The following is a 105390-nucleotide window of genomic DNA, read 5'->3' as shown; positions in this document are numbered from 1 at the left end:
GTCTTACTTATGGAAACTTATTAATGTCAGATATTCCAGTCAATTTAGAACCACAACAATAACATTATGTAAGTCTTCTACCTAATCTTAAGTGCAAATATGTATTCACTCGATTAAGATATTTGCACTTTTAATTTCTCAATATATCCCACCAGGATAGTTTTCTATATATCCTAATGCGAAACAAAGAAGGTCCTTGGTCTTTGATATGGATAGGTAGGTAAGAACTCTTTCATACCTTTGTTAATTTTCTTTGATTGCTCAGGAATCTAATTAAAGGACAACATCACTTGATACGGTTTTCATTGTCTTTCATGTGTGAACCATCATGGATTCAGGCACGAACAGCGAATTTTTTCTCTTGAGGCATCTAGACGTTGCATTTGGCCATCAAAATCCCTGCCTACCGTTGTTGCTAGAGTAGCACCTCGAGTACTTGCTGCAGCTTAGCAAGTCTGGATGGTTACTCACGGGACAGCTAGTCAACTTATTCAGGTATATGTTCGAACAGGTCAGGTCAGTACATAACGTACCTTTAATGTGCTTAGCCTAAGTAATTCCCTTCATAAATATTGGTGTTTGGAAAGCCATTACACATGGTCACGGGGACAATTACATCGCATTTGGTACTAAACAATATAAGTAAATGTGTTAATTCACGCAATCATAAGCACGATTACGTGATTTCCACGGGCAATTATTGCTCGTTTTAATTATGCTCACATCGAAAGTGATTTGAAGGCTAAGGATCCCATTACCAAAAGTGAATTTATACACATAAACCCCTTAATAACTCTAAAACAAGATAAAGCATTTGTTTATCCTCCATCTCCTGCGTATACCACTCAGGCAAGATGGCGCACTGTTACGATTCTAACTAGAAAATTTAGAAGGCGACCAAATCCAATCGGTATACCTTACAGCTATTATCAGGCATGTAGATGTAAAAATGATCTTTTTAAATACAAGTTAATAAATGCCCCACTGGGTGTTTTGCATTTGTAGTTGGTTTCGTGTTCGGTATGGCTGCAACAGTTTATTAGCCCAAATGACTAAGTTATTCCGGTGACTGCTCAATATGACTCGCATTTGATGCTTCAACTAAGCATAAGTTTCAACGCTTTACATTTGTTAAGCATTAAAGGAGATAGCCAAAACAGGGGCAGATTTAATAACGGATGCGTGCATAAAGGACACTTTGGTGAAGCACCCATCTACGTAGGCACTTGGGATGAGAAACAGGAGAGCAGAATGGAATTCAGTTTTTCCGCCTAAAAAGAAAAAAAGAAGAAGAAGACGGGACATCCATTAGTAGTAGGAGCAGCCAATCCTGGAATCTGCACAGTGGCAGTAGTATTGGGAAGAGTTAAAAGTTAAATCCTTACCTCTTCGTTTGCGGAGCCCGCCTCAGGGAAATTCTTCATTGCGTAAACGTACACGTTTCCCGAACTGTCTCCCACCATCATTGTCTGAAATGAAACAAGTTTAACAGTGCTTTCTGGGTTCGAAAAGCAAAGGTTGTAGACTGTGTTTGCAACAGTAGCAACGACCTAATCAATAGTGTTACTTTACTTTTATAAAAACTAAGTAATTATAGTGAATTACTAGGCGGTAAAAAAAGATACGCAAATTAAGTGTCTTACATTATCAATCTTTTAAGATTGGCTCTAAATGGCTCACAAGTCAAGGCAAACGAAAGGTCTGTTGTGACATTCAGAAATGGCTTCTAGAAGTACCAAGTAAATCATATTTCTTGTTTAACCTAAACTGTTCGGAATTAAGACTGATTCCTCTCAGTTTGCATGCGTAATATTTACTTCGGCTCCCTAAGGTTCGACCTTGTCTCAGGAGAGACTCATAGTCAAAATTTATTCTCCCACTTTGTTGACATCAAGACCTGAGTGCAGTAAATATGTATCATCAGACGAGAGATAACTTAACAGTCCTAAGAGTCCGAACCGTTACAGTCTCATGGCCAGCAATCACCCTACACTGCCGTTTCTCACCGATTAGCGAGGTGTTTACGAAAGGTTTCAACAAGGCAAATGAATTGCTCTGAGTGAGGATTGGTTCGTATAATCGGGCTTTTTATTCAACCTCAACATAAAGCGAAAAAGTCCAAAGTGGTGGATTCTTCCTTTCCTAGCCAATAGTGCTACATCTCCGCAAAGGAGCATGAAGTATAGTGATATCTATCACCACATACTCCGAATTTCCTCGTTTTCCCTTAGAAGACACAGAGACATGGAGGTGAAGAGACGTTCGGCCATGGAGACACACACATGCGTACCAGGTGTCGTAATAGCGCAAGAGACCGCACAGCTGTGCCCTCAGTGTCAATATAGGGGTGAGCGGACAAACGAGCGGGTGCGCATTCATGCATTCACGTGCGTAGACCTGTGGGCCTGTTTAACAAGAGAGGGCCCAGGTGCATGCACCCACGCAGGACGCAAGTTGCATGCGGTTTCGCAGCTGTCAGGACCCCTTGAAGACGCGAACAGTTGGCAGTTGGTGTCGCTGACGCTGACTGCGCAGCTGCACGTGCTCGGACGCAAGAGGGCAGGCGGGCGAGACGAGCGAGTGAAAGGAGCGGTGGGTTGGGTGGCCACCAAGCCAGTTCTGTACGTGCGTATGTGCGCTAACTTGGTTGCTAAGTCGATTAGATGCGTGTGTAGGCTTGGAGGGTTTAGCATCCGGGGTTTAGAGATTAGCCAGGTAAGGTGGCACCTAACCATTAACTATAAGCCTTGCAAATGAATCGTGAACTTCCGATTTATTTTGAGACTATGTTAAAGCAGTGAGTAGTCAAGCCGTTCCCCTTGACTGTGATTCACCGTAAATTTAACATTTCTGCTCCTTAGTCCGAGCAGGTTCTTTCTGTAGCAAAAGGGGGACGAAATCCTTGAATTTGCTTCTTTCTTGTTGCCATAGCAAAAACTTAGACTAAGGTAACTATGACTGCCCTAGGACACCACATCAAAGAGCCTTGCAAGTGATCAGCAGATTCTTCGCCCTGATGCAAGATTCACTATTCACCTACTCTCAAGTTAACTTGTTCCGAATTTCGAAGGTCATTGAAAGGAGTGGTCCTATATGCATACCAACTTAACACCTAGACTTTGGACTGGTATTAACAAAGGTCTCCTCTGCTGCTTTCAATTGTCCTGCATTTTTAATTAAAAGTCCAGATCAAATGGTTTCCAGCTTCCTTCTTCAAGCTGCATACTAAAAGAGCAAAAAAATAAAGCGCATTTTATGAGAAGAGTATCCTTTCAGTCGAACTGGAAAATCAACACGCCATATTCTAACCTTGGTCCAAAGGATTAACAATATTTTTACCATCAGGCTTGAACTGAAAGCCTCAATATTTCTTATTTAAGCCTAACTCTTAAACAACTATTTTAGTTTTTTGCATTCGCGACTTCACCCGATGAGAAAACAGTTGACTTGTAAGTCTTCCAGGGTCCTCCTGTCTGCCAAAGCCTAACTCAAAAATCTTACGGAACATCATTTTTGCTGTGATTGCAGTCACACAAGTCAGCAATTTTACAGGAAGAAAAAAACTAACTTATTGCAGCCTTGTCTTTACACATGTAAAGTATTTTCCCTTCGTCTCGATGGTGATATTATGCACTTAGACAAGGCGTAAATCACCACAAAAAAAGACAACTCTGAAGGCCGGCCAATAGCAGACTGAGAATTTCAACTACGCGAAAGGAGGTCGTGCATGCTATACGGGGCTAGTAGATGGTCAGGCGAAAGGGGAGGCAGGCAGACCAGTTAATGGTCTATGTGCGTCAGCGTAGGTCCGAATGCTTGCACGTTAACCTTTGAACTTCTGCTCTGTCCAGATGGTGCCTAGAGGGTGCATGAACGACTGACAGAGGACATCTAATTGCAGCTGTTCCTTCCCTCTCTCTGTTGCTAACGTACGCATGTGCAGCCTGCATAGTTATCACAGCGGCACGTCGAAAAAACGCCAGCATTTGCTGCCGATGCTACGACATCAACATCACTGGAACAGCTGTGGGGGCTATAAGTGAACTTTCAAAATATGCGATAAATTGGGAAAGTTGTCTAATGTTTGCGCTGTATTCAATTACTTAGTTCGTTTATGCTATTTCATAAAGATGGAAGAAGCGGTTATTGGCCTATATCACTTCGTATATTACAAAACCAAACAACTATACAGGGGATTCTACTCCGTAAGAATATCTCATATTAGTGAAAAACAGTGCCGAAAACTCGAAATCATGCGGCACAATGAATTAAGCCTTATGCGTGACTGTGAGAGATGCTGGAATAGGCTTCAGAGAAAGCATGATTCATCGGTCAATTCTCAATGAAGTGGTGAGTCGTACCAACTTTAACAATGTGGAACACGACAATCACTCAAGCCAAGTCGAGGCTTCTAAATTTACAATGGAATACGAACAGATTTCAAGAATTGTGAATTAAATTTATTTCTGAACATTTACGTACTCATCCTAGATTTAAAGTAATAGCCTAAATGCACTTTTGTAGCCGAGTGATTTGTCAGCTCGTCTGAACCAATTTGCCTCCCTTCGTCTGTCTTGGTACCCATCATGCACCAATTTTTCGAAATTGTAATCGTTCCTGAATGATGATACTCACCGTCCCTACAGAAAGGTGAGTCACTTTTGCAACCTCACAGCAAGTTACACGGGGATTATTTAGAATCCGACGTTCTACTTGCTGGATGTTCACAGGAATGGTAACTGTGAACTGAGAATCACCACGACCGAGATCATCACTGACGGAGATACGGTCACCCGTGAAACGTTTGCACCATTCAAATGTCTTACTGCAGCTGAGCGCCTTAGCACCAAGCTGTGCTTGAAGTCCTCTGTATATATCCACTGGTTTTATGCTTTCGTTGACAAGACACTTCATCGATACACGCTGCTCCCTACACGTACCGCTGCTGTGGCCTGCCATCATTCTTAGCAGCGTCCGAACTGGTGCATAACATCTACGCCAGCTATTATTAATGGTACACGCCACTTACTGCTGCGTGCTGCGCCGCCCCAACAGCATCTCTTTTTTTCCGTACACATTTGCAAAAATAGTCTCGGCTTGGCTTCAACGCCACTGGTGTTTTTCAATAGTTAAAATTAACAAAGTTCAGTTTAGTGAAGTGATATATTTAAGAGCGAGCAATTTAAAAAGTGGCAGGATTAAAAATAAATAAATGAGAGAACTATATCTGGCATCAAGCCTAGAAATGATTTTCCTCTTGTCTAGCCCCTCATTGGTCAAAAAGCACGCACCTCTCACGTTCGCCATCAGCAGTAGCCAATGAGAAAGGAGTACCAGTGTCGCACCAACACACACATTCCTCCTCCCAGCTGCCAAACTTGTCACTCAACTCGGTGCAAATTAATTGTCACAATCATGGAATTTCTCGATACGTCTGATACTTCCAACCCAAGCCCACAGCCCCCTCCGCCACCTCCACCTGCATGTACCACCTCCTCGACCTCTTTGATGCCGCCTCAGCGTGGTGATAAGACAGATCTTCGACTTCGCATCAAGCACGTGATGAATGCAAAAGAGCGCACTCGCACAGCCAGTGTCAACGACGCCTTTCTCATGCTCCGTCGTCTCATTCCCACGCAGCCGTTGAACCGAAAGCTTTCGAAGATTGAGACCCTTCGACTAGCCACCTCGTACATCGCTCACCTCAACTCCATCCTTGTGACCGGTATTCCAGCCGCAGAACAGCCCTGTTTACGACACCTCAACACTCCATGTGGCGGACAGCCACCCCGTGTATGTACTTTCTGTGTGAACGAGTTCAACCAACGCCAGAAGGAATTGGAGGAACAGATTTGAGGCGCGCTGTGGATGTGGATGTATATTTACCTTCATCGGCTGTGCTCATCGAACACGTGAGGTTCGAGTTGATACTGCATGTGACTTATTTATACCTGCATATTTGTTCGTCAGAAATAAAACCATGTAAATAGGAGTAAAAATCTGCCTTAAAAATGGAGTCGTACGTAATTTGGATGTAGAACGACTTACATCGCTGTCCTCGGTGAAAAGAACAGCAGACATCGTTGTGTCAGCACACACGGATTCCACGTGGACCGGATCAAGTCTCAAATAGAGTTAAAAATGAGCACTTTAGTAAGAGGTTCTAGCAAAATCTGTTTTAGCTAAGCAGTGGTTTTAAACATTGATTCTGTCAATGGTGACTACTCCGTCATTTTTTGATTATGAAGCAATAAATGTGCTTTGGAAACGACCTTTGAAATTTGCATCTGCATAGCAAAGGATTGCAATTCAAAGCAACTTAATTGCAAATTTCTTGTTGCAGTTCAATTTGCTGTTGTTTACGGTAAAGTTGTGGAGAAAGGACAGAGTAGTTTCAAAAGCCCTGACTCATGTATGGGCCAAAGGTTTGCTGGTATTTTTGACATTCTTCTACAAATAATTTTGGTAATGCAATACATCATAACAAGGTTCCAAATAATGGCTGTGGGCTAGTAAATGGAATCATTGGCAATTTTAATGCTGAATATGGAATACTTAATTTCCCAACAAAATACCCCGTCCCTCTATTAATAGCTCAAAGTATAACCCGTCTTTTTTAGACACCAAAATGGTACTTCTGGAGTTTTTATCGGAGTAAGTAACGCCTCCTTTTCATACCAAAAGCGCAGAAGGGCATCCTGTTGGGAGAAAATGTAGACCAAATCCCATGCCATTTAGTCAAACGCATAAATGTCATCCTGTTGATTCGCTTTCTGAATATTGAGGGAGCACTTGACCAATACTGCAACACACCCCTTGATATGCAAATAAGTTTTTATAAGGTAGAGGGTAGGAGAGCTTAGAGGAGGAAGATGCGCTTAATTCATTAAAATGTCACCGCCTCTCTCCAATGCGTAAGTAATAGCCATGCCTCTTTCATTTACAAAGGCAACATGACAGACAACAGATAATTGGCGTAAAATAATTGAAAATTTTCTGGTAGTATTTATGGGAGACATCGTCTACACCTGTGCGCACACTCGAAAGGCTCAAAAAGAACCTATTTCTGCTACTAGATGGTCTAGCAATAAGTTTTTAGCTATATTCACTGGGGAGTTTATGCATTCAGGGTATAAAACGAGGCATCACGCCAATATCCACTGATGTATTGTTGCAAAGAGGAGGGGGGGGGGGGGGTTGGGCACACATTCACCGTTCCCATGGGATCACATAAGTAACGCCGAGGTGGCATAAATTAAAATTGCGCTGTCAAAAGCACCATCAGCCTGGATAAAAGACTCGCTGTGTTGTACATAAATGTATCTCCCCGCTGCATTCTCACAATTTGCGTAGAGTGGGAAAATAAACAAACACTTCACCACACATTGGTGAGGCGAGGAGATCAGAAGGGCTTAGCAACCAAACTGACCTTGTGGGCCGGTGCACGTGTAAACAAGCGGCACCGCGTCTACTATTGGGGGAGGAGATGCACCTACATGCAGGTGCTAGGCCCCATCCCACCCAATCATCCGGCCTCGGTGCTACCGCCTCGTACGAAGTAATGCCACCGCCGCCTCCGGCGTTTGCGTGCTTGCACATAATTAATGAACCCGTTAGTAAGGGGTGCACTACACGAACGTCTTGGGCACTCGAACAGGGCTTGTGCATTTCAAGCAGGGGAACTGATGTGTGCCTTTTTTCTTGCAAATGGTAGTTAATGACGGGGTTTTAAACTTACACTATTAGAATGTTAAAAAACCGTTCAGATTAGAAAGGTCAATATCACTTTAATCACCTATGCTTTTGATTACTAGGGAAGTGTTAATGTCTTCATGTAGCGCTTCAAAAGTCCCAGCAGATTACACTACAATCGTAATCAGTCCAGTCTCGCTTTTGTGCAAGGCAAAGAAAACCTGATGCTCTTACATAAAATAGGTGCCCTTTGAATGATATATGAAATTATCATGACTAAGATATTTCAGCGTTGACTACCAGTTACCAGTAAAGGTTTCCCATGGGAATCCACAAACAATTGACAAAATTTTAAGCTGAATAGAGTTGACAGAATCGACTAGTTTGCGCTTCTTACTAGAGACAATATACACCGGGTCTGGCATCTTGTTTATCAAACTCTAGATTATCTTCTAGGCAAAACTTGCACCAACTGCAATATGAGATGTGCAGTAAAGGTAAGCAAGCTCGTGAACAACTACGAAGAGGCCAGTTGGAGTGCTTTCCCAATGACTTAGAGTCAGCTTTTGGAGTAGGCCGTTATAGTTACGACGCTCTAAATTTCAACTATTAGAAAGCCAAGAGGAGCTGTTTAGATGGATGCGAAGAGCTGTGGATGTCATTTTAATCACTTCTGAATTGCAAAAGAAGTCAATCCATCATATGTGGTCTTTAAAAGAGCCGCACTGCAGGGTGGATCATAAGGAGGTCAATTATGCTGTCGTCTTAACGGTCCACAGTACACGATCCCCCTAACGACTTTGGAGGGACAGTGAGGAAAGGAGAATCTCGTCTACCTACTTAAACTCTGAAAGGGGCTTCATGTCACTATATTACGGTCTTCAATAAGGTGTCGTTAGAGGTACATCTAGTAAGCGAATTTCCACTTATTTTAAATTAGAACCATCAAAGCTTGGCATTTATACGAACTTAAGAAGCGGACAACTGCCCGAATTCAGGAACATTCCTTCAAACTACAAACAAAATGCATGTGAACAAGAAACTTTGAAACCTAAAAGAGATTCATCAATATTTGAAGTCGCATTTTTATGCCAAGTAAAGCAAACCTGTATGTGTATTGTGATATAATTGGCACACCACCATAAGACTTGTTGTCCCTCGTTTAACTGACCATAGATTGCATTCTGACACTACGCAGCTTACAATTTTGCATATGAAACAAGGCACAATGCAGTTGTATGCCCTCATGACGGCACCTATTCAACTACATTTCGCGTGGTCATTAATCCATTTTCCCAATCGCCTCTCATTCCACGGCATGCAATCGAACACCGCACACACTTTGCGGCATTGACTCAGATGGGCCAAAGATCTCATGCCACGTCGCTGTCCTTGATGCTATTGGGAGGCGAGGTGAAGGTGGGTTTGGAGGCGGAATCAAATTTCTGTTGGATTTTCACCCGGTGATGGGGCGTCTGGTGTGTTCACGCGCTTGCGTACCTGTGTGCACCAGACTAGAGACAGCGTTGTTCTGGAGACCAACTGACTGACTGGCCGACCGACCGGCTCGGAAAACGAGTGAACAAAGTTAGACAGCATCTGTGATCCCTTCCTCCTAAACACACCTACACGGTAATCTGCGAGACCTTAATTCCACCTTTTTCCCTCGTACGAGACCGAACTCCTTGAAAGTTCTTTGAGGTAAATTAAAACTCATGGAATGAATGCGATTCGACAAAACAAATGTATGAGATCTTGATTGAAAACAGCTTAATCATAGTAATAATGTGGAGGTCTCGTGGATCAAGTACTATCTGCCTAAATTCGCCAAAGTCAAGCCAAAACCGAATACTAACAGCAAACTACATTTCCCATTACCGAAACAGATGGGTATTGATAAGAAAGGTCAAGGCATTGTTGTGATTGTCCCGCCGTATGAGTAACACAACTTAATTTAGGTATTATTTTAAAAATGGAATTATTCAGTAAAGCCCTATATGAAGCTCTTTTACAGAATTTCAAATAAAATTTGATGAGAATGTCGCCAAAATTTTTCCATTTTATAATTTGCATTGAAATCACAGCTCGAGTTGGCTACAAAGTGAGTGAGTCTACAAGATGAGATTGGATGTGAAAATTGACAGCATTATGGGGTACTAAATAAAGCACAATGAATACAAATTAGACTCTGCTGTATCAGAGACTCACGTTGATCGTTCGAGATCCCAAATTTCCAAATTGCCTTCATTGGTGCAGGCGAAGACGGCTCCATGATTGTGCGACCACGTTAAGTCGTTCACCGCGGACTAAACGAAAATAGCATCGGGAGAGTAGCTAAAGGCAACAGTCGCTTCAATGGTGCAAAAGGGCTAGTTAGAAATTTTGTTTGGTCTTCTCGTCAAAATGATTGAGCTAGTAAAAACAAACATTTTGGTGATGGAGACATCGGACTGCCAATAAAGTTCTCCGCTCCAACCCTTTACAAAGAACAGGATTTAATGCTTCTGCAGCCACCTAACGGCGCATGGGTGCTCTATCAATAGGGCACCGTTTCCTGTTAAGGAGCCAAATGTTTTGGAAGTAATCACTCAAGGTGGAAAAAAGTGTTTAAAATAGGGGATTTCTTACAAAGAGAATTTAAGAGAATAGAATGGAGAGGTCAAATACTACAATGGAGTGCTGATCACCGAGACATTGATAAATGTACTGTAGCCTAACAGCAGGTATATCAGGAAGATTTTGTGGTTTGATTTGGCTATTTTGAAGACTAAACAATTGACAAAGGCGTGGTTGCAGAAAGTGGCCCTAAAACTAGCGAAATGTTGCAGGCACCAGAAGGATGTAATTTTGCTTAATTCCCCCCAAATGTCAAGTTTTTCTAGGCCCAGAGGTGTTATTCACTTGTAAAAATAGCTGGATAGGCTGGGCCTAATTTGCTCCAGTTCTAGCTAGGAGTCAGGAAAAACATTGGCGACTGGACCGCTTCCGGGACGTGTTTGTTGATCTGTCGCAATCTCTTGGTTATTAGTGACATTCAACCACAGGGGCACTGCGCACGTTGCAGCACGCAAGACATCTGATGCTATCAAACAGTTTCAGCAAACATTCAGCATCAAGGCTATTTTCGATGAAGCGCGTGGTCAGTTTAAGTCGATGTGCTATCAAAAGTGTAAATGTTAAGCAAATATCCTAACCAATTTGTTCGATCTATTTATGAATTTAATTGGTTCACTGCCACAATCGCCAAAGAGTTTACTGCTCTTATATGACACTGACTTTCACTATTATGTTCAACTGTGGCTCAAAAACTAGATACAATCCTTCCCAGCCCAAGAAAACAATCACGTGACTACTGAAATTTGTGAATTTGAATACAAGATAGAAGAAGTGAAGAGTTACACATAGGTAATCCGAGAGGAACTGTCCTTAATGAGCAAATTTTTAAAAAGCGTTGTTTTTTTGCGAACTTACTGCATCGTTACAGTCAGTTTTGAAGTTATTACGTTGCCTAAGCCGGTCAATGCATTTCGGCATTTAACTAACGAGTAAATTAAAAGCAAAGTTTACTTCTTTGACACAAAATTAACAGGTTACTTTTGCCAAGGTGATTTTAATCATTAATCTCTGATTTCAGCTATACAGTGAAGAAGCTTGATCTGCTACTTTGGTCTTTTACCACTGAAATATGTGAATTCGTATTATTATCAAAGTGTCTACTAGTTTCCAGAAATCTCAATGGGTTTAGATTAGGGCTGGAAAACCGCCCTTAAGATTTCGTTCGCGTCTAACTTTGCATGGCACTAATGAAATTGAGTAAATTTTTGCCACTGCAATACGTGGTAGTGGTAAGTTACAGGCGGCTTTTTCAAGTAGCTATTTGGCACAAATCATGCAGTCCACACAAATTCCAAAAAAGGCACAACACTTTCTAAAACTCATGTAAATTAACTAAATAGAATGAATGATTTCCATCTCGCATCCTTACTTTACTCAATTGTCTTCACAAGAGCTGTAGTTTTAAAAATGGTGAGAGCAAAACGGTTTTTAGCTGTCAAATCATTTCTCACTCAAAAAATTAAATTTAGCAATATCCTTACTGAGCGCCCAAGGATCGAACATTTTGTGTAAGAAGTTTGACTATAAAATGCAAGCCTTTACTACCGAGTGAGTCGCCATGTTGAGGTAGCATTTCTGTCGATCTGAGTGCCAAAGTCGGACGGTCCAGTCAGCAGAACAGGAGAGGAAGACATCGGGCAGGAAGGGTGAATACTTCACTGCGTAGACGGAGGACTGAAAGGCGGGTAGGCGGACAGGCAATATATTTGCATGGTTTTGATGCATTAAATGTGTCACAATTAAGTCAGCTTGTGCCACAATGATCGAGCAGGTCTACCCACACATCAATGGGATCGAACTCTACCCATGCTCTCCCCATAGCACTGACCATAAATCCTTCTGCATTACTTAAATAAAACCACTTCTAGACTTGTGTGTTTTTTCCCGTCTTCTGAGATAGAACTGGCGCCACTTCTCTGGCGACGCTGGTGACCCCAAAGTAAAACATTAAATCAGATTTTGCAGGCTCATCTTATGCCAAAACATAAGAGAAGGCATTAATCTACTGGGTATGGACTGAACCTGTGAATACTTATTTAAGGAGAACAGTTGAAACAGCATTGGCTATTAACGAAGACTTCAAACTCCAAATCTATATAGTGACCAGATTTGGGCAAACCAAAATAGCAACAGTGAAATACGGTCATGACCTAGAGATCTAACTCTTCTCTGCGGAAAAAGAGGGAAAGAAAAATTTAGAGGAGCGAACAAGCTACATTAAAATAGCAATAAGATGGGAGGAAGGAGTAAAATTAGGACTTAGTTTAGATGCTTCTGTATGTTGTTTGACTCATTAAATGGATAAAAGCCTGGGTACATGTCCAAATCACCATCAGTTAATCAACAAAATGTGTTCGTTGCAGAGCATCATCCAACCTCTCACGTTAGTGCTGCGGAGTCATCGAAGCCAACATGCAAATGCCGTTTGATTTAAGCATCCTATTACCACATAGTGGTAAATCAGCTCATGATCCGCTTGAATGATGTTGTAAAGATTATCAAAAACAGTAATTACAGAAGGCATCGAAAAAGACGCTCCAACATTCACCCAAATCACACATACAACTACGTGAACCTTTCCGGTCTCTAACGTGTCAGTCTCTATGCTAACGGCATGGAGCCCTGCTCATGCTAGGTCCTGGTCTATCAGTAGTCTGATTACGGGACTACTTCTAGGGCGGAAGGCCTTTAGGAAAAAATGAAACTCTAGAGGAATCCATACTTTGCATACAACGGCCTCACTATTCAAATCACCCTAAGATTTAACGTAGGCTACGTTCATAGTCAAATTTAAGACTTCAAACACCGATGAATTTAGCTAATATCCCTAAGATCTTGTTTTTGGTGTATTTTCCATAAGTATTCCCAAAAAATTGTTAGGAAGCACCGAATACCGACACATTATATTTTCACAAATAAATGGTCACGAATAAATCAAAAACGGTTTCCAACAAAAACAACTTTCTAGAAAATATGTAAATTGAAAGAGGGTAACGTTATTTTTAATCTACTTGCCTGTCCGTCCTCCCTTCACACGTACCTAAGTGTTTGACCTACAATTGTTTGTTGTTGAATTACTTACACTAGAAAATATCCCAGGCCTGTTAACAAGTGTTCCTAATGTTAGTGTTATGAGTTACTTGGATTTTTCATTATCTGCTTAACCCCGTCTGAAGGAACCTTTTTGTAAATGAAAATTCAAATTATACCGAAGAGACAAAGTCCTCTCAGCTTCACATACTTTAACAAAAGTTAATTTATTAAAGTCACTAAACTCAACCCTGAATATGGCTAGTATTGCAAATAAGATCAGTAGGAAGTTTATCTGAAGGCTATGTTCATCGTCTCTACATTCTGGAATAAGGCAAGCATAATCGTTCTTTAAGTTATTGCATGCCAGAACTATTCAGTCTGGTGCATTGCATAGCCGGATGCAAAACAGCCATCATCTTAATCAAAAATGGCAATGGCCGCATTAAGCGACAGCACAGCAAAAGTTTATACAAGATAGGGAAGGGAGAAGGGCTGGCACTTTCTATGCTGCTGGAACACCTGCTCTAGGAATCCCATGTGCGCGTTGGTGTGTGAAAGTGAATGGATAAGGTGAGAGGGAGGTATGGAGTAAAGCTAGGAAGGGATATTCGCGGCATCTGTCAGTGATGTTGGCGACCTGCTAACCTTCCCTACTATGTGTCTATGAAAGCAAGGCATTCTCCGCCCTCCAACTGGTTAAATGCATTCACTGTCCTAGGCTAACTAGGGCACCACCTAAATGTACGTGAATTTTCATGTAAATATAACGTACAGATAAGAGGAAGCTGATAAATGACTTTTAAACTCCACCTTAGCGCTCATTAGGAAAAACCAAATGACGATCGTAGAGAAGGCGGAATCTTTCGCATTTAGTTACTACAGGCGATTCGCCGACTCAAAATATTTGAAAGTGGTCTTTCAAATATGCGATGAATAGTAGCGACAAACTTTTAAACTCTGTAGAACAAGTGGCAAAAAACGGTACTCAAGTGAATTATTAAAAATTGTGAGACAAAGGAAAATATTTCAATTCAGGTGCCTAAAGAAGATCCCAACTTTAGTACAATTTGCAAAGATGTCGCGAGGTTTGAAAAAAAGTGCTTAAGTGCTAAAAAAGAGCGGATACCAATTTACAACCGAAGAAAATCAATTAAAACTTCTTTTGTAGTGAATTTGGTTGGTATTAAAAATAATATTTAAAAGGTGTTGAATAAGTTTAGCTAGCGCAAAAACTCAGGAAGCTGTATTGTGAAGCCTTGCGTCAAAATGACACATCTATTAAGTAGAAACCATAGCTTGTACCAATATTGGTACATAAATAATGTTAAGGTACCCACTTCTCCTTGAAAGTGAAAAGCTTAGTCATGGAGTACATGTTCGAACATTAGAGACAAACGGGTCGTTTTCACCAAATTGATGGGTGAATGTGCATGCCATGTGAATCAACCACAACCTACTCATCTCTGCTGAGGTGGGCTAACAACAACAATATGCATCAGACTTGCAGTGTGACCGTTGTAGGTGTTGAGATACTGTTCAGCGTATGAGCACGAGCATCTGTGGATTTGGCCATTTTCTGTACCAACAAGATATCTAAAATTCCCAAGAAATCAAAGCCAATCCCTTAAAAATGGAGGGAAATAACTTTACGGGCTGAAGTTATGGTGGTATTATTGTTTTAAGCTTGAAATCTATTGACAGATATACAGTCTCCTTCGCACAAAGTAACTCAAGTCTAGCAAGAGGCTAACCAATCAAATACAAGTGATTAAATGAAACTCACATATTCGGATCAAGATCGTTGAAGCAGAGGGCGGTTCCGACCGCATGTCTAACAATGAGCGCCTCCGCGTGCTTCTTCTTCATTGCGTAATTCGGAATCTTTAATCTGGGCCTCTTCAGCAACATCAGGTCTCAAAAAGAGTAGCAAAAAGTCAACTCGGTTAAAATAATGTTGAACCCTTATAAAACCATTTTGTGTGGCAACTGTTTCTTTTTTATCAACAGATTTTCTTTGATTAAGGGCGAAAAGGTGGCAAAGGTTGTGGTAACAGGGACGCATGGAGGTCGCAAATAGGAAAAAGCAGCCGTATGACTAAACTCCAACGTCACGCAAGCGTTGGCAGACGGAAATCAAGGGCCAAAAGCTTGTCTGAATCACTGGACACATCCACCAATTTTGATCCCAACATGAGCAATTATTTGTCAAAATGAAAAGAGTAGGAGAAATACGTTTTTGGTAAATAAATGAAGTCAAAGATCAAAGATAATCAATCTGTTCAAATAGATAGACATTTTATCATCAATCGACTTGCTCAAGGTTCTAATCTAAGGTAGGCCAGCAGTCCGGTTAATTTAAAACATACGGATATCATCTTATCAGTTTTGATGTCCACAATCTGCGAGTATGATTTTCAAAAACTAAGGACCCGATTCCATGAAAGGCTGTCAACTGTGCACAGCTAGTCTGCGATGCTAAATCATTCCAGCAAGCTAGCTTACTAAGCTTTTTTTAGACATTTAGCGTTTTAAAAAAGACTTCTAAAAGTATCATCAGCACTCTGGATTACAAAATGAGTCAGCGAGTCAGTTTTTCCACAGTAAATGCCATTAACTCAGTATTGCATAAGAAAATGGTATATAAATCATTACTGATGGCTAAGCTATCCTACTTCTAGCTTTTACTTGAAGAAGAAATTTTGAAAACAAAAACATGCCTCTACAAAATCAAACCATAACACAGCATAAAAGGTTAAAACATATAGCAATACAAAAATCGGATGAGGAACAACAGTAACAACATCCCAAACTTACCAACATGGTAATCACATTCACCTTTTTAACAAATAGAAAAATACTAATTTTATCTTGCCTGCTAACAGCAAAAAACGTGAGACAATAAATTGACGGATGTTGTTAAACTTTGATAATCATTTTGACATTAGAGCTATACATAGTGACACAGCTATGGGCTCAGTATTTTGGACTAGACCTTTAACTGAAAATATGAGGAGATTTGCTATTTAGACTGCCGCTTTTTAAAAATGGTTTGCAAAATAAAAGTGGACACAGACAGGAGGGAAGCTCCAGACAAAAACTACCGGTGCAATCGAAACCCTTGAGTGTGAACCACTCGGTGATTCTTCCATCCATAGAGCAAGAGATGAGACTCTCTGCATGACCGGCCGACCGTCCTGCCTCCCGCGAGACCCACTCCAATTTGCACACCGGCGAGTAGTGACGTCCCGTCGCATGTCTACAACGTTTAAAGCACAACAAATTATTGAACGAAGGAGTATCCTACTTATTCCCATTAGCAGCAGAAGTAAGTAGGGACTTGCGTTGTGTCGAGGATTGGAGTTTGGCTGCCTTTACGTACATCGAAAATCGCGATGACGCCGTTAAACATTCCAACCTAAAAGTACATTTTCCGAAATCGAATACCATGATTACACTTTCTGAGATCTTGATATCTTCGTGTTTGTATAATTATTTATTAGTTCATACCGTTTTACACAAACTGGAATCACAATCTCCATGCAAATGAGTCGATTAAATACCTTTAGACAATTACAAAAAATTTGCCTTATAGATGGAAAGTTATCTAAATTTTTTGATGAAGCTGTCAAGTAAAAGTCCGGCTAAAACGAGTGATTACGAACGGCTAGAAGGTTTTCGTTTTTGGAAGACCACGCAATGGTAGTGACACCACTGGGAGTGCAGAAGAGGCGCTCAGGGAAATTGATCTTCTTGACGCTCCAGCAGCACACCAGACCCGATTGTTGCCGGTCGAACTCGAAAGCACCGTAGCCAACGGCCAGAATGTCCTTGTTTCGAGGGTTAAAGGCAAGCGAGGCCACGTTCCTACCCTGAAACACAATCACAAATAGCCAGCTCATTTGAAATTAAAAGTAACTTTTCACATCTGTTCTTACACATTTTTGGATACAGACCAATGCAAATTCATCATTTAGTTGCTCGTAAAGATTACGCCATCAATTTACTAGATCCAAAAGTGCGGAGAGGTGTAAACCTTTACAGAGAGTAAGCCGAAGATGCCGCAGATATTATTGGAGATGCTAAGACAGGTGTCGGTAAAAAAAGCACAATTCTTTTAGGCCTTTAATTACACATTGTATGGAGTGGTCATCACTACTTCCAAAATAAAACTACCTATATGCTCTTCAGTTTTACTCTCTTGCCAAAAAAATGACTTTCGTCGTACCCAAAATGCTTTAATTAATTCAACTTTAATAAGGCCAAGGCTCGGGCAAAAAAATCGGTTCCGAAAAAAGACGAAAAATCCGAGTTACTATTAAATGCTTAACAAATTTAGCACCTAACCTCATTATACACGTTACAATAAGACTGATGAGATGTTGTTCAAGTTTCGATGCTTAAGTATCATTTCAATAAAGAGAATTTCTCAAATCTCTCCACTATTATCTTGGTAACAAAATCAGACTGCCGTTAAATGTTTAAAAGATCTTTATTAGTGCTATAGATCACCCATCTATCTGCTTCATCAACTCACTTTTGTGAAAGAACAACCGAACCTCCAGAGCAGCAGCAGAGCAGGTGGGGTGTAGATGTTGCTGGAACCATTTAAATACAAACTAGGCGTCGCCTCCACGGCCAGTGGTTTGTTGCCTGTGGCCTTTCTTGTTGCATTAGATGCTCGCTCCACACCGTTCTCGGTGTTGGGGCCGCTCATGCGACTACCCTCTGTCGGAGCGCCACTACCACCGCCGCCACCATTAGGGGTGGAGGGATCGTGGGTGTCAGCAGTGGTGGCGGTGTCTGGCTGCAGTGGTGGCAAAACGAGAGACTGGCGAACGAACGTGGTTTGGCGCACTGAGGGACGCGGCCCCTCCGCCTCGGTCTCTCCAACACCTGACATCAAGGGTGCTGCGCTAGCTCTATTCGACTTCGTTGCGGAGGGCGAGGGCGCCGCAGTTGCATCCGACTCTGAGGCCTCCGAGGTTTTGTGACTCTCCTCGAACACTACAAGAATGCGCACAACAAATTATATTAATGGTAGTTGAGAAACACTATGGAAAACTACATTGCCCTTATTTCCTCAAAATAATCCTAACTCTTCCTTTACAAACAATTATGTTCAACAAAATCATTTAAAATCACATATGCTGTAATTTGCAGTTGCAGTTTTCCATTATTCTTTTTCTTTCTCTAGTTATCATCTACATATATTTAAAAATTTTCATTTCCCTGCATGCCCTTATTTAATTATAAAGTGGCTGAATATTTGTACACTGCGTATAGCGCCTGTTTTCTTTATTGAGTTGTACCTTCGTTATGTGGCTTCCGTGGCACACAAAGTTTACCCAATTTAACTTCTTGGCAATGACGAAAAAACGTCAGTCGTTAAGTCTACGGTCCCATTCCTTACTGGGTTTTGCTTTACTGTGGGTGCAAAAAAACGTCTGCCATTGAATTAGTTTACTGTAGAGGTAGCATCGTTGCATCGTGCTGTAAAGGTACTGGTGTGGAAAATCAGAATTGGGCGATAGCTTACCCTGTTTGTACGTTAACCATTTATTTTTTTTGCAAGTAAGGTGTAAAAGCAAATTTTAAATGGAATTAAAGTGTTTGACGTATGGGGGCAAATTCCGGAACTGATAATTTATTACAATTTTTAGCGGTGGGTTCTGAAGGTTTGACTTCGTGTTCGTTTAAGGCACTACTGTACTACACACGGTATTAAGTGCCACGTCTCGTTTACAATTGTTTAGCAGGCACATGTCGTGTGTGAGGTAGCTCAGTCCAGCCCCCATTAGTAGTGGATGGACGCATGCGACACCATGTGGCCGGTGATGAACGAAGGCATTAAATCCCAACGCCCAGACATCTACGTTCACCTAACGAAGACTTAAACTACAATGTGGTGCGGTGACGGGAAGTTCAGTGCCTCAGCAACAGAGTATTTAAGTGAATGGTGTCAACGTTTAAAAAACGGTCACATGCCTGTTATTGACAGTTCTAACCGTGGCAGATCGTTCCCGTGACCATTTACCCAACAGGCTGGGTGCCCGCCCAGTAGGCCCATCGCTTACCCCTAGTGTAGTTTTACAAAAGGAAGCTCTTTCTGTGGGAACGGTAAATACGGCACCATGGGTTGCGAATAAGAATCTATGCGATTTCAAAAGGTTGACACATCCTGGGTGCAAAGAGGGCTACCCGCACTTATGACAAAGTAAAGCATGCTACCTTCGAATGGTTCAGGCTACTAATGAATCTCTCCATACCTAAACTGTCTGACAAGTATCATTTTAGTGCTAAGCTAAGTACATAAAGTGTATGGTGGTAAATTCCCCTTAGTTGCCATATCTTGAAAATGATTATCTTCCCTTTTTTGTGACCGTCCATTGTAGTATTGTTTAAAAAAGCACATTAATGTTTAAATTGTAAGAATCTATCCAAAAATTTCGAGAAAACAAGTGAATCTCAGATGTCGTATACATGAGTTCTTGCATGGAATTTCATACCTACTTAATTAGTTCCCAACTGAAGACAAATTCGTGACTTAGTACAGTCATTTTCATTTCTAAGACTTGGAATTTTTAATTTTACACGAATTTGAATAGTGATCAAATAATTCACCAACCAATGCCCTTTTCCAGTACAAATTTTGCCTGTAAAATTTATAGGGATCGTGGTTTAGTTAATTTTACAGGCATTAAAAAGACAAACAACATTAAACAATTAGAATTGAGGAATGAGCTAAACAAACACCCACTACGACCTGTTTGGGATGGAAAATAATTTGCAACAAATTTTGTCTGAATCCGACCTAAGAATAGGTCAAAGTAATTTCACAATCCCCAAAAAGACTAAAATTATAGGTGCAGAAGTTTGAACAACTGGAAAGTAATGTTAAACAAGAAAACGTCACATAGGAGACTTATAATGATATCATTTAAAGGATAATGAGCTACTTTACAACGAAAGCAATGACATTTATTTTTACCTTTTTGGGTATGAAAGCCATTTTCATTTAAACTAAAAAGATAGAACTTACATCTGTTTAGAAGCACCGATCTGTAGTGCAGATATTTCTCATAATAGCAGTTCAGGTTGAGAGCCTTTTCCATGTTTTTCAGCAGATTAAGTAGATTTCGATCCTACAGATCCAAAAGTAGAGTTATTAAACAAGGCAAATCAATCTAACGAAAAACTTTTAGTAAAGCAACCTACATTGGCATCGAGTGATTGTAATAGTTGGGATTTACTGAATGTCGTGACATTGTCGCCTGAGCCAGCTTGACACAAAGAAGTTATCAAAACTTGTTACTAACAAATTGACAGTAACATTGCACAAAAAATTACTGAGGCATACTGTTCATAGAAATTATTTCGCCAGTGTCCACAGAGAAGGCTCTATCACTGTAGACGCATTCACCAGACACAGTGTTCACATCTCCTATGCCTTCAGAAAGCTGTAATGGGTTGCTTTTGTCAATAAGATTGCGAGAAATTGCCGTTGGGATGTCAGATGAACGCATAGGTGGTCGACTATTCGTTGCATCCTGATCCAATCGTGGCGTCTTATCTACTCGGTTCCCATAACCTATTGAGGGTGAAGAAATAAAAGGTGATGTAGGGTGCAGGCGGTCTGTTTCTAAAGTAATTTTTATAATGTATGGTGGAATGCGCAGTCGAGTATAGCAAGAAATCATTACTTATTAGGGAAGTAATGCAGTATAAAACAGATATCTCGACTCATTTGTTTAAGTAAATTAGATAGATCATTAAGCTACCTTCTTTTAGAGCCTGTTGGACACTGTCCCATATATCGTACACGGTGGCATTGACAGCCTTATCAGAATATTTGATTGCCTTAGTTTGCGACACCTTGACAATGGTCGGGTTCGGCATAGTGTTCATACCTCGTTCCACATATCGGTCATTTCCCAGACGAGCGGCGCACAGCTATAACAAAATGGGTCACATTAAACACCCTGTGGTTGGCTCCAACGCAAGAACAAGGAGGTCTTACGGCCTTGTAGTCGGAGTTGCGTTGAATTTGATAGGAAGCAAACTCATCGTCACTAGGCATAAAATACGGCTGCTGATCGAAGAGCCAGTAAACTTCAGTCTCCGCCACAGTTATGTAAATCTGCTCATCTAAGTCAATATTCTCCGAGGTTTCTTCCTCTTCGATCTCCCTCACTAAGTGAAAAAAGTGGGACACATTATTCAAAGACGGCTTAAAAATGACAAGAATAAGAGAACTGGGTGGGTCGTGAATGCATTACTACTATTTATTGATTGTATAGAATAAAAGTGGTTGGTGGGAATTCAGTGTAAGCTCTCACCTTCTGCTACACTCTCATTTTTAGTCACATGACTTTCAGACTGTTCCGAAGTTGTTTCGCTGAAAGGATTTGAAACACTTTGAAGGGATCTCGAGAAGGGCAGATTAAAGAATTGCAACTGGGACGTCTGAAGAATTGATGGATCTAATGTCTAAAAGTGAAGAAAGGAGGGTTAGTGATTATGAGTTATGCCAAGGCCAACGCTACTCCAATCATTACTAACATTTTCTTTATCCATCTGCTGAACCCTTTTATCTTCAAAAATCATTGGAAGAGGGGTAAGATCGTTGCCAAATTCATCGAAGATTTGCATTTGTTGTTCACTGAAAAGCTTTGATACGCTGTAGCCAATGCCGCGGTTGCTTGAAGTGTCGGGGGACGCTTGGTTTGGGACAGAGGGCTTTTTTGCAATATAACTCATTATATATCTAGAGTGCAAAACAAAAATTTCAGAAATTAAGATCCAAAGGATGTAGGATGCACACAATTTGTCTCAAAACCCAAAGTTTGCATGGCGGACTTAGCAGTGAAATTTTATTAAGATTTCCAAGAAGCACAAAGGTATAAAAATTGTCCAGCTAACTTGAAATCGTAACTTGATAGCTTTTTTCGGAACAATGAGTCAACAAAAAGGATCAAAACAATATCCGCTAATAAGGTGAAAAATACCGTAATTTATCAAAAATGACTAAAAATACTCCCACTTCTAGCTAAATTTGCGGCCGAAACTATTAGCAGTGAGCTGTAATTTTCAAATAGATATGAGAAAATATTTTAGTTAAAAAATATAATTAAGATGTTTGAAAAATTTTAGATCCACAAAGATTACCACCTTCTTTGATGCAAAATCACAAAGGCAGTAGTGTCTGTATTCGCACTGCAATTTTAAGTTGAGGGTGCAAAGTTATAAATAAAATGTAAATAACTATAAATATGCTAGTGGCGTTGCTCAAATGAATTAGGAGCAAATCGGAATAAAAAGTGAAATAATGACAAAACTTTGGCTTCACAACCCTTACTGAGCCCTAAACTTGCTTAAAAAACACTAGTAATAAGGTGATCTTAATACGTCAAAGCATACGAAAACGTGATTCAAGCTGTATTGTGTGTGTATCCGCACTCTGCATGAATCAAGGCGTAATCATGCGATTTCAAGTGATGGATTAAAGCTGACCGCAATCACTTGAATTTCTCATTAGAATGTCATTGTTTCGGGTGCGATTCTATGTAGAATAATAAGTAAACGCGAGGTAAATAAACAATCAAATTTCCGCCAACTAGCAGTTGCACAGTGATGTAACCTACCAGCTACTTTTTTGATATACCTGCTCATGGCCTTAATTACAATTAACATTTTTCACTCATTGTTCTATCAGATATTTATAGCTCCAAGTTGACGGGCGCCAGATAACATATATGGCGATAGCTCGATACTTTTAACCCAGCAAGGTTACAGATTCAATAAGTTTGATAATAAGATCTATTTGCAGAAAGCAAGTTGATTTATATGCCCCATTTTGCACGATAAAGGATGAAGTTTCTCCCTTTGATATTTCTGGGGACAAATCGGTAGGTTTTACTATGCACAACCAATCTTTAGTAAATTCTTATGTACTATAGTAATTCTTGCCGTTTTTGTTTTATAGAGCCATCTTAAATTTTCTATACTACTTGAAGGACAAGGAATAAAGATTGGTTTACACCGTTAACCGAATTCGCAGCTCCATTGGTTCGTCAGTACCCTCCTTGAAGGGGCCAATATGATGCCAAGGCTTTCTGTTCTAGTGCAATGCCGTATGCTCTTTCTTTAGTTCCTCGATGTCGGGTACACATTCTCCAGTATTACCTTGTCTAGCTATTTCTAAATATTTCTACAATGTACCATTGAAAGACGAACTTTAATTTTTAGTGCAAATGTTTTTATAAAAGAAAAGTGAGTTTTTGATATTTTCCACTTAGCACCATCACACATTGACGTCACTTTTATTCTAGTCTGTAAGCTAATCAGTATTGATAGGGGACAGGACGTTACTTTATTTTCACATGCGCACTGTCTTTTATTGCCCACCTTCTGTAGCCAACGCATTTCTCTCGTTACTGCGCCTCGGCTGCAGTGGCATCCTTCCGGTGTAGTTCGACCGGTGACACGGGTGCCTCGGTAACTCTAACCCCCGGTGGTCTCCCTCGTTTCCACGTGCCTCTGCCTTCGCGCGATGAAACCTGTATTTTTGCCCTGCGTCCCCTCTCCAACACCGTCGGCGATCTTGTGAAGGCCATTGAAGCTGAGGATAAGGGAGTGGATCGAGTGGTTTTTCTGGGCACTAGTGCGCTTTTTATTTTCAATGTTCCTCCTATTCTATGATAGTCTGCCCTTTGTATTATCAATGTATGCATATTCCATAATCTCTCCGGCAGATTCTCTGGCTCTTGTCCTTTCAAAAGCTTTCCATTTTTTTACCTAGCCGTATTCTACATCTCCAGGTTAGACAGAGTTTACTTTTATTTTGGTGTTTCAGTTGCTTAAATTCCTTTAAATTTGATTACTGAAGCTCTGATTTGTCAGCACACATTTTAAACTACATTCAACCTAGATTTTCCAAGTACGACAAATTCACCTCGATTTCCATTTTTCCGTTTCACAATGCTGACTTGTTATTAAATTACTCATCAATTATCTACAACTAAGGCGCTATGGCATTATTTTTAAAATTGTCTGCATTTCTATTCGCAAATTGTCGTCTATATTGTCGCCACAATCTGACATCTGTTTACCAGACTCCACTCTATACAACAGCCCTATCAAAATTACCTTTTATATACTGTAATAATTTCCCCATGCTACGCCATTTTTCCACTTCCTTTGGTTAGCCTTTTAGGTATTTTTTATCGCTGACTTCTCTAGGAAGCTGTTTTAAATCTGTGGGCTATCGATTATGCAATGGTTGCTTATAGTGTTATTCGTCGAACAGGTTAATCTTCCATTCTATGCCGCTCTAATGCACTTACATTTCCCCGTAGGTAATTCTTCACGTATTCATTCAAAATAAGCATATTTCCCTTTCATCCTTCAAAAAAGATTCCTAAATTGACCAATCGAAAAATTGACTCTTAAATTTTGGCTGGCCTCTTCTCTCTTCCTTAAACCATGCATTTTATCCCATTACGTGAAGTGAACTACTGATCATCGATTCATGTTTACCATTATTTCATTTCGAGGTGGGTCCCTGTGCCTATTTATTTGTTCGGTAAATCTCTCAGCCCAGATTACTCTGACAGCCCCATCTAAGGCCTGATGCACATTTGATTTATTTGTTGTCGGCTTTGAGTTGCGTTCATGTGCTACTGAGATTCCATAACCATTCCTTTTATTCCAACGGTACCACAGATTTGATCAGGGTCTTACTCGTCTTTCATTGTTTGACGCAACGCAGATTCCCTGATTTTCCGGTGTTTTGAGTCTCACACAAAAATTAAATTGCAAGTAAAGGTTCAGGTGGGTGAGCTTCAACTACGACCTGTAGCTCATTTCCTACTTCAAAACTATGATATCTTGAGTGATTTGGTGACAGTTTAGACAACCCGCTTCTGGCCTCTATTCCACTGAAGTAATCTGGCCACCTACCTTGATAAACTGAAATTTCCTGCAAGGTGCTTTCTTAATGGTCACGATACTTGCAGTGCGCACTATCGGATTGGCTCTGCTGTCTAATTTCTTCTGTCCAATATCTCACCACATTGCCCAATTAGCTGACTCCCTGAACTATGCCCTTCCCCCTGTGTCGTTGATCCTACGGTATGGTTCCTCTAGATCTCTGAACAATGATCGGACTTCACTGTTTAGTTCAGAATCTTTTGTCTTTTAAAATAACTTATTCCAAACCATTTGAAGTATCATTCTCTTTCCACGATCTAGGTTGCCTCGGCGCCACATGCTGTTTACCAAGTTGGAACGAAAAATGTCGCTCTTGCCCTTTGTATATTACTTAATTAGTCCCCTCCTCGCCTTTCGGAGCCAGTCGGTTTCCTTCTCACCGAAGTCGTGTGGCCAGTGCCTGATTTCCCTAATTTTCCGAAGTGTAACTAAAATCCATTATTATAATAGAGTTATTAATGTTCATGATGTTTGAGTTAGCTATCTTTTTTCACTAATTAGGTTATCTCGTTGCTAAGCACTGCTTATAACGTCGAAATAGGGAAGAGTTACCTACTGAAGGCCTCGATATTTGCCTACAGAATGGCTTGATTTATCTTAGGTGGCTAGGCTCCCTTTTCACCAATGGAAATCTTTTGTGATGATACATCGGCTCAAATTAGTAGCTGTTTAGGCAAGTGAGCTGAAACTGGTCTAATGATTTTATACAAAAGAGGGACCATATTTAAAACCCATAGAGGGTATAAATGCCTGGATGATAATTCCGGCTTAAAAATTATGGGAAAGTATGATTGTAGGATAAAAGTACGATAGGATAGATGGTGGACACATTGGGTGGCTGCATTCTCAAGGGATTCCATAAGTCACTTGCATGCTTGTGGTACAGGTGCAACATGATCAACCTATCCGCGTTTGGCATGTATTAGTGTTTCCATCCTTCAAATTCCCCTTAGTTTAACTCCTACTTCGAGCGTAGTATCCAAGTAAAGCCGTCAAGGTAAACGGCCTTTTTTCTGCATAGCTAAGAAGATGTACCCATTAAGCATTCAATTTCCTAAGGCACAGCCTTTTGTTTTTCTGCTTAGGCTGCACCATAGTGTTCTGATTGCTGCATAGAAGTTATGGTGGCACATCGAGTTCACATACAGACGCATTTATCATTTAAATAGTGGTTTATTTTGGTAATGTTACACCACACTGGCTTACGAAAGGGCATTTCCCGATTATTAAAGTCGATTGCTCAGCTGCAAAAATAGCTGTCATTTAAAATTTGAAAACAGGTCTGAGTTTTCCGTAAAGAGAATCTATGCTTTAAGACAGTGAAGTCGGCTGCTTAGTGTGTGGTTTTAAAATGTCACTCAGTCGCATGAAGGTACTCAGCCTAGAACGTGTTGGCAGGTTAGAGAGGTAGACGTCTTATGTATTTACTGACCCAAACAAACGCCCGCACTTACCAGTGGCTAGATGTCAAAAGGTGGATTATAACGAAGAATTGGGCATTAGGTAGGGAAAAGGGGGGAACAATTCCCACACTGGAGAAATTTGAATGGAGGTAGATATAATAAATGATTATTATGAATTTATTTCGCTGAAACGTGACACCACGGTCACAATTTAAGCAATTTTGTCCCAGATTCTTTATCAAAGGCTATATCGCTTTGCGATGCTGCAAAGCTCCTGCCAATGGATCAATTTAAAAGCTCAACTTGGTCATTTACATTTACCCACACCGTATTCTGAACCGGAAAATGGCTTGTCCTGCGGGGGTGTTTTTAATTAGAAGTTGGTTAGATTCAGACGCCAAATGACAAAAGCCATAATACAATTAGCCTATGTATTTATGCTGAGTGTAGTCACGCATATTTATATCATGAATGCGCCTTTTAGTCTACGATCACGTGGGCATTCTTAACGCGGATCCGTTATTCTGGCTCTAATTTTTGCCCCAGTGGCATAAGGACTTTCCAGTCATCTGAGCTATCATTCATCCGGCTCTTTTGTGTGTAAGAAATGAATCAACTTCAGGGCGCCTAAGTGGCCCATTTTTTCTTGATTTGACCGTTTTAGATGGTCTGCGATTCGCCAAAGCGAACAGCATTGAAATGCTGCTGGCCAATGACTTTGTAATGGAGATTAACGACAAGAAATTCCCCGTCAGCATCTCAAATTTGGGTAAGTCTTTCATTCTTCAGTATCCCATGCCTTTACGTAGGCACAGTTTTTAACCGCAGTCGCGCTGTAATCATTTCCTTCTCCGCGGCACACAATGAAACTGCTTTGGCTTGTTTTATGGCACTGAAGTAATTGCTTTAACCGTTAACAATGTAGCGCGTGGATAGTGTATGAATTACTTTAAAACTTGGAGCTCTTCCCGCTTTTAATCTGTCAATTTCTTCCTCTGATGGTGCATCCAACCCCGGAAATGCTCTGTTGCCCGTGTTGCATGTTGTGGCGTACCTCAAGTCTCATTGTGTGTAGGCAACAGGTTGCTCGGGTCATTGAGTTCCTATGGTCACCACTTTATGCACTTAAGTGCTACTATAGAAGAATGAAATGTGAGTTAATTTTGAAGGCGAAACTAGTACAATGTTTCCCATCTTGGGGTAAAATGTACTTGCAATGAAGATAAGTGCCTATTTGTTGGTTTTTTAAAACCGCCTATTACTGTTAAACAAATGTACAGTTTCACAGTAAGCGTAATTAGTTTGTGAGATTCGTTCGGTATTGTCTTGAGTTGGATTTCTTGACTTTCTTTAACATATATAGTACTTTTGATCCTTTGAGGATCAACGGAATCTCCAACTTATAATCAAACTCTTATTGGTGGAGATGTGTACAACCCCGGAGAGCTCCAGAATTTTCCATTAGAATCTCTTACACATCTGCAAACTAAAAACCTCCAACTCAATGTAGGAAATACGAAGTCGATAACAACAGCCCTGTTTTTCGTGTTAATCCCCTTTTCGTCTGTCAGTAATCGTTGATAAATGGAGACGAGACTGACAAATAGTTCGGGACTCACACACGGCAAGCACTGCGAGATCAGCTCGATGCTTTTGCAAAAACAAAACCAAAAGACTCTTAAACTCTATAGCTTTACTTTTTGGATTTGGGCGGCGTTTGTATCATGCAAGAAAAGTACTTTTCTCCTTTTTCGGCAACCTACTATTTGTTTACGTGCTGTATCTTTACAAGTGTGTGAGGATGCACTACTATTGCCTTTTTGTAAGGTAACAGGAAGTGTTAATGCTAGAAGTACGTCCTCTTGGAGTAATTGGAAATAAAATGAGAAAGGATAGAATTACGCAAAATTCATTCCCAAGTGTCTTGCCGGAGTGGAAGCGAAAAAGTGCCTCTAGGTTGAACAATTTATTCACCATGGCACCTCAAGTCAGCCTTAAACACTTAATAAGGCACATTAATGTGGAAGGGCAGAGAGGCCCTAAGCGTGGACGAAAAGCCATGCCGGTGAGATGGTGGTGCAGCCCGCAACACGTCGTAGTCAATGTTCTGCTTCAGCTGCCACGAGTCGTTGTAGTAACTCCCATGGATATTGCATCCCTTGCAAAGCGAACTACATTGGGAAGAGATCTATCTGGAAAAAGATGGTGCTGGATGGAGGATTATCTGAGGCGGGCGTATTTTGTTTCTGTTGGAAGTATCTGCCTAAAAGTAACGTGAGAATTATGAGGTGGCAGGGGCTTAGTTCGTCTGCATTAATCCCAGTCGTGCTGCTTGTTGAACCATCCCTGATGATTTGACTACAGTAAGTAGGAGTTTATGTTCTTACACCTGCCTTACTCACCAGTTGCTGCTCTCAGGTTGAAACAAGATGTGCGCGCGCGGAGACAATGCACAAGTGCTGTGTGTGTGTGCGTGTGTTATTGAGCTACAGCATGCAAAGTGTGTGTGAAATTTTTTTAGCCGTTGTTTAAAATTCCCAGCAGGCCAATAGTGTAAAGCTTGAAAAGCCAAGAGTCAAAATCTCTTCAAAATACGCAATAGGCAATGGTCTTAAAGGAGGCAAGTAACTGTCATCTTCAAGTGAGGAAAATTTATGCAATTCCAATCCTTACAGTGGATTAGTAGGCCAGTGCAAAGTCTGAAATAAATGGAGAACCCACTTTCAAATGAATGCCTTTTTCCTAATCTGGACCTTCGGCGTCCATGAATCATGAATAGACGACCAGTACGAAAAGGCGATTTAAACATAATGATGCATGAGGTGGACAATCAGCAGCATAGTAAACAACTGATTTGATTTACAGACGAAGTTTCGCTTATAATGGGCTGTTCAAAACAAGTTGGGCTCTAGTCAGGGCATCAGTTACCGAGTAGCTGTGATTATTAACTTGACTGACGAGGAAGTGAGAGGTTTTCGCATTGCCAGTTATCGTGGTGAATGGTAGGATATTGCTTCTTTAGGCCATCAATCAAGAGGAAGTGCTCATCTCTGATTTGGTTCAACTGAGAGGTCAATCCGACTTATAAAAAGTGTTTACTTATCTTTTTCAATTTTTTGCCTCCCTTTTGATGCATCTTTGAATATGAACGAGTTTACTAAGTTAGAAACATGACCTAGTGTCCGTGATCGCATATGCGAAACTGCAATTTTCTTCAAGAGTGTAGAAATTAGTGGGCAAAATGAGGAAGGATGTCACTTTAAAGGCGTGCATTTAGGTCTGTTATTTGACGAAGCACTAGAAATTCAGCCGTTCATCCAGTCGTATGAGGGATGCTTCGTGTCCAAAAGGACTTACTCCGCAATGCAATTCCCCTCGTCATTTCGACGAGGTCATATCACCAAAATTTTTTCAGGCACTCGCGATCATTCCGTTTTTTTTTCACTTATTTTACTGGAAAACTAGTACAGACCTGTAGCAATAGGGAGAACCATCTCCCTTAGTGCTTCTACGAAGTGCTTCCTCCCTACTTCCAAGTTTTTCTCCCACTAGCGTAAAGAGACCGTGTCCTCTGGGTATTTCAGATGGAAACACGTCTTTTTCGAAAGGTTAGAAGAAGTGTGTAGAAATGGCAGAAGGGAGAATTTTTTCCTCTAAGCAGAATTTGAAGTGTAAGCTATTTGGCTGCTGGAGGGATGCACAAAACTTGTAGCAACTGAGGAGGAGAGGGATCACCTTCCAATAGGTTTAACTGTGCTTTTTGTGACAAAATATCAGATTTGACTGCTACGAATCTATTATAGTTCTCTGAAAGTGTTTCAAGACGAGCCTGGAAGCAGTTTAATCAAAAAGTGCATGGAGGGGCTGGAAAGCTGGCGGTACAGATTATCATAAGCAAAGACCCCTACTGTCTGTGTGGTTGCCAAATCGTGGCGGGCTTAAAAGACTGCCATAGTCAAGTACACACATGAAATACGAAACCTAAAAGGTAAGGGAGAAAGTAAGGCTTATTTTGTTTTGATACGCTTGTCTTCAAAGTACTGAGAATTTAACTACTCAACGGATCCGTCAAGTTGCCTTGCATTGAAGTGATAGCGGTAGTTGTCACCTTTTGACGTACATCCTGGACACAGTTGAGGCAGTTCAGTCTAATCCAGCCCAGATGATTGATTTGACTTAACCTCTCTGTCCTCCGTGTTGGCAGGCCTGCCCAAGGACATAGGACCGAAGGAGTTGGGGAGCGTGAGGGCACTGATCAGTCGGTTGAACACTGTCCTCACTGCGGAAGACATCAACGCAGAGAAAGAGAGGGAGATCAAAAAACGCATTGCCGACGTACAACTTCAACTAGAGCCCTTTGAGGAGGTAGGTTGTGCAAAGCACCAGTAGCGTGGAAATCTCCAATATATATGTACGAGGGAATTGCAACTTAGATTAATCCTTTTGACTTTACAAAGGAAAAGACCAAATTTCAATAGGCAGACATCGCATTTATTTTATTGCAGTCTTCTACTCCATTTCTAAATTCATCCCAGTATCTAATTCATACCTTGAAAGCTTTGGTATGGGAGGATTTGACAGCATGAGCTGGTTCACTTCCTCATCAGTGCAGGAATCTGCCTTGTTGCCTAGGCTGCGTCAACTTTTTAAAGTTGCAAATGCCCTTGATTGATTATTCTATTTCTACCATCCTCCTAAAAAGGTTCGTCTCTTGTTAAATTTCATCACACTTCAGTTATGTGTTGATTGGGGACCCAGGATCGGGCGAACGTTCCACGTGCTGAATGAATATCCACAGGAACAACTGTTGTGCCGGACATACGGCCATCTTTAAAATGCCGATAGGATTCAGTTACGTGTCTTGCTGATGAGCGGCTAGACGTACCATTACCGTACCGTACTACACTTGAAATCTTTGGTGGGTACGAGGAGATATCCGCAGGTTCGGATTTTGCACCTTTGTTGACAAGAAAATTCGTTCATTATCTGTCACATGCTGTTGCGTGCGCATACGCGCTACCACCGTTGATTGCCATCCCGACTAACCGCGTCTGAACTGGACTGGCTCACACTCGACATGTGTGCCGTCTACTGGTGTGCAGTAGGACACGCTTGGTGCTTGTTACCGCGTGCATTACTGTGGCGGTAGGATTGAGAGCCCCAACTTGACCTTAAAGCTCAATGTGGCTGCTGTCCGCTTTGTCCAAGTCACCCACTGAAGAAGTTTTAAGGCACACCAGTGTGGACATACAGAAGGGCAGATAGACATCCCTCTTAAGTGAAACGTCAACTCGTCTTCAGAGCGCGCCCTTCGCATGAAATTGATTCATGGGGGCATCACCTAACTGCGTTGATGTTTATCTGTTGCAACCAAATTAGCCCCACAAGCATGCGATTTTGGGGGCCAAAATGGTAGTTTAGTTGCAACAACTGAACTGCGCATACTAGTCTCGGTGGCTCACGGTGAACATTACTGCTGTTATCTAAAATGCAAAATCGCCCAATTGTCGATCTGAGGAAGTTTTTGTCTACTGTCTGGATTTTTATTTCACGATTCACGACACGCCACTTGTAGACGATTTCAGAATTGTGGAATTTGTGCCGCCCAAGAGGGCATCACAGGACCCACCGTTCCGGCATACCGAAGGGTTGGGAGCATAACGATGTGGGGAATGGCACAAACATATCCCTCCTTTCACTTTAATGAAAGCGGGCGCTATTCCTCTGACGACTCACCTTATTTGCATGGAATACAAATTCGTCTCCTCTTCTGTTCACGCACAATCCTATTCACTGAAATAATTTTGGCTATTTTAAAGTCTCTAATGTACCTGACAGACCAAAATGTATCACGCATCACCGTTTTTCTTGAGCAGGTAAAGGACCAAATATCAGAAACGTCTGTTTTGCCTGTCTGACTTATTTCCCTTGTATGGCTTAGGGAGGTAGTTTTTTTTTTCCTGGAAAATGCAACTAATAAGTTTTGCTTTTAAATTTTAAATTGATACGTGACTCTATTTGTGCAACGATGGTTGAACCATTCGTTACCCTTTCTGTGATCTTGCCTTCTCATTAGTAGAAATGAGAATATCTTTTGGGAGTCAAATTTTCACTGCCTAGCTGATAAGGATGAACGTGAGTAGTTACAGAGTCAGATGATCTCAGGGTAGAGTAAGGCAACGATTGTTTAGTGCATTAATTAAAATTGGATGTGGTTGTTAAGTATGCATCTTCGGTTGTGAATTTGTTCAACTAAATATCAACATTTCGTTCAGCCACAATTAGTCATGGCCCTACCTGCTATTATCCCTATTGACTAGACATTTTGCAAACATCTGCTGCTACGGACAATTATCAAAACAGAAGGTGTCGAAGGCCTTGCAGAACTGCTTTTCTGCCGAGATTTCAGCGGATGCTAAAGACGTGAGTAGGTGGCTGAATGAATATTTTGCAATGCAACTCCCCTCTCAACTGGGCGACGAGGCATGAGCAGGTGCTTCTATTGCCCAAACAGCTCAAAAACTGAAATACTTTTTTGAAACGCAGCAGCATCTCGGTTGCTCCTTTGCCTTCTTAGTGGTCTCGTGCATCAGCGTATGTGTGTTGAAGTAATTTGACCCTTTCTATAAGCTTGGCTTGTAGAGGTGGCATAAATTACACGCAATCAGCCTCTCAGAAATGCAGCAAAAGACATCAAATGGAAGGTGAAAATCGTTTGCACAATCCTTGGCAGCCTTTTTAGAGGATTTTAAAACAATCAAGGCATGGGCAGTGGTGTAAGTAAACTAATACAAGCTTTTTCAGTGTTTAATACATAAAACATTGCGCTTTGATAATATGGACGGCCAAACACTAGACAGGAAATAGCAGGATTTCAAAATCGGCATACGATCGAAGGGTGTGTTCTAATTCACGCCTAATGAAATGGTGACTTTAGTTTGGGCAAGGGAAACCCCAGTTAACAGAGGCAAGAATCGACGATAGACTTGGCTTTGAGAGCTCTCTTCTTCTTTCCCCTCGCAGAAGCGACAGGCGCTGGCGCAGATGGCCTCGACACGGACCCGAAGGCTGACGTGGCTGGGCCTGGGCGCCATGGGGCTTCAGTTCGGTCTGCTGGCGCGTCTCACGTGGTGGGAGTACTCTTGGGACATCATGGAACCTGTAACCTATTTCGTCGGCTACGGTACCACCATGGCTATGTACGCCTACTTCGTCGTCACTCGGCAGGTACTCACATTCGTCTTTTCTACTTGTCTGTTCCTATACCAAGCATCTCCGATACAGTAGAAAGCTTCATGCGAAATCCATTTGGTACAATTTGATTACGTCAGTAATTACAATTAAGGTGGATTGGATGGTAGGAGGGTGGGTGGGTAGGCCTCCATTGGACTAATATCCCGATATGTGTTGTTTCTTGGTGGATCTCTAGGACTACTCCTTCCCGGGAGTCTTTGATCGAGAGTACCTGAAAGCTTTCTACAAGGGCGCTGCGGCACAAGGATTCGATGTGGAGCGCTACAACAGCCTGCGCGAGATGTTGGCCGAGCTGCAATGTGACTTGCGCCGTCTCCGTGATCCCCTCTATGTCAATCTACCCCTCCAGCAAACCAAGTATCTCGTTAAGGAGTGTCTCCAGGAGAGCCACTAGCTTCTCTCTCTTTTACTTCTTTTTATCTACTTTGGTTTATTGTTCCCCCTGTCCTGTCTCTGCTTACTTCGTCAGCTTGTCAATCCGTGTATACGAAAAAGACCTGGAACCCATGTCGCCTTCTACTTCCTTTCAGATATACATATATATTAGGTAAATCATGTGCCAATCTACCTCTTTTCTGATCATGAAATGAGTAAAAAGAGGACTAAGAAGATTGCCTTTAAATATGAGCAAATTCTGAGTGTTGTTGCCTTGCAATAATGATGCCCCATACATCCTTGGGTGCATGAGCATCACTATACAAGGGGCGCTCAAGTTGGGCAGGGACTGCGGAGTTTGTGAGGAATAAGAAAAAATATCCTCGACTGAACCCGCGTTGATTTTTTTAACGAAATCTCCCACACAATTGTACTAGCGTACACCCAAAAATTAGCCCTGGCATGGGAGGATCCATCAAAATATCCAAACTATTTTCCAACAGCCTGCCTCGTTTCGTCGTTGGTAAGGAAAGCCAACTTGACACTGTAACCCTACTTGTCAAAATTGCAGATGCTTCTGTTCATGGGGGTCCGTGGGAGGAAGACGGTGTGTTCTCTGTTTCGATGTTGAGTTCTTTTGTGAAACAATGATGAATTGGTTATGTGGTGCTGATGCGAGCGTTTGATGTACTGATCCTGTGGAATGAAAACGCCAGGAGGCGCCACGACTGACGTAGAAGCGCATGTTGGTTTTTGATCTTTGGCCTTAGAAGAGTTGACATAAGTTAATAAAGGACCTTACTGCTGGGTCAATGAGTGTATCATCATCGTAGTGCACTATAATTGAAGTCTTCTGTAGACACCTGCCACTATCAGCGAGTTCAAGTTGTGCACCTTTGTTGAACGGAAAAAAAGTCGCACGCTGTTTCATGCATGCATCCACTGGTACAGCTGTCAGTCACCTTGATTAGTGGTGTCTGGAGTGGGCAGCACCATAATGGATAGTGATAGGGTACGTTTGACGCCTACGAATACGAATGGTTCCATTCCGACTGCATGGATGTGATAATTTTGAGTAGTTTCACTCTTCTGAGCGACTTTAGTCCCGACGCAAGTGGATGGATAGGATGTATTTGAATGTGGACAGATGTAAGTTTTCCTTATCAGTAGGATACCGAAATCTAGTTTCTTGGCTTACATAACTTTGCTTCATTTAGAACAGTGCAAAACTTGAACAGCTGCTTTTGCCGATTTCCGCCTGATACCTTGGCGGCAGAGATAAAGTGTACACGAACCGACCTTCTAAGACCATTCGAAATGAAATCACAACCCGCCTTCAGGGGTAAGGTTGTTGGTCGATGCACTTCTGAACTGCTCTGTGTGTGTTTGAGAGAGGACGTTATCGCGTTCCCTAAAAGAAGAGTCAAGAAGATGAGGCCCTGGGAACTGGCATCTCTACCGGTGTATGCAGCGTGTGTGTACACAAATGCATGAGAGGCCGGAGTTCTGGCTTCCCGAAATTATGGGATACAAACAACCCTCCTTCCAAAAGCTCCAAATTTTGCACAATCATGTTCCAGCAAACTTTGAGGACACATATATAGTGCATCCCCAGGTAATGCTAACTATTCAGGGAAATTACAAACCGGAGCCTTAAGTGTGAAGGTTTCTGGAATGCTCCAGGACGAGGCGCCAAAATGATAAATTTGAAGCTTCAAATGGCAGTTTCTATAACCGCACAATGGGAAGTTTTGCGGGGATTACAAACACCTCAAACAATTTCACCTTGACCCGTCCTGGTTCTTGCCTTGTAAAAGTTCACCATCCTTCCATCCGATTGGTGGTTGGCGTTTGACGGAAAACGTGTCATGTAGTAGAATGCTTTTAAGCACGACTGGAAAAACCGGGAAACGGTCGGGTTACTGTTACGCTGTCAAAATGTTTTGAGATACTCGTAATTAGAAAGCAATCTTAGCTTTGACTACGAATGGTCTGAGCCGAGACAAATAAGATGAATGCGTTTCCAAAGGGAGTTAGCGCTTAGTAAACTTCGCATTGATGGAAATAATTGCTGAACTGGAATCTATCGCAGCGTCAACCTGTCTTTTTTTCTCTGAGGGTTTATAACGGACCTCATACCAAACGTATTTAACCTCCCTATTTCGAACTTCAAGCAAGTGGTCAAATTACTCTGGATCCTCTTATCTACGTTTCAGGTTCAAAAGTTGAAATTATTTCATTTACACAACTCCTCTGTGAATATAAAAAAAATTTCTGGACAAAACCACCCACTATTTGGTGCTGTCATGACTGTAGAAGAACGGTTTTGAAGGGAGCTTGCCTAGCTACGCTCTCCCAGCGGTAGTCAATCTCCGATTTGCCGCCATACCTAATGGCCTCTCAGTCCTTCTGGGTGCTTGGGGTTAATCTTCACCCATATCGATGAATCTTAATGTATCTTCAGGAGTAAGATAAGGCGGTAAATGATCACAAACTAGTTGATATCAGTGATTCCAATTTAAAGGAGAAAATATGATTGCTACTAAAGTTATTTGAATAAAAGATAGCTTAACGACAAATCACACTTTGACGACATCAGGATGGTGCGGGTGACTATTCATTTACTAAAAATTTACACAACTCCTTGAAAATTCTCTAATACTGTGTACACCATTAGAGAAAACTGCCTAGTAGATGGCTGTGAAAGATTCCCCTCATTTATGGAGATTATGAATAGTCTTTCTGCTTTGCTTTTCCTTAATTCCTACAACATGATACTTTGCTTCATGTAAACTTTATTAGCCCATAAAACAGCCTCTACCAAGGGGATGTGGTAAGCAGTGCAATTTGCCTAACAAATTTCAGTTGTGAGTTTACCCAAGTAGGAAGCGGTAGCCAAATTCGATGCATCTGAAAAGCGGCATATCTCTCCAGTGAGAATTACGCGTTAAAATTCACCTTACATAGATCAGTAATTAAAATTTTGGTGACTAGTAAGCTTGTTTAACAAAGAAATGCTTGTCTGAGGTAGCAGTGCAAACCCTTCTTTTAGGCAAGAGTGCTCTATTCTTACCTGATAGGTCGGTGATAATGCAACAGCTCTAAAAGTTCTCACACTCAACTCTCTATCACCGGTTTTAGCAAAACCGTTCCACTTGCATAATGCAATCGCGCATTAGACTCTTGACAACGGCGCTTTCCACCCATCAGCCTATAGCAGTGGACTTCTCCAACATAACTTACAGCCTTGAGGCTTAAAAGTTATAAATGTACCATTTTCTGAAACATATTCTGTCTATTTTCACAATTCCGTGCTGTATAATAGAAAATTTTCTCTTTGGCTTGTTTAAAACACCATGAGTGGCATTTCTATCACCCTAGTGTTTTAGGTCAGGATTCGCGCAGAAATAAGAGGATCCCGTGACATCCGTCACTTTGCAATAGAGTGACTGCGCAGGCTTTCATCTGCTACACTTTTTACATCAGGAGAATAAACAGCCATCGCAACCGAGGAGTAATGATTAATTTAAAAACCACTTCGCACAACAGGGGTGGAATTTAACAGTTGTGTCTCATGTATACGTTTCTCGTGCATGCTGCTGTGTAGGATTGCTAGCTGTTCACCACGAAAGCTGTTAATTTCAGAACCAGAAAATAGTGCCGAGCACACTCAACTACTTATATTGCACGAGTAACACTCATCAGTGCTACAACCGCTTCACGGACGTGGACAGGCCTTTGAAGAGGGTGAAGAGGAGACAGAGGGTAAAGCAGTTATGACAGCAGAGGCGCGGCCCGCTGCAGTGGGGAGGGGACGTGAATTCACTGGGTACAGGCAACTTCCAGGGGCGGATGAACCGACAAAGTTGCAGTCCCACTTCCCCTCGGCGTTCTTAACGCATCTAGTAGGCAAGAGAGAAGGGCATAATACCACAGAAATGCGACAGTTTGTTCAACTTTTTGTATTATTTCTCTATGCAGCATGGTCTTTTATTCATGTACAGCCTCACTGCTCTGTTAGCATCACGGCAACGCTGCGCCAAATGTATTGACAAAATCATGGTTTTGACGGTTTCAGAATTTATGCTGACTTTCTCACTGCACTTTCTCGAGTCCTTAAAACGTCATTTAGCACTCAGCAATTTTCACATGCTTTCTCCACTTCGAGTGGTTAAGTGATGACCTTAAGATGAACAGCTTTGCCGACTGAAGACAAATGGTAAGTAGAGGATGACAGCTTAACAGTCTTATTAAATGAAATTTAGTCAACAGAACCGCCCACTTTCAGAGACATCTCGGAGGAGTTAAGCTAGATTAATTGTGCTCAATTTTGGCAAAATAACACTTGTTTCAGTGATAGGTCTTAATAATAGGACTGTTTAGACTCCACAGACTTTCATGCACGACATTTACCTTAACACCATACCATACGTTCTGCATACCTAGTAAAAAACTGCCATTCAGATCCAAAAATTTACCAACTTCCTAAGGGGAGCTAGAGTGTCGCCAAACAATCGCAGACAAGGACCTAAAGGGTCCTTCACTAGTCCATTTACTAAGGTTGATTGCAGATTGTCACAGTTGTTCTTTAGCGTAAAGGAATTTCTTTTTTGTAAATAAGGAATAGATTTACCTGTAGGCGGGTAGGACCAAGTCTGGCCTCTGATCGCTAAAAAAGAGAACAGGGGAATAGGATTTGTGCACTATGTAATAACCAGGTGACCAAAAAGTTCGTGTGACTTTCCGTGAAGCTCATTGCAACGACTTAGTGCACTTCACAGGGACCTGTAAGATGCATCCTAAAGCATAGATGCGCATCGGCCGGTTCGTGAGGCACTTGTTCCCTTGGTCTCTACTCTTTTCATCTTCTTATCAGCCCTTGAATTTCAAAAGAACCAACCTAGTATGACTTGAGCTTGTCCGCTTTCCGAACCGAGTGAAAATTTGGTGTTAAAATTGTAGGACCCTCTCGTAACCATTGCTATATTGCAGCTAGACGAAAGGCAATAGCAGAACATACCGCCCAGAAGTGGTTTAAGCAATATAACTTTGATGATTTACTCAAAGATTTGCCAAGTTTGGGAATACCTTCTGCTTAAGTGAGGAATCGCGTGTCGTAGGAATAGTGTAACTCGAGATACATTTACTCGATAAAACGCGATTGCGGGTAAGGAAAAATTCTTAAGACATAGCCATGGACGGCAAACCATTGAGAAGAAGGTGGTCCTTTTATTGGGAAAACACGAGACCTCATAGAGGCATAAAAATGGCCCGTGAGAAGATTTGCCCTTTAGGATGAAGAAAAAGGCGGTACTTCCTCAGCATCTTCATCCACCATACTCCCCTGCTAGCATGAGCCTAAGTGGTTTGAACCTTTTCTTGGCGTTAGATGGTGTAGAAAGTTGGGGCATGAAGATGCGAAGTAAGCAGAGGTGCCCAGGGTCATGTGCATTCCGTTTTACACAAATGGAATTCGCAAGCTTGTGCCTCGTCACAGTTACCGATAGTGTAATGGTAATGCTAAAAGAAACTTCCTGCAGTTAACTTGCTTTTTTCATAAAAGCCACACGAGCTCATTTGGTTTATAGCTTAAATTTTTCTTTTCAGGCAATAGCTGGTACTTTAAAGAGCAAAAATGCAACAATTTAAAAGGAATTACCCCACATCACGGCGACTCAGGTACTCCTGTATCTCCTCGGTGGCTTTGCGCACTCTGAAAAAATCCGCAGCAGCGAATAATGTATTACGTTTATGTATAAAACTAAGCCAAAAGTAGGTGTTTTGGAAAAAGTAAGGGAGAAAGTGGAATCGTAGGGATATATTAACCAAGAAAAAACAGTAGATTTTAACTTACGCCGCATCCCAATCAGTGCAGCTAAAAGAATGGAGGAGAATTTACAGCCGAAGTAAAAATTACAATGCGCAAAAAAAAACAATTGTGAGAGCTATTAGGGCCGAAATCTCAGGGAAACTTGTGAACGATGCCTCAGTTTGACATACTATGTGGTTTCAATAATCTTATCAGATGAATAAAAAACAATTGTTCTACTTGGGAGCTAACAGCCAGAAACGTGATTTTTAACGTAGCTAAGGTAGGGACAAAAACAACCCTAAGTATATTGGGAGAGATGTTATTTAATTTGATTTTCCAACCCAAACCCAAAGCATTATGATCAGTAAGGAGATAAAAAGTTTGTTCAACTGCCTGTTACAAAATGGTTTCCTGCCTCTCCTCTTCATGTGGGCTCAGAGAAGTAGGCTTGAACAGCCGAGGAGTAAAAAAAACTTGTATTTTACATGCATGCCAAGTCGGCGCTAATTTGGTGCAATTCGATTGGTTGAAAAGCACTGAGGTAATATTTACACTGCTAATAGAGGTGGTCAGAGACTGACGTCTTTTCTGGTACTTTTGGGCTTTGGAAGTACTTCTAGGCTTGTGGTAACACACAAAATGCGTTTTAAAAGTCAAACTCACATTTCAGGTTCTTTTAAGGCAGGAGGAGGTGGCGGGGACCTAAAAACAGGGTGAAGATGATTGCTGCGCCTCATTTTTATGACTTTCTTTCTCAAATGGAAGAGAAATACGGTGGCTACTACATCCTCACAAGTTAATTGCTTAAACTATCTCCCTCTCAGCAATGCTAATTTATCGGTAAATGAGAGCCTTCATTATGGTTTGATTGAATTAACTTAAAACCAAGCAGATTGACGTGATTCTTATGAGTCAAGAAAAAAAGTTGCTTATACGTGAAAAAGTGCAGATCAGTGTGCTAGTTTGAGTTATGCGTGAGAAGATAGCTGAGAACTGAGGCCATTCGTTACTCTGGCATAGCTAAAGCATTAATGACCGACAAATGATTTATAAGGTCAGAGCTTTTTGGTTTCTACTGATGCGCTATCCTTGGACACAGTCTTCATTGTCTCCACTTATACCTCTACGTTATTGGTATCACTCTCTCCATAGTGGTAAGGCAGCTTTTTGCCTTAGAGGTTGGAATGAATAAGGGGTACTCAAGTCAAAACAAAACCTTAAAATTTATTAACGTGAAATCGTTGGGACATATCGGCATAATGGCAGCAACAGCAACCACTAAAATGTGATAATTAACATAACTATTGGCTGGCGAAGGCTTTGAACCCTAATTCGAGGCTGTCTGCTCGTGTCTATAGAAGATTTGGGGTACAACACGGTACGGTGATGGCACACTAAGCCACGCAGCGGTAAATCATTTAATTCACCGGCGTCTCTACTTCAGCAACCACCTCGACCGTGGTGCTTCTCAGGGATCTCACCTCACTGGATGGCAGCCATTCGTTCCTGTGAACATTCATTCAATGCTTAGAACGCTTAATAGATGCAACATGGAATGGTATTGTAAAAAAGACGGAACTTTTTAAACTAACAGGAAATAGAATACAATCGATCAGGGTTATTAGCTATTTCGGAAGGTTGAATCAAGTTGGGAACTAAGAAAACTTTTTGCTCTTGACCAGCACCGATGATGAAGCCAAGCAGGCTCTTCCATACCAAAGCTACTTCGAAGGTCTTAGTTAAACACTGGGATGAGAGTGTGCACATGTGTTTCATGATATCATGCATAAAATGGATGCAGCTTCTATCTCTTGAACTATTTTCTATGCTCTACTATGCATTTCATTTATTACAGCTCCAGAGGACAAAGTGAAGAAGCATTTCACGCACTTAGCCATTGTCACACCTCCCTCATCGTCATCGAATTCAGGACTTTTCTCTCGGGCGAAAATCTTTTTTCCAAAACTGACGCCTACTTTTGCGGCGTGACGGAAGGTACCGAAGCCCTGGGAAAGGAGGATGCAGTAGGATTCAAGGACCTCAAACATAGTGACGCCGGAGAGACCGAGGAAGAGACCAAAGATTCCTCCGAGGGCGGCAAGGAGGTTGAAAAAGGAGGCCGATTCGCCTTCAGAGTGAATTGCAACGCGGGAGTTCTCCGCCGCTACGCTTATTACCAGATAATCGGTTTTGGCCAATCCTCCACTAGCTTTAGACGACACGCTGGCCTTGGTTGAAGTATTGGTGCCGTTTGGACTGCTGATTCTTTCCAACAGTTCTCTCGGTAAACCCTCCTCAAGTGCCAGCACCTGCTGGTGGGAGATCTCGTTAACACGCTCTACACAGGGCTGTGGACACAGCCAAAAGTGGCGAGTATGAGGCTTGAGCTTCACCAGAACCACGCGGTACCAGCGTTTGGGAATGGAGGCTTCCAATATCTACAAATTAAATAAAGCTTATAAATTCCACTATGATTCTACTCCGTAGGCTACTATTCATAACAAAGCTTCAGTCTAGTTCAAAGTCCATTTGGATGAATGAATTAAATAGCGTAGGTAACAGAAGGTACTCGGAACCACCATCAGTTAATATTTGTGCATAAAATCACTTTATTCAAGCCACTTTCAGAGAAAACAACCATATAGTGTTGAAAAATCCATCGTTGAAGCGGATAATGACTATATCAAAAAACAAGTTATCACATCTCTCTAAGCAATTAACTTTAGTCTGATTGTGGTTGGTCTCTGGGCACAAAAGACAACAGTTATGCAGCAAGTTGGAAGTTAACTTCACTCCCATCAGCTTTGTTCAAAAGTTGACTGTCATTTAGGTGACTATGGTTTAGGGTGACAGAAGTCCTTGGTAAAGCGGACAAAGGTAGAGGAAAGCTATCATCGCAAATACCCTGAAACCACTGATATTACAACGTGGCACAGAACTCCTTCATTTACTCTCCCTTCCCATATTCATATGTGCAACCAGTCATGGAAACTAGGGGTTAAAGATGAAGGAGTTATTTAACGACACCAGTCATTCGAAATTCGCACTGAAAGACAGCAAAATTATCTTTATGCAAACTTTACTCTAGACCCTAATGCCTATTGCTGGTATGCAAACGTGGAAATGACTTTCCCGAGGACTGAGGGCTAGCAAAATGACTAAGGGAATTCCATCAACTGACACAGGGTGTGGTAGAGCATCGTGCCAGGCGAAAGTAGCATTTAGGCGACTGGACTTAAAGGCGATGGAGCCACACAACTTGATGAAGTGATGACGAGTTGTGGAGGAAATTATTAATGTTTTTGCATGGCAGATTTTAGGGTAGAAAAACCACTGCATGTCATCACGATAATGGTGAGTGTTGAGTGGATAGGGGAGACTTTGGTTTTCAAGGGAATGCTTCTAATGCAAACGTATTAATAAAACACTTGACCATTTAAAGGAAAGTGCCATTAAAATCTGCATTATTCAAACCCTGTGAACTTAGGGCGAGAATTTGCCTCTGCAGCCAATGTTGATAGAGGTGCAGTGAATGGGGTCAATTCTCTTTTCTAAATGCAGCACTTTGACCACCTTCTCAGGATCTAAGTAGGAATTGTAGCAAAATCCTATGCTACATCCCCATTAAAAAGAAAAGTAATCGAATTCCACTGGGTAGAAGTGAGCCCAAACTTGTCATCACCTTCGGTCAGTTATCAGATGTGACAAGCTGGTAGTGTGAGGCGCGTGCCTACCCAGCAGACAGGCGACAAGTTCCAAATCAGCCTGAAGTCGCCTTCGCTGCAAGAGCTTGGCACAATCAGTTGCAAGCATTATCCCACCTTCCTTACATAATTAATTTCTAAGTGCAACGAACAATTTTCAGGGCTTTCAAGTGTAATTTATTGGGGACGAGACCCAGATGTGTGGGAATATCAAATCATTGACAGAGGTAGTAAAAACTGCTGTCCGAAGCACAGCAAATAGGCCAAAATACTGCATTTTCTCTTGGTTTTCATCACTTTTAAGAGCATATTCCAGAATTCACTTATTGAAAGCACTAAATATATAATGCTGGATAGGATTACATCCATTTCTTTAAACATATGGACTAGTAAAATGTGCTATCCTTGTAAGTTTAGTTGTATCTCCCAGGTGATACCTGGTACGACATCTCAGCTAAAAAGTGAGATCCTTATTCATCCAATCGAATATTCAAGGAACGGGTTCCAGTTCCAGCTCCAGTGTATGCCTTTAGTCTTCCTTACAAAGATCAACAACAAGTAATACGGTCTCATTTGTTTGTTGGATTTTAGAATAAATGAACCACCAGTTGTTGTCCCAATAATGTTAAGAGCATTGGAGACAATGGCAACTGATGGCCTGAAGACGCAACTGGTTCCAGCTTATCGTGTTCTTTCACAACCATAAGCATCGTTTAGCGTAAAACACTTTGTCAAGGGGTGAATTAAAAGCGAATGAGACTAGTTTTTTTTAGAACGAACTCTACTCTTAGACAGTTCTTTAACGGTAGTTATTTAGCTTCATTGCGAAGAAGACGCCACTTCCCTCATGGGGTGTAGACCACTAAATTTCTTAACAGTGCCTTTGAAAGCGCAAAACATCCAACAACCGCTGCTTGATCACCACCTCTTAATCAACTTTAAAAGGCCTGCGTAATTTTACATCCTAAATGTTCATCAAATCAACTACTGACAATCAAAGTAACCACCACCAAATTATCCGCTCAAGAGCCAATTATGTTATGGCTTTCACTAAGACGCTCACATAGTTGGCAATGAGTGATGACAAGAGGTGGAAGAGCCCAAATCCCACACGCCAAACTCCAGAATCCCTGACCGCCTGGTGTACAAGGGAAGATTAAGCCAAAGCGCGACTTTCAAAATTAAGAGTGCTGTGATAGCGCATTCACAGCGACCATTAAAGCATTTAAGGTAATGATATCAATTTTTCAATGACCAAACACGAAAGACCACCGTACATACCAAAATATTTTGATGTACCGAAGAAGAAGCGAAGCGGAATGTTCTAGATTACTTCACACTCCTTGGCAGATTCTTATATGCCGAAGCTGCTTTGAAGGTACTTGTTAAATGCTGAGTTGTGTATATTAACGTGGCAGAGGAACCTACTAGAAAATATATACACTTTCCACCCCCTCATATTTACGATGTGATCGCTCCTTGTAAGTTCTCAAGCACTGCATGCCAAAAACTTAAAACACATACTTGTGCGGATTAATGAACAGGAGAAGTAAAGCACCTACCTCCTCATCCGACATGCGCATAACATCATCGTGACAGGCTACAGCGGCGGAAATGTTGTCACGACCATCGTCATGGCAGAAACCCTGGGTAGCAAGGTGATTGACAAGGTAGAGGGGCACCATAGAACTCTCCGAGAGGCAGCCACAGCGCCGCTGCATCACCGACTGTCGCAGTGCCGCCACACAGTTGCGCCGCGTGTACTCCACTGAAATGGCGCGTCGTTTTTGCTCCTTTACAAAGATCTCCACGTCGAGGTAGAAGATGGGATGGATATTTTTCTTGCAAGGTCGAAAATATGTGTCTAGGCGATCGAGGATCTTCGAATTGAGAATAAAAATGTACCAATGATACAAACCCTAAAATAGCTAGAAAAGGATTGGATACAATCCATCTCTTCTCGGTTGCAAATACCAAGTAACTTTATACAATTTGGGACAATTTTTCGACCACTGCTTGCGTAAACGTTTGGTTTTAGCTGTTTAATATGGGCAAATTTGCAAAAATTGGGACTTAAATCACATGCATAAATATCCCTTCGAAACGGGTGATTGATAATTGGAATAAATAATAAACACAAAACAATTTCTTTGCGTTATCCTTCGATAGATTTGGGAATGGAGAAGTGTTAGGGCCCTGTTAAACACTTTAATTCATTAAAATGCTGGTTGAATTCGAAAATCTGTGCCCAAATAGATAATATCTATTAAAGGAGACCCTTAGAAAGCACACATTTTTAGTGGCGGTATTTGGATTAGTAAAAGACCCACAATTAATAAACACCAGAATATCTTTCACTGGTTATTCACAAATGCACAAACCCATCCTTTGGTGATTAAATGAAGCCTTGCTCGCACATATGTATGTAAACAGCATTTCTCGAGGTCTCTTTTGCATTCTCTATGAGAAGTGTTTAGGTCAAATGGAGACATTCAACTTTACCGATGTCCAACATCCACCCGTCGTAACGCTAATACATACACTATTAGGTCTTATGCATACCCTTTGTAACCCGGTGCTCCAGTCCAATTCTCTTTCCACCTGTCTAATCCATCCACCGCTAATCGAAGTGGCAACCAAATGCGACAGTAAGTGCGTGTGTGGAACAGCGAGTCAGGGGTGAGGAAATAATGTGCAAAACTTGACCTTAAGAATATCTGTCCGTGTCTATGGATGGTATGATGATGGGGCACTTAGTCGTCCACCTATAAGCCTTTTACTTTAACGATGTCAACATTTCAAATACTAAAGACCCCTAACCCAGTAACTACCTCTACTGTGGTGCCTCCCGAAGTTGCCACCTCACAAAACAGCAGTCACTTGCTCTTGTGAGCATTCATTCAGTGCTTCTAATACTCGTCTAATTTGAGATGTCTGATCGATGCCTAATTAATCTGTCGTGAAGTTACCCAGCAGGAAGGGAGAATGTAGCACCATTGTTCACGAAGATGGGTGTTGGCAATTGATAGTATATGCTACTGAAACTCAGAATGGGTTGCTGCAATTAAGAAGGCTTCAATCGCATAATAATACATCATCAGTGGTACTGAATGAAAAACCCCAGCTGAACCATAGCTGAAATGTGAGGACAGTGGAAAGGAGGGGTGAGATGATACTCGTAAACTCACAAACTGATTGACAGTGACGACAAGATGCTGTCCGAAACGCACCGATGTACGCACTACTGAGTGTGCATCGCCAATGGAGGCAACATCGGCTGCGGAGAGAACAGGCTGGTCGTTCTCGGCGACGTCGTGTAGCAGCACCTGGAACCCGTCCATTTCCGTGGCTACGACCGCGTCCTCCGAGTTCGCTGCGCCTTGGTGATCATCCCAGCCCTCGGGAAAACGACAAATCAAAAACCCACTACACATAATCGGCTAAAATATCTTCATTAAGTCTCTCAAAAACGATCAAGTACATCCAAACGATATTGGAGACCTATAATGGAAACTACGGTCTCCGTTGTGACAGAACGGCGTCATTTTTATGTTACCCATACTGTCGGTCGCTCAGTCCTTCCATATGTTGATGTTGATCCTTTAATAGCCTTCAGCGATTGAAAAAGTACTCCATTGTTCCATCACTCAAAACATGTTGTACAGACATGAATACTGCTTTTGTCAACATCAAGGTTTGTTGTGCCTTTTATAGGCAAAAAATCTGCGACCTACACCAATGCTGCCAAAAGTCAAGACACATAACAAATCGAGAACAGGGAGGAGCCAAAGTGATGAAAGTAGAAGACGAAAGACGGAGATGAACCTGGTAGATGCTAGCGTCTGCGTCCGCATAAAGAAGTGCAGGGTGGGTCTGTTCTTGTTGATAGGGTCTCTTGAGTATAAGATGAAGGCCGGCTCTGGAACCGGACCTCTTGACACTCGTCATTTTCATACGAATCTGTCAAATTAAATGAGATAATGACGTAAAAGTGACATTAAATGAAATTATATGCAAAAAATGCACATAACCCTGGTAGAAAAATGAGACAGGAAGCATAAAAATTTCGATTAAGCGGGTATTTAAAAGAAGCATGTGGTGAAAACGCGAAATCCTCAAAGAGGCGCCGTCGCCACCAATACTATTAAGATCATCGCCAATTCTACCAATTATCTTCAGTTAGAACTAACAAAGTCAGTCCTCACTTTGCAAAGTTCGATATTACCAGCCTATCACCAGAACGAACTGACATTTAAGTTCATTTTGCCCCACATATGGTCCTTGCCCTAAAATAAACAAGTCAAGTAAACATTTTTCTTATGACCTCAGTAGTCACTGAATCCTTCCAAGGGCAAATTTTGCCTAAGCCTGCTTCCAGGTGACCAAAAGCTCCAACCCATGCAGTGGAAAAAGTCCTTTTCCTCACTTGAAAGCATTGGTACTTCGCCGTGGTGACTATTCTAACAGGTGACTCCTTCGGCCAGATCGTTTGATTGGCAATACTTGTGGCAGCTTTTAGTCTTTCCGTAATATTTCCCCTTACGTCTTTGTACCCATAGATGCGACCGGGGTCGAGAGTCCAGTGCGAGTTCCCCACGTAGACACCATTCTTACCCGCATCCGCCTCTCTGTTATCACCTCCACCCATCCCTACGAGTTCTACGCTGACACCATTCACGGGGAGCTCTGGACAGGAAAGGCCATTGTACTGACAGGCCACGAAGTAGCGCTCCCAGGGTACATGCAGGCTGGAAGTTTTTATGTATGTGCGAAAGAAGGAGTACTTGCTGCGCTGACGCCATTGACCCTCGTATTGGGGCCACTTTTGGGGATCCAGGGTCGAGGTGTTCGGGGATTCCTTCATCCATAGGCTAGCCAACTTCTTGTACCTTAAAAAGAGTAATAGCAGGATATTTCTTTCTGTAAAAGTGTGAAAATAGTTATCTTAGATGACCACACTTGACTCGACTTAATCCTAGTTGAATCTGTTGATTATGCGCATTGGACATCATGGTTTTTAATGGCATTTTGTGAAGCTTAACAATGTTTACCGCTACATCCCACATAGCATCACCACCTCCACCACAGGATTAACCGACTTAATTGTTGCTCAAAAACTGAAAATCTGTAAAGTTCCCCGGACCACAATCATTCTACACCTTCTTCATTATGGTGAACTTAATCTGTCTGTTTACGATACGGATCTGGTGCTGCTATAGTTACCATAAACTGATAAGGGCACACGTCACATCACATATCCACGGGGATGGTAGCGAGGATAGTTTCCTACTAAGTTATAAATAAAATACCAATAACTTTTAGGTGATGCTGTGATTCAATGCACCCTGGACTGAAAGGTACGTGCAGATTTCCCTTTTCTAGACAAATAATGGGCTAAAAACTTCCTGTAATGCATTTTAATCAATCTGGAAGACAGCTAGGTGTACATCAGGCTCATTTCACTCCGTTAGATTAAAGTAGTACTTAGTCGCGGTGCCCTCTGCTAGACTTCAATTTGGAAGGGATTATAACTTAGTAAATTAACTTACTCTTGAAATGCGCCTCCTTCAGCTTCTAGTTGGGCCATGGTGAAGGGACTATCAGGACAAACAGTGATAGCGGGGAAGCGAAACTCCTTCATGTCCCTATCAATGACAGTAGTTACAGACATATTGAGGAATCCGAGGACCATCTTCCCACAGCAGATCCAACACAACGCAGTCATGATGCATAAGAGAACAAAGACAAAAACTCGACGCCAATCAGCCGGCGTCTCCATGAGCACATCCACCCCGTGAAAGGTGCTTCTCTCTCCCCAGGCCCTTAGCCTTTCCCTAACTGCTTCAAATCGACGCTGGTCCTTCTCCGCACGACTCATTGTGTAGGTGTCTCCTTCGCTGTCTGTGCCAGGCTTCTTCCGCCTCTGACATCTTCTCCAGGAGCAAAATTTTTTGAGTATACTGCCCTCCGAGTCACTATCGTCGCAATTACTCGCCTTTTTTCCACGTTTTTTAAAGAATCTTTTTCTTCTACTCTCATCGGAAGTCGCCTTTGAAGTGCTCGATACACTGGAACCCACATCTCCGTCACTAAAATAAAATTTACCAGATTTTCTGTCACAAGGCCTCTTCTCGGACCCCCTTTTAGGGACAGGACTCAAACTGCAAGTTGAAGTTGCTCTGCTAGGCCCCTGATTCTGGTTGCTGTCGTCTACACTGCCCCCTGATATTACTGTGGTTGTCACATCAGAGCTGGTAATTTGGCGCCGCCGCCCTAACTTACGGTAGACGCAGGTCGTGGTGGTCGTGTCAGTGATGGTGGAATCGATGGTTGAGAGCAGAGACATGGAATTCGTCTCATCTTCACTGTGGGAATTGGCAACACTTGTGTGCGCCACGCGGCGCTCTGCCACTCGCGGCATGTCCGCACACCACCAAACGAGAAAATCGATGCGAACGCCTCAGCAAACAATTGGATGGCAGCGCTTCCAACGTCTGGCCGACGCCAGAGACAACTTTCAAACACATTCGGTATCAGGCCGTTTCGAAAGATCTCTCACCACGGTCCAGATGCTTTAGTGTTCTAATGTGATGCCAAGCGGTACCCATCTGTTCTGACCAATTCAACTGCTGCTGCTGCTACTCAAAGCTATAAGATGTCGATGCCCCCGGACGAGGAATACTTCGCACTTTTTTGGTCTAATTTCAAAATAAGCTGTTTGTGACGCGATTTGGCACGATCACGGTTACCAAAAACTGATAAAGAACACGTGTGACACATTCGTGTCACCAGGCTCAGATAAGAAACTCGGACTGTCACGCCTACTTGATGTGGTCTGCAAAAAAAAATTCATGCAAAAATTTGTAACCCACCAGCCGCTCTAAATCTTCGGTTAGGCAAAAATAAAATTGGAACTAAGAAAACCTTAGAATAACAGCCCTGCATTAACTTTAACTTCACTTGAGCTTTGCAAATGGGAAATAAAGGCAATGCTGTGATGGGTTGGTTATTCGTTTAACTCTCGGTTTCGGCATAGGGATCACTTAGGGGCTCTGCCATCGCATCTTCGCCGGGTGGGCTAACATCTGAGCTGTGTCAGTAGCCCCAAGTCCCACTTTATGTCTAATATACACATTCTGCGCGAGCACTTTGCTCTCTTTCCTCTCCGAGGGAGTCTCTGGCCCTGCAATACAAACAGTGGCCACTTCGAAGTCCCAACAGGGACCACAACGAGATAACGGTACTGTGAATGAAGCTCTAACAATCAGAAAATGCCTCTTCCCTAGGAAATAAAAGTAGCTTAAGAAAATTGAATTCAACCATCCAAATACACACCATCCCTTCCGTGCCTTGCGTAATTTGCGGACACAGACCAAAATCACGATAAAGCAACTCGACTGTCTGAAAAACCCTCCTAGAACATAAAATTATTGTCAATACCACCTACCATGAGAAAGATTCCAGATCAGAAAATTACCGTGAACTTCATCTAACAAATCAAATGGGTTTCAAAGCACATGCAACACAAAGCTTACTAAGCTGCACAACCGCCGTTACCGGTCAACGACTAGCAGCTTCACCCATCCGAAAGGCATAAATTTAGGCTAAGACAGTTAAAAGAAGTTATTTTGGCTTTAAAAATAAAGCTCCACAGCATCCCATAAGCACACAAACCCCGCACATACAAATGAAATCGTATTCGTGTCAGAAAAAAAAGCCAGTGAGAGGAAGAGATGGAGAGCAAGAGCAGAAGGGCCCACTCCCGAGACGGTCACCTGCGAACACGATCACCCCCCAAGCAATGAACAAGGACCGTTTTCCTGCCGTAGGAGCAATCGGAGGCGCGGGTAGGCGAGCAAGGTAGGGGTGAAGAGTAAAATAAGCTACTACAACAAAGGTTTCGATGTGGCGGTGGTGGCAGCATCATCAGCAGTGGTTGCAGAGAATATGTACACGGTAGAGGTGGATAATGTGACAATGTGACTGGCGATCGGGGCGACGGAAAGGAAGGAAAGAGAGAAACCAAAGAGGGGGAACTGGCGCAGCCTCATGCGAGGTATTTGTACACTTTGCGGTCGGTTTCGGAGCGTGCGATGAACTCACGATCAATGAGAGCCTCGATGCGCTGCTTGATAGCCAGCGGGGTAGGGCGAAAGCGCGACTTGAGGTGCTCCATCACCTCGGCCAGCAACTGGTTGTGCTCCATGGTCTTGCGCATCTTCATCACCCGCACTATGGTCGCCTCGATCACATAGCGGCGGTTCTCGTCCACTCGCGTGCGCGTCTCTTGGCGCTCCGGTTCGCTCTCGCGCACCGACATGTTCTGCACCTGCAATGCGATGCAACTTGGGGCATAACAACTCCCCTTCATTCATTCATGATCTGGAAATTGTGTAGAGCTATCCACAGGTGCCAAAGCTTGAATGCGCTTGCTACCAGAATGTCAAATGAAAATTCAGCGTGGATACTTTTTGTCCTAATAAAGTTGTACTACTAAACAGTAAAAAACGTGACCGCCCTCATGCGGAGACCATCCTACATCAACTTTAGTTTCAAACCCAAACCTTTTAGGACAGTATTCAGTGTAATCGGTTATCAACCGTAGAAATTGTCACCGATCCCCAAGTACTATTGCTCAAGCTTCAGCTACAAGTTTCTGTTTGGTGGAAGGAAGGTTTTAGCGTAACACGCCAACAGTGTCGCTTTCAGGCCCTTCTCACTCTTTCAGCCGTCAATAGTAGGAGTAGACACAGGTACCTAGGCCTCTTTTACGCCTCCAGATGAAAACACAAGTGCTTGAGAAGACCACTTAGAACCATAAATTAACGCAGTTTACTGCTCTCCATCTGGGAAACCCCGTTCTGCCGAGGGCGAATTTTGTCGCGCTTGGCCAATTAAACGTTCAATATGTGGAGACCATCTTTGTGCACTTTTTTATTTTCAATGAAAAAATTGGATGAACGAGAAACGGCTTGATTGGGGTTTGTAACCTTTTACCGCTTTACAGGTTTCCGTTCTGACTTAAAAAAAAACAGAAAGAGCTTTACCAAAGAAATGTACACCTGCAACGCGGCACAGCACCATCTCGTATTCCACGCTCTCGAAATTTGTAGCCATTCCACTCCCAATTCTCTCCATGTGGCACCACTAATCTCCATTCCTACTAAGCTACAAGAGCTTACTTCTCAAGCGCTTTTTTCGAAAACGCTACAATCTCTTTTACTTCAATAGTAAAAAAACCCATCGATCATTACAAATTTCCAAGCATTGGCTGCTGTCTCTCGCTCGCTAATTACAAATTCCTATTTGTAACGGTAAAACTTTTGCATGGCAACCATGCATTCATGAGCGACCCTATTGTGTGCCTCATTTTGCTTCAGCAGAAGCCTGCAATTTTTTCCTCTTTCTTACATCATTAGAAATTATTTTGTTTGGTTCAGTAGAGCCTGAGTACTTACTTCAAGGACGTTTTCAGTGACGACTTGAACGCCTCAGCTTTTCCGAATCAACCTCAGCGATCTGTCCGTTTCTATACATCCATGGTAAACCCAAAGCTCTTTCTTACTCTTCGGTTGAAAATTATATCCTTTGAAACCCGAATTTTGTTATTGCCATCAATTCTTTGACATCACCGATCCCCTTGCTTTTACTGTCAAGCCAAAACTAGTGCCACTTGGTTATTCATTTACATTGTGGGAAAGTGAAGATAGCATCTCTTCAAAAAAATGCCCGCAAACAGACCCGCAATTGAAAAAGGTGGTCAGAACAAATAAGTAAACCAACGAGTATGTTTGCGAGCCTGAGAATGTGTGATTGAGAATAAAATACATCCTACATCCAATCCGTTGTAGGTTGTAGCTAAACACTTCCATCGTTAGAAAGAGGCCAGTAAATGTACTTAATCCTCTGAGAAAAAAAAATTGAAATAGACTATGCGAAGCCTCACTAAAAACCACGTTCTTATATGCCAAAGTAAGCATAACTGCCTTTTCAAGTAGTTTGGTTAAAGGTTTCCCCAATGAAAACACCAATATGGGAACTCGTTTTTTTTTTGCAATCCCACACCCGTAAGGAACAAACCACAATTAAAATAACGTAAAACCACCTATATCGTAGTACAGCTTCCCTCGGCGGACAACAAGTTAGATTTTTCTGTGTTGAACGTGGCAAGGTAGAAATCCTACTTTTCCTATATTCTCGTTTGTATTTTCACACTGGTGGCGCTTATCACTCATCCACACAGTACGCAATCGGTATGCAGGATAATACTACAATCGCAATCGCCACGACCTTGAATCGTCAGCAGTTAAGTTGCGTGACATTGAAGAGCTCAAAGTAAGATGAGGTACGATAAAGGGAAATGGCCCACCTTAATCTTGTAGTGACGTGAGAAAAACGAGTTATTGACAGAGAAGACATCAGTGGGCTCAATCTCCTTGCTCTTGGGCTCCTTGCAGAGGATGCGCTGGGTAGATTTACTCAGACACAGCGCCGTCAGATTGCGCATTAGGTCACGTTCAGGGATGCCCGACTCCGCAAGCAACTCCCCGAAGGTGTAGCGGCTGCGCTGATTGAAAAGCATCAGAATGACCATCTGGAAGGTGGACACCTGAAGGACGTACTTCCGGTTCGAGGAGGTCCTGCCGGTAACGACAGTGCCGGGGTTGTCAACAGGGTCAGGGACCCCAGGACTTCCCGGTAGCCCGCTGACAGCGCCACTCGAAGAGGACGAGGCGGAGAAGCGAAGCGAGGAGGAAGGGAGGGGGCTGGCTACAACCTCGAGCTGAGATGGAGTCTCCTCATTTGCGATCACAGGCCCATTAAAGACAGCTAGCAACTCCGCGTGGCCCAGGTTCGAGTGCAAACTGATCTTTCGGCCGGTGTGCTTGCTCAAGTAGAAGCTGAAAAAGGAAAAGCGATCACGAGAGAAAATTAGTCTTTTATGAACATTTGTAAAGAGCGTTCCTAAAAGCTGTGTGCCAGTGTAGCAACGCCCACGAATCAGAGACATCCCAGTACATACAGGGAATTCGTGTTTAATGGTTATACTGATAAATTTTGTAATGAAATGTCACTTTTATGGGTTCACATTGATGCGAAATTCGCGCACATTACTCCAACCACTTAAGGAGAGGCTTACGCTTTATTAAGGCATGTTTTCCTCTTTAAAATAATGTTATCTATCTACACTAGGGAAGAAAATGAAAAGCTCTCAAGACAAATGTCTGTCTGCAATATACCGGAATATGTTTTGCATTTGTTTGCATTTGGAATACCCGCCTTTTTGAGGGTGGAAATAAATTCAGTTACGGAAAATGTCACAATGAGTGTAATTGATCCAATTGTGACAAAAAAATTTACAGTCCTGACCCCAAAAGCAAGATATGATTGGTCGCGAATATGCGCACACTAGCATTTCCACATCAATAGCCAAAAGCATTTAGTTTACCTGCAACGAAAGGTTGCAAAGATTGCATAAAAGGACAATTTCGTGTCTAAGACAAGCCATTTCCAACAAAGGCGAGATTAATTTTGGGAATAATTGCGTTGTAGGTGCCCTGGAAAGTGGGTAAATTATTCCTCCTTTCATTGAGCGAAACAAGCAAGTGACGTCAGTGGTTCTAACGAATATCACAACGCACGCCAATACTTCCGTGTAAAATGGGACATTAAATTAGAACTGACATTGCTATAGTAAGTGATTCTTAAAACAATATACGCATGAACGTACCTTAGGGTATAGAAAGGTGCTCCATCATTAATTCAAATTTCGCTTAGTAAGCGTTGTAGGGAAAGAAGCCATTGGTAACCAAGACTACAGCTAATAGCAAGGCGTTTAAACTTATCTTTGCATGATAAGAATGTATTAGAATACGAGCAGGTAATGAAATAGGAGGGAGGATAAGAAATTCAAGATACTAACAATAAATAGTCGATAAGTTATGAAGAGCATTCACCTTTTACGTTTATTATCGACAGTGAACGAGGAAAAATAACAAAGTAATCTCACATAAAACAAAACCACGCTATCGAAGCACCCTGCATTCGTTAGAGAAGTCAAGCGCGACACTTCGACACTCGGTTGGTGTATACTCGACAATGCTGGTGACCACAAACACGTATCTAAAATGCGACAGTGCGTGCGGGTTCTATCGGGAAAAACTATCGACTCACAACTGATCGCAGTTCTTTTTTGGTTGAAGTAAGCCATCATCGGAATGTGTATTCAGAAGTGCTCATTTAACTAGAAACTCACTTCGAGTAGACACTGAAAGCATCGACGGCATCTGCGGGCAGCGATACTCGAGGACTTGTAGTTTGAGTCGGCCACAGACCAATAGTCAGCACACGCACATACAGATCCAAGTTGAGCGGTGAGTTTGCAGTGGTCAGAATAAACTCCTCCATCAGGGACTTAGAAACAGTCATATCCTTAAACATGCCCTCCAATTTGCTCGTGAAGAGGCCACCACACTCTGCCATAAGTTTGGCAATCATGCTCTTCTCCTGGTCGTCCGACTGGCATTTGCCCAGTAACAGACGTTTGGCCAAGTGTTGCTTGTAGTAACGCTCAAATATGTCCTTCTCCTGCAAATAGCGAAAAAGCACGGTACACTGATCGAAGATGACGTCTACATCATGATCACTCATGCCCTTGAAACCACGTCGCAACTTCTCGTCGATAAAGAGAGAGAGAAACTCAGCCGATTTGGGATTTCTGTTAATGAAAAACTCGAAGTCCCCATTCAGCTGGCTGCGGAAGATAGCTTGGCGATCAAGAGCGATCAGAATATCGTCACAGCGACTACGTAGCTGGAGTAGATCCTGAATGTACTGCAGTGGATTGCTACTGCCCGTATCACGAACAATGTTCTGCCCGCGTTCGCGGACAAAGGCGCTTATGCACTGACTCATGACCTTGGGACCCTCAGGTACGCGGGAGAGAACCTTATACATAGTCTTAATGTCATCATAACGTTCATTTGCCAGGAGGTAGGTGAGGCCAGAGTTCTCCATGTTTACGATGGTGTTGATGTGACGACTGATTAGCTCCTGTTCGAGCACTTTAACAAGCTTTGGACCTGTTGAGACGTCCAGGTAGTGGTGAACACGGGCAATCTCCTCCTCTATGCGTTGCTCCACTTTGGTGATGTAGAGGATCGCGGAGGGATTTTGAGCCAGAAAGGCGTCGCTTTCCGCCACGTAAAAGTCGCGAGTTTGTCGCAGGAAAGGTTGTTCAAAATCCTCCTGATAGACATCCAGAGAACCGACCCCGAGCTGAACGAGCATCTGGCAGGCATCACGAATCTGTGGTCGGGAAATTAACTCGCCTTGACGCTCCCGCTTCACCATATCAAGCAGCGTTTTCTGAAGATGCTCCTTTATCACACCATAGCGAACAACAAACTGACAGAACATCACCATACCCATTTTATAAACATTATCCACCTTTTTCTGTATTACGTAAATACGATCCATATAAAGTAGAATGTCACGAATCATTGGCATGGCCGTTTGATGGTCCTTCCAGCAGCTGTTCAGGAAGGAGAGAAACTTGTTGTTGAGATTCTCAACGACTGATTCGCGAATGCGTAGCATATGCTGCATTACAACCTGCTTAGTTCCGTTATAGAGTAGATCACCATGCTTTTGCAGGACAAGTGTGTATGCGTTCCGATACAGTTCCTCAAAACTTAATCCAGTGTTATTCATCTTTTGGATCTCCAGAATAGCCGCCCTTAACTTTTCCCAGGTCTGACTTATATGTTGCTCATTGAGAGAAACCGGAAAACTCTTGATGCGCATTTTCGTGTTACCATTACTGGTCATTTTTACGAAATGACAATAGATAGAGGAACTAAAATTAAATACACAACAGGTTAAAAAGAAGATCGGATAAGGGAATGAGTTTCGGCCAATTTATTGCGCCATCATTTTAACTTGAGATAAGTGCAATTAGTAAATACAAAGAAGTACTAAAGATGCAGCAAAGGAAACGAAACCCACAATCAGTAACTACCAATCGGTGCCAAACCAAAAGGGCCGCGAACTATAACAGACGATAGAGACCATTCAAACACAAAGGTTAAAATAGTTTTAATTAGTATTAAAATGCAGGTAACAGGCATACAGAGGGCAAACAAGGTATGGTTCACATCATGGCTACAACTGTAACCCGCCTTAGAAGTCATTTGTTTGTTGGATGCCGAGTGTAATTACCACGGCAAAAGGGCGATGTTGTTGTACTGGGCTTAACAGTTTCCAAATGCGCTGATGAATGCTTCCCGCAGGTTGCACTTTCGTTCTACAGCCTCGTCTCTAAGCCATGATGATATCCCGCCAGCTGTTCTGGAACAGCTGAGGAGAGGAGATGGCCCTTGTGTCATAAATAAAGAAAAAAGAAACGAACTTTGGCAAGAAGTTAGCCAGACATTAATATAAATAGGCCTAAGCGTCAAAATATTTCAAGGATTGCTCCAAATGCAACCAGAGCAGTTCCTTGAGCGTAGTAGGCGATATAGTAAGTTACCTTTCTAGCGCGCTGTGCTTTTTTTCCTTGACAACAAATTTGTTTTCAGTAAGCCCTGATGATTTGAGTACTCAAAATGCCCCTATTTTTGCAGTTGTTTTTCGAAAATCCCATGCCTACACTAAGATTCTAGTATCAATTAATGCTGATAGCCGTCCTATTTATTATCTAAGACCATATTTAATGAGGTATTGTGGAAGCAAAAACTTCCGAATTCGGCCAAACTCTCATATATTTTTGTCAATGTCAATGATTATCAACTGACTTTGTGTCCGTATTTTGGGCCACTGGTCACTAGGGCGTTCGGATATGGGTGTAACTATTTGGTAGAGGGCCATTAATACAACGATATGCCACAATCTATACTCATTCAAGGCATTGGAATTCACAAAAGTGACATTCTTGTGTTCTAGTTGGTCAATGCGGAAATCAAATTGGTCACCGTTTTTGGGATCTGGTACTGAGGGAGTATGCTGCCGTGAATAAAGTTAGCAACTCACACTTAGAGCTTAAAATTTTAGAAAGGTAGTTTAAACGAGTCGATGCAAACCTTCTTCTACTCACCGCTAACAAGAGGAGGTCCAGCAATTAAAGCTCGAGTAGACGTCTTTATTTGTTAACATCTTTTTCTTTCAGTCAGTACTAGTGGACATGGAAGAAGGTGTTGTAAAAAGCCTGCTTCGCAGTCAAATTGGGAGTCTTTTTGACGTTTCTTATCTTATCACAGACTTCCCCGGATCGGCAAATAACTGGTTTGATTCGAATTTCAGTCAACTACCTCTAGGGCCGTTGGCTATTATGAGCATGGACAAAAGCACAACGATGAAATTGTTGAAGCTGTTCGGCGCAGTGCCGAGCTATGTGACTGCCTTCAGTGCTTCTTTATCCTTCATTCGATGGGTGGTGGTACGGGATCTGGGTTGGGCAGTTACATAACCGGTCTGCTGGCAGATAATTTCCCAGAGGTTTACAAGTAGGTACATTTCTGTGCATTTCCATCGTTTTGCCTCAGAATCGTTACTGCCGTTTTCCCCTCCCTCAATGACGACGTTATCACATCTCCATATAACACAGCCTTAGCCATTGCCAAGCTAACCGAACTGGCAGACTGTGTTATTTCTGTTGAAAATGAAGCTCTTGCGAAGATTGTAAACAAAATTCATAAGGAGCTGGAAGTGAGTAAGGAAAAAAATGAAGTTGGAGTAGGGAGTGTGATCTGTGGTAAAGGTGGTGTCGTCGGTGGTAGGGCAAGGGCGTTCGATGAAATGAACAACATTGTTGCCAATATGCTTCTCAATCTTACCAGGTTGGTGCTGAAACTTCCAACGTGACATTTTCGTTATTTATAACATTGCTACGGTCAAAGGGGGCAAGTGAGGCTTATTTTTCAACTTCAATCTCTTGTTCAGCTACAGACGGTTTAACATGCCCTTATATGTATTCGAGTTATGTCCGTTAATCTTCTACCTTTAGCTCCGCAAGATTTCCAGGGACGATGAATGTTGACCTAAACGAAATAAGTATGAATTTGCTTCCCTTTCCTCGTCTTCACTATCTCATCGCAGCTCAAAGTCCATTTGCATCGTACAGAAGCATTTCAGCCCCGAGAAAGTATGCAAGATGTGTTCCTTTATTAACTGTGTCTACTTTTCCGAAAAGAAATAGCAAACATTGACGCCTGTTTGGATGTTGTTGTGCTCGTCTTCATATTTTATTTTCGACTTTACCTTCCCTGCATCATTAAATCTGAAAATTTGCAAGCGGTCTTCAAACATTACCGAGTTATTGTTATTTGTTTATGAATGTTTCCACTTTTTAAACGCATAAAGGTGGTTAATTGAAAATGTTAATTTTTGGGGGAGGTCTCACCGCCTTTTATTTTCAAAAAGAGAACGCTTTGGTGCAAATCTGCTCTACTAGAGTTTGACTTGCAATTGCCTCTTAAGCATCGACCAGATCTACCAGGATGTCTATTCCCGTGACTACCAGCTGATCTGCACCAATCCACGTGAGCACACTTTCTTGGCGACTTCACTCCTCCTCCGTGGCCACGGCTTCGCCTCCGACCTCCGTCGCAATATCGATCGGTAGGCGCTGCCTGCTCTCTCCTCTCTCAGACTACCTCTTTCCTCTTTTGACAGATTACAGGAGCGATTACGTTTTGTGGCATGGAACCGTGAGGGCTGGAAGGTGGGTCACTGCGCGGTACCGCCGGTAGGTCAGCAATCGGCGCTCCTTGCGCTCTCCAATTCCACTGCCATTGCTGTGCCATTCACCTCGGTGCTCAACCGTCTGCGCATACTGTTCCGCAAGAGGGCGCATCTCCACCACTACCTTGCCGTCACCGGCTTTGAGGCATCGTCTGCTCTCGAGAGCGCTGCTGAAAGCCTAAACAACCTTATTGGTGCCTACGAGTTCTTCAATGCCCCAAATTCCCTGGATGCATCAAGTTGTGGGAAGAACGGTGATGTGCCGACAATCAAAATTGCTGATTGATACTGATGGTGTCTGCATTTGTGTTCTTGTACATAATGCTAATTTTTAAATTAAGGCAATATGATACGATTGATATCAGTGAATAGTTTGTATTGTTATTTGATGGTTAAATGGGAAGTGGTTTTGTAAGTACTGATTACAGGACATTGTTAGATGCTTGTAATCCGCGGCTCAACGCGTTCGAAGTGGTGGCACACTTTAAACCTCGTCACAAACTCGCACTTTCATGTGATAGGAGCGTTCACCCCACTACGACTTCCAAATTGTCACTGATCGCCATTTCCTAGTTCAATTTCTTCGTTCCACCGAGTCAACACACTGACACACCCCGCCGACCACTTGTGTAGTATTTTCGACTGCTTTACCGATACTTTGGGGCCTCGATTCGAAAAATGGACGAATCCTCGACTTCCTATCGTCCCGCGCGGATCGCGCCAAAATAACTATTCAAACGATAACGTAAAAAGGAGACGAAATATCAAAAGTACGCTGGAACTGATTGTGTGGGTGTAAATAATAGAAGAGAATGCAATGGAGGCGTACAGGTTAGGCCAAACAAATACACAGGGGGAGGAGGCTTGACTACTGCTAGTGGTCTAACTTCCCGGAAGTGGGAGTAGACTGTCCCTCCTGCTCTTCATTGGCAGCAGAAATGGCAGCCTCAGTCTTGTCGAAGGCCTCCTGGGAGACGGGGTCTTCCACCTGTTCCACGGATTCCACTTCAGGAATGTAGAATTGGAGCATGTTTTGCACCCCGTGCTTCAGTGTAACTATAGAGCTGGGGCAGCTGGTGCAGGAACCCTGCATTTTCAGGTACACCACACCGTCTTTGAAGTCCTGCATCCACCCCGCGGGTGGGTAGGTGAAAAGAGAAAGACATTGGTCAGTCACTAGAATACTGCACATTCGTGCGAAAAATGCATAATTTCGTAGTTTTGGTTCTCTTCAGTGTGCCACACTAAAAGACTGTCAAAAATTTCGCCATTTTAGGTCAGTATGTGATTCGTCACAGCTTAGGATAGCTTAATTGGTTAAAGTAACATTGTTACTGCATTCATTTACGCCTCCTATTAATAATTAACATTAATATTAGCAGTTGTGGCTTTTATAAAGCACGTGGCGATAAAGGAGCGTATTTTGATTATCTTAACTACCAATCCCAATGCAAGGCAGGTACAGTTCCGACCGCATCAGCCATACCAAAAAAGCGTTTTTAGTCACATTTAGAAAGGTCTAAGGGTTCTACCATCGTTGTGCTGTAAAGATAATGTAATACTTTGTAGGTGTAGCGATAGAAGAACACCGATTTACTTGGTAAGCATGAGAAGGACAATATCAGATTGGCTTGGTCTTTTATAAGTACTAGTGCTATTTTCACGTGTGGGTCGTGTACTGACCTGAAAGTTTCTGTAGAAGTGAGGACGTGACTGCTAGTGATCAATCCGTTTAAAGACATCATCCGCCCTTTTCGCAGGCCGCAAACGCCCTCGTGGTAATACTTTAAAATTAGCTCTTTTTAAATCCGGTCAGAGAATTCCAAATTCCATCAGATAGTACTTTTATCTCAAAATGGTCAGTAGACCAGATAAGAGGGGTCTCAAAGAGGTGCTACTTATTCCGATTTGAGATTACTTACGATGAAAATGACATCACCACCGTCCTCCTGAACAGTTGGCCTGATGCGACTATCCAGGAGCTCCTTTATCATCGATACAGTTGAATCCTCGTTTTCATCCTCTTCGACATCTAAAAGAACGATGCATTTTTGTGTTAGAACAGCAAGATGTGTATTCTCTGAAGACGATAAAACAAAACATGGTCAAACGTATTTATACTAGCTAATAATTCTGTACTGGATAACTCTAAAGTGATTATAGACTTAATCGACAATCCAAGTGCACCCAGAACATTTGGTATAAATAAAGGAAACTACCCACAAAGACGCCAAAACCGAAGATTCATTGTCCAAGAATTGTTTGCAAAGGCAAAAATTTCGAGCCCGAAACGGAATATAAGCTTGTTAAATTTAAGTGCTTGTCTGTAATCTACCCATTTTGTCGTTTGGCCACTAGAAAACCAAGGTGTATGTATTTATAAGCATAACGAAAAGAATCCTGGCGACATGAAAGTAGGATTGCCATCCATCATCGTACGGAAATACTATATGCTCGAATAACGAAACGGAACGTTAGGTGGAAAATTTTGGTTCACCAAGTAAAACTGAAACCAGTCCAGCAGTGAAATTGTAAACATGGCAAATCCGGAAAAAGTTTGCAACATGTAATGCCACAGACTTTAAATGCATATATGCAGTGACGTTTGTATTTAGTTAACGAATTGTTCTAACGTGTTTAGGTAAAACGCCAAACGTTTTACCTGAAATCGGGATCATCACATATGACTGACATACTTCATATGAGAAATAAGTGACAGTTCAGACAGTTATTCCAATGGCTTTAAAAATAGGTTATGCGTATAACGACTAGATAACATAGGCATGTGAAAACAAGACGCTAAGAGGCAAACCTTCTTCATAAACATCGTTAACAACAGGAGTTCCTGCAGTGAAAAAGTCCATCAAACAAGCAAATACGTCGGGATTGATTACAACCCAGTCGGCATCAGTAGCTTTAGTAACGGTCACAAAATCGGGGCCAAGGAAAACACCCGCAACACCTGCGATTTGGAAGAGATTTCTAAAAGTAGGGAAAGAATGACATTGTGCAAATTACCTAGCCAAGGGGGAAATGACCGTGCTCTCTTTGGTTTGAAAATCCATGGTGCCAGTGCCCAGTACAGACGTGCCTGGAACAAATTTGCGACTGTTCGGGTTTGGTGTCTCACTCCATTGAATAAAGAGAGATCTCCATGCTTTGGTTAATTAGTAATAGAACACGGAGGAAGCATCCTCACCTTGACAGGTGGGTAGAGACCTTGAAATCCTAAAAAGATTCCTCGACAGATTGAACATGCCGGTTAATATGTACCAAAGGCTGGGTCAGGTAGTCGATAAGCTGATAACCTTGAGAGGAGAATTCGCTCACGAAATCTGGTGCAGGTCCTGATTCCAGAACTGAAAAAAAACAGAAGTGCCACGACTACCATGAACTAAATAATATTTATCTTAATTTTTTTGTTGAAGCGCATATTTTTTATTTTGATTGCAAAAACAAATGTCATAATTTCCTAATAATAGGAAACGAAGAGCTAAAATACCACGCTTACCCTACTAATGTACAAATAGGGACATAAACTGTCACACTTGTGATGTAAAAGTTTTTTGATTTTTTATCCACATATAAATCCTTAAATTTCGACTCCGTGTAAGAGCGTCCTATGCTCGGTAAATATCTTAAAATAATTTACTCCAGCCTCCAAGATAGCTCATAATTAAGTTACATGGAAATAATAATCGTAAAACTTACGCATCTTAGGTGAATTCACAAAATGCATGCGATGCTACCAATCTTCCTCCTCTATTGAATAGATTTAGATGAGCATAGAGTTATAAATGGTGCAGCCTAGGAAATTTTATGCATTTGTATCACTAGTCTTGATTTTAGTAGCCTGCTAATAGATTAGTCTCACTGAGGCTTTTTTTATTATAATTCTTAGATTATAGCTATCGATAATGGTCAATAAAAGATTGACAAAGACGCATGTAACTAGTTTTAACGATCTTCCTTCTTTGTGTTTCAAGTAAATAGGCAAAAGATGGATTGGTGGTTAACAGCACACTTTAGGCTGTTAGATGCCTCTGCATCCTATCATCCATTTTCACTTAAAGCATGCTCGAACAAGAAAACGAGGACTGCGAAAATGTCCAAGTTCTAGATCTTGAATATACTAAACTCAGGGTAGCTGTAGCTCCTCAAGACTTTCCTAAATTCGAGAAAAAGACCCTTATACTCTGGGAGACTATACATTTTCCACTTACAATAGGGGATGGAGCTACTGACACGCCCAAAAAGCTTGGCCACCGGGCTGAGGTAATGTGGTAAAGCCTCCTAAGTGGCCCTTTACCAAAACAGACAATTAGCGTACTACAGTAGCACCCAGCCTCCTAAAATTGACAAGATTCTCATCTTTAAGGGCTCCGCAAGAGAGTGCTAAATTCCGTATATGAAACAATTTTTCATCAGAACTCATAAAGTCGCGTCATACGAATGCAGGCGAGCGTAAATAGGGGGCTGCTGATTGCTAAATTAATTTCACTGGTTAGTTAACTCTGCAGCGATGTCGAAATAAAGGCGCTGCTCATTCTGTTGTCGTAGACACAAAGAGGACTTTTGGACAGCTGTCATAGCAGCCCAGTTTTTCTCCTCTGGGTGTGTGTGTATGTGTGACAAGCGCAGTGAAAAAAAGCCAAGCATAACATCCATTTAGCCTAAAGACAACGGTGTTCTCCTCTTCCCCCTCCTCCTTGTCCTCCTCCTCCTCCTCCTCCTCCTCCTTATCCAAAAAATGCTCAAATCTTCTTTTGTCTAATTCTAAATTCAGGCAATTCACTGCTTCTTAATGACTCTAATTGGGGCGTTACTCGGGACAGTTTTATAAATATGGTTAAATCGCCTTTACTGCTATTTCCTCGATGTGCTGGAGCAAATTTGTTTTTTTGTTTCACAATATCAAGCCCATAATGGGAGGAGCATAGACTTTTTTATTGCTCATAACCCACCCAATTAAGACTTTATGCAGAGGCTCAAAATGGTTGGGTGTAGACCGTATATCGGCGGATATGCGTATTACATCAGCTACCTGGGAACTAGAATTGTTAACGGAATACAAATTTTTTGTAGATGACATATTTACTTCCATTTGGTCAAATCGAGATAATCATTAAAATTGTCTGCTACTTCTGACGCCTTAGCCACCAACGACAGCATCTCCAAGGTTGGATCCCTTTGAATATTAGGCGATTTCTCATGCTGTTCCCAAACAGTGGCATCATTCTGAGACATTATCATCCCAAACAGCTTTCTATGTTTGAGAACCAATTATTGCAGATAGGGTGAGGTGAAGACATTTCGAAGCGTGGTTTGAGTGGAGTGCTTGATGTATAAAACCATCCATCAGTCGGATGTACAAGTAATACGGTTCTTCCCAGATGAAATATTCCCGCAGTACTGCTGCCCGTAATATTCTCTTCCCTGTGTCTCTTAAACTTAAACCTGCTCAGAGGTTTACCTGGAAGCATGACTACAACACCAAGTAGTGGTGTGAAGACTGTTACAAAGCCATAATCGCCACGACTTAAAACCATCCTATTGGAGAGAGGAGAAAGTTTTGGCGGCTTGATTGACAAAGCGAATACACCAACATACTTATTTTTTACTCTTACCAACTTGGTTCTTCCCGTAAATTCAATGGGTAGTATAACACTATAGGATTGGGAGAATCAGGCCGTGGCGTAGACCCAATCGTCAGACGCACGTCCTCTATTATGTAAAGGAAGCGATTCAAAAGCACCAGAGTTCAGGGGAGTCGCGTAATTCAAATGGCTCGCTTTCCAGGCGAAATGGTGCACCTATTAGACATCAACTTGAGATAATTTGTCTCCTTTGAAGATTGTGGAGGTCTTATTGACTTTAGGATCATTTGATTGAAAGGATCATGACTGCATCCATGTCGACCTCCACAATCACGCATTAATTTTTTGTTTTTATGCCCAAGGATAATGCGTTCGACAAACGAAACAAGCTTGATGGGAGGCAATTTTAGAAAATGAGCTTTTAAAATCTCAAAGTAGGAAGTGTTTCGTAAGTCTTGGGATTGAAAGTGTAGCGCGTCGTCACCCGAGATATAATTCACAGCTGACATCCAAAAATTAGTTTCATTTTTCCCAAGGAGGAAGAAAGGGCGGTTAAGGCTTGAGAATCCTGTCGTCCAACAACGGGAGTCCAGCGGTCCTCTCCACTGGCCCAGATGCAAGCATCTTGTCATTTAAACCCTTCTCAGGATGATGCGTGGGTGCGTGTGTGTATGAGGTGACGGCCTGATGCCAAGTAAAATGACAGTCTAAAGGAGGGGCCGGAAGTGGGATAATAATTAATTCAACCCTTCACATCTTTAAGCGGAGTGCAATCAGAGCTGGTGCGAGGGGCCATGGTTCTTTGTTGGAAGTGGGATATCTTCACACTATGCAAGTAATCAGCACTTTTTGGAAAAAATAACACCCTTTATGATTGTGGCCGGTCCTTAAAACAGTTGAGATTCCTATTTACACGACCACTGCATGAGGTAGACGCATCTTTACTAGAGTAAGCAGATATGGCGTTAGCATGAACATGTTTCGATGATGCGTTATGTTTATAATTTCATATCCGCTCAGCTCCCTTATTTTCTGCTGTCAGAAATGTATTACTTTCATGTAAATCAGATAAGTGGCAAAAATTAGATCACTTTGTTGACACGTCAGAACCACATAATCATCATTATTATTGTTTAGGTCCCGCGGGTCTGTTATTATTTACTAAAACAAATGCCTCATTCGGTCATAGAAATCGCGATTTAACAAGTCGCAGAGATTGTCACCAACTAACTGACTGAATGATTGACTAACTGGCTGTCTAAATGACTGACTGAATGACATCTTGAAAACAGGCCTACCAAAAGGCGGAAAGATTTGTGGATGACATAATTTTAAAAGTCTGGCGTTGTCCCCTTCCTCACCCCTCCCCACCCCCTCCACACCACAACGAGGCAGAGGTAGGGCTCTTGATTGACAATCGGGACCACCCCACTCGCTGAGGATAGATTGATGGGTGAATGGATAGTTGACACGTTAGATTGACAGGTTGCAATTCTAGTATGGAGGTTGAATTATCCACCAATTTAAATGTCCAAACGCGTTTGGTTTATATACTCACTACAACGCCTCAGACACGGAGGGATTGAAGTGACTTATTTTAATTCATGCCTCAGTGATTCTACAGTAAATGCAGCGTAATAAAAAGTCATTTGTTTAAATTGTCTACTTCGATAAATGGACTTTTCAGGCTCCACTGGTTTCTACCAGCTCCTCGGTGATATGACGATCTGTTCATGTTACTTCGGCACAAGCTCTCCACCACTTCTCTACATTAGCAGAGGGGGTGAACACTTGAGCTGGTTAAAAGGCCGAAGGGGTATTTTGCTAATATGATGCAAGTTGTTGTTCAATTTCCCAAAAAGTGAAAAAAAAACTTAAATAAATCTTCGTAGACCTGGACCGTTCTACCACTCTTTCCTTGTTTTAAACTCAACCGGTCTGCTTTTGCAACTATCTATCGCAAACAGATGTTGTCAGGTTTAAATCAGAACGTCAAGCATACATCAAGGGTCTACCAAATGAACCACTTATGGGGAAACATAAATCGACAGATGGTGTAATCAGTGAAGGGCAAAGTATACGATGAAGCGTCACGATGGTTCATCCCATTGACACTCCTTTTGTTACCGTGCCTTCGGCAAACTGGCACATTGGTATGGTTGAATTTAAAAGCCTGGCAAATTAAAAATTTTCATTTAGAAAGATAAAGAAAAAGAAGGCACGTAGACGGTGATTTGTAGCACTAGTTGTATTTCACAATTTGCATTTACCTTGCAATTTCACTTCTTGATGAAAACTTGGTTTGTTTCATTTTACCAATTGATGTCTAACATCCACCGCTGACGTCACGTATGTGTGACATGGGTTCTCTATCGATATGCGATACCTGTGGTCTTAACGAACCTTCTTATTGACCTGATGACAGTCAAATTATTTTGGCTTTTGACGTGAGGGAAAGAACCGGTGGGTCGAGACTTGGGTAGCTAATGCATCAGGATACTGACTTGAGTCTAGATCACGTGGTTAGTGTGTAAGATTCCTCTAAACCAATTCGCTTGGTATTTAGAATCGCTCTTTGGAGCTATTGACAATTTTCAGACTGATTTGTGCTAGATATTAAAGAATGTTTGTGCTCTCATCATCGGTTTCTCTGGCTGCATAATCCACAATATTGAATGACTCCGGATTACCGATTCCCTTTTAGAATCACTTCGCCACGTACGAATGGGACTCCGTTTTGGCGTAAAAGGAGAAACAGGCAGTGAGGGGCAACACCTTTTCGTCTTCCTTCAGAGGAGGCCATGCACTAACAAGGGTAATTTATCTTACTCTCAGTTTGTGTGTGTGTGTGTGCTAAAGAAGCTCTCGCCCTCAATGGACAGTGATTGATTGTGCAAACCTCCTTCGCCTCCTTCATCACCATCACCATCAGCAGTAGAAGTAACCGTGTTTTTTTCAGGCAAATACCTTTTGTGTGTGTGCCCTCGTAGTACGCAGGCGACAGCACAGCAGCTATGCCTTCACAATTGCCGTTGGTTCATCTCCTCCTGGGCCACCCTCCAGCCGTTTATTAAAAATGATTTGGAATTGATGGAGGTCATGCAAAGAAATTTATCACAAGGAACGCTAATTCGCCCATTTAAATACGATGAGTGTTTCATTGGACTTACTTTCTAAAGCAAAAATTGACTTTAAATCATTTATTTAATATTCGTGGCAATGGGATGGATCTCATCCGTATTCTACGAAATTAGCAAAGAAGTAGTAAGTTTTTGCCGCAGTAGGCAGGGCTATTTTGCCTTTTTTTGCCTTTCAAAACGTGTTTTTATCACTTGAAGACTTTAATTTACCCCTGGTGACATTAGAAGCAGTTGTCCAATCATTACTGCCTCATCGTATTAGACTGGTGCGGATTAACACCAAAACTCCTACTTCTACTGGTCTTTTTTTTCGGCCACCTCATTCTCCTCACTTGAATAAGCCCAGTTAATCCTCTACTTTTCAGGTAGACGTCGCCTGACCTGCCTAATCGTGTACTAAGACAAGTTTTGGAATATTCATTCATTGTTCTCCTTGTTTGTGGAGGTGGAAAACTCATTCACTCAGTGTTCACTTGCCTCAAGTGCACCTCAAGGGGCAAGCTAGTCCCTCCATCGTTGTGCTATTTCAGGTCCCTTGGACACAAAACTTTTGAACGTGTGCCACCTACTAATCTCCATCCTTTTATCTCATTTGCTCATGAAAAGTGAGTTTTTACAATACCACCACCTCTCGCCGAATGTGCAATTCTTGCTTTCCACCTCATCGAAGCTGTAAATTCTTGGGTAATGTTAAACAAAAAATGTTCAATTACTTTTACATCCTTCGGGGCTGCATTATGGAGGATAGACAAATCCAATCTTTAAGGCACTCCTGGTACCTTTCAAATCCATGCTGAATCTTCAGAAATGATTCCATAATTAGCAGCTCTTATCCATCTGTTCCTCCAAGCAGACGTGTTGCAATTCTACTTTGCTCCTCAAAATCACTCCCATGCAACTGAATATAGATACCCCATCAAAGTTATCCAACCTGCATTTTTAAATTCTGGTTGCTCCAAGTCATGCTCACTGTTCTTTGCAACCCCTCCACTTGGGTTGCTGCGCGAATTGAGAGGGTTTACATGGATCCCATTGGTTACGCCATTTTCATTTTAACTCACATGCAAAGATGCTGACAGATGGTACTGCGCTGACACAAAAGTAGGTCTAAATGATTTGGTTGCCTACAAGGACTTCAGCATCCGTGTAAAAAAAAGAAGAAGTTTCACATAATTTTGAATTGGGTCTGCGAAGTCTTTGGCAGATTTTGTCTCTCCGTGGTCTTTACTTCATCAGAGCGGGGGATTTTGAGGTAAAGAAGAACAAGGATGGGTTTTAAGCACTTTCTAGTTTTTTGGCTGACTTCAATGCCGCGTTTTTGGGCTTAAATTGATGGTCTTGGTTAATGTCTATTAACATTCAACTCGACCTGCAAGACCACGGAAGTAGCTAGCCCAGTTGACCTTTCATTTGCCGTGAGAACTAACCACAAGAGGCACTCTTTTTTCCTTATCCTGAAGGGATTTTAGTCTCTCCACTGAGTACTTTAAGCGTAGTCGTGGTTTGTAAAATTCAATGTCTGCATTGCCCTTCCATATGAGTTTATTCAATCGCCTCAGCAACAATCTTGTCTGTCGCCCTGGAGATTTCGAATGATTGTTCGAGAATGTCAAAAAGTGTCATCTCTCTAGTATGTGGCCTGCAATTGAGTTCCTACCTTCCGTCAAAAATAAACTGGAAGATTTATCATCCCAACTAGCACACAAGCACAGCGTCGGTGCGTTCTTTGTTCTCCTCACTCCATCTCATAGCATCGCACCTCACTGCGTGCTTTTTGCTGACTTGGTTGAAAGAGCTAACACCAGGAAAGAACACTTTTTAGCTAATCATCTGTCATATATAGCCAGGCATATTATGTCTCCCTCCTCAGATCATCACTGTCAACATAGTCATGGCGAGGTGAGGGTAAATGACGGAAGAGAAGGCGCAGTCATGGGGCACGGGGCACATGTTAGTGATGTTAAAAAACACCCCCATGTGCACAGTACCTGTGATAGGCAGTAGTGGGTGACAGGTGGTATTTAATGTGCTTCATTTAATCACTGCATAGGCGGTAGTAGTGTAACTGCACCTGCCACTTTAGTGAAAAAACAGGATGATTGTAAGCAGGGTCTTAAGGAAGCTTTTTGTACTCATCTTGGTGGCACCTGAGTTACCTCCTCGAATAAGTTTTGGGGCATAGTAGTCGGAAAACTGCTTCATTTTACAAGTAAAAGAGTTTAAAACTTTTAGTACATTTCCATGGTACCACTTTGGAGGCCCCGGAATCATCTATCCAATTAACATCAATATTGCCCAAGTAGATGTTAGCAGAATTGGAGATTCCCGACGGTTACTTTATTCCTGCAATGAACCGATCTGCAATTATAGTCAAAGCTTACCAAGAACGACGTTCCTTCTTCTTTAACTTGATGGGACGTTCATTGGTATCTAACACCTAGCTATAGTCTCTTTGCGAAGGTTATGTGTCGATTTCTACTTGTTTTGGATGATATACTTAATGGAATATGCGGGAAAAGTACAGTAGCCAAATTATCAGACAAGTCATCAAAGACAAACTTCGACCGATAAAAGTAAGAGAATTGAACAAATTTTAATATATTGTGTTTTAAACCTTAGTAGGATCTCTGAGAGCGATCGAGTTCTACCTGATTATTTGGTAGGATGCTTCGCCAAGCCTTGTATAGGATGTATAATCTATAGAAAGGAGGGCTCATCAAATCATGGCTCAAGGCCTGTGATGCCAAAATAACCTTAAACAACCACAGCAGAGCCAAAAATATAACACCAGCTTAGATCTGGAGCTGCGCTAGGTCCATTTCATCCGCCGTGTTTTATGAAAAATACATTAATATCATTAGGCCTTGCCCATACGTGGCTATTATTTAAGTAATGAAAACGTAACCTTTTCAGTAAACGCATAGTTCTAAAACGCAGCACAAACTTTGGTAAATAAGGGTACAAAGATTCAGCATCCTAGTTGTTGTATCGTTTGGCAGTCCCTTTTAAGTTGTATGAAAACTCAACGTTCAGGAAACAAATATAAAACATTTAGATTAAAGAACTATTAGTAAAACCAATTGCTTTTTATAAACGCCGTTTCATTTTCCCAATCTTTCGCCTCCCACTTAAATCTGGCTTGCTTGAGCAAACTAATTTCAAGGACATGTCAGAGTTAAAGCAACTCTAAGAACGTTTATATGGCACGGAGGAGCAGTATGATGCAATTCTGCCATTGGCTTCGTGGTTTCAAAAAGATGGCTTTCTGCGGAAATCGGTGGCAGATGGGAATCTCTCGATAGATAAAAAACACTTGGAATTTATGATTTGAATAAAACGTCGATCATCATCCCAACGCTGTAGAGTGCAACTTTCGCAAAATTTTTTTTTACAATAAAATGTAATTTTCTTATCACCAAAGTCTTTATACAAATTATAACGTGCATATTCCCTCTTAACTTTGAAATTAGGAAAAAAAGCAGAGATATTGTAATAAATAGCATAATTCATTATTCTCAAGAAAAAATTGTGCTAAATTAGGTACAAATTACTTTAAATGCAGCAGCTAATAATATGTATTTACATTTGTTGACACCTTTACAGACGTCACAAATATGTGACGCGGGTTCTTTATGAATTTATGTTGACTGCAGAAAAGCAAAAATACGTTCCATTGCATGATAATCGTATCCTCTTCTGGTTTTTGGAAGACATTGTTGTTTTAGGACAACGAAGCTTTTAGGCTTTGATGGTTGATGCACTTCTGGACTCACGTAACAAAAATGTGCAGAATGGGTCATTTGATAAAACTATATTCCAACTCTTATGAATTGAGTAGATAACACTGTCAAAAGTGCGTCTACTTTCACGTTACACAACAAAGTGTCGCAGACGCCTAATCACGGAGACTCCATAGGAAAAATGCAGTCTCTCAGTAATTTCTCGGATTAAAATCAAGGAAAACGAATAAACAGATTTAGTGATTAAAACTTGTTGCATTAAAAATCCTCTACCAATATTACAGCAAAGTGAGCTCGATTGCTTATCCATTTAACGCACAATTCGTACTTTTTCAAATGCTTTCAAGATATTCTCTTCAAGTAATAGTTAACAGTGACAATGCAGTTACCGATGTTCCATGAAGAAAGGCCGTGAAATTATTTCTACATCCAAGAATGATAAGCAGAACTCAATCAGCAGAACCGTTGCTGAGTGCGGTACATCAAGTTGACAGTCTCGTCATTATCTCATTGCCAACAAAGGCGCAGCGAGAAAGGCATGTGAAACTACGAAAGAGAAAAGGCGGATAATTGACGCATTCAAGCCGCTGGCAGGTATGCCTACTAAATCATGCATTCTTTTTTTCTACTACGCAAAAGGCTGGCGAATTCTCAGAATGTATAATTGGCCTTAGCCTTCTTCTGATCCGGAGCTGTTAAGCAGTCAATAAAACGTTTCTTGGTATTGTCAGTAGTAACGCGCCGCGTATCTTAGCCGAATTAATGTTTTCCATGGGAGAGCTGAAATTTCATGCGTAAAATTTACTCGATGGCATATCACGCTATGAGCCTGAGAGTCCATGTCGCGTATTGGATTGGGTGTGTTTTTGAGACTGAACAAAATAAATTTCGGGGCGCTTAAAGGAGGTAGGAATAAAAGCCAAATTTGGTGGCGATGTTCAGCTAGTGATGGAGATTTGAAGTAATTTTGCCTTTTAAAGGATGATTATCTGTGACAGGCAGGTAAATGCCACGTCTAGCCTATTACAAGTGCCAATAGTGAGTGCACGTCTTTCATGGGTCAGTCCAGACACGCTAAACATGATGGCAGACAAGTGGTAGGGTGTATGTGTGTGTGCATGTAACAGCTTTTGGTCATGAGCCAAATTCCATGTTAGAGAAAAAGAGAAAACACCCAGAGACTCACTAATGCTCACTTGAATAGAATGCTTTAGGAGTTTCAACGACGGCTGGGTGGATTCACAACCCTAAGCATTTTATTCAACAGGTAAATCGCCTGCTTGCGTGCGTGGTGTTCATAAACCTTGACCCCGGATGTCCTGGCTGGACTCAGTTGCCCTTCGCATTTATGAGGATCAAAACTTAGGGAGGCATGCTTCAGATACAGTGAGCACTATTATTCATCCAAGTAAGGATTAAACTGTGCGTGGGAATTCAACACCCTCCCACGACCACTCAGACCAATTCCTTCTCCTCCTCCTTCCCCGATATGAGCTCGTTTATACAAAAACATTTCCCACCTAACAAACCATTATAATTGTGCGTTTTTCCCCACCGTTGTCACCGCTGACTGACCAAAGGAGAAGATGGAGAGGAGCAAACGTATCTGTTTGCCCGCCTCCTTAAATAATGTACGTGCGTTCCTCCACTACTCATTAGACACACTGTCCTTCGCCCCACTACTTCCTAACCAGTCCACCAACTAGCTGGACTCACAACCGCCTTGTATACTGGTTCTTCTCAATGGGAGGCCGTGGCTGCAGCTTCACACTTCAGCAGTCGCCTTTACAAATTTCACAAACTGAAAGTTTGTTGGCTTCGCTTACTTAGCCCCACCCCCTCCATCCCGACACTACTAGAAGAAAACTATCCCATCAGGGAAAACGAGCTTAATGCAAAATTATGCATTTTCTCAATGGCAGTACTGCAAATGCCGCACATGCTAGTATAATGTGTGAATTTGCTCCCTCTTCCGTCAGGACATCATGACCAGCACAGTCATCTATTTCCAAATGTCTCACTCCGACGGCATGGTTTTCACAGAAAAAAAAAACACTTTTCAAGGCGTATCCACCGCACTTACTTTTCCGCATGTTCTTCTGCTACATTCAAACCTGAACTGATTCGGTTATGCAAATTTACCACTGCGGCCTAGGAAGCAATTGAATACATACAAAAACCACACGGTCCTTTTTAGCTGCTTTATGGCCTCCATACTAGATTGTTACAACGTATTGCGACACAGACCAGGCTGAGCGACAAGCTCTGTTGGTGAGATGCTTGGAGGGTGCCTGGTTTCTGCGTCAAGGCGCGCCAGCAGAGGTAGGAGAGAGCGCCTTCACTTTCGATGCTGCGCTATGAGGGCAGTAGATGGAAGAGATGTTGACGGAGCCCTGTTACCATTACGACTACCGCCATGTAGGAAAAGTCGTCCATCACTGTCATCGGTTTTCCCATTAGCCCTGATAATTGATAGACTGTTAGTATCCGCACAATCGTCCCTCCGGAACCCTTTCATGGTTTGAGAGTTGTCATTATCACCGAAAAATTAAAATCTCCACCCTTTTTCACAGATTACTAAACCGCGATTGTTATGTTGCTAAAAAGGCTGCTTCAATTCCATTATCTTCTTATTGTTTGCATTTTTTGTTGAACTATTTTGTAGTATAAGTACAGGTTTGCCAAGCTTAAAATAAATTGTATGAGTAGCATGATTATCTGCTGCTGCATGCATTTAAACGTTTGAAATCTACGCCTAAGAGTAAAAAGGATTTTCAAAAAAGTAAGTGTAGTGCCTCGAAATTTTCCTGAAGCCAAAAGAGGTCATGATGTTTGGGAAGGAAATGCCTTGTCGACCTTTAAGTTCCCGAGGAGCAGAAAATAAGATTTAAACAACCTTCCGCACTGCCTACCACAAAGTAGTCGGCTCTGTAAGGAAACACACCCACTAGCCAGCCGCGTCAGTCTTCGAAATTGCGCGCATCTGAGAAGACATCCAGTTGCTAGGTTACTGATCCCTCTTGGCAGTTCCACTGGATCTAGAGCTTCAGCCTATCTGAGAAATGGATTCGGAGACTGAAGTATGTGCTTACCATCACGTGTGTCCAACGCTAGTCATAAGAACGCGGACCCAAGAACAGTCATTGAATGCGAAACAGAGTTTATAATGATTTAGAGGGGATAAGGTCTCACTTCCATTCAAACCTGTCAATTTGGTCCCACTTTATTACACCCCAGCCACATAAACATCTGGGTTCTATCCAGCCAGTGGAGAGGTGGAGGAAGAGGTGCCGCGTGTTTACTTGATTGTCATCTTTATATGGGTATGGTAGACAACTCCTTAACGAAGTTGTCCAATTGGCTTATGGTCAGGACTAGTGTCACTTCAGTTGTTAGTAGCCTTCCTGCAGAACAAGGGGCTGCGGTAGTTGCCGAGGCAAGACGTCATTTTTAACCCTTCCATTCCCCCAACCCCCATGTATCCCCGTCTTCCATCACATTAAGGTTTGACATTTAGTAGTAGAATTCGGAGTAGTTGTCCTATAGAATCAAGTTTACTTTTTGCTGCCACCAATGTATTCCTCCAAGCCCTCCCTAAACACGAAGGAAGGCATAACAAACGGGCAGAATATGTATTACAGACGTACAGATGGACTAGGGGGCCACTAGCATGGCCCTTGGACCATGCCGTCCAGCCGAAGTACGAAAGTGTGGTTAAACAAATGAGGGAATTAAGATCATAAGACAATTTTGTCGTCTTCACCCCTTCACGCTCAGGTGGGACTTCCAAGGATCCCTTTTTCCACCCTCGGAAACTTCAAATCACTCATTATCTGAGAAGACGAAGCAGTTAACAAAGCACCGTTTGCAATAATTCAACGGCACCTAAAATTATGCTATCGCTAGACGAGAGCTCCTTTAGGAAGGTAGCACCTATTAAAGTAAAACATTTTTAGTAAGAATTATTTAAAGTTCTTAAATTACGAAATTAAAAACATAGGCATTGATTGGTGAAAGTGGTGGCGAGGATGTATTCACTTTTAACCTACCAATGAGAAAAATAGCGGTGGTACTACAAGGCATTTCTACTGCTTAAAATTCTGCTTTTTTACTAGGGCTGCTTTGTGTCCACTTTCTCTGGATGATTCTTCTTCGCTGTACTTGCTGATCGTCAAATCATCTACAAATGCTATCCCAGAAGAAGCATTTTCAAACCAGGGGATTGGGCCTTGACAAAATGAAAACGCCTTTAACTGCTATCCCAAAGCACCAGGATAGTAAACACTAAATCCTCTGCAGCCAAAGCCTACGCCAATGTAGAGAAAAATTAATTAAATCACTAAAAATTGTACTCATCTTTGTGACAAATAATAATCATTTTTCATATACTCTGGTGCCTACTAAAAAGGACAGTAATTTTGAGCAGTAAGATTTAACGAAGCGTCCACCAACAACGCCCTCGTCTCCCATCATGGAGACGGGAGAAAAAGGTGCTGAAAAATGACGGACTACTGATGAATGGATGGCGATGGGAAACGGGTTTTCGGTCTACCATCAACAATTGTCCGATAAGTAAAAAAAGGCATGAGAAACGCGACGTGAAGTTGAAAATCATGGGATTAATTTTGGGGCACAAGTGGATGAAGTTGAAAATTCATTTTCACTAACAATGACACATGATTCACTATTAGCTGGGTGGCTAGCAAAAAAACCGCTTTTCATTTGCATAGGCTATGGTAACCGTTTTTTTACAAGAAAGAATTGTCGAAGGTCACCCTGGTCACATAAAGAGTGAAACCGATTGCCACAAAACTCATCCAGAAGTTTTCATCTCACTCGTGATTGGCTCACTTTACTCGGGCCCGCAAACAAATTAACATCAACTTCTCCCTGATGTAACATTTCTGAATAGATTGACTTTAATGGAGTTCACCGCCTGTACACTTCTCCATTGGCTAATAGGGAGAGAGGGCTGTCTTCTTTGAATCGGCCAGTGACGGATATATCAAAACAACTTATTCTTTCTCTAAAGCGAAAGATGGAGAGTGGGTCTATGTGGCCTGAGTAGGTGCAAACGAGGACAGACCGCGTCTCCGATTAAGAATGACACTATGGAACAATTTCCTCCTTCTTTTCCTCCTCCTTCTCACCCTACTCTTACTGCACTTATTTCGTCTCATCAACTACATCATCACTATCCACCAACACAGGGTTGAAGAGTATCGAGTTGATGATGAAACCCACATACACGCACATGAAGAGAGAGTGGACTGGCTTTGGACATGGAGTTTGGGCTTTTTCCGACCTGCCACATCAAAAAAATTACGGAGTGATAGGCGAACGGGATTGAAAAGATCTGACCAGTAGCTCTGTGCCACAGGCGCATTCATTACCAGCGTCAAGCGTAGGTCTTAGCCTTTTGTTACAAAGACGTGGTAGTTTGTAATAACTGCTTGGCGTAAATCAAACCATTAATCGACCTTATCATTTTTAAGTAGCTGTAGGATGTTTATGGCTTGAGGGAAATGGCATTTCTTGCTTTTGAAGTAGCCTTTAAGTTGATCAATTCGTATGGGACAAGGCTGCTGATTGTTCACTGCGATCCCATCAGCCACGTGTCAAAGAATGTCGAAAGCAGTCGAAAAGAAATTCTCTTCTTGAACATTTACAGAACAAATTTACTTCCAATTCTGTTTGTCTCATACCATAAAACTCAAGCAAATCTACATCCAACAATGCGATCGAAAAGTAGTCCAGCATAACCTACTCCGGATTGACTTAACTAGAAAGTGAAATTTTTAGAGGTTCTTTAAAAGATGTTTTCTGCTTGACAGTTTGAAGAAGGACTTTTTGATCCAAATGCATCCGTCGGTTTTGGGATGTAATGAGACGCGAAGTCTCTTTTACAATTAAACTTCGTTTGTACAAACTCTACAAAAGTCATTTTCGTGGAACTCCTTTAGCACTGATGTGTTATAAACTGTCAGAAATGATACAACTGTCAATCGATCAGATTGCTGCCTAATGTATCTACTTGTGAATAAAAAAAGGCTTCTGCCTGTAACAAATTTTGTTGCGAAATTACCAACCTCTTTCACTTGTGCAAATGTTCAACCTCACGAATTCCCATTGAAGGTCGAAGTAGCATTTTGATTAATCGAAAAGCATTTTGAGACTCGGTAGTTGGAAAAAACTTTTACTATGGTTTTTAGCATTCGCGGTGACTTGTCACTCACTAATTTGATGGAAAGCTGTCATGGTTCATTCATTCAATCTGTAAGCATGCTCCACTTGGCAAAGTTGACATCTGTTTCGGTTGAGCCTGATCAAAACTGCTACTCTGAGATTATCTCCTATCCTAACGAGAGAGTCACTCTTACCGTTGATGCTCCCCTTCCTTCTAATCTGTGACGCTTTCCAAAGAGTTTGCATAGTCCTTTTATGGAGGACCTTGTTGAACAGAACTATTATTAATTGGGAAAAATTAAGGGTAAAAACATCTTACAAATATAATATTTTATAATCGTTCTTGCTACCACTGGCCAAACAAGACTTGAATGCGAATGTGGATGCAAAGCTAGCTTTGAAAGTTGGAACGAACCCATAACTAATTTCCAGTGCAGTGCGGAGTCGACTACCTGAAACCGCTTACCAATTAACATCGGCAGACGAGTAAAAGATGTTGTGAGATGGATCAATGCTTGAATGAAGACTTAGCCTCTCATGCATTTGACCTAATGCTAAAACACTCGAAGATTGGTCACTTTTACAAGCCCATCATGCAGCCAAATGGGGTGATTGCAGAGTGGATCAGTGTGTCACCTCGCCACTCATACACTGGCGGTCAAATTCAGGGTATCAACTAGCAGAAAAAGTAAGGCTACCAATTTCTCGCGCTACTGTAACAAGTCCTGTATGTTTCTAACTTGTTTATCTCGGCAAATCCTCTGCAATCCTGAACTTGATCTCCTTCGATTTGCCACCAGTTGTATGTAATCATCCAGGACTGAAATTAAAAGTGTAATTGATCATCTGAAAAGTGATCACCTATGTAGAACTTGTTTTCAATGTAAACTGTCAAACACATAAGTACAATGGTAGGTTAAAATACGGTTTAGGGGCTTGTGTGAGAAATGGCTTAGCAAAAACAAATGCCTCGACTCTGGATTGCTTGCTCTTTTTCCTCCCCAATGCACCAATGAGCAACCGGCTTGTTCTCTTCTGTCTGTTTTTGATCAAGACTAACGGAGTCAGTGGCGATAAATTAAACGGAAAAGATGTGTTAAGCTTTCCTTCTAAATAAAAGGAGTTGAAGTGACGATTTTAGAGGAAAGCAATTTCCCAGGGGCAGATCTTCCCCACCCCTTTTCCCTGGAAGAAAGGTGTCGATTCGCAAAAATCAGCTGAAGTAGTAAGAAAGAGGCCTAGAGCCTTAGAACAGCTTTAGAATCTATTCACTAGGCCAGAGATTTCCGAGGATTCCACAGAGCACTTGCTTCCTTGGCTTAAAGATCTTGCTCTACCGCCGCTTAAATTTGAATGATTAGGCTTTTTCCTCAAAACAATCGCTATTAAAGTGCGAAATTTCCGTACTATTGTGGAATTTCAAGTCTCCAGTCACACGTCACGGTTACACCAAAAGTTATTTTTTCATGCAATCACGAAAATTTTTAAAGTACTATCAACTAAGAAAGACTCATTGCATGGAACCTAATGATCCAAATTTATGATTACAAAGGGAAATATTATTTGGTCAAAAGAGGCGGCTTGGATGATACTCCCACCTTATTGCATTATAAAGATCATAAATCCTGGCTGCTGCCGTTCCTCCCAAGCCTCCCATAGATCCGCCATCTGTTCGTGCTTTGCGCAGAACGCCACCTTTAATTTGCGGGGAAGATGATGGAACTGCTTTGCCACGTCCATCTGCATTCCACAAACTCGTCTTTTGTAGTGCCTAATGACATCCACTTTTCCCTACCTTTAAAAAGACTTTTTAATTTAGTCATCTACAAGTTTTTGGTAAGTTTACTTATTTCACATCTCTTAAAATCTGTCCACTTATAACTCAAATGTCGAAAAGCGCCCTCGTTGTGAAGTCGAAAATTTTCCAGTAATCAAACAGGCAAATAACTCTCAGCTCAGCCAACTTTTGCTGGTATTACTGTGATTTTTAGCAAACGAATCAGTTTTAAGTCCTACGCTTCCTTTGTTTTGAAAGTTTAGAAGTATTTATAACCATTGGTATACCTTGGCTGTAAAACAAGCTATGGTAAGGGACCACGGCACTATGCCACTATGGGAATCCTGAAAGCACTTGAAATCTGAAGAAAGAAAAACTTCAGTGTTTACCAAAAACTGTGGAAGGGCAAGTGAAGGTGAAAAGACTGCAAACTGTGGAGCGTAAATGCTAATAAACAGTCACGCGCTTTTTGCCGCTTTCACTGCTGAAACCGCATCATAAATCACAGTCAAACTCACCTTTTGGGGAGGTGACCGAGGTTCTATCATTTTTTGTTTTCAGTCCTTTCATTTTTACTTCTACCCTTCTAGTATTGCTTGACACTGCGAGAGGACAGTCTCGGTTCAAGGTAATTTATCAAATTTTTCTCCTCCTCCTTCAACTCGCCCCCGTCAGAAAACCTGACATCAATAGTGGTGGTATTGGTAAAGAGGTAGAGGGAGAAATGGTCTCATTTTTCTACGGCTTCTCAAATTCTGACGTCAACAAGTTTCTACTTTACTTCCTTTCAGGCACATAACCTCTACTTTCCTGTACAAGTAATCGAGTCCTTTCGGTCCCCTGGGAATGGAATTTCATGATGGTTGGATTAGGCATTGCTCCTGCTGCCTAAACTGCCAGTCTCTTGGCTCTCCCGGTATGTCTCCACCGAAGCTCGTTCCAAGCCAATATGGGGTAACCCGGGCGCCTTGAATTCATCCATTTGGTTTAGGCACATGTACTGGGTGGTCGTCGTCCATCTCCCACCGACTGTGGCTGCTTGAAGCTATGATAGCAGTCAGAACAGTCATAACATAATTCTCGTCGCATCGCCTTTGTAAATTTACCCTCAATTTAGTGTTTATTTTATTGTTGATGATCCTCTCATTGCAGCTTGAATGTAAAGAGCTTGTAAAGGCAATACGACCCCAAGCGTTTTTTTCCTGAATTCACCACATGTTTTGGTCTTATGTTCAAATATGCCTAAAAACTTCTTTTGACTCTGTAAAATGATTAGTTTTTCAACTAGAGGTTTAAAAATGATTTCTATTAACCACCTACTTCGGGACAAATCCCCTCACTATTTCAAATACTTGCCCTTGTAATAGAACGGTATCGGTTTTATGTGTACACCTAAGTAGCTAGCTTGTTTGACAGACTCTGCAGTTTCTGCTTCCTTTTTAGCACCAAGCCATCCTGTCCATGCTCACAGTCCCTCAACCCCTCTGTGCTTTGATAGTGAATCATTTTACACCTTCATGTGGCACGTATATTTCAAAGCGTTTCGATCCATGAACAGCAGTGGGGATGTTGTAGTTGAGGTATGCTGTTATTCCTGCCAATAATTTAGTTCAGCTTAAGAGGCGGAAAAACGGCTTCATGTCTCCCCTAAAAATGTCATATTATAGATGGACTTCGAAGACAGTTTTATTAGGGCCTCAGAGAGTTTTTGAAGTTAACTTTAGTGATATCCTTGGCCGATGCTTTTATGAATCACTTTTTAGGGTAGTATCATCATTCCCTGTGATCATGCCTAGTGCCCACTGGATGTCTACAGCATCCCTCATGAAGTATACCAGTACGATCGACTAAATAATGTTCTCCGAGGATTATAGTATGCTGCAAAGCACATAGAGCATTCAAAACCACTGTTAGTTAAGGGTGATAGAGGAACTAATGGGCATATCTAGTCAAATGACGACCTCAATTCATCGGGGGTTTACCCCTTAACTGTTTCTGATACTTTCATTGATTTAACAAGCAACTGAAACCTGAGGCAATGATTTAATTGGCTCTTACTCAAACCATACAATGACTTTTTTAACAAAAACAAGCTGAGGTGTTTGTCATAAATCACTTCCAGCTGCGGAGTTTCAATTTCTCGGCTACATGGATTCAGTATCTTCAAGTGTACGAGCTTGAAATCCACAGAATTATTGAGCTGCAAATAGCGTTCGAATTGAAAGCTATGGAGTAGGATCGCAGGAACCAAATCCGTTTCCATGGGCCATTTAGCTTTCATGAGACGAACAAAGAATCGCCCGGTCAGGAACAAATGCAGTTATGTAGCCGTTTCTAAAGATTTGTTAATCCTCTCCCTTAAAAGTAAAAACTTTTCGCTTTGTGCAGGAGAAGAAAGTGTGTTTGATGCATTATGGTGGTTTATTAGCTCTTTTTTTATTACCATCCCTTACTTGCAGGTGACTCGCCAGCGTACAAGTTCCACATCCCTCTCCTTCTCTCTCTCTTTCACACTTTCAAACGTTTTTTGTTCAGTGCAATTTGTCAAAAACCCGTCCGCCCCGTGCACCCCATCTGTCAAATTTCCTCTTTGTCACTCAAGCTTGAATGTTTGTGCCACTGTTTGCTCTTTCCTTGCTGTGCATAACCAAATCACTCCAAAGCCTAGCGTATGACCAGCTGTCTTATCCTACCAACGGCTGGATTCGCGCTTCTATTGCTGAATTTCACGTCTTTAATCATGGGAAAGAAGCATGTAGAGCAAGAATGTCTCTTAAACCTGGCTATTTTACTAGACCCGGTTGGTTCAACCGGGCGTAAAAATCTCTATTTCTGTCAGTTTGTATTTTCAGCAGAATAGAATGACGTAAATGCTAAACTTAAATACCTTATAATAAATGTGCTAAATAAACAAATAACTACTTGCTAATTCTTTAGCAAGGGAAGATTATCAACATTATTCTAGTCTCCTGCTACCAATTCCATAAGTGTCACTAAAATTTCACCCATCAGCTTGCCATGATTTTCAAAGACTAAGTAAATTCGAATTTGTTTCTCTCTCTTTACCCTCTTTCCTTCTCCCATCAATGAAGTTTCGAAAGTACAAAATACTTTGTGCCTTCTGACTAACAAGCGGTAACGGCGTTGCTGCCAATTCTGGCCCCTCTTAACAGACAGGGAGCACTTCGCGGTGCCCCCTTCGGCAATGCTTTTATCGTTGAGAAGGTCAATTAAAGAAGTAATCCATCACAACTCCCCACTTCCCTACGGCCACTTACAGAACTGCGGCATTTATCGCTGCCACCTTACTGTGCCTCAACTTCCATGTGACTCTTTGCTGAATAAGTCTACTTTCTGTAGATGGTGAGCTTAATTGCAGCCGACCAGTATGGATAAGAACATCAAACACGTATGCTAATGTACCTTCGGCTTAATACGTCTGCTATCAGAACAGAGCCAATGTGTATGTGACACCCCGGCTCTCTAATAGGATCATGGCCTAATAAATGGGTGGTGTGATCTTCACCATTTTATGATAATTGGCTGCACCAAATCTTGCCGCAACTAGAGTGGTTGAGTATCAAACGATAAAAGGTGTGGTAGATGTTTTTGATCTGAGAGCGACCGCGTTTAGTAGTTCTTGAGCAGCAGTTAAACGGACCAGATTGCTAGGGTTAGCGCGTAGACCACATTAGAATGCTAAAACATGCAGACTGTGGTAATCAACTTGCCCCTGAGACTGGTAGCGAATGTGCTAACATGAGTCTACACCCATTCAGGGTGCATTTTGCAATGGACACCAATTAATAATTCATCTCACACGAGCATTCCACAGTCAAGAACGATAAATTACCCCGTCTTGTGAGAGAGTAAGAGAGCTTCGCATACATACACTGGCTTTGAATGGGCGCATGCCTGCGATTCATCACTTTTGACAAGGGGTGAGAGAGAGGAAATAAGGCCGATGCAGAGCTGGAGAAAGAGCTGTATCGTTGAAAAGAGACTACTGTAGTCCTTTTAAAAGATTAAAAAGTGCCCAATACATATCGCACTTGACCTCGTACTGGCTTTTCAGGTGACCTTTATTCCATTCAGCAATTGATCAATTTTTCAAGAATGTACTTGTTATCAATCCTTTTAACGACATCACCGGCACACTGATACAGAAATTTTGGCCCCTGCGGTGCTCCAAGACCTATAAGACTGTAATTGTACTGTAGCAATAATTCGAACCAAAGTCAATCACATAGCAATAATTTCAGCCTAGAAGATGAAAAACCTGAACACAACAAATTATGCTAAAAGTGATAGTATAGTGTGTAGTAATGTGATTAAAATGTGCCCAACGATGTCATTACGAATTCCCTTGAAACAGCAACAATACCTTAGCTAAATTACAAAAGGAACATTCAAAGGGGTCTTTACATTTGCAGAAAATTGGTGCAAAACCATTCACTACAATTGTTATTTCTAATACACCTTCTTCGCTCAAGTTGACAACTTTGTGAGTGTTCTTGCTTTAACCTTCTAAATGACTCTCCTGTGGGTTCAAATTAGAAGGGCTGAGGGTTTGGGTTTTGCGATATTTTCGGCCATTCTCGAGTAGAGGGTATAGGCTAGATAAGGAAGAATAGCGTGTGGATCAAAATATTAAATCCCTCAATGAAGCTCTAAGCATTAGGATTTTGATGGCTAAACCGCAAGATTGGTTTATGCTGCCAGAAATGTCCATTATTTATATCTTTGTACATTGGACGCTCTTAGCGACAGTCAACAGTTAAAAATGGCTTTTTTATCACACCAACGAAACAGAGGATCTATTGTGGTAAAAAAGCAAGGGATGGAAGCTGATCACAGAATCGGAAAGAGCGACAGCCTTTCTCGTTAAATGAATTGGACCTTATGCCTTGGGCCTAGGCCGACGGATGTAATACGCATGCTCTGGAAAATGTTTTTTTGAGTAGTTCTTCCTATAGTTTTACTTTACTGTATTAATACATCAAATAAAAACGATAGTAACAAAGCGGTGATTATGGGAAGGGGAATGCAAACTGCAAACGTGCGGGAAGGTATTTTAAAAAAGTAATGAATACAAACTCATGCAGATATAAAAGGAGGGGTTCTAAACTAGTGTTTTTAAAAATCTTCAAATTAAGTGCTAAACTTGTCGTAATGAATAATTGCAGGTAATAGTTTTTGGTTCGATCTCTAGTCTGCTGCAAGTTTATGTCCACTTTCCGACCTTTATGCAATTTGCGTTTTACCAAAAAAGTAAGCACAACGATCTTTAAAGCGTTTCTATTGCAATTAAAATGTAATTCCACAGTTTTCAACATGTCCAAATAAAGCTTTTGCCCCCTTAACCACGGGATACCTTTAGCGACGTAAGTGCCTGTGATAATGATTGTTTCTGTTGTGTTAACTTTGTTTCCACTCCGTCTGTACTAGCTTATCGCCACCTTCTTTTTCTTCTTCTTCTGCTTTATCAAACATCAACGAAAAGCATTAATCGCTTTGGGTACACGACTGTCGCCTTGCAAGCTGGCGGTCGAGCTCCCAGTGCCACCACCCCCGCCACTCCACATTTGCCATTAATCATGGTGCAGACATAAATCATGCGTCGGAATCACACCGTTAGATATGTATATCAGAAAAGGAGGCGGATGAAGGTGCCCTCATATAGCAGTATGTGGAGTTTAATTTATGAGCCCCCACGACCCACTAACCATGAGCCATGCCGCTCTCTACCATTAGGTTGGTCACACAAACTAAAGGTGTGCCATTCACACACACACACACACACACACTCCAATCAGTGCTGAACCGTCTTTTTACCGTTTGAGTGTACGGTAACTTTTTAGTCCACTACCTAGTCCCCATGTTGATGGCGCAACATTAGTGAGAGCGGAAGCAACTTCGCTGGCTAGACATCTGTGGGGACTCAGAACAGCAGAGCTACGAAAATCGCTTCGACCGCCATGACGCAGAATTTTGCATTTCAACAGTGTAATATTTTGCATAAATAGGATCCTAAGGAACGGCTTAAATCAAAATAGTGTTTACAAAGACTAAATGCTTCCTCCCATTGCGCATGGTCTAAAATGACTTAACCAAGTGGTTAGGCAGTTGAAAAGAGCACAAAAATGCAGGACATGGCTTTGTGACTAGCTAAATAGTTTTCTTTTTTAGGTGAACGCTCCCTCAAAGATAGATTGGTTTACGATCTACACTTGCCGTTAAAGATCGCACAACCCCTAGCACTGAACTTTTTCTCCATGAAGTTGGTACTCACAAACGTCACTGACATTGGAAGTCTTTGAGTGATTATGGGAACTTATTTCCACCTTGTAGATGTCCGTCCGCCTTAGAGGTAGTTCAAGTTATGAAGCATGTCAGGCAGCACAATACAATTCTTCATATTCAGTCAACAACGCAAGCCTACTCGTCCTCTGGAGCTTTGGTTACCACGCTGATGGCGTAAAACCATACCCCTGTTACCCATGCTGATGGTCTCTGAGCCGATATTAGGGCCTATTGCAGACTAGTCATCAGTCATAACTTCTTCAAAGGTAATTCGGACACTACACTATAACGTAAATCTTCCCATTCCTAACTAAAATCATGTGAAAAAATCGTTTCAAAAGGTTGTCATGATCTAAGGAAGTTCATTTTCTCATGAGATACCGATTTGCAGGTGGTTGTACAAAGTAACGCGTGCACCAACCAGCACGAGAATATGAGCCTACAATCAACAAAAAATCCACATTCACTATCTCCACCGCTTTCCGCTAGTGTGTATTTCTCACAACTTCACTGCGGTGGAGTTGTTTTTCACCCTGAGTGAGCGAGGGAATGGGAGAGAAAGAGTGGGTGAGAGGGCGGGAGGCAGGCGATTTCTCACATTCCACTTGTCACACACGTAGATACGTGTGTGTGTGTGTGTGTGCCCACTCAGCACCCATCAACTTGACACCACCGTTTGTGAGGGCCACAAAGTGTCCATGTGACGAGGGCTCTTCACTGCTGTTCACACGCGCCATCGAGGTTGTGGTGCCGCCCAAGAACTTTATTTACGCATTCTTTTTCATCTAAAGTAATCCTTTTGTTCGTTCACGTTCTCACCACCTAGTACCTGGCAGGTGGCATTCGATTCCACTAGGAAAGTGTGGACTGTGAGAGTGAGTGAAATGGCTAGTTGAAGGAATGTGCTCACTGTGTCACTGGTGTGATAGACATTCCTCCTTTTTTTCAAGTCAACGCTCTACTAGACACTAAGGGATGTTTAAACTACGGCAGTATCCACAGTTCAGCGTTTAGCGAACTGATCCGCCGATGTTGGACAATCATTTGACAGCCTGGAGGGTGAGCATCTGCTTATCTTGATGGTAATGCAATTACTTGACACGCAGAAAAACTGATGCCACCTTTTCCGTCCTCGCAATTGTTTCCTCTTAGGTGTCTGGTGAAATCATACCATTGATAAAAAAATACGGTCAAGTTAATCTTCTCTTTAAAAGTGGATGACAGTAATTATGAAAAAAGGAAGGATACATGGCATTGTGCACCCCATTTACACCAGGAGTCGCCTGAATCCTCTGCTACTTCGAAGCACTTCTGTCTGGAGCCCCTTGTTCATTTGCCTACTTTCAAGGACCCTCGCAAATTCAGCTTTAACATTTAGTGATGAATGGCTCTTTCACTTTAAGCTAAAGTTATTCGTGTTGAAGTAGTATGCTCAGATTATCACCGTCAAGAAGCGTGTTAGTGATTTTGCAATCCTAAACCGGGAACAACGCCAAACAAGCAAAGGCTTCTTTTTCAATTGTGACAATCTGTCAAAATTATCCATTACTTGTTGGCTAGCTTTGTTTACTATTGAGGAAGCCTAATTTGACTCTTACACATCGTTGAATTTGCGCGTAGAAGGAAGGGCAGGTCAATTCACCTTTCACGGTAAATTTGAATGCGCCATTCCAAATAGATGAGGGCTTACCTGGTGTCTGTCATGTGACTCGGCTCCGGCAGTCAGTAAATGCAATTTGCGTAATAATTATCAATGAGTGAGATAAGCTATATGAAGTGGAGTCACAATCTTCTGAGGGAGATGGCAAGCTTGACTGACGCGTTGTGGAGACTGCATCGTGACAGCCACTTATAAGTACATTGAACAAGTGAATGACAGTCACCGAAACTCAATCATAAGTTAACGTTGTTAGCTCTAGAGTGAAGTGAAGTGGATTGCAAAAAGAAAAAGAGAGACCCGCATTTACGCCTCACTGGCGGAGAGGTATCGTCATTCCCTTGCGCTCTTGAAAGTTAAGAACCACCCATCTGAAACGGCGATAACTGTTGTTGATTATTTTCTTCCTTTACAATTATTAGTAGAATATTAACTGGACATGCGTCTCTTCTAGTGTGCAAAATTGAAAAGTTTGCGAGAGTAGTACCAGTACTGGACATGCACAAGAGCTATGTGTCCAGTCTGCATGAAGAGATGTCTATACCATCAGCGTGGTGATCGAATAGAAATAAAATATAACTAAAACAAGTATTTTTTAACCACACAGACGCTACCAGTCTGCAAATTGCGCGTGATTCCATTCGTGTCTCAAATCTCAAATCCCTCTAAAACGCTAAGATAAACTTAGCCATAGACACGTCCGTCCCCGGAAGTGACTCCGGTCCCATCAGCGGCGAACTCGTGTGCATAAACAGACTGCCCCGATTAGCAAAAGTGTGTGGGCGACGAGTGCCCACGTCCACTTGTCTCCGTCTGATCTGATTAAGAAGATTAGAGATAGTGCATATGCTTGGGCGTATGCGATTAATCACAAGGCCATACAAATTAGCCAGCGAGTGGTTTGTCGCTCTCTCTCTACCTCTCTCGGGGTCGCGCCTCACCATTCATCACTCATGCCTCTGCCCTACCTCGCCCCGATCTAAGGATCAAAGGAAATCTGACACTTTGACAGACGCTTATATTCGCTCTCTCCTCCCTTAGGATGTTGGATGCTTTTGGACTAGGCACGAGCTAGGTCTACAGCCTGGTCGGTTGGACATAATTCGTTTTAGGAAAGCATTTAAAACTCCTTTCTAAGGTGTAAATTCACATAGTGTCATTTAATTAATTTCTGGTGATTAATCGTGAAATTTAGCGAAAATAACATAATATATGTACCGCTTGAGTTGCCCCTAAAAGCATTCATTAAACTCGGATTGAAGGAAAAGTAACTTGGAAGCAGTGTTGCAAAAGAACTCGCGATATATTCATAGTCACACATTTTGTAGAAGAATGAATTGGTGTGGGTCTCTCACACTCATCTGGCAGTAAAATTGCTTATGAGGCAGTTGGAAGAAATTTTCAGTCAATCAAACTTCATTATATTCTCTTGTTGATTCGCTCTAATACATGAATTAAAAGTCTGTTGTGATGGACGAAGCAGAAGAGGAACAGTTGGGCTCTCGGTTCATATAACCTGTTCCACTAGTCTCTCAGATCTTCACCACATCGGTACTAGACCTTTTTTCTTAAAAAATAACCCCAGGGATACTAGTAGACAAGTATTAGGAGATTGCACGACCTCCTTTCGAGGTTTTAATGCAGTTCTATTCGGTATTTTCAGTTCTTAATGAGCTTAAAGCAGGAAAGAAGGTGCTATATTGCCCCAAATGGGTTATTGTTCTCTAATCTGATGCGCACAGAAGGTCCAGATAGTCATGAGCATGGGACGAAGACCACAGCACCAAGATGGCGGCCGAATCTCCGAACTTAAATTACATGCTAACGGGAAAAAAACTGTTTCACTACGACTTGATGTTACAACAAGGAAAATCCCTAATTGAAATATGCTCGATACACAGCGTGACACTTGACACGAATAACTATACACCCAAAAAGCCAACCTTAAAGGAGAATGAACCCACAGAAAGTACCAATAACATTTTAATGGAGGCAACTTCTCTCCCTCACCACGCATCCATTTAACTCTGATGGTGGCAATGATTGTAATGATCGTGATTAATTTCCCACAGTAACGGCCTAGAAGGCTTGTTAATCAACCCGAGGGCTGATTAATCACGTACTGGTAAAGTCTTGACAGCGAGTAATTGATGGCAGTGGTGGTGGAGGTGGCGATGGCGGTAGGAGGATAGAGGAGTGGAGGCGGGGAGGAACACCGAGACTGCCACGGGGCCAATGTCAGTCTTATGAAACACAAGCTTGTGGATATTACTAATCCAGAGTCCGTCGTCTGCGAATGGGCATCGATAGGTTGGCACCTGTACCAAGAGCAAATAAGAGACCTGTGTTATGACAACTCAGTTTTTTCTTAAGCTCACTTGGCAAGAACTTTCTTAAATATTTAACAAAATCCTCTCCAGATGGTACAATCGTTCTCCCCCGCCTCCCCACATAGAACGCAGAGTATCCCATACCATACCTCGTGAAACATCTTGACATGATGAGACTTGCAATTACGATGTGTTGCACCACTAACAGCTTTGTGATTAACATTTGAACAAGCATCAATGATTATTTATCCCTACGTCAGCGTGTGTGATGCAACCCATCTGTAAATCTGTGTGTAGGGAAGACGAGCACGAGACCCGTGAGAAAAGAAACAGGCGTGGGATGGGACTTTAGCTGCACCCTGTCAACTTGACATGTAGCCATTTACAACTCCCCTCCTCTCCCACAAAGCTTCAACCTCCTGGCTCCCATCAAGTCCGTAGTTAATTCTAGCTCCATCAATCCCTGTATGAATAAAAACTTCTGAAATTGAGTTAAACAGACTCTACTTAAATAATTTTTCCCAGTTCGTAGATTTTTTTACCGATGTAGATAAGCGAATAAATAAAAAATTACTTCAATTGCGTGGAAGAGTATCATTTCCCTTGTAAAGTTTTCAGGATCTTTAGGAAAGCTATGTTTTATTCCACATAGGCCGCCTTAATAGTATAAGGCTTATTTTCTGCTTCTTTGAAGTAATACACTTCTCTTAGCATCAACCTTCATCATTGTAGCGCCCGAGAAAATTGGAAGCGTAGGTAGCATTGGCAGTCACCAGTACGGTGGAAAAAACGCCAGAAATTGAAAAGACACACCTACCCGGGTAGACGAGTGAAATAAGTACCAGTCTACTACGCTCCATTATAGTATTCTGATAGAGGTGAAATCACCGCATTGTAAAATGTTGAAATTGCATGCAGTGCCCTCCTCCCACCATCCCAATTGCCCTTACAGTGACACAGTCCCGTTTCTCAGGCCCGCTTGTCACAGATCTGTCAGTGGACGAAACTCCTTTTTGGACGCAGGGAATCCGTTCCCGTGCCTGTCATCAGATGTAAATATATGATAGGGTTAGAAGCATTACCATTGCTCAATGGTTCCACCTCGCCGCTTCTCCAATTCAACTATCTTCTGATTCCGGTCGTCTGTTTCGCTAAACACTACCGGTCCCCAAGTCCTTGATCCCTTGTGCAAAGCGACAAAACGGAGGAGCATCAGACCAAACCTGCCTTGCAAATTACGGTTCTGTGAATATACAGGCTTTTAAACGTCAATGTTAATACCTTATCTCACCTTGTATTCCACTAGGGGGAGGGGGATTTAGGTTAAGTCGCCACCCCAAGGTTGGCACCCACATTGATCTTGACGAGGTGTTGAGTAGTAAAGTGGCTCCACAACATGATTTGCTGATGCAGAGGGTATAAGCTTTTGGACTAATAAAATGGACTCGCACTTAGGCAAGAGTGTAAAGTTGATAAGGCTCTATAATTTTGTCGCATAGGATGTAAGTTGTGTGGGTGTTTGACTTAGAAATGCCAAGTTTTGCCGTCCACCTTTCCATTCTAAGCTGAGTCGTAAATCTAAATTATTTTGGATAGATCTCTTTAGAAGAATTCTTGCCATTCTGATTCATGTTTATGGGAAATGGTTCATTTGACAAGATGTAGGTTTCACTACGAAGATTTCCAAGATTTTGTCCTGTTCCACCATAACATGTCTAGTCACCGTTACTTTTTGGATCTCTTCAATTGCTTCTCAATGATTTTAAAACATGAAGTTGTCCTACATCTACTATATAGTTCGAAATTAAAAAATCATTTTGTGGCACGATATGGTACAACCATTTATCAGGAACTGATTAGAAATGTGTTGGATTGCTTGCTCCAGCTATCAAGATGTTGTCAATCATGGTTTCCTCTCAACTGACTAACCTGCGTCTAAACAGTATGACGATAATATGGCATCATTCGCATATCATTGTAACGCAGTTTATCACTGCCACTGCATGCACGGACACCTGCATGCATAATAAACGAGATGGTTGTAAAGTGGAACATCCACGAGAAGGGAGCACGTTGTCACAAATGATTGATATTGCCGAGGCCACGAATAGCGGTGCATATGCCTATAAAAGGGTGATAAACTGGTGGGGAGGCACAAATCATGCAACCGAGTACCAGGTGGGAGCCGTAAAACCCTGTCTCAAGTTAGGAATAATGAAGTTTATTAACTCGACTGTTTCCAGTGGAACACATCACCCAAGTTTACCTCTATACCCCGGAGCACCTTAGTAGGACTAACTTGGACCTGATCGTAGACGCTGGTGCTTAGTAAAATTCGCATTCATTTTTCCACCGACCCGTTGACAATGCCACTTTTATCCAGATTTCCTCAACAATTTAATTTTGCTATTTCTTAAAACCTATGCATAGAATACGATCAATTTCCATGTTTATTTATTTGACGATGTAAGTCGCAGAATTTTCAGCCTCCCCCTGGCTGTATCATTTTTAAAGAAAAGTCATTATTAAAGTACAGGGGATCTGCCTTGGTCTACACACCTTAGTCGGTGCTTTAAAAACTACCTATGAGTAAGACCATGAAGGCAGCCATTTAAGCTTCATATAAGTGAGAAGAGGTTTGATCCATACGTCTCTGATATATCTCGGCTATTCAGTGGTTTCTGAGGTCTTGTAGGCCCTGGAAACCACCTTGGAGAGGTGAATTAACTGGTTTTGTACTGCTTAAGGTAGACTATGCATACCTTGCCTCCAAATGTAGGAACATTTACCTTGGAGTAAAGCCATATAATAAAGCAAATTAAAGTGTCTTCTAGGATCTGATATACTGCTGTAGCTATCGCCCCATTCTTCGCTGGTTGTACTTCAACTGTGCAGCTTGACCTCTGGACGCTGCCATTAGCCAACTAGATCTTCTGCCCGTAATTAGCGTATACTCTTATGCAACACTTTGGTTTAGTATAACTTCAGCGAAGACTCAAGGAGCTACCTTGGTTCATTTCCTTCCAGTTAAGCTGTTCTCAGTTCAGTGCTATCCTACCTAGGTTTCAATCAGCCACCTGATTATTGAAAGGAGCATTACAAATCTTTATGCAAGTGCCGTAATTTTCTCAACAGCAAACGTCTTTAAGCTGTTCAAGAGCCGTGTGGCTGTAATTGTTAACCATCTTTTTGAAGAGCATGAGATTGGACAGACCGTCAAAAGTTTACGTTGCTTTTCTGGTAATCATCCAAATAAATCAGCTAATTATCCTCTTTTATCGGTCACATTCGTCATTATCACCAGTGAAGTAATCAAAGTCTTTTCTGAGATTGTCCCAAACCATACCAATACGGAAGATGGCTTATTACTGACTCACAGAAGAGGTGGGAAGGCCATACCACCAAGACTGAAGTACAAACCATGGTTAGCAAATGTACGCTCCAAGAACAAAAAAGCCGAATTCTTAAAGTTTCTGGAAAATCTACTTCATTTTCGGTCTCTTATAAATTTCTGAGTCTGCACTTTATTTGTGATGCCCTTAAATGCAGGCATAGCCCTTCAACGGAACAGGTCTACTTGGATTATGGGTCAAAGGGGGAGTTAATTTTTATTCCCTCTGAAAAGAGTTAATGAAAGTAAGGTTTTATTGGAATCCCCAATGAGCCCGCTCATTTATAGTCGCTGCTGCTACTGCACTTGTCGTGGTCATAAAGTAGGGGCACTCAAAAAGGGCCCTGTTTGGGGTTTTAGGGCAGATTATACTAGAAATAAAAGTTAGCAGTACAAGTAAATACTTCTGGTTAACTTCTCAGCGCATAAAATAAAACAGGCAGGATTCACTAAAAAGTTTGTAGTAGATGGAAGCTTGGCTTGCGTACCATGGAACCCAGTTACCCATAAAACAATGTACTTTCTGATGATGCTCCTTGATTCCCATTAGTAGAAGACAATCCCAGCTAACGAGTTTTAGTAAGTGTTTTAAATATTGGAGTGATTTGACTTAAGGTTTAGGTGATTATACAAATTTTTAAATAAAAGTAGCACTCTGATTACCGATGAGGAAGTTAGGAGTCAAAGGTATCTTTAGATCAACGCTTGAAAGGGTTTGAAACTGGCATGACGAGCTCTACACAGCACCACCGCGAGGAAAAAATTTACAGTCGGCATAAAAGGTCTACTCAAAACCATATTGCATACAAACCTATGATTTTACTAAATTACCTTCCCCCTTATCGGGGCATCCAACCTTCAAAGACCCTAACTTTGAAGTAGTAGATTGAAGCATTGGAAAGTCTTCCTTCCTAGAGAGCATAAAATCAGCCGAAAATACTAAGTTGGGTTTTCATTTGGTTAGACCCTTTAAGATACAATTACCAACTAAGGTTCTGTTGCAAAAACAATAAACTTTAATTCCTCGATACATAAGAATGTTCAAGTTAGACCGAGACTTCAAAGCTCACATAATAAAAGTTGTTTTTCAAACAGAGAACAGTAGACTTATTTGTAAACCTGGCCACCTGTTCTATCCCAACTCTTACTTCAGCATTTAACCTATGCTTATAAAGCTCTAATGTAGACGGATTTGTCCGCAAGAAGCAACTGTACATGAATGCTTGTGTTATATTTATCAGTCCCACTAAAAACTTCTACTTTTGTCCTTTGCGGGCACGCAGATATCGGCAGGCTTGGGGTTTGCGCGGTCGTGGGCAAAGGACTCCGCTAATAACCACACGCCGCCACATGTACAAGCACGCCACCGCCGCCGTTGTCTGCCACGTCGATAAACGGTGTCTGGACTGCCTCCCATAATGTAAGCCCGCCGGCTATTAGGAGCAGCAAGAGGATGGATTTGGCACTTAAGGTTGTGCACGGTACCGCTAAGCTAGCATGCCCTTTCATACGCTTTGATAGAATAAAAAGTCTTGACTTGACTCGAATGCCTTCATTATTTTAATGGCACGGGATATCTTTCTGCTAGAACATTATTTGTGGAATTTGAATGAACCCTGGTCAAGCCTTTAACATTGCTTGTAGATGCTGCCTTCAATGTTTAGATGGCTGCGCCTTGAATTTGGTAACTTCGGTGTTTGCAGCATTAGCATAGCGGGCGTTTGATCGGTTATCTGTGGCCACTACTTTGCTACCCTTCTTGTTCACACCGCAAAGATGGGTTTACGATTCCCCGTCCCACTGACTTCATTATTTTCACATGTGTGCGTGGGAAATAGGAAAGCAGGCAAGGAGAAAGGGCCGGCCAATTTGGCAGTCTATGAAGTGAGTCGCGATATCGCGGGTGTGAAGTGTGATTTATCTCGCGCTCCAACTTGAAAGGCAGTGCGGCGTCAATTCACCGCGTCCACTTCTAAGAGATGTCAAGTGCTAATGGAAATGACCACCTATATCAGCTGACAATGGGAATATGTGCCACCGCAATCAGAGATAATTAAATCGCCTTATCCGATGCCGAATTCGTTAAACACCTACTTTTTGGAAGGTTATTAAAATTCTTTTTTACAAATATTTGGATGCTGGAAATTTCCAAAAGGTGTCCTTTTTGAACTTTTGTTACCGGTGCCCCACATACGTAGCGCTACGATTTCCCCCCTTGAGCTCGACGTCGCAGACATGTGACAAGAGTCCTTTGCCAGATTATGGTAACTTGGGTTGCACCAAGTTGAGCGTCGCAGACGGATCGGTCAAGTATAAAACAATAAAAGAGGCGTAAAATGTTCCTGGTCTGCCTCTTTCTAAGCCACAGCTGACTCGTTCAATCTGATGATTCAAGTGTTGGCGTGGTGTTGGGGCTGTGGTAGCAAACTCAAATTTACAAGGATAGACCAGACAAAAAGGAGCTATTTAAAGACCCGATTTATCTTCATCAAAAGGAAGGAACGTTTGTCAAAGCGAACTCTTTTACATTATTTCATCCAATTAGCATTAATAGAGGCACCAAAGCTTTCAGATAAATAGCTTACCTTCAATAAGCTGTCTCCTTTGGGCCGACGGCGTAGACTTTTATTTATAGAGATCATTAAGATATGCAAGTTTTTTTACTGCTAAGATGGCCAATCGCGTAAACAACATTCGCAAAGATTAAATAGACGCAAAAAGCTCTTCATTAGGTAGAATTATCGCTGACATCTCTAAAGGGAGAAGTTAAAACATGCGTTACCTTAATTAGGGTTATCTCAATTGCGCATCGGTGTCCTAGCAAAAAGCGCGCTGGAACCCACCCCACTGATGTTTAATCTCGCTGTTAAGACAACCAGTGGGTCTTGTTATTTCTAATCAGATACTTAGCCTTGATTTTGTCAAAAGCATGAAGGGATGCCAGCTGTTTCATTGATGTGATTATCGCTGAAAAGCTAGAATTTACAGACAGTAGGTAAATAAGAAGACCTAACTAGAAGGATGACACTCACTTTAGTATTTATTATTTATCCCCATCATCTAAAAACCGGACAGATGGAAGGCCCGTCTGTGTAAACAGTACTACAGTAGTTTATCTGCCGGAATCTAAATTGCTCTTTTGAGTCAACTTCAGTTTTACGGCTCATTTTCTTATTTGGGTCTCTGAGGCCAATCGACAGCCATAGACCTGACATCTTATCCGTCTAATGCAAAACAAACGCTGCTCAAAACCTAAATAACAATTGTCCTCCTCAGACTACAAAAATCCTGCATCCGTTTTATTTTAGCAAATTAACCTGTCTGTTTGCAGCATGATTCCGTGTAGCCATGGTTACTGTAGCCATATGATGGATCCATATTACGCGTTGGCGACGGCAGCTAACGTGTTAGTTTTGTCCAAGCTATCAAAATAAGTTAATCTGCCATTTATTTGGTTTTCTCTAAACATGAATGGAACAAAATTCATACTGCAACACTTCGCTAATTTGTTTGGCTCTTCGTTTGAGTTCCGCTGACACTCAAGGGCACGGTCTCCGGGCCATGCCAGTAGCCCCCAGCCCTACATTACGTCGAAAATACAATTTCTGGCCTAGTACTTTGTCTTCTTCCGTCGTCAGGGAAGACTTAGGGTGCTACATTAGTGGCAACTGAAAGCAAACTTGATTCTATAGGACAACTACTCCGAATTCTACTACTAAATGTCAAACCTTAATGTGATGGAAGACGGGGATACACTGGGGTTGGGAGAATAGAAGGGTTAAAAATGACGTCTTGCCTCGGCAACTACCGCAGCCCCTTGTTCTGCAGGAAGGCTACTAACAACTGAAGTGACACTAGTCCTGACCATAAACCAATTGGAGAACTTCGTTACGGAGTTGTCTACCATACCCGTATAAAGATGACAATCAAGTAAACACGCGGCACCTCTTCCTCCACCTCTCCACTGGCTGGATAGAACCCAGATGTTTATGTGGCTGGGGTGTAATAAAGTGGGACCAAATTGACAGGTTTGAATGGAAGTGAGACTTCATTCCCGCTAAACCATTATAAACTCTGTTTCGCATTCAATAATTGCTCTTGGGCCCGCGTTCTTATGACTAGCGTTGGACACACGTGATGGTCAGCACATACCTCAGTCTCCGAATCCAGTTCTCAAATAGGCCGAAACTCAAGATCCAATGTATTTGCCTAGCGAACTCGGTGAATTTACGGTCAGGTATCTCCTCACTTGTATGGAAATTCGGTGCCTGACATGGTTGGCTAGTGGATGCTTGCCTTACAGCCCCAATTACGCTGAGATAGCCGATGAGGGAGGTTGACAAAGGAGGAGCGTCGTAGGTGACGTTGTTTGTTGAAATCACGGGTTTTGATTAAGCGGACAATTAGGACTTCGCTATTTTACTTTCCCTGGATGGCATAGCCTCCGGGTCGTACCAGTAGCCCCTAGCCCTTCTATACACCCTAGTATTATAAATTCCTTTGTCTTAAAGGAAGTTCTGGAGCAAGGCATGTACTTGTTCGTTGACATTCGTTTAGACATAAACAATCTGAAAACCCTCGTCTCGTTGTAAGCAACAATCCCGTATTTGCATATCAAATTCGTATAAATCCGTTTCCATTAAACAGGGCCGAAAGGTCAGGTCAGTTAGGTGCTCAGTGTTTACAAATGGATCACCTGACGAAGCTTGACAACAAGCGTTTAATTTCTATTGTGTATGACCGAGACGTTTCATTTCATCCTGGTTTAATATGGACTACCCAGTTACCGCATCTCTTAATGCTTGATATTTACACAGAACACAGAGTACGAGCTTGCGATTCCCTAAAATAATGTTTTACATCTTTCTAACTGAATTAAGGCCAGAAGCTTTTAAATCGGATACAAAAAAGAGTTTGCGTCTGTTTCCAGTCAATTGACCTTTGATCCCACTTGACTAAGTCAAGCCATATATGTGTGATTAGTTGATAATAACTTGATTGAAAAAAAATAATTATAAAAGTAGCAAGGTAGACTGGGAATGGAGTGATGTTTAAGAGATGCCTCGGTGTCTGGCTCGACAGCCCGTCAATTTCATGCTATGGCACCTGCCACATTCAATCTGTTGGTCTGTCCACTCACTGGACATGTGAGGAGGAGGAAAGGGAGAAAAGAAGAGGGGCATGGGCAAGCCTTAGGTAGTGGAAGAGAAGCAGCAGCAGAAGATGAGGAAGAAGCACAGTATAGAATTGTAAAATTCGCCAATGGAGAGAAAGAAACCCAAATTGCGATCTGTTTCGAGATGACCTCTTCGATACCTCTGCCTTTTCTACTCAGGTATCTAATGGCTATCAAACATTTAGAAGACTTCCTTTTCCACTCTTTTATTCCCTTAAAGTACATACGGACAATTAATGGGGTTTACAAGTCGGAATAACCTTCAAAGATATCAATCATCGAAAGATTTTTCTTCTGTCCAATTTTCAAATTGGGCGATGCAACAAGACGGCATTCATTACAATGGTTCGTCAGTTTCTGCAGGTTTCAACCCCCATCCTTGTGGCATGACGTTCCTTTTGTGTAGTCTATTAGCCCTTCTGCAAAATTGTAATAAGACTTTACTAACATTCAGGCACTGTATAAGGTTTGCAGGGTTGACTAGAATGCCAAAAAATGCTTAGGAATTTCTTTTGGTGTGGCAACCACTGTCACATAAATGTCACCATTTACTATTTACGTGCACATTTTGGTGTTGCATTTCATAAATATCGCTATGGGCATCCAAAACCGATGCAGTTAAATCGAAAAGTTAAAGGTATACTGCAGGTAGCCATAAAACTCCCATTGATTAAATGTTATTCCATTCGTGGTTTATGGTATAGCAACCCAGGTGGCTGTACTATCATATTTACTACATAAAATCCTTAATTTCGACTGTTCTCCATTCTTTCCAGGTCCAACTACAAATTCCTCCTCCACCTGCTAGTCACTTTCTAACTTGGAATAATTGTAAAATAAAATTGTCCTAATTTATGTGACCAATTAAATGAAGGCAGAATAAAATGGCGACAGCACTTCATTTATTGCTCCTTAGATAAATAGGCTAGGCGAAGTATCCTGATTTCCCATAGATTTAGTACCATTCTGGGGAGGTTTACGGAAAAATAACAAGAGGAAAGCTGAATGCACAGATCGCCTTGGGCGACTTCATATTTAAGAACCAGAGAGGGGGAGGGGCATCTTCTGCTTTTTCGTTCTTAACTGACTTGACTGACAGTTCTCACAGAAAGAGGATATGGGAACAGCCACCACATGAAGTTAATGCAGGTCAAAAAAGGTGGCGTAGTATAAACAAACCAAACTGAGTGTTTTTCTGAGGTAGGTATGCAGGTAGATAGATTGCAAGACACACCTGAACCGCATGATTTAAATTATTTACCGCAATTTTTATGCTAAAATGAGAAAAAAAAAACGAAGGTATAGGCTTCGGGACTCGCGGTGTATCGGAGGTAGTGAAATTTGTTTTGTGTCAGTCATAATGAAAACCAGTTAAACATCAAAATTTTAACGCCGTTGCTAAAACCAACCCAAATCCTCGGCTCACATAGACGGTTCAGGTGGTTTTGCTACCATCATGAGGTCACAACCAGACTGCGAGAGGTGACATCTCTACGGGCCTGTGTGTGTTTAGCTTAAGGTTGACAGCTTTACAACCATTGGCCCGCCTGTCTGCCTGCCTGCCCACCTACATGTCGTCCTGGAGTTAATAATTTCACCGCTGGGGCTACGTCATACCTCTAAACTACCGTGCATTTGTGTTCATCACTGTTTAAATGTAAAAACGGCAATAATGAAAATAGCGGCTCTCCGTTTGCCTTGCTAACCCTTAAGTTGTCACACTCCGCAAAATTGCCATTGTTATGGGGGCAATAATGGGTATTCAAACGTGTTTTTAACGGTCTTTGCGTGCAATAATTAGTCCCCGAAAATAGCAGCTTGCCTTCTGTCAGTGGCTGGAGGATGCCACCCGAGCATTCATTTTTCAATTTAGCCTTGCTGCTAATTGGTTTGACTAGATTTAAAGACAAGACTCATCACTGCGTGTTGAAAATTAGGCCTAATTTCTTAATTGGAAAATCAATAATATTGACTTATTGGATATTTAATTGCAATGCATCAACGCTGTCAAAAATGTTGGCCAGTTGGATCAGTAGCATAGAGCTTCACTATGAGGATCTTTTCAGAAAAAGTTGCCGTGGATAAATGAGTTATCCTTTACTGGATTGTTGGCCACTTACTGTTTACAGAAGCAGATTTATCAACTCTGTCTAATTTAAATAAGAAATACAGAACTGCTGGATGTACTCATGTGATTACCTATTCCTGTGCTTTGAATTTTGTAACATAAAAGTAGGATACATTAGTAAGCCCTTTACAAGAGCTTAAGGGCATTAGCCCTATATTAAACCCTTAACCGTTTTAATACGAAAGAACAATTTTTCACTTGACATAAACGTCCCAATTTCAAAAAAATTACGAACTCCAACAAACGAGGTTAATTCCACGTTTTTGATTGGTAATGGATTTTCAAAGTTAATAACTCTCTCAGGATTTTCATCTCCGCAAAACGTAATGAAATTTCGAGTATTATTTATATATTTTGCATTTTCAATCGTATGGCGAAGACCATTTCCCCAGCAGTTGTGGACCCCTAGCCATGGTCGATTTGCCAGGCTTTCTCCCCTAATTACTCTAGCGCTTGCCCCTCTCCTTCCATTTATTGATGCCCCACTGACAGCGTAGGAATTTATCGACAGATGGCATTTGACCAGTAACTATCACCAACATTATTATACTTTCACGGGGTTTGAGAACAGCTGCTAGGGTAGGAGATGGAGGAGTTGACGCCCGCTAACAATTTGTTTCTTGACCACCACCACGACACGTAAGGGGAGAGGGAGAGAAAGGGAAGGAGAAAGCGAGAGAGAACACTTCTCCAACTGTCAGTTAAGGCAAGGGAGAGGAGGCGAATGGGACACAAGATGCCCACAAATCCGCAGTGCCAGTGCGTCAGCTTCACACACACGCACACAACACTGGCAATTGATATGGTCCCGAGTTCACCCAAGTGATTAGGACAATTGTCTGCCTACCGGCCTCTGTACTCATCGAAGCCCAAAAGTGTGTCAGTCACTTATCAAAATCCTGACTGATATTCTACCATTTTCACCTGTACAATTTCAGTAGACATTTCGCTAAGATGCTCTGCCCAACAGTACTGAAAACCCCCTATAAAGTCAGGACTATAAATGACAATTAAGATTCTCTTAAAGAAAGCCCTTCGCAACTTTTTAAACCCACCTTAACATTAGATTAGAGAGTGACTATGTCAATTGCTAGCACTGATTATCTCATCGTCAAACTTCAAATTTATTTTATTCGAGATATCTTTAAGATTCCCTTGCACTAGAGAACTAGCTCTGGTGAATGCCTTCCGAGCTACTTAGATAGTGGTGGCGAGGATTTAAGAGAAATACTTTATCTATTATTAATCGTTTTATTCTTGACTAAATGGATTCATTTGTAAGCATGAAGAAAAGTGATAATATTGTCATCAGGTTATAGTAAAAGCAGTGTCAGAGTAGAAAAGTTACAGCACTACCACCACTCCTCCCAGACTTTAGGATTTAGAGAATATTGTGAAAGCTGTTGCATGGTGCATTGGCAAACAGAAAAGGATCCCCCCATTTCGATCTCATTCACCCCTGTGTCCATCCATTATCCATAATTTAATCCTAAATATACTTATTTCCTTACTATTTAGACTTCAAAATGGATAGAATGGAAGCGGCATGATTCAGTCAACTTTACTTCATACGTTTCTACTTGATCAAGGAAAACTCGCGGCTGTCCTGAATTGTCCTCTCTGGCTACTTTCATCATGAATAAAAAGCCCCCCATTAGCTCTTTCAGCTTTGGCCAGTCGACCAGACAAATGAACAATGTATTTTGTTTATACCACACGCTTCCAAGACGATGGTATTATGGCATTTGTGGGAGAGTGTTTGTTTAATCAAACCCACGTTCGGCCCTCCTCCTCCTCCTCTAAAAAATAGTTGGGAAGGTGATGAGGCGAGGCTGAGGCAGCATCCTGACTCCCTCCCTCCCCCTTGCTAACGTCTCTTTTTTACTTGTCAAGAGGCGTGCACGTGAATTTCTAGCCACACTGCAATGGCTGTCATCCCCTTCCTCCTCTAATCCTCCTCCCTCCCGTCGTCCCCGTTAGTCCTGTCAGACGCGCGTGGCAGACGAATGACGTCCAGCAAGTAGTCTAGCGACTGGAACATCTGTCGCTGTCGTAGATGTCGAGTCGTTGAGTCAAACACTCCAATCGATTCGACTAGATGCAAAACACGCATATGCAGCCAACCTCCTGTGACAGGGCGGTAGAATGGCATTGCTGTCTTAACCACATGGGTCGCTCAGTGGGGATCCCGTGATTTCGACTTCAAGCCGGTGGCATGGATCTCTGATCACGCCATCCGAACTAGTAGACTTCTTGGATGGCATGAGACAAAACACATTCAAAGGTAACTCCGGTTCATCTTCCTTTGATTTAAGGAGCGAAGATATGTACTCCAGCCTTTTTTCAAAGATCTCAAACAAGATTATTTACCATTATTTTGGCGTGTAATGGAAATGCTGGCACAGAAGCGTTAGTGTTACGCCTAGCTGTTGGTTTCACAATACACCATTTCCGAGTGATAAAAGTGTGGAAGGAAGGGAGATTGCGCGGATAAGTAAAAATGAACAATACTTTGGTGGAGTCCTAGCCAGCGATCATTGCCCGTTGTCCAAACAGCAGAGACGGGAGTGGTAAGGGGATGCTTACTCAAGGAAAGGTTGGAACCTCATATCAGGCGTGATGTCGAGTGAATTAACTTTCCTGTACTCAAGCACAAGCATGCTATCAAAACATTAGTTTTTGACATTTTACACCACAAAAATTCAAAGTCAGTTTAAAATTCCGCGGAAGGTGGATGCTGCATCGAACGTTAAACATCCAGTTCAACAAATTAGTGACACCTCAACTTGGTGAGTAATAGTGAGCACACTACACTGACCTTTGTGGAACATTTGCGTTACTCTGACGAGAGGACATTCAGACTACGCGAAAACGTTTTCAAATTTGGCCTATGTTTAACATTAGACTTGTTTGATGTAAGTATCGGAATCCCCATAGGTGAACAGCTCTTAAAAGGCAAAAGTTAATTGAGAATGTTTCAAAACTTTCCCCTGCTTAATCGCATAGCCAAATAAAGTGATCGCAAGAGGTTGCCTTGGGTGTATGTACAGATGGTGGGTCACCTGAGTCCTAAGCAGTACTTTATTAAAATTTATCCCCTCCTCCCTCTCCACTACCCTTTGTTAGACCTCGGCCATTACCAATTTCGATTTCAGCGCTTCAAGTATTACTTCCTCGTCAAGTTTGTGACGAGGTCTTTAACACTTTGTAATGACCGGTTGCACTAACTCGTGTCGTAAACAGACTGATTGAGGTCAAAACAGCAAAGTAGACTCAAGAGGGTCTTGGTCTAAGGCAATGGCAGTTTTAACAGCTGTTGGAAGGATCAAATAGTGGAAACGGTAAAAC

General features: G+C 41.9%; 11 protein-coding genes across 11 annotated transcripts; 4 read left to right on the top strand and 7 right to left on the bottom strand. All coding sequences in view use genetic code 11, as the record gives it.

Annotated features, from left to right (window-relative positions):
- Positions 1–1214: 1214 nt before the first annotated feature.
- On the bottom strand, positions 1215–4959 carry EGR_04589 (hypothetical protein; the record flags this gene model as incomplete). The annotated part of the gene is made up of 5 exons (XM_024493838.1): positions 1215–1271; positions 1386–1469; positions 2200–2405; positions 2443–2619; positions 4632–4959. 5 exons carry the CDS (start codon positions 4957–4959, stop codon positions 1215–1217), a joined length of 852 nt encoding a protein of 283 aa, XP_024351766.1.
- A 456-nt stretch (positions 4960–5415) lies between these two features.
- Positions 5416–5856, top strand: EGR_04588 (Transcription factor; the record flags this gene model as incomplete). The annotated part of the gene is made up of 1 exon (XM_024493837.1): positions 5416–5856. The coding sequence occupies one exon, from the start codon at positions 5416–5418 to the stop codon at positions 5854–5856; it is 441 nt and encodes a 146-aa protein (XP_024351765.1).
- Positions 5857–9129: 3273 nt separating this feature from the next.
- On the bottom strand, positions 9130–16722 carry EGR_04587 (WD repeat-containing protein 78; the record flags this gene model as incomplete). Its single annotated transcript, XM_024493836.1, has 7 exons — positions 9130–9307; positions 9901–9998; positions 11854–11982; positions 14823–14934; positions 15125–15254; positions 16443–16597; positions 16646–16722. 7 exons carry the CDS (start codon positions 16720–16722, stop codon positions 9130–9132), a joined length of 879 nt encoding a protein of 292 aa, XP_024351764.1.
- A 260-nt stretch (positions 16723–16982) lies between these two features.
- Positions 16983–22098, bottom strand: EGR_04586 (WD repeat-containing protein 78; the record flags this gene model as incomplete). The annotated part of the gene is made up of 9 exons (XM_024493835.1): positions 16983–17210; positions 17876–18345; positions 20381–20483; positions 20557–20621; positions 20699–20929; positions 21120–21291; positions 21359–21531; positions 21678–21828; positions 21901–22098. The coding sequence occupies 9 exons, from the start codon at positions 22096–22098 to the stop codon at positions 16983–16985; spliced, it is 1791 nt and encodes a 596-aa protein (XP_024351763.1).
- A 1368-nt stretch (positions 22099–23466) lies between these two features.
- EGR_04585 (Coiled-coil domain-containing protein) lies at positions 23467–34380 on the top strand (the record flags this gene model as incomplete). The annotated part of the gene is made up of 6 exons (XM_024493834.1): positions 23467–23502; positions 23755–24001; positions 27397–27501; positions 30937–31097; positions 33756–33959; positions 34162–34380. The coding sequence occupies 6 exons, from the start codon at positions 23467–23469 to the stop codon at positions 34378–34380; spliced, it is 972 nt and encodes a 323-aa protein (XP_024351762.1).
- A 3699-nt stretch (positions 34381–38079) lies between these two features.
- EGR_04584 (hypothetical protein) lies at positions 38080–50298 on the bottom strand (the record flags this gene model as incomplete). Its single annotated transcript, XM_024493833.1, has 11 exons — positions 38080–38263; positions 38995–39030; positions 40021–40074; positions 40216–40236; positions 40837–40875; positions 42064–42611; positions 45440–45757; positions 47066–47275; positions 47703–47837; positions 48304–48766; positions 49427–50298. 11 exons carry the CDS (start codon positions 50296–50298, stop codon positions 38080–38082), a joined length of 2880 nt encoding a protein of 959 aa, XP_024351761.1.
- Positions 50299–51924: 1626 nt separating this feature from the next.
- On the bottom strand, positions 51925–57707 carry EGR_04583 (Cullin-3; the record flags this gene model as incomplete). The annotated part of the gene is made up of 3 exons (XM_024493832.1): positions 51925–52206; positions 54247–54778; positions 56134–57707. 3 exons carry the CDS (start codon positions 57705–57707, stop codon positions 51925–51927), a joined length of 2388 nt encoding a protein of 795 aa, XP_024351760.1.
- Positions 57708–58358: 651 nt separating this feature from the next.
- EGR_04582 (Tubulin epsilon chain) lies at positions 58359–60903 on the top strand (the record flags this gene model as incomplete). Its single annotated transcript, XM_024493831.1, has 8 exons — positions 58359–58398; positions 58821–58894; positions 59044–59159; positions 59192–59380; positions 59420–59713; positions 59881–60018; positions 60354–60494; positions 60549–60903. The coding sequence occupies 8 exons, from the start codon at positions 58359–58361 to the stop codon at positions 60901–60903; spliced, it is 1347 nt and encodes a 448-aa protein (XP_024351759.1).
- Positions 60904–61491: 588 nt separating this feature from the next.
- EGR_04581 (NFU1 iron-sulfur cluster scaffold) lies at positions 61492–63682 on the bottom strand (the record flags this gene model as incomplete). The annotated part of the gene is made up of 4 exons (XM_024493830.1): positions 61492–61740; positions 62540–62649; positions 63430–63599; positions 63636–63682. The coding sequence occupies 4 exons, from the start codon at positions 63680–63682 to the stop codon at positions 61492–61494; spliced, it is 576 nt and encodes a 191-aa protein (XP_024351758.1).
- A 9894-nt stretch (positions 63683–73576) lies between these two features.
- Positions 73577–75551, bottom strand: EGR_04580 (hypothetical protein; the record flags this gene model as incomplete). The annotated part of the gene is made up of 4 exons (XM_024493829.1): positions 73577–73640; positions 75178–75245; positions 75342–75449; positions 75495–75551. 4 exons carry the CDS (start codon positions 75549–75551, stop codon positions 73577–73579), a joined length of 297 nt encoding a protein of 98 aa, XP_024351757.1.
- A 17507-nt stretch (positions 75552–93058) lies between these two features.
- Positions 93059–94862, top strand: EGR_04579 (hypothetical protein; the record flags this gene model as incomplete). The annotated part of the gene is made up of 2 exons (XM_024493828.1): positions 93059–93211; positions 94410–94862. The coding sequence occupies 2 exons, from the start codon at positions 93059–93061 to the stop codon at positions 94860–94862; spliced, it is 606 nt and encodes a 201-aa protein (XP_024351756.1).
- Positions 94863–105390: the final 10528 nt, after the last annotated feature.

Source organism: Echinococcus granulosus (assembly GCF_000524195.1).
Source record: "Echinococcus granulosus chromosome Unknown EG_S00029, whole genome shotgun sequence".
NCBI lineage: Eukaryota > Metazoa > Platyhelminthes > Cestoda > Cyclophyllidea > Taeniidae > Echinococcus > Echinococcus granulosus.
This window is presented reverse-complemented; position numbering and strand designations above follow the sequence as displayed.